General features: G+C 40.5%; 3 protein-coding genes across 9 annotated transcripts; 2 read left to right on the top strand and 1 right to left on the bottom strand.

The window, feature by feature from the left end:
* Nucleotides 1-9,146: 9,146 nt before the first annotated feature.
* Nucleotides 9,147-30,843, top strand: LOC146393170 (uncharacterized). Of its 5 annotated transcripts, none has more exons than XM_084927296.1 (4): nucleotides 9,147-9,398; nucleotides 9,664-16,029; nucleotides 17,307-17,809; nucleotides 20,683-30,843. In XM_084927296.1, exon 2 carries the CDS (start codon nucleotides 9,829-9,831, stop codon nucleotides 13,894-13,896), a length of 4,068 nt encoding a protein of 1,355 aa, XP_084783422.1. In that variant the 5' UTR covers nucleotides 9,147-9,398; nucleotides 9,664-9,828; the 3' UTR covers nucleotides 13,897-16,029; nucleotides 17,307-17,809; nucleotides 20,683-30,843. The 5 variants fall into 5 exon arrangements, with proteins under 5 accessions (XP_084783422.1, XP_084783436.1, XP_084783427.1 ...); XM_084927310.1 differs by having other exon boundaries at nucleotides 9,147-16,029; nucleotides 20,683-21,091; nucleotides 22,460-30,843; XM_084927301.1 differs by having other exon boundaries at nucleotides 9,147-16,029; nucleotides 20,683-22,616; nucleotides 22,983-30,843.
* dhcr7 (7-dehydrocholesterol reductase) lies at nucleotides 16,403-22,546 on the bottom strand. The gene is made up of 7 exons (XM_084927332.1): nucleotides 22,437-22,546; nucleotides 20,057-20,279; nucleotides 19,883-19,973; nucleotides 19,510-19,723; nucleotides 19,206-19,410; nucleotides 17,888-18,019; nucleotides 16,403-17,757 (listed from the first exon to the last, which is right to left on the bottom strand). The coding sequence occupies exons 1-7, from the start codon at nucleotides 22,523-22,525 to the stop codon at nucleotides 17,293-17,295; spliced, it is 1,419 nt and encodes a 472-aa protein (XP_084783458.1). The 5' UTR covers nucleotides 22,526-22,546; the 3' UTR covers nucleotides 16,403-17,292.
* A 14,224-nt stretch (nucleotides 30,844-45,067) lies between the features above and the next one.
* LOC146393169 (protein MTSS 2-like) lies at nucleotides 45,068-124,513 on the top strand. 3 transcript variants are annotated; one of them, XM_084927277.1, is made up of 14 exons: nucleotides 45,068-45,605; nucleotides 66,014-66,075; nucleotides 66,684-66,757; nucleotides 97,293-97,377; nucleotides 98,203-98,294; nucleotides 99,702-99,776; nucleotides 104,306-104,463; nucleotides 105,036-105,143; nucleotides 105,233-105,330; nucleotides 107,124-107,400; nucleotides 107,717-107,791; nucleotides 111,513-111,695; nucleotides 113,702-113,867; nucleotides 114,411-124,513. In XM_084927277.1, exons 1-14 carry the CDS (start codon nucleotides 45,519-45,521, stop codon nucleotides 115,277-115,279), a joined length of 2,409 nt encoding a protein of 802 aa, XP_084783403.1. In that variant the 5' UTR covers nucleotides 45,068-45,518; the 3' UTR covers nucleotides 115,280-124,513. The 3 variants fall into 3 exon arrangements, with proteins under 3 accessions (XP_084783403.1, XP_084783409.1, XP_084783414.1); XM_084927283.1 differs by having other exon boundaries at nucleotides 45,069-45,605; nucleotides 107,253-107,400; XM_084927288.1 differs by lacking the exons at nucleotides 45,068-45,605; nucleotides 66,014-66,075; nucleotides 66,684-66,757; ... (1 more) ...; nucleotides 98,203-98,294; nucleotides 99,702-99,776 and adding an exon at nucleotides 99,796-102,324.
* The last annotated feature ends 19,666 nt before the right edge of the window (nucleotides 124,514-144,179 follow it).

Genomic DNA, 144,179 nt, shown 5'->3' with positions numbered 1-144,179 from the left:
AAACTAGCTAACAGTAGACAACAGTAGATATTAAATATTACATGTTATTGTGCAGCACGCAAGATCGACAGCGCACAATGTGCTTTGAGGTAGCAGCCAAGAAAGGTGTAGTTTGTGTCTGTGAACACCTGTGTGGATCAGACCGCTTGTATTCAAAAGGTTTCTCCATGTAACGATCTGCTAGGGAGTGTGGGGAGCCATAGCCCTGTCCCCCAGGGCATGAAGCAGGTATGGAGGAGATCCAGGCCCCAGACATCCAGAGGCCCCAGAATACGAGGACCCAAGGAGGACCACCAGGGGGGCAACCGTGCCACCCTCCTGGGAAAATGAGGAGAGCCCCAAACGAGAGGTCACCCAGCAGCCACGGAGCAGAGGCCAGATGGGGTTGCAGTGATGTGCCCGCGGGCTCTGCCGACAGCCAGCTGTGCCAGAGAGGACAGGGCCTCAGGCCCAGAGGCCAGAGGCCTGAGGGCACCCCACCCCCCGGAAGGGGCCCAGCTGGGCCACAGGCACCAGGCCCCGCCAAGCGGCCACCAGGAGTGAGCTGGTACATACATGAGCGCCCAGCCTCAGACACCAAGAACCACCAACACACCAACACACCAAGGTCTGAGGACATCAGCCACTGGCAGGGAGTGTGGTGAGGGGAGATAGGTCTCCATACTTCGGAGAGCCTGAGATGTTCCCAGAGAGGTGGAGTCTAAGAACAAACATTCATGTTTTCAAAAGGATGATCTTTTTTAATTTTTACTCGCTTGTGGTCGGACAGCGTGGTGGTGTGGTGGTCAGCACTGTTGCCTCACAACAAGGAGGTCTGGATTTCAGTTCTAACATCAAGCTGGGGCCTTTCTGTGTGGCATTTTCTCCAGCTGCCTCTTGGAGTCTATGGGCAATAAATTAATAGGTTTGAATGTGAGTTCGAACTGTTGTCTGTCTCTAAGTGTTAGCCCTGTGATACGTGACCTGTCAGGGTGTACCCTGCCTCTCGCCCTATGACAGCTGAGATAGGCTACAGCCACCCACAACCCTGATAAGGATGAGTGGAAGAGGATGGATGGATAGTTTGTGGTCTATCCTTCTATACTACCCCCATGGCACAATGACTAATTCTGAAAAAGCCGGTCCCATGTATTAGCATGCATAATACAAAGAACAAGATAAAGCTACTCATATGGTGGCTCTGCTAAATGCCGTTGCAGGTTTGTAGGTATATTCTCATGTAAACAGCACTTGTAGATCCTACTGGCTTACTTTTAATGCAACTTAAGGTCTGCAGCATGTCTCTAGGGCTGTTAGAGAAGCTAGAATTATCTTCAGTTTAATATGCATGAGTCCTCTGAAGTAACATCAGTACACAGTATCATGTTTACCAGCATCAGTGATCTGTGGTGCTTCATATTGGTCATCTACCTTTTTCTTGAAAGCTTTCCTGTTCTATAAAAGAGGCAGTTTGTACTTTATATTGGTAGTGATTACCAGGCAGAGTAATTGCCAAAAAACTAAATTTCCCCATCATTGCATCATTTTGCTTTGGCTTTTGTATATTCACTTTTTGCCGAGAACTGTTAGTTAAATTTATTTCGTATCACAAAGAAGCTTGAATATGGAATGAATCATATGTAGTCACATTTTCAGAATTTGCAGATGAGCCATACAGCTGTCTGTCAATAAAGTCACCGGTTATCAGTAACTCAAAAGATGCTGAGATGGCAGAAAACAAACAAACAAACCATTAGCTGATAAGGACGCCACTCTTTTGACCACGAGGTATCCTTGAGAGTGAAGGGGAGTAGAGGTGACCTAATCATGAACGTGTGATGATGGGTTCACAGAATTACAAGAACTCAGGAGGAATGATGAAGCATGAGCCTGTAGCTTTTGCAGTAGTCAAAGGAGATGATGGCAGGGTTGGGAAGGTCAAATTAAGGGAGGGGATGTGAGCATGTGTTAAGAATTGTCCTGCTGGGTGAAGGTGAAGAAAGAAATGGAAGTAAGGGAGAAGGGATGAGATGGGATGACATGTATGCAGATAGTCTGAACCAAGTGAGAGTTGCAGGGTGTGTGTGTGAGGGGGGGATGTGTGGGGTGAGAGCCCAGCGTGGTTTTATAGTCCCTACAGACCTGTATTCGTGGCTGTATGAGTACAATCCATAGCTGCACTGTTCATAAAATGCAACATGTGTTAGCCCTTTATTTCTGGCTTAGATTCTGGCACAGTGTCTCTGGCTCGGTATCCACACTGGAATTGACACGCGAAGGTCAAAGCTAATAAAGTGGCAAGGAAGAGTGAGGCTCAGCATTAAGATGGGTAGCAGAATATACTGAGTACGGGGAACAGCGTGGTTAATGTGAAACAAAGCTAAAAAACGCAGCTTGACTGCCAACAACAGGCAAGATTGAAGAGTTATGAGGCACACGTGTGACCAAAACTGCTGACTTCACACCACGCATTGTGTTCTGTCCAACCTCTGGTTCTACTTGAGACAATTTAAAAGACAACCGATTGAATTGCTGTCATCATGTATAATCTATACAGTGCGGTGTTTTAATGGTGTAAGCCTGTGTGATTGAAGGTAATGGAAGAGTGATTGCATTTGAGATTTATTAAGGAGAAGGCTATTAGGAGCTGTGTGAGGTGCTGCGGCAGACCCAATTATCATTAGATCCAGTTCAGACCAGTCAGCTAATTGGTGAGGGAAAAGTGAAAGGCTCATTCAGCATCTCTTTGTGAGTTCTGCTTTACAAGTTTGGAGCTGTAAGGATTGGTAAGCATTTGGTCTTTACTGATCATTTTTTATTTCCAGCAAGACTTTTCTTCAAACAAGGAAGATGAAAAAAGTTGATTAAATGATGATCCTCAGATTGAATTATACATCTGATTTTGGTAAGTGCAGGTAGTTACTTTTCCTTTTTAAGGATCTTTTTTCTTTTAAAAGCATTCTCAAAACAAATTTGCAATGCCATGTACCAAAGCAGGGCGACATTAAGGGCTTAAGAACACTGTTGGTTCTTTAGTTTCACATTTTCTCCGTGCTATAAAACATCAGAAAATTGTTTTGTAGGTGATATCAGTAGCTATGAAGTGCATATTTAAGAGCTTTTCATGGAGCTGCCATTTCAAGACGTCAAAACTATCACAAAGAAAAGTGGCTTACAGGTTTCCATCAGTATTTAGACTAGTAGGCTACAGCATATTTAGAATTTCTATTTTTAAGATCACTTTTAAGCATAAATGGTAAATGGGCTGGTTCTTACAGTATATAGTGCTTCTCAGCTTGAGCACTCTATGCAACATGCCTCATTCACTCATATTCAGTTTAAATTTTCGATTTCAATTTTATTTATACAGCACCAAATCACAAAGACCAGTCACCTCAAGTTGCCTTGTACTGTAAGGTAGCACTTTGGTGACAGTGGGAAGGAAAAACTCCCTTTTAAGAGCAAGTAACCTCCGGCAGAACCAGGCTCAGGGAGGGGCGGGGCCATGCTGTTGGGGTGAGAGAAGGAAGACAGGATAAAAGGCAAGGCAAGGCAAGTTTATTTGTATAGCACAATTCAACAACAAGGTGATTCAAAGTGCTTTAAAGAGACATTAGAAACAAAAACAAATAAAAAGCATGATTTAAAATTGATTAAAACAAGCAAACAAACAAACTAACTAATTAACAAACAAACAAACAAACAAAACAGTATATAAAATCAAAACAGATAAAATCAGAACAGTAGATAAAATCAGTAGTTAAAATGTAAGTTTTGAAATTTAAGCTTAAGTGCGGATTTGGTGCTTTATTCAAATGCAGCTGAGAACAGGTGAGTCTTCAACCTGGATTTAAATAAACTGAGTGTTTCAGCTGATCTGAGGCTTTCTGGGAGTTTGTTCCAGATATAAAAGACATGCTGTGGAAGAGAGACAGAGATTAATAACAAGTATGATTCAGTGCAGCAAGGTCTATTAACACATAGTTATGCCGCAATAGGTGTAGGCTGCTGGGGGATTCCCATGATGCATTTAATATTTCTTCTTCAGTCACTTGTCTCACTCAGTAAGGGAGGATTCAGGGTCATCTGGTCCAGCCCTAACTATATGCTTTAGCAAAACAGAAAGTTTTAAGCCTTAAAAGCAGAGATAGTGTCTGTCTCCCGAATCCAAACTGGAAGCTGGTTCCATAGAAGAGGGGCCTGAAAGGCTCTGCTCTCTCACACTCCAGGCTTATTTGTTGTTCCTAGAGTATTTAAAAGTAGAATGGGAGGCAAAGTGATCTCATTAAGATAAGATGGGGACTAATTATTTAGGACCTTGTATGTGAGGAGCAGGGTTTTGAATTCAGTTCTGGATTTAACAGGGAGCCAATGAAGGGAAGCCAATACAGGAGAAATCTGCTGTCTCTTTCTAGTCCCTGTCAGGACTCTTGCTGCAGCATTTTGGATTAACTGAAGGCTTTTCAGGGAGTTTTTAGGACTCCATGAAAAGGGGAGTCCTAATAATGAATTATAGTTGTCCAGCCTAGAAGTAATAAATGCATGAACTAGATTTTCACTATGAGACAGGATATTTCTAATTTTAGAGATGTTGCGCAAATGGAGAAAGCAGTCTTACATATTTGTTTAATATGTGTATTGAAGGACATGTCCTGGTCAAAAATGACTGCAAGGTTCTTCACAGTGTTACTGGAGGCCAAGGTAATGCCATCCAGAGTAAGAATCTGATTAAATACCATATTTTTAAGATTCATATTCATAGAAACACTTTTTTCTACTCCTAGGTGCTTTCTATCTAGCATCATCAAAGAGAAACTTGGGCTTGAGTATCTTGCCGGAGGACACTTTGGTGACTGTCGGAGCCAGGGATTAAATCTCCATCCTTCTGATTGGCAGATGACCTGCTCTACCCCCTGAACTACAGCCACCCAAAAACTACAAATGTTTAGAGAGTGAGCCTATTGTTCCCGTTAACCATTTTAAAATATATAAAAACAGTTCAAAAGATTTAGAACTATTATATTAAAAAAAAGCAAAGGTGTTGCGTGTTGCTGCAGAAGTGTTTTGAGAGAATTAGCCCATGCTGCACCGCTGCACCTGTGCAGCTCCACTGTCTACACTACATTGAAAAAAAAATTAAAAAGAGTGCCACAATTACTAAGCATGTTGTGTTGTGCATTGTGATTGCAGGTCCCTGTGTAATTAGGGACCTGCATCACAGTGTGACCCTGAAATTACTTTCAGCAGGTGTCGTTGTCACCAGATGCCATGCCAGCTAATGTTCCAAATTCTGGAGTTGGGTGAGGTCTCGTCAGGCAGGGGAAATCTGGTCAGAGGCTGTCCTTGGTGTTGAGGCTCTGCTCAGTTTGGCAGTGTCAACCTTCACTCTGGTGCCAACAAATATTCCTTGCCCTACTCCCTACCCTCTAGACAACTGGCTGTCACTCGTGCAGTTCTGCCACACCCTCATATGCATGTGTGTACTTTTCCAACGCAACCAAACATGTCCAAGAAATCCCCTCCTTATGGAAACTATCCACCTGTTTCTTGTGAATGTGCCATTATGCTCAAAAACTTGTTCATGAGCTTCCTTGTTTGTGCTTATGTTGTGTACATCTGTGAGTTCAGTGGAAAATAAACTGCTTATTCGGTGCTTCAGTTGTGTTTTCAGGGGTAATCACAAATGTTGCTGATCTCTCAGCATCGTTTATTATCTGGTAAACAGTGAGAGTGTAACTACAGCCACAGCAGCTTCCCTCCAGCTTTGTCAGGCTCAATTTGGCTCAGTGCTGGCAGTGTAGAACTCAAGCTGTTCTCAAGTGTTGTCTGTCTGTCAACTCACAGGAGAAGCAGAGGGAAGTCAGACTCTTGACTCCAAACACTCCAAACACTTGAAACATGTAAAATATGAGCAATTTGTTGCCCAGTCTGCTGGTGTTGCCACTCATGTGTGACGAGTGTTAGCTCCATTCCTCACAAGCCTTGTTAATATGAGCTGTAGCATCTACAACCAATCTTTTTTCTTTCTTTCTTTTTTTTTTTTAACCACATCAGCTATGGATTTGTGGTGCAGCTTGAGAATCCCTTTTAATCCATCTAATTCTTTCTCTGAACCTAATCCTTTTTTAATTCAACACCCTCAGTAACTTACAAGGAGACAAATCTAAAATGTAGGCATAGGATTTTGTCAGCTTACTTTGGCAAACTCCTTTTTCTCAATTTAAGACCCATTTCACTATGTCTGGAAGACCACAGCAGAGAAAGCCTTAAGAGTTTAGGTGGGACGTGTTGTCTGGCTACAGGCTAAAGACGTAGATGCATTTGGAGCAGAGCCATAAAGTTCATCTAAGAATGAAGATATCTGACTAAAGCTCTGACGTGAAAAGATTTTTCAGCAGTCACCACATCTTTTCTTACTCTGTTAAACACTGTCAGCATTAACTATTCCCTGACATTTACCATCGCACAACTTTTGAGACTTTTTGTTTAGTCTGATAGTCAGTCTGGTTGTCTCATCAGTTATCATTAGCTAAGAGAGACTGGACTTGAGGTCAGAGGTCAGAGGGGGAAAAGGGTGTAAGGAAGGAAGATTACTGGAAGAATGTGGAAAAAAAGGTGTCAGAGAGTTGAAGGGTTCAGAGATGTTGAGTTGCTGAACATGAACAAAACTACAAAGCTACAAAGCAGTTGTGTGACTTTCCTTTTGGAGCAACGATGCGGTGAAGGTACTTTAGGAAATGTCAAAGGATCACAAAAGTCAGAAACTGCATTTCAGAACAATGATGAGCTACAAAAGATTCACTACAGTTTTAACCAAAGTGGTGAATAACCTGACAAAGCTGCTGCCTGTGATACTAAAAACAGGGAAGATTTGAGTGGCTTTTTTTGGCTAAGCTGTTGAAGAAGAAAAAAAGTCTTGCAATAAATGTAACCATCAAACCCGAAGTACAAGAAATCAACATTACGACAGCCAGAATTGCTCCTCTGCCACCGACCACGGGCAGCCGGTCTATCTAGCCTCACGCACCGCAATGTGATTATTAGGCCCTGCTGCAGTCTGGAATGCTCTTTAGTGGTCTACTGTACTTTATGGTATATGTGAATTATCAGTGCCTATAGTTTGCTGACAAATCATGTACTTTCCCACCTCTCCGGTGCCCCTTTCATTGCTCACTTACGACTCTTACCCACAACTCTCTTAGCCCTCAAACTTACAATAAAAACTAATTTGGTCTCTTGGGAAATCACGCCAACTTTAGCTGAGGAGTGGCACCAGCTCCAAGTATCCCATTGTGCATTACGCATGATTCATTCTTCTGTTTTGTCTTTCCTTCTTATTCTCTCTGCCACTCACTCCATCTCCTGACTTTTTTTTTTTCTTGCCCCATAACCCCCACCTGCCCCTCACTACAGATGAATGTGCTGCAAAGTGGGGCTTCAACAATGTGTTTGCTGTGAACACTGGACATTCATTGGATGGGTGCATGAACTCCACTGGCAAATTCAATAGTCTGGCTTTTAGTGTCGTCACAAAAAAAGATGGGGTCTTTCTTCAGATTTCCATCTCATTCACACAGAGCTATTTGTCAACTTGGTTATGGGTGATTCCGGTCATTGCACAGTGAAGCCCCTTTCAAGCTCCAGCAATACTTCTTTGCCTTCAGGGGTAATTTGAGAACCAGTTACGATAAAAAAGCAGTCGAAGGTCATTTGGTTCTGTGTGATGCAATGTAATGAATCAGACCCATAATGCATTAGCTTTGCACAAAGGCAAGATGAATCAATGGGTCTTCCATTATCATAACTGATTTACATTCATAATATGTATTATTACACTCAAAGGGGATCTACTGATGGTAAAGCGGCCTATTGTGCTTACGTGGCACAATAGGCCGCCAGTTCTGATGGATTACTAGATACTTGAGAACAAGCTATCAACAACAAATGGCTTGTCCTCACCTATTATGAGGGGCCCAAAAAAGGTGTTTAGACTGTGGCTTGAAGGTAGAGTTTCCATCTAACACCTTCATTAGAGGAGAATGCATCCTCAAATACCCCAACAGCCACGCTGAGGAAATCCAGTGTTAATGTAGAAGATGCCCTCTTTGTGGCTTCCTGCCAAAGATGCAACATTTTCACGAGCGCTTTACGGACTGAGCTCAGGTTTCTGGATACAGTCATTTAGAGAACAAACTTATGGCAAATCCCATTCAGTCGCAGCTCTGAGCTCTGCTGAAGGAAGCATATTTAGTGAAATCGGTTACCTGAATTTTTTAGCAATAAGATAAGGTACGCTCTAGGTTTTCCATCTTGGGATGAATCAACTCACAATTCAGCTTTTTGATCCAACACACGTAGCTAAATGTAGATTTTCACTTTGGGATGTTGTTCAGCATATTTCTTGAATCCTTTTGACAACTATTGTCAAATGGAGGTCCTTTAATTCTTCTTTTGTCTCCATAATGTTTTTGGTTTTTTTTTTTTACTTATACACATCTCTTGTAACATAATAGTGGTGCTAAAGCACAATTTTAATTTATTGAAAGACAAAGAACGCCCATATCTAGGAAAGGTTCAACAATTACTGTTTTGAGCATTGTTTAATTTGGTCTAAAGTCAGGTCCAAGAAGCTTGAGTTAATAAAAAGAAATTCAAGTTTATAAATCTAGTGCAACCCTGTAGTAATTTCTCCTCAGCTGACTGGCCACAGAGATTAGCTGTCACCTGCTGCCCTCTAGTGTTACACACCGCAATGTACAACAAATAGGATCAACTTTGATTGTCCACTTTTTAGTTCCTTCACAATTGATATATGTAGAATTCTCTTGATATTGTGATTATGATGCAAGTTTCTGAATAATTAATTTATAAACCAAATGAATAAAATAAATTCACTGATTGATGGGCTGCACGGTGGCGCAGTGGCACTGTTGCCTGAGTTAGACTCCACCATCTGGCTGGGGTGTTTCTAGGTGGAGTTTCTGTTCTCTTCGTGCATCTCTTCGTGATGCGTGGATACTCCAGCTTCCTCCCACAGTCTACAGAAATGCAATTAGTGGGGTTAGGTCAGATATATGATTCTAAGGTGCTCATAGGTGGGAATGTGAGTGCAAACGGTTTTCTGTCTTTATGTGTTAATTTAAAGAGGATGGACATTAATTGTTAGAAAGCCCACTGTTTACACGTTATTTGCTTGGTTGAAGTGTTGTGGTTTGTTTATATAGTGTTTGCACTGTGGAAATTGATATGTCCTACGTCATTGAACTCACCATATCTATGCTGATGCTCCTTGAATGCACCACTCTGTGCCGTGTGCTGCTAGTCTGTCTTTGTAGCTGCTGATAGCCAGCATTGCTCCTTGTGTCCTCGCATCAGCATTTCGTGGGTTTTGGTTTATTGCTGTGTGTGAATGCCAGAAGGTGGGTTCTGCTTACATGATGTTGTGTATGTCAGATGTTATTGTATGTATTTGTTCCCTCGTGACTATGCTAATACGCTAATATGCTATGTAAGCTACTAAGCTAGTTAATGCTAATTATAAATCTGGTGTAATTATTGAAGTTGTTATAGATGTGAGTGTTGAATACAGTTCCTTGTGCTACCTCTGTGCTAGAATAATGTCTGGGCATGTTGAATGTTTTATGTGTGCTGTACTGATAGTTGCTTTATGTATCGTTACTACAGACCACAGCTGAATAAATCTCCCAAACCTGGAAGCTGCCTCCGTGTTCTTTAACTGGAACACACCCACCATACCCTGCCGCTCTAAATCAAATCAGCTAAACTCCCGGAGACAACAATCTCTCCATTTTATGGTCCTTCGAGCCGGATTAGAGTACTGATTAAGGTATGGAACAGACAGATGTCCAGGCTGACTCAGCACCCCCACGTGTTTCGCAGAGAGAGAGACGGCCACCTGCTTACCTAACCGATTATGAGCTTTCAACACTCCCTCTTGAGGGACAAACTCAAACCAAGCAACCGGCTACTGCTTCCCAGTGTTCACATAGTGGTAAAACACGCTCATCCCAGAGGAGCTCCAGCTCCAGGTCCACAAGGGCATCACGCTCGTCGATAGGCAGATTCCCTTCCCACGCATTATCCGACCTGGAAACAGCCCAGCTCGAAGAGCGAGTAAAGCAGATGGAACTTGAGGAATTCCAACAGCACCTAGAAGAGGATCAACAAGTCGAATATGAATGTCAACGACTTCAAGCTCAAGCCAGAGAGGCCCAGCAGCTACAGGAAGAAGCCATTAGAACCCAAGAGTCGTTGAACAGACAGCTGGAGAGGCGACGACAGCTAAAGAAGAGGGTAAACGAGTTGGAGATAGCCAAGATGGTTACTTCTCTCCTTAAAGAGAAAGCGCAAGAACCCAGTGGTTCCAGAGTCTCACCATGCCCATTGGAGAATAGTAATTCGAGCACCCATGCAGCTCTACCGTCAGTCGGTCCCGTGGGTCAGCCTCCTGTACCGCTAGTCGCTCCACCCTCAGCACTTACCGTGATCCAGCCTCCAGCGCCCGTGGTAGCTCCACCGCCAGTAACCATGGCCTCGCATCGATTGCATTCTCAATGCATGCCCCAAGTGCTGCACCCAACTGTTCCAGCTGGACCTCGGTCTACTACCTTTGCACCTGATATCTCTTACCAGGCATCTACTCCATTCTCAGTTCAGCCATCGCAGTACGCTCGTGCAGCCTGCACCAACCCGGCCGAAGCAGAGTTAACTTGCACTCCCACCCGGACTAAGTCCGAGCTACATCAACTACCGACAGCTAATGCGTACCCTTTCCTCGCCACAGGTTATGGCATTCCCAAACCTATGATTCCCTCCTTTGAGAGTGGCCGTGAAAGTGACTTTGCCTTATTAAAAATGGCTCTTGACAACCTTTTGAACAGTCATCCACACCTGAATGAGCAGTATAAATATCAAGTGCTGCTTGGGCACCTACGGCTACCTAGTGCAATCCAGCTAGCTAAGGCATACATGCACGACCCAACGCCGTACACCATGGCCATGCACGCCCTGCAGGACAAGTATGGGCAACCCCGTCAGCTCGTCCAAAGTGAATTGAGCACAATTCTGAATGCTCCAGCTATCAAATTCGGCGATGCAGAAGCCTTTGACGCATTTGCCTTGTCTATCCAATCCCTAGTAGGGATGCTTAGGACACTGGAGGGCCAGAACGGCTTTGAGCTAAGATGTGGGTCTCATGTCGACCGGCTACTGAGTAAGATGCCACCCAGTTATCGCGATGGGTTTGTAGAGCATTGCTTGAACCAAGGCATTCTTCAGACAGGTACTGACCAAACCTATACCCTGCCTGATCTGAGTTCCTGGCTGCAGATGAAATCCCAAGCGAAGCGCATCGCAGGTAGAGCTGCTTCACTCTATAGTCCTGAAGCTTATAAGCCAACAAAGAAAGACCAGCGTCTTCCCAATAAACCAAAGGAGAAATCTACAGCCTTCTTCCTGACTTCCCGGGAAAACCCCGGCGCAGAAGGGAGTTCTTTCCGACCAAAGTCCTCATCCAGACCAAAACCATACTGTCCCCGCTGCGAGAATAAGGAGCATTTCCTGAACGCTTGTGTAGAGTTTAAGAAACTGACCACCGATCAGATGGTGAGGTGGTTAACTGATGAACAGCGGTGCTGGAAATGTGGAAGAACTCACCAGCCGGAGGTTTGCACCCTCAAACGACCTTGTAATACCTGCAGAGAGCAACACCTGACTGTACTGCATGATGCGGCCCAGCAGATCCAGAAGAGTGTGCTCATGATGACTGCTCCGACTACAACAGTGTACTTGGATAGGCCAAACCGTTCCCCCAAGGTGATGCTGAAGGTTGTAAAGGTCTTGCTGTGCAACAGGGACCAAACATTGGAGACTCATGCAATACTTGATGATGGCTCAGAACGAAGCATCATTTTACCACAAGCTGTTCGACGCTTAAACCTCACCCCAGAGCCTGAGACACTCACCCTGCGCACTGTCCACCAAGAGGTAGTGCAGCTTCGTGGCGCCTCAGTCTCCTTCCAAGTGTCTTCCCCCTACAAACCTGGGGAGAAGTATCATATACTAAAGGCATTCACCACCGATGCTCTTGGTCTCTCAGAACATTCCTATCCGGTGAGGATTCTCCAACGCCGCTATAAACACCTGCGTGACTTACCTCTACCTTTGGTAGACCATGTTCAACCTCTGCTGCTTATCGGCTCTGACATGCCTCATCTCCTGGCACCTACAGAACCAGTTCATCTGGGCCCGACAGGGGGACCCATCGCTGTCCACACCAAGCTTGGTTGGTCGCTCCAAGGTCCCATCAGTATCGACCAAACTCCTGCAACTGAGCAGAAGTGCCTGTTCACAACAACCGTTGTGCCAACCAGTGAGCTTTTCAGGAATGTTGAGCGTCTCTGGCAGATTGATACGCTGCCTTATGTGAGCGAGAAGCAGGTAACCCGATCGAAGCAAGATCAGCAAGCTCTGAACCTACTCCAGACATCCACCACCAGGGTCACGGTCGATGGGACACAGAGGTATGCCACACCACTGCTTCGTCGCGCCAACTCCGCCACACTTCAAGCTCCTATGGAAGCAGTTTTGCCAAGTCTGCGCAGTACAGAGAGGAGACTTGTCAAAGACCCACAACGCGCTGAAGTATATTGTCAGGAGATTCAGAAGCTAGAGAAGTTGGGCTATGTAGCTGTGGTGCCACATGAGATAGCTAGAACCACTGCAGAATCCTGGTTTATACCTCACCACATGGTGCGACACAATGACAAGGACAGGATCGTCTTTAACTGCTCTTTCCAGTACGAAGGGAAGTCCCTCAACTCTATTCTCCTCCCTGGACCTGCCCTAGGTCCATCTTTGCTAGGAGTTCTTCTTCGGTTTCGACAGTATCCAGTTGCTGTGAGTGGCGACATCAAAGGTATGTTCCACCAGATACGCCTTTTGCCAGCAGACAAACCAGTGCTGCGCTTCCTCTGGCGGGACATGAAGAGGAATGAAGAGCCGAAGATCTATGAATGGCAAGTGCTACCATTTGGCACTACATGCAGTCCATGCTGTGCCATCTATGCACTGCAGCAGCACGTCCGGGACACTTGTAGGTCCAATCATGACCTCGTCGATTGTGTAGAGCAGTCGTTCTACGTGGATAACTGCCTCCGCAGCACTCACTCCCAAGAGGAAGCTAAGGCCCTAGTCGACAGTCTGCGCCAGCTGCTCCAGACCGGGGGGTTTGAGATACGTCAATGGGCCAGCAACATCCCTGCTGTCATTGAACATCTTCCATCCAATGTCAGATCTGAGAGTAGTGACCTATGGCTCTCTCAGTCTAGCACGGACCTTTGGGAGCCAACTCTGGGATTGACATGGGATTGCCTTCGGGACTCCTTCAAATACAGACATCGACTGGGGGAGAGAACCGAACCCACACTGAGGAACGTCTACAAAACACTTGCGTGTCAGTATGATCCGCTAGGTTATATAGTACCGTTCACCACACGGGCCAAGATTCTGGTACAGGATCTTTGGAAGGAGCAGCTCGGCTGGGACGACCCGATCCAGCCACCTAGCCTTCGTGACAGATGGCTTGCCTGGGAAAGGGAGATTCCTGATCTTATCCAAATGGAAATCCCCAGATGTTATGCACCAGCATCTGCTGATTTGTCTGCTTCGAACAGAGATCTTCACATCTTTTGCGACGCTTCCGAGAGAGCATATGGGTCTGTCGCTTACCTGCGGACAGAAACTGCTCAGAAGGAAGTCTATGTTGCCTTTGTAATGGCTAGATCCCGAGTGGCTCCAAAGAAACAGTTGTCCATGCCACGATTGGAGCTAAGTGCCGCTCTCACTGGTGCACAACTAGCTGGTCTCCTTCAAGCTGAGCTCACGCTGCTCATTTGAAGGGTTATTCTCTGGTCGGACTCTACTACCGTTCTCCACTGGATCAAGTCAGAATCTTGCAGCTATAAAGTTTTTGTGGGCACACGGGTGGCAGAGATCCAGAGTCTTACAGATGGGAGTACCTGGAGATATGTGGATAGCGCGAATAACCCTGCTGATGACATTACCCGGGGCAAGACCTTGAAGGAGCTGTCACGACCACACCGGTGGCACCAAGGCCCTGAGTTTTTACGTCGATCCGAGGAGCATTGGCCGACCAGCCCACCAGCATATCCAGAGCCAGAGGATGGTGAGCTGAAGAAATCATATTTCTGTGGACAGGTTAGGGTTAACTCCTGCCCTCAACTTCCTGAAATCAGCATGTTCTCTACCTGGAAGGATCTCATGAAGACAACAGCGCGGTCCCTACATGGGGCGGCTGACCCAAACTCAAGCTCGCACAGTGAAGCAGATGATTACATCAAAGCCGAGAAACTCCTCCTGATGAAGGCCCAGTCAGAGTCATTCCCAGATGAGGCTAAGGCACTCAGGTCTGGCAGACCATTGCCAACCAACAGCCGTTTGAACTCCTTATCACCCGAATATGATAAGGATGCGGAACTCATCAGAGTTGGAGGAAGGTTACGAAGAGTTGAGCAGCTGGAGCTAGACACCATCCACCCGATCATACTAGACCCAAAACATCCTCTGACTAAGCTCATCATCCAGGATTTTGATGAGACCCTCCTCCATCCTGGACCAGAAAGAGTGTTGGCTGAACTACGTCGCCGGTTCTGGATCCTCCGGGGGAGGGAAGCAGTCAGACGGTATCAGAGAGACTGCAGGCAGTGTCAGGCTTGGCGTGCCAATCCTTCCATCCCAAAGATGGCAGATCTGCCACCAGCTCGTCTGCGTCTGTATAAACCACCCTTTTACTCGACTGGAGTTGATTGTTTTGGACCCTTTACTGTGAAAATTGGACGTCGAACAGAGAAGCGTTGGGGCATAGTCTTCAAGTGCATGACGACCCGTTGTGTGCATCTAGACCTTCTCGAGAGTCTTGACACTGACTCCTTTCTGATGTCGTTAAGGCGCTTTATTGCCAGAAGAGGCAAACCTTTTGAGCTCCTGTGTGACAACGGGACAAATTTTGTCGGTGGAGCTCGAGAGCTCCATGAGGCCTTTGAGACCATGGCGCCTCAGTTGAAGGAGCGTTTGGCAGAGCAGCAGATTGCTTTCCGTTTCAACCCCCCCAGTGCTCCTCACTTCGGTGGCGCCTGGGAGAGAGAGGTCAGGTCCGTGAAAACTGCTCTTAAGGTCGTACTCAAGGAGCAGACAGTCCCTGAAACTGTCCTTCGTACGGTCCTTGTGGAAGTGGAAGGCATCGTAAATGCTAAACCTCTCGGCTACGTCTCATCAGACATAGCAGATCCAGACCCCATCACACCTAACATCCTGCTGATGGGACGCTATGATGCATCACTCCCTCAAGTGGTTTACGATCCCAGTAACCTTATCGGGAGTCGCAGATGGAGACATAGTCAAGTTCTTGTCGACCATTTCTGGTCCCGATTCATCCGTCATTACCTGCCTAACCTGCAAGAGAGACAGAAGTGGCAGAAGGAGGCGGAGTGCCTCAAACCGGACCGAGTGGTGCTCATAGTTGATCCTCAGCTCCCAAGAGCTTTATGGCCTGTTGGTAAGGTAACGACTACTTACCCTGGAGCTGATGGACGCATCCGGACTGCTGCCGTTAAGGTCAAAGATCGAACGTATATTCGACCAGTAGCCCGTTTGGTCTCACTCCCTATGCTTGAAGATGATAAGGATCCACGTACCTGAGTGGCCTTTCTACCTTGGATTCGACTGTCTGTGCAGACAGTCGGGGGCGGCTGTGTTAGAAAGCCCACTGTTTACACGTTATTTGCTTGGTTGAAGTGTTGTGGTTTGTTTATATAGTGTTTGCACTGTGGAAATTGATATGTCCTACGTCATTGAACTCACCATATCTATGCTGATGCTCCTTGAATGCACCACTCTGTGCCGTGTGCTGCTAGTCTGTCTTTGTAGCTGCTGATAGCCAGCATTGCTCCTTGTGTCCTCGCATCAGCATTTCGTGGGTTTTGGTTTATTGCTGTGTGTGAATGCCAGAAGGTGGGTTCTGCTTACATGATGTTGTGTATGTCAGATGTTATTGTATGTATTTGTTCCCTCGTGACTATGCTAATACGCTAATATGCTATGTAAGCTACTAAGCTAGTTAATGCTAATTATAAATCTGGTGTAATTATTGAAGTTGTTATAGATGTGAGTGTTGAATACAGTTCCTTGTGCTACCTCTGTGCTAGAATAATGTCTGGGCATGTTGAATGTTTTATGTGTGCTGTACTGATAGTTGCTTTATGTATCGTTACTACAGACCACAGCTGAATAAATCTCCCAAACCTGGAAGCTGCCTCCGTGTTCTTTAACTGGAACACACCCACCATACCCTGCCGCTCTAAATCAAATCAGCTAAACTCCCGGAGACAACAATCTCTCCATTTTATTAATAGACTGATATTTTTAACATTTTAATTCTTTAAGTTTAATTCTTTATAGACTTAAAAAAAAAAAACAGAAAGTGCAGTTTATTGTTGTTCAGTTGTGTCATTTCCATGATCCTTAATGAGTCTTAAAATGAGTCAAGGCCAGTATATGTGAGCATGCTGAAAAAAAAAATAAAACCCCCCAAAAACATTCACCAACAAGATAAACCATTACACAACCTGGCTCGTGTAACAAAATTCTCCTGCTGGTTAGAAATGAGAATCTTGCAAATGCTAATGAACAATGTGACACCTTACAACAACCTTTATATAAAAAAGGCTTTTTTTCTGTGAACCTGCGAATAGAGCCAGCTATTAAGTCATTCAGAGCTTTGCGTCATCTTAAAAACTTATGAAAGAAATTCCCAGGAGATAAATTGTAATCAAAACTTACTTTTGATAAATGACTGTCATATCAATCACCCATACACAAACCACAGCATTGTGTAGTTGAAGAAAAAAAGGAATTACAGAACTAGCTGTATATGCTCCTGATTTTGGTGTGAGCTGGTTAGGCTGTGTTTGGTCCTTCTGGTTAAAAAAGGTGTTTGAAATCGTCAGAGCTTAAAGAAAATTGATTTGCATCAAACTGTCTTTAGTGAGGCGAAAGTTACAGCAATACATCTACTCTGCCTGCACACACACATGTAATACAGGCACCATGTATAAAAATACAGCACATGTGCAGAATGTTCAATGATGCATTCCCGATGTGTAAAAATTCATGTTTATCATGCTAACCTAATAGCATTTCAAAATTTCTGTATTTATTTATCTTTTCCCCGCTCACCCTTCCTTCCTCCCATTATTCCCCCACCCTATCCACGCTCTAAAACACTCCAGGAATTAGCCGGGAAGGCACGGCATCGGTGTACCGTTTCCAGTCTTTGCCATACTTGCTGCTGCAGCGGTGTTCATCGCGAACACAGCGGTGGACCAGCAAGATAGTCATGTAAACAATGTAGAAATATGGAAGTATGTGGCCGAAACCACACGAGGCACAATAGGCCAGAGAGCCCATCAGGTCACCGGTGTAGTTGAAGTGCCGGGCCACGCCCCAGAAGCCTGAGGTCAGGAGCTTGCTGCGGTGCATGCCGCCATCAGCGGAGCGATATGTGCACTCAATCCATGTTGGTTTGCGGCCCCAGATGGAGCAGGAGCCCTCTGTGCGGCGGAACAGATCCTTCTGGTGGTTGGTGGAGCGAAAGATGTAATACCCAACGAGGCCGAGCAGCAAGACGGCGAGGGCGTGGGCATCGGAGAGCTGGACTGGGTGGTACACCAGGTACAGACCCTGAAGAGAAACAAACGCATTCATTCTTAATGGAAGCCATCTGATTATCAAGGTAAGAGTAAGAGAAAAGTAATACTGATGAAGTTTGATCTTGTGTGTTTTTGAGTGTTACCATCTATATATTTGTTACCTGCAGTGTGTAGAGGTATGGCAGCCAAACACAGTCTCCCCAGCCCAGATACCATCCAAAGTGGTCATGACAGATATCGATGGTCTTCAGGTACCACGCCTCATTCCAGAAGAAGTCCAGTACATAAATAGCCTATCAGAAGCAGAGGCTTTTTACTCAAATTGCAGCTTTAGACTTCAGTTGCTTCGATTTTCATCCAACAAAAGTTTTCTTTAAAGTCGCCCAAAACCAAAATAGCCTCAGTGAGCCAAAAGCTTCGGCTTCAAAGTCATATATGCTCAGTTTCAGGCAGGCTTTGTACTATTCCTAATACGGTCATCTCAGACACACAGCACTAAGTGTGTGCACAGAAGCACCACCCACCTCTTGTTCAAACTCTGTTTATAAGGGAGAGTGACCTTTAAGAGAGAGGAACTAAATCAAAATCAGGCTGAGGATGAACTGAGAGGTAAAGTAAAGAGAGCTCAAGAATAAAAATGTTTTTCAGCATTATGGGTCCGCTTTAATGAAACATGTTGGAAATATATCATGCACATCTACACACAACCTTGACGTGAACATGAAGGATGCAATGCTCTGTTGTATTTTAAGTTTCACAACATACGGTGGGTTAGATAAACTTGTTGTACTAGGATATAAACCCGGATACTGACAAAAAGTTTGAGATAGTAGAAACATTTAATTAAATTCTGAAAAAACAGAAATGTAAAAGAAAGAATTAATATTTACAGATCTAGTTTATTTCTATGTCAGCAATCGAAGGTAAGTTAAACCTGACCTTCTGTCATTGAACACAGTCTGTACCAAAGATCTGCTGAGTTGCATTCTACCACTGAAACAGGTGACACTATCTAATCTACTCACCAGAGGCTTGCTCAGGTTAATCAGTCTGCAGCCTTAGTTCACCTGTTATAATATGACTGTGCTTTGGAGCTGCCAACAGAAGACTTCTGACTAAGGAGCACTGTGAAAGTAGGACACATCAGGGCTTTTCCTGCTTACAGGAATTTATGAGCATCTTTTATCCAAAACATTGAAAACATTTTTTTCCCCTTGGTTCTTTATGATGTCAGTGAGTGCAAATACCTACAATATGGCCTTCTCAGACATACAACTAGTTAAAGCTTCTTTGAATAGGGGCAGCAAATCTGGAGCTAAAAAACACTTATTTCAGGGCTGCAACAAGACTAAATAAGAATGATTTTGAACAGTAAACCTTGCAAAGCCACTCTAGCAAGTATAAAAATATTCTCTTAAATCATTCAACTTTCACCTGAAATTGCGAAAGAAGATTAATTTAATTTAAACCTCGTCCTACCTGCAGTACATTCACCAGGATCATGGAGTTGGTGATGTAACCGTAGAGTTCTTGTTGCTTGGCCATGTAGGACAGATTGATTAGAGTCCAGGCTACGATGCCGGGCCGGCCGTTGAAGAATAACTTGAAGTCAAACCACTTGCCTATGCGGGGGTTGAACTCAATGCCCATCATGTAGTTATAGAAGATGTTCCCTGTGAACTTGCTGTATAGTCAGAAACAGAGATGGAAGAAAACATGTTCAAAAAGTTGCTTTAAATTTCTGCTCCTCCTACCTCAGTGACACGTGTGCATCAGTACTCACCAGTCCTCAGCGTTGGTGGGGAAAAGATACGCTTTTATGAAAGCAAAGGTGGACACAGCATAGCCCAGTATGTTAGTGCACCACAGCAGGGGGATCCAGTTGTCAAATATGATCGTGGGAGAAAACCAGTGGAAATAATGTGCGTTGGCAAACCACAGTGCATGAGTGATGAGCCAGCACTGCAGTCCATTGATCTCATACTTGTTAATCAGGCCTTGTGAACAGAGAAAAAAAAGACAACTATTTCTACATACTGCTTTGATAATAAAAGCCAAAATCTATTAATCTTTTCACAGGCATGGGTATAAAACAGGTCCTCATAATTAAACAAGTGCTGTGGACTGATGAGTGGGTGTATGTGTGTGTTAATCACCAGCTGGGGTTCGTGCTCCTTCCTGCACACCACCAACATAGCCAGGGATGAACTTGTGGGTAATATCAGGAAAACACATGTACAGGAACACCTAAAGAAAAACACAGAGCATTTGAACTAAAAGACAACAGACAGTTTCTTTGAGTTAAACTGCCCTCAAACTCCCCTGCTTACCTGGAAGCTCACCCAGACGGCATAGATCTTAGCAGCTGACCACGAGAAGGAGGGTGCCCGGGCCCAAATGGAGAGCAGGGTGGCCTCTCCTTGGTACAGATCCAACACAGGCTGGGTGATGGAGCACTCGTACTGATCACAGGCCATCACAAAGTAGAAGACAATGAAAGGGGCAAAGCAAAGGAGGCCGATTACACTGATGAGGGAAAACCAGTCCACCTCCCTGTGAACAGATCATACATGCACACAGATACAGTGTGAAGACTTCAAGCTGAAACATTATTCACCTTTTTCATATTTCTCTAAATGTGAAATGTGAGTGCAGTACTCTAAACCTAAATACCTTGAGCCTCTCTTAAATAAGGGTAATAGGACCCCCTAGAGGTACTTTACGGTACTGCATAGGAAACTGAAGTTTATTTTTTTATTTTTTTTACCTATAAACTATCTATTATGAATAATTCCCAGAACGATTAAACATGTATTGGTTAAACAAAATAATTGCTAAGATAAAACTCCATTTTAGTACCAATCAGAATAAAACCTCACTGATGGAAAAGGCAAAAGATTACGAGAAAGAATTACAACAAAATAAATCCATCTATCCATTCTCTTATCCTTTGCAGGCTCGCGGGGGACGTGCTTCATGACTTGGTTCCATGAAGCTGCTTTGCACAATAACAGGAAACTAGAACAAAAGAGCACCAAAATGGAATGCAGCTGTTTTTTATTCTCTTGCATTACGCATGTGGAGAGTTCAACTTCTACCAAACATCACATGATTCAACAAAAAAGGAACTGGAATTATGCAGTTTTTTTGTGGATTATCATTAAACTTTCATTTCTTAGTCAAGCATCATTTCTGCAAGGGAAACCGTCTTAGCCATGTCAGCTCTGTGGCTTCGGTAATGACCGACTGTCAGCCTGAAATCGATCAATAACTGTTTAATGGACTGGCTCGAAATTTTACACTGATCTTCGCTTGCCCAGGTGATCAATTTTGCTCCTTAGCAGCTCATCCTTCATCACCAGCAGGTAAATATCATTTGACTGGTCTTATTGTAGATATTTATGGTTTCCAGGTGACAAATCCTAAAGCTGCAGTTATTGTCTCTAAATAAATTGATGGATCGATTCTGCACTGATGTACCACAGAGATGACCGCAGAGACTCGCAGACCAGCCTGGTTGTTAAACTGGGAAACAACAAAATGTTCCGTGCCAGCATACCTGACGACATATTTGCAGCAGGTGAACGTGAACTGTAATGAGTGCTGCTCTCCTTGTGTTTTCAGGGAAATAAATCCAAAAAATTATAGGATAGACCGACATTTATTTTGGGTTATACATAGTAATTAACAGCTTAATATTTCATCTAAAGTCATCATCAGCTCCAGTTTGTGACAATAATGTGTTTATGATCAAACACTTGTCAAAGTAACGACAGTCTCATTAGCCTCAGACGTACATTCTGATTAATTTTTAATCTAACCACTTCTCCCTGGTGCATTACTCTCTGCTTACATATCTGTGTGTCTTCTCCCAGCTTTGTACCAAGGCTCATTTGTGTGCCATGAATATATGATGTGTTGATCAAACTGTTTATGATGCCATATCCCAATGACCCAGATAAGTCTGAAGATTGTGTTCTGAATTTCATGGACTTGTTTAACAAATTGTTCCAGGATGTTTCTGAAAAAGCGGTGTGTCAGTGTTTCCATTTATAGTTTGTGGAAGATTTCATGTTTTTTGGGTGTGTTTATAGTCTTAATCTCAGTAGAAATTTTCTGGTGGACCTCAAACTTTACTTTGTTATCAAAAGTTAAATGCAACAGCACTTTGGTCTTAAAATTCAAGACTAAACTTGAAATCACTTACTGATGTCAGTTAAAAACCAACCAAAATACCAAGTGGTATTTAAAGACTCTTTCATCATCCTGTACATGAATGTAGACATGCTTACATTATGATCATAATAGTGAGATAAGGGTTCGACTGCAGCTTGTTTCAGATAAATAAATAAATGCAATTGCATGTGTAGAGAGTGAGAAAATAGTAGCACCGTTTAATTAAAGCATTTTCTAAAAATTTTAGAGCTTAAGACAGTTCATTTTTAAGGTCTGTGTTCTCCTGGCTTAAAAAATGCATTTCATGGAGTAATTAAACTCTGTGTCAAGACTGCTCTGTGTATATTTAAGCCAAACACGTCTATGCATTTTAACATTATTTCTGACTATATGATAAACAAAGATTATATGTTTTTAATGTCCGAGTAGATTGTTTGCAGGAAAGACTCTTTATAACTTTTTTAGGACTTTCTGAGAAGTTTGTCAAAACTGTCAAGGAAAATTTAGGGTGTTTTTTCAGTGAATTCGACTCACCATGCTCTCCCCCACTGTGCTAGCTGCTCCTTCTGTTCAGATCTTTTCCCATTGGCACTGTGCTGCGGTCGTCTCCTGGTGGTCTCCATGGTCACTGCTCCACTCAACTCTGTAAACTAATAGCACAATTCTTCACCAATCTGTTATCTACAAATGTGCTGCACTTTGTGCACCACTGCGGTAAGTCGGTCAGATACTCAGATACTTTCACTGAATGTGCCAGCAGTAAGTAACAGCCTGTTATTAGCCAAACAGATGTTACCTTCTAGTTCACATATTGACTCTAGTCTTTTGTGTGTACTTGCTGAACAAACCCTCCAGAGTCACAATGTCACTGCAAATCTAATCATGCAGCTTACTCCACAGGCTGCACGTTTCTAAACAGATAATGTGCTAATTGGAGGAATAAAGTGCAAATCCTTGGAGATGTGCGATAACAGACAGACCCAACTCGTTTAACAGGAAACCTGATGGCACCTTATGCATGAAATCTTTTATTCGTCTTTGTATCTCTGTTTCATTTTCGCTTCTCTCTTTCACACACAGACACAGTCACGTCTCCTCCGTGTCATGCATTCATGCACTGTTGCTTTACAGTAAACTTAACTGTAACCCATCGTAAACTAAAAAAGGTAAGTACTAAAACTTACTTTCCAGGAATTTGCATTACCTGCACAAACAGGGGGCGGATCCCCAGAATGTGACCCTGTGAACCGCCCCACAAACATGAGTAACACAAATGCACACCGTTCTGCAGCACTAAAGCTACAATAACAATAAAACTGGAAAACTTCAGTTTAAAACACTTAAGGCTTTCATGTATATAGTCCAAACAAGTAAAAACACGCTGTTTTCAGCAGCTTCCTGTAGAAAGCTAAATCTGACGGAGGAGGGGGAAACCCATCGTTGTATAACGTAAACAAAACCGTTAATTTCCGGATTATGTGTTGATAGTATAATTGTTCAGTACACATGTCTGTCTTGCAAGATCCACTTCCCATAATGCAAACTTAATCTACCGTGACCATACAGAAATAACTGCGTCCTTTGTTCCGTGCACAGTGGATTTTAAAAAGCACATTCACAATTTATTCACGGAGTACGCTACACAAATGCACCGTGACCCACTCACCTGTAGATAACCGTAACAAATGAGGGACAACCTTCTCTCCACTCCTCTCCTCTTGCCCAGGTGTTGGTTATAGAATAACAGCTGGAGAGAGCTCACCGTTCAGTCGCAGACTCCGCCTATAGCGCCATTAAGTTGTCAGAGTCAGCCAATGGCAATCAAGAGAAGGCGGGCACGGGAAGAGATTCTGATTAGTGATTGGGTGATGCTGACTGGAGCCACAAGCGCCTGATAGCGTCACTTGTGGTTGAATGGTTCAGAAAGACTAGACAACAAACTTCCGACACACACATTCTCTTTTTTTTTTTTAAAGGTTAATTACAATAATACTCAAAATATATGTAAGAAAATGACAGACAATTATTCAATTATTGTGTTGACATCGATACACGACAGATTTGGGTCTCTTTTCAAGTAAATAACTATGTTAAAAATGTTTTAAAAGTGTTTTTTAAAACTAATTAAAAAATTAAAGAAGACAATAAATATGGTCATTTCAATTCCCAAAAAAGGTTGAGAGGCTGTGCAATGACAATAGAAGATATCAAATGTTTAAGTGGAGGCATTTTATAATTTCATTTAAAAAAAATACTTGGTCATTTTGAATCTGATGGTAGCAGCATGTGTCAACAAAGCTGGGATACCTACTGAAAAACAACTGGAGGAACATTTTGCCACTAAATAAGTTAACTGACAACAGAGCATTAACATAACCAGTATAAAAATAGCATCTCAGAGGAGTTTATTTTTTTTCCTTTTTTAAAGAGTTTCTTAGTAGTACAGATGGGTACAGGTTCATCAATTTTCAAAAATAAACAAAAAGAAAAAAAATTCAGAGAATTAGACAAATCAGTATTAGATGTCAGTGATCTTCAGACACCTGAGGCAGCATTAAAACAGGCAGAATTCTGTCATAAAAATCATCCACAAATCTTTTTCTGGGAAATCCGTTTTGACCAGAATATATCCTTCAATGCACATATTAAACAAATATGTAAGACTGCTTTCTTCCATTTGTGCAACATCTCTAAAATTTGAAATACCCTGTCTCAGAGTGACGCTGAAAAACTAGTTCATGCATTTATTACTTCTAGGCTGGACTACTGTAATTCATTATTATCAAGGAGTCCTAAAAACTCACTGAAAAGCCTTCAGTTAATCCAAAATGCTGCAGCAAGAGTACTGACAGGGACTAGAAAGAGAGAGCATATTTCTCCTGTTTTGGCTTCCCTTCATTGGCTTCCTGTTAAATCCAGAATTGAATTCGAAATCCTGCTCCTCACATACAAGGTCTTAAATAATCAGGCCCCATCTTATCTTAATGATCTTGTAGTACCATATCACCCTATTAGAGCACTTCGCTCTCACACTGCAGGCCTACTTGTTGTTCCTAGAGTATTTAAAAGTAGAATGGGAGGCAGAGCCTTCAGTTTTCAGGCCCATCTTCTATGGAACCAGCTTCCAGTTTGGATTCAGGAGACAGTGCAATGGCTAAAATTCATGTATGCATGTACATAACCCAGCCACTAGATGGCAGAACTCAGCTGTTACATACATAAATATTACAGAAAACATATACCAGTGCTATATAAACTCCAACTACAGAGACAAATCAGTCTGAGTTCAGAATGCATTCAGAACTGCCACCGAGTGTATTCATACATGCACCTTATTGTCAGTGCTGTGGAGGGGACTCTTAACAGGACTAAATCTTTGGGATATCTCAAAGAGCGTCTAACTTTCCCAGATGAGTCTTTATTGCTAACATAAAATTCAGTGGTCCACCTCCCCCTATATGGCCAAGTGGTATTAGAGGTATGAGTTGTTGCTGTTCTTTTTTCCACTCAGCCAGCTACAGCAGCTGTAACATATATTAAACATCTGAGGTCTACTAACCTTCCAAAAAACAGGCCCCATCTTCTGAATATCAAAATAGTCCTGTTTTTATTTTTTATTTTTTTGAATAACTGGTATGTCTCATGTAAGCCCCTAGATCTGATTTTTTTGCAACTAGAATCATAAGTGTTCCTCAGGGAAATAATAGGAAAAAACAATGATTTACTTTTAGATATTGTTGTATAAAGATGCTACATGATTGGATCATTTAACTGCCCACTGTTAACTGTTTGGATCATTTTTGAACAGGACTTAACACAATGTAAATCCTAGATCTGATTTCAGAATGTGAAAACTAATATAAGCAAACACAATGATAGTAACAGTAATTATTAAAAGCTGCAGAACAGGAGAGTCCTGGTTATTTGTCTATCTGCTTTTGCAATCTGAACAGCTGATGAGGGGCATTTTCTGTGCGCTGCTGCCACTAATGTTGAGAAATTCCTGTCTCATTAATTGTGTTTTTTTTTGGTGCCCCCTCTCCGTGAATCGCTACCTTATCGTGGTGGAGGGGTTTGTGTGTCCCAGGGATCCCAGGGGCTATGTTGTCCGGGGGGTTTTGCCCCCTGGTAGGGTCTCCCATGGCAAATTGGTCCTGGATGAGGGACCAGAAAAAGAGCGATTCAGAAGACCGTTATGAGGAAAACATCGAGGGAACAGTTTACCCTGCCCAGGATAGGGTTACCGGGGCCCCGCCCTGGAGCCAGGCCCGGGGAGGGTGCCCAAGGGCGAGCGTCTGGTGGCCGGGCCTTAGTCCATGGGGCCCTGCCGGGCACAGCCCAAAAAGGGGACATGGGCCCATCCTCCCGCAGGCCCACCACCCGCAGGAGGCGTGGTAGGGGTCGGGTGCATTGTGTGCCAGGTGGCGGCCAAGAGCGGAGGCCCTGGTGGACTGATCCCCGGCTACCAAGACTGGCAATTGGGACATGGAATGTCACCTCTCTGGTGGGGAAGGAGCCTGAGTTAGTGCGTGAGGTTGAGAGGTACCGGCTAGATATAGTCGGGCTCACCTCTACGCATGGCTTGAGCTCTGGAACCAGTCTCCTGGAGAGGGGCTGGACTCTGTCTCAGTCTGGAGTTGCCCCTGGTGAGAGGCGGCGGGCTGGGGTGGGTATTCTAATATCCCCTTGGCTTGCTGCCGGTACGTTGGGGTTCTTCCCGGTGGATGAGAGGGTTTGTTCCCTGCACCTTAGGGTCGGGGAACGGGTCCTGACTGTCATCTGCGCTTATGCGCCGAGTGGCAGTTCAGAGTACCCAGTCCCTGGGTGGGGTGCTGGAAGGTGCTCCACCTGGAGACTCTGTTGTCCTACTGGGAGACTTCAATGCTCACGTGGGTAACGACAGCGAGACCTGGAGGGGTGTGATTGGGAGGAACGGCCTCCCTGATCTGAACCCGAGCGGTGCTTTGTCATTGGACTTCTGTGCAAATCACAGTTTGGCCATAACGAACACCTTGTTCGAACATAAGAGTGTCCATAAGTGCACGTGGCACCAGGACGCTCTAGGCCGCAGGTCGATGATCGATTTTGTAATCGTATCACCAGACCTGTGACCATATGTTCTGGACACTCGAGTAAAGAGAGGGGCTGAGCTGTCAACTGATCACCACCTGGTGGTGAGTTGGATCAGGTGGCAGGGGAGGACGCTGGACAGACGCGGTGCACCTAAACGTGTTGTGAGGGTGTGCTGGGAATGCCTAGCAGAGGCCCCAGTCCACGAGATCTTCAATGCACACCTCCGGCAGAGCTTCAACAGCATTACGAGGGAGACTGGGGACATTGAGTCCGAATGGACCATATTCAGCATCTCCATTGCCGAAGATGCTGCATTGAGCTGCGGCTGCAAGGTGGTTGGTGCCTGTCGTGGTGGTAATCCCCGAACCAAATGGTGGACACCAGAGGTGAAAGGAGACACCAGGCTGAAGAAGGAGTCCTATCGGGCTTGGTTAGCCTGTGGGACTTCAGAGGCAGCTGACAGGTACCGACAGGCCAAGCGGAATGTGGCTCGGGCAGTGGCTGAAGCAAAAACTCGGGTGTGGGAGGAGTTCGGAGAGGCCATGGAAAAAGACTTTTGGACTGCCTCGAAGAGATTCTGGCAAACCGTCAGGCGTCTCAGGAGGGGAAAGCGGTGCTCTACCTGCACTGTGTATAGTGCTGGCGGAGCGCTGCTGACTTCGACCGAGAAAATTGTCAGGCGGTGGAAGGACTACTTCGAGGACCTCCTTAATCCCACTGACACGTCTTCCGAGGAGAAAGCAGAGTCTGGGGATGAGGGGAATGACCCGCCAATTTCTGGGGGCGAGGTCACTGAGGCAGTTAAACAACTCCTTGGTGGCAGAGCCCCTGGTGTGGATGAGGTCCGCCCCAAGTTCCTGAAGACTCTGAATGTTGTAGGGCTGTCCTGGTTGACACGCCTCTACAATGCTGCGTGGCGATCCGGAGCAGTACCCCTGGACTGGCAGACTGGGGTGGTGGTCCCCATCTTTAAGAAGGGGGACCGGAGGGTGTGTTCCAACTACAGGGGGATCACACTCCTCAGCCTCCCTGGGAAAGTCTATGCCAGGGTGCTGGAAAGGAGAGTTCGTCCGCTAGTCGAACCTTGGATACAGGAGGAACACTGCGGTTTTTGCCCTGGTCGCAGAACACTGGACCAGCTCTTTATCCTCTCAAGGATACTTGAGGGCGCATGGGAGTTTGCCCAACCAGTCTACATGTGTTTTGTGGACTTGGAGAAGGCATTCAACCATGTCCATCGTGGTGTCCTATGGGAGGTGCTGCAGGAGTATGGGGTGCCTGCCTGCTACGGGCCATTCGATCCCTATACAACCGTTGCAAGAGCTTGGTTCGCATTGCCGGCAATAAGTCGGACTCGTTCCCGGTGGGTTATGGGCTCCGCCAGGGCTGCTCTTTGTCACCAATTCTGTTCATAATTTTTATGGACAGGATTTCTAGGCACAGCCAAGTGGCGGAGGGCTTTCACTTCGGTGGCCTCAGAATCTCGTCTCTGCTTTTCGCGGATGATGTGGTTCTCTTGGCTTCATCGGGTGATGGCCTCCAGCTCGCACTGGAACGGTTCGCAGCCGAGTGTGAAGCAGCGGGAATGAGAATCAGCACCTCCAAATCTGAGGCCATGGTTCTCAGCCGGAAACGGGTGGAGTGCCCACTCCGGGTCGGGGATGAGTTCCTGCCCCAAGTGGAGGAGTTCAAGTATCTCGGGGTCTTGTTTGCAAGTGATGGGAGAAGGGAGCTGGAGATTGATAGATGGATTGGTGCTCCGGCCGCAGTGATGCAGACGCTGCTCTCAATTTACTGGTCGATCTACGTCCCTACCCTCACCTATGGCCACGAGCTGTGGGTAGTGACCGAAAGAACGAGATCGCTGATACAAGCGGCGGAAATGAGCTTCTTCCGAAGGGTGACTGACCTCTCCCTTAGAGATAGGGTGAGAAGTTCAGCCATCTGGGGGGGGGGGCTCAGAGTAGAGCCGCTGCTCCTCCACATTGAAAGGAGCCAGCTGAGGTGGTTTGGGCATCTGACAAGGATGCCTCCTGGGCACCTCCTGGGTGAGGTGTTCCGGGCATGTCCCACCGGGGGGAGGGGCAGACCCAGGACACGCTGGAGAGATTATATCTCTCGGTTGGCCTGGGAACGCCTTGGTGTTCCCCCGGATAAGCTAGAGGAGGTGGCTGGGGAGAGGGAGGTCTGGGATCCTCTGCTTAGGCTGCTGCCCCCGCGACCCAGCCCCTGATAAAGCGGAAGAAGATGGATGGATGGATGGATGTTAGAGATTCCAGCAGTGCATCACCCTGTCCATGCAATCAGCACCAAACACAGATCTTCTGAAACTATTTAATAACAATAAATAGATGGGGCTGCCTGTGCCCTGGGCATGAAGTCACTCTACACGTTCAAACACAAGGTTGTAAGTTTATTTTTGCAGTGTTTGGAGGACTAGAAGATAAAAGAACTCAGTCCTGATTTTGACTCTTCTGCAAGTGCCTCCCTGATGAAAAGCTCTGTTTCTTGTGTTAACGTCTCAAATAACCCCCATCTTTCTCCTTTTCTTCAGTTTCGTTTAGTGGTCTCTAAAACTTGCTTCCGTTTCATGTAATTCCTCCCTTATCTCCCTCTGCGATTTCCCACGTGTTTGTTTTTCACCAGTTTTCTGTTTCTGTAGTCCTTATTCTCTTTCTGTCTTTCCTCTCCTCTCTTCTATACTCTTTGATCAGGTGCCTTGTTGCTATGCTGTATCCAGACAGTGTGATGTATCTGGGCCAAGCAACAGTCAACAAAACTTCACAATGGCTGTCTCTGAGAGAAAGAAAAGATTTTGTGCTGTTGGTACCTTTTGTTACCTTGTGAAAGGTGAAATTTGATGTAAAAATGTGTCAGTCTGCTCTCAGGGAGTTCAGTCATTGAATACTTTTGGTTTTCTGTTTTTGGATTCTTGTGGAAATTTCACATTGTTTCATAAGGAACAAGCCATATTAGTAGGCCAGGAATCACATATTAATGAAACCCAGTCAGTTAAAATTACAGCTGTTGTTCTTGTTAAACCTTTTTTTCCTGCTTCTTTTTTTATTTTTTTTATTTGTTGTTCATGGCTGTTGTTTACTTTCATTGACTTCTGCCTGCTCCACTCTGTGTGTAATGACAAGCTCGCACATAAAGGCTTTGTGAGGACATTCATTGACATTAATGTATTTCGAAACCTGTTAGGTGTCAAACCCTCATAACCTAAAATTGCCCATTATTGTATATCATTTGTTTTTGTATTACTCTAATAACTGGGAATGTTTTAATCCATGTGTTAAATGGACCAGAGATACATATGCACACACATTAATCTCCTCCTTCTGATTGCCTGGATGTGATGCAGGCCCATCAGCTGGGTAGACCATTAAGATAAATGTGTGGCACATGTTTTTTAACAATGTCCTTATCTGGGTCTAGATTTTACTTTTTGTGACATTCAAGCCTCTGTTCCCTTTATGATTCATGGATTATTCAAACTGAAAAGGTTAATATGAATATAAAAGTGCATGGAGGAAGGTCTGTGCTCTGTTTCTGTGTGTTTGCGTGATTATTATAAAAAGAACTACTGGCAGTGGTGGCATGGCACATAAGGTGGGTGGCTGACATGTTTTACTCTAATCGGATCCCCTGGGAGAGTGCATGTGTGGGTCTATATGTCTGTATAATGTTCTGAATTTATGAATATTGTTTATACGTGTGCCACTCTCGATCGTGCATACTCTGTGTACGACTGTGTGCTCGCTGTGAGTGTGCGAGTGTCTTCTGCATGTGAGGCCCATGCTGCATCATAGACACAGTGCAACATAGCTCTTAAATTATTTACAAATAAATGAAAGTGAAAATTTAATGAGAGCAGATTCTTTCTTCTGTTTGTCCTCCTCCTTACCCCCACCCCTGTCCTGATATAAATATCCTCATGCCCTCCAATCTCCTGCTTAGTCTCACTATCATTGTCATTAGCACAAAAATTCAATACTCAGCTTATTCTTATTACTGTATATCTGCAAAAAATGTACATACAAATTAATTTCAGAATGACTTTAAGCTATGTGTCTCCATCCATTCATCCATTTTCTTATGAGTTAATCATATGAAAGTTCACAGGAACAGCCTGTCCCATTGTCTCAGTATTGCTCTTTGCTAATAATTTAAATAATATAATGTATCCACGATACATTGTCTCGTGTACTTTAGCTTAAATCTGTCGTATCGTATAGGAAAATTGATAAAGCCTGCATAGGTAAAAAGCACTATCCTGATATATTTAGAGCCTCAGTTAGTAGTTTCAAGTAGTTTCATGATGTTCAATAGAAAACCAGTTAGAATAAAAAAGAAGGCTATGGCAGGGTATTCTTCACCATCTGATTGACAAGTTGCTAACCTATGAGTGTACAGGGTCCCTTAGTTCCTTGGTTATATCAAATCCTTGCTAGTGGAGACCAGGTACAAAAAATCAAGATGGCTGTGGTGAAAATGGACAGCTTGAGGTGACAAATGGACTATATCACAGTAGCTACATCTGTCTTTCATATACTTACAGAGTCAAGGTCACGGTTTGATTCAGAGATGGCAGTGTAAGCAGAGAAGCCCAGACCTTTTACATACATGCATTTTCAGCACTCAGAAGATGCTGCAGTGAGAATTTCCTTCATTCTCCTGCCCAGCTGACTAAATGGCCTGTATTTATATAACGCTTTACTAGTCCCTAAGGACCCCAAAGCGCTTTACATATCCAGTCATCCACCCATTCACACACTGGTGATGGCAAGCTACATTGTAGCCACAGCCAACCTGGGGCGCACTGACAGAGGCGAGGCTGCCGGACACTGGCGCCACCGGGCCCTCTGACCACCACCAGTAGGCAACGGGTGAAGTGTCTTGCCCAAGGACACAACGACCGAGACTGTCCAAGCCAGGGCTCGAACCAGCAACCTTCTGATTACAAGGCGAACTTCCAACTCTTGAGCCACGATCACCCCACTACTAAAAGTCTAATGAATTTTAATAATTACAACTCTTCTCTGGAAAAGCATAGTGGCCTGTTTCTCAGTGTAGTATTGTTGTCATTCTTATTTTTCACTTCTCTGACAAATGAACTTTATTCATTCATTTATTTATTTATTTATTATTTAGACTAAAAGTTTGTTTAAGACCATTAACACAAGCTTTAATTCAAGGTTAGGCTTCATTTGTAACAGGAACAAAATCATGATGTGACCTGAAATTCACATATATTTGTGACAAATCAGTTTTACAAAACAATATAATTACTTGTAAATACCACTTTGCAATGAAGTAGAGAAAAACAGAGATTTAAGTAATTTTGTTAAATAAATGTTACTTTTGTATTTCATGCTAATGTATGTAACATGTCCGTATATTAAACATGTAGATGTAATGAAACAAACCCAAAGAGCATTCCATGGGGCCCAAAGAAAGCAGCCCAGATGGGCATCGTATGGAGTCACTTCACAATAATTTATTTAGAGAAATTCCAACACTGATGACGTCTGATGACAGATTCTGAGGTTTGTGAAAAAAAATAGGTCACATCAACACAGATGATTTGCTGTTTAAATTTATCAAATCACACAGGGAGCTTAATTTGTGTTGGGTTACTGAAGGGACATTCAGTGAGTGCAGCATGTTTTTTAACCTCAGCTGGCTCAATAATGCAAGCAGAAAAGTCAAATGTTTAAGGAGACCATGCTGTCCATGCCCAATGTGGGAGCAGAGCTAAGTGCATTCCCTGGTTTGTCAAAAATACAACCCAAGAAGAATCAGCCTGTCCTTCATCCAAATTCTTAAACACATTTTATAAGATTAATTAATTAGTCTATAACAAAGCCAAGACAGAGACGGACAGCCCAACATAGTCATATGCAAGATACCAACGACATCTAATATGCTGCCAATTTACTGTGTTGAGCAAACTGGAGTACGCGAGAAAAAAAAAAAAGGAGGTGATGGCCTCTTGAGGCTGACTCTAAAGGGAATGAATCCCCATAGAATCAGTGTAGCAGAAATAAACATGTTTACAGCCTGGTACAAAAAACTGTTTTGGTCTCTGGAGCTGCCACCTTTGCAACAACAAGTCTTGCAAATGATAATGTAAGCTGTTTGTGCCTGGCCTAAAATATGACTTCGAGCCTTTCCATAACGAGCGCCCCCTACAGGTGACCGGATACAATGCAACACAATATGAGGTGGTTTCACAAAGGCATGAAAATTTATGATTAACATTTTATTAACAAAGTATCTTAAAACAAACATCACTCAGGTGCATCACTCAGCAGGTACAGATAAAAACAATGGCCATCTTGTTAAAAGGAAAAGCCCCCAAATGCTGAGAGCAGTCATGGAACCAAACGATGGATGTTCAGCTCGCCTCATCACCTGCAGCCAGCTGAAAATAAAAGTAAGGTTGTACCAATAAAATCTCAAGTAGTTGCCTACATGGAATTTTGAAGAATAAAGTAATTCTTGCAAAATATTATCAATCTTTTGAGCTCCACAGCCAGTAAAAGTGCACTCCTGCCTTCAGTGCATCTGAAGTAATGTGCTGATTGTATTTGAAACTGTGAGTCATCATGTTTGTGTCTAACTGTTAGCTCCAATGAGTACAATCCTGAGGAACAAGTCACTACATTTTTAGTGACTATACAGTTAACCGATTTAACAAAGAACTGAAACACAACAGTCACTTGCCAGGAAAAGGTATGGAGAGCGAAAGACGCCTGATTGTGTTGCTGCAGAAGTCTTGGCAGAAGAAAACACAAGGTGCATGGATTTTAATTATAACCCTCCATTTGGAGTTTGCAATGGTTTAAAATCAAGGAAGTGGCCACTCTGATAGCTGTGGAAGTTAACTGCCAGCTCTGAACGTGACCTCTTTACTTAATATTTCTGTTTCTGTGTTTTATCCTGGTGATATTTTGGATCACGTCTCATTATTAGTAAGCCCAGTACTTTTTTTTTCTTTTTCTGTTCATGCACCTCATGTTCATATTCTGTGAGCCACACAACAACTATTAGCAGACTGGAAGAGGTCTTTCCTTTGAATTATTAGAACATCTTGATTTTCAAAATTGGCAAAAATACTTCCAACTTCCTTCATGTCAACATAAACAACTGTAACATTAAAATACTTGGATTTGAACCTAAATGTATTGACTGTACGGTCAAATTCTGTGAATTCACTGAAAACATGAATTTACATTCTTTACATTTCCCCTCTCTTGATTAAATCTTTATGATGCTGAGCTCATGTGTACCTGCATGATCGCACAATGTCGGCACCATGTTAATTTTGTAAATAGTAAAATCAGTGTTCAACCCTTCTTGTTATTAAAATGTGAAAATGTGATCATGCTTAACTGTTTGCATACATCTGCACAGGCTTGTGGCAGATACTGCCTCTGTATGACAACATGTGTGTTCTTCAGAGACTGGTGTGTGTGTGTGTGTGTGTGTGTGTGTGTGTGTGTGTGTGTGTGTGTGTGTGTGTGTGTGTGTGTGTTTCTGTGAGCATATTGTTCATGTGTGCATCTGTGTGCGTGTATTACTGCATATTGTGACGTATGCGTGTGTGTTTAGTCTGTGAGATGCGTCAGTAACTGGGGCAGAACTGATTGTTGCTGATGGCTGAAGGCAAGAGCAGACCTACATTCTGCTCTGCCATACAGAAGAGGAGGAGGAGGAGGAGGAGGGTGATAAAAATTGGGGTCTTTTCTGTGCTCCTCTCCCTCCATTATCCCCTCTCCTAATATATCTCCCATGCTTCTCCTTGCCCTCTCCTCTACATTCCCTACATTTTTTTTCCTTTTGCCTGGTGTGACACTTGACAGTCATATGGTCTTACTCAGCACACTGAGAGGAAGTGATAGAGGAGGGAATAGAAGCGAAAGAAGGTCATGAGATAAAGGGTACAGCATCGGCAGAGGGGTACAGAAAGAAAACATCACGATATCGATTTGTTTTCCAATATATAAGGATTACAAGAAGAGACACAATGCTCTAGATGGAGATTCAGAAACACTTGATATGCAAAACTAAAAATTAAGTATATCAAATAAATAATACGGTGCACACTCCCAGAAATAGGGGTGCAGTAAAAGTCAATAGTGTTTCTACAGCAATGTGCCTCCTAGGGCAAATTATTCAGCCTAAAGGCAGCTGTGTACTGATTTTAGAGCTAAAAAGAACTAAAAGACACACATTGGCAGCACATCTTCATGATTTCAAATAAAACTAAACAAAAATGAAAATTCCTTTTTATGAAATATAAACTATTTGATTTTTCGTTTGAATGATTGGGTTTGAGGGGATTTGATGTCCTTGTGCCTGGTGGAATTTCTTTGTTTGCCAATGAAAACAAAAGGCAAAAGATCCAACTAAACAGTCACAAATACAAAATAAACTGACTCGCTGACTGGAAGACAAACAGACAGAACTACTACCTACAATGTGGGAGAACACGACAGTGAACAGAGGGAAATGCAAACAATATACACACAAGGAGGATAACAAGGGAACAGCCCACAGATGGGAACACAGCTGACACTGATGAGACAGGAGAAGCAAAACTGAACACAGCACATAAACACAAGACTATCAAAATAAAACAGGAAGAACAAACACTGAGACCATGACTAAGACACATGGGCTTGACACTGAGACCGCGGGAGAAAACAGAAAGCAAACATACAACACAGAGGCATGATAACCGAAACCTGAAGACTGGACAACAAAACTAAGACCAGAAAATACTAAACATAGCAGGAATACAATACATAAACACTGGACCATGACAGTCACAGTGTATCATCATTTGGTCAGCAGCGATTTACTATATGCCACACATTACCCAAAGGCCTTCTGTATTTTATGAGGCTATTTTTGTCTTTGGGGAGCAGTTTACATTCTGCAGTTAAAGTTTATGTTTGGATGTAGGATTGTGGTATTTTTAGCTTGTTTATTCTTAGCTGGACTTTTATATGAGATGCTGGGGACTACAACAGTAAAACTTTACAGGCCTCTAACTATTACCTGGAAGTTTCTTGGAAACAGAGTTGTTTATATGCTAACCCGCAAGACATGTTTTATTCATTTGGGTTTAGTTAAGTTTATGAATTGTTTTTCCTTAAAACAAATGCTCTGTGTAAATTCAGTTTGCAGATAGAGTAACGAACCATGTGACGTAACCATCACAAATCTCCCCCATGTGGAAAGAACCTTGTGAATTGCCTGGGAAAGTAGAATGACAAAACACTGAGAGAGATGAGTGACAATGGCAATATTTGGAAGAAATTTGTGCAGGATTTTAAATACTGTAAAAGGATTGAAAGACATGGCTTTTTACAGTGGAAGTTGGATGTCATTGATTCCCAGCCCATACCTAGAGTCTTCTGACACTGATGCTGAATCAGAGGCCAAACAGAAAGACAGTGACGTGCAGACTGGGATGAAACACTGTGGCATCGGCACAAAAAAAGAGGATTTGAGGTGGAAGCACAGTGACGAGGAGCAGTGACTGGACATCACTGCCAACTCCACAAAGTGGGACAGTGCTGTGGCTGAGGAACAAAGCCTCAACCTCATCAACAATCACTAAATCTGTACTTGAGAACAGAATAACTCATTGTGACATCTTCAGTCAGTGTCTGATTACCAATTAACTTTGACAGCATTTTCCAACACAGAGACTAAAACCAACTAAACTCAGAAGATGAAATATCAGTTAAGAAAGCACTTGTGATGCTCTGAAAGGCAGTAAGTAACAGCATATATCACATGTTTTGGCACAGAGAACCTCCACCACATGGTGTACCAAAGGTCTTGTAGCTAATTCTGTTATTATATGTAGACTAATGTAAGTTTCCTCTATCAATATTAATATAGGAAGTCTTGATGCACGCTCAATCATCTAGCTAAATAAATCCCAAAAGCTTGATTCTGTTCAGCTACATCCAGATGAATAGAATCAACCTTTTGGGATTATTATAGAAAGGGAAAAAACTAGAATACCATAAGCAAACAGATCAAATGTTTAAACTAAGACAATTAATTATTTCATCAAAAAATACTGCCTCATTTTGAACTTGACATATTTTATAAAAGATGGAACAGGGGCAACAAAAGGTTGGAGAAGTAAATGCTAAAAGAAACAACTGGATGGAATATTTGCAACTAATTAGGTACATTAGCAACAAGTTAGTAACATGACTGAATACATAAAGAGCCTTTTAGAGAGGCAGAGGTGGGCAGAGGTTCAACAATCTGCAAAAAACTGCATCGACAAGTTTCAGAACAGTGTGATCCAGAAGGGTCACGTATTCTCTGGAACAAAGCACACATAAAACGGACTGAGGCAAATTCAATGTCAAATGAGGCAAATTTTGGAATTCACACATCTGGAAAGGCACCATCAGTGCTGAAAGGTATATACAGATTTCAGGGCAATACATGCTCCCATCCAAACAACATCTTTTTCAGGATCTTCAGTAAGGCAATGCTAAACTGTACAGTCAAAGGAGGTTGGAAAGAAAGAAACTGGACTTCAGAACTAAAGCTTTCTTTCCAAACTTCTTAGACTCCCATGCCCTGCACAGACATCTCTGTGTTTATATTGCATATATTACAACAGTATGGATTCATAGTAAAGGAGTCAGGGTACTAAACTGGCCTGCAGTCCAGAGCTTTCACCAACTAAAAACCTTTAGAGCATCATGAAGAGAAAAATATAAGTCTCTCGACTGCTGAGCAGATGAAACCTGTATCAGACACGAATGAGACAACATTCCTGTCCCCAGAATCCGACAACTACTATCTTCAGTTCCCAGACATTTATAGACTCCTGTTAAAAGAAGAGATGCTACACACTCGTAAACATCCTTACTTTCTTGAGACGTGTTGCTGCAAATGTAATATGTTTTCTATGTTTGAATGTGAATAAAATAAGCCTTTATGAGATTTGCCAATCGTTGCAATATGTTTCATTCACATTTTACACAGCACGACAACTTTTTTTTGGAATGAGTGAATGTTGCCGCTGGATATAAATCATTAGGTTGCATATTCGTTTCAAATGGAGTCACCAGATGCCAATCTTTAAACCTGTTGAGAACATTTTCTTGCAGTTGGTCATCCTATGACCAGTAGAAGTTGCTTATAGGAAATAACATCTGTGGGCTAGTGAAGATGTCTTATTTTGTATCAAAAATCTGCTTTCTGTCATTGTATATGTCACTGAAAAATGCTGCAGTGGCAATAATCACAGCTGCATTGCATTCATTTTGTAAGAAAACAAAGCAGAAGGTCTCCGTTATCTCTCTTTGAAATAACTTCCATCTGGCAATAAATAACTCTCTTGAAAAGGCGAACAAACACCAGATGACACAAACATAAGTTCACATCTTGCAGGACACTCTTGTGCTGAAAACTCCTTACATCTGCTTTAAGCAGGGCGTGCCAGTTTTGCTCAATTTCTGGTGCTTCCTCACAAAAGAAATGCAGCATCATCTGCTTTTAAGGTCAGCTGACCCCTGACCTCTGACCCTACCCAGGGACATTGCAGATTCTGCTTTGCGTATGCGTGGAGGGGCATCAGTAAAATACATCACCACACAGAAATTCTAATTCCAGATTTCAGTAACATATGGATCCTTCAATATAAAAATATATTAATCAACAGTAAACAAATCTGATATGCTGGTTTGGGTTTTGCTTTGTTTTATTGTTTGATGTGCATCCACAATGGACTAATGTCAAAATATAAATGTACATGCTTTTAATTAAAATGCTGTAATGTATTTATAAATAAATAAATAAAAAGTAAAATGATAAGTAAAACTATTGCTTCACTCATACATCATTATGAAAGGCCAGTGCTGTAAAGCCTTAAACGCCCACATTTAATAGTAATTTAAATCTTTATCCCTATAGTGTTGTCTCATTTAACCTCCAAAAAATGTTTTGGCATGTGTGCCTTTATCAGGGAGTTAAAAAGCTTTCATAGAAACAGCAGCTCGTTTCTGGCAAACCTCCACCTGGGGTGAAAGTGGAAAATTATACAAGTGGGTAAAAATACGGAAATATGGATACCAAAGTGAGTCCAAAAAGGCCGTCAACAGCCCACAATCAAAATTTCATAAGCATTCCAATCCATTTATTAGTCCATTCCACTTATTACAAATATTATTGATGTGTTTTCAAAACAACGACACAGTTAATAAAGAGTAAAAATATTTGCCAGGATATTTAATGGCCTCTAATTTATAAATCCAAAAAGCTTCCCTTTGGTTGAAGCTCCTTTGTTTGTCACCTCTTCATATGGAAAGAACGATGCAGACAATTCAAGAGGCTTGTAATGTGGATGGATGGCTATTGTGGCTAATCGGCAAATGAAAGGGTTTAGTTTTATCCCATCTGATCTAATATACAGGGTGGGCCATTTATATGGATACACCGTAATAACATGGGAATGGTTGGTGATATTAAAGTCCTGTTTGTGGCACATTAGTATATGTGAGGGGGCAATCTCCTCAAGATGGGTGGTGACCATGGTGGCCATTTAGAAGTCGGCCATCTTGGATACAACTTTTGTTTTTTCAATAGGAAGAGGGCCATGTGACACATCAAACTTATTGGTAATGTCACAAGAAAAACAATGTTGTGCTTGGTTTCAACGTAACTTTATTCTTTCATGAGTTATTTACAAGTTTCTCTTTGTTCACAGCCATTGACATGTCGAAGAGGTTAACACGTGAGGAGCGGATCGAAATTGTGTTGATATCTGGTGAACGCAGTAACCGGGTCATTGCAGCAGATTTCAATGCAAGACACCCTGCTCACGTATACTAATGTGCCACAAACAGGACTTTGATATCACCAACCATTCCCATGTAATTACAGTGTATCCATATAAATGGCCCACCCTGTATTTTTATAGCACATCTTTAAGGGTAAGTATGGACATCTTGATTGTTTTTACTTCTGTTTTTGTGAATAATCATTTTTATTAATTCTTTATTTTTCCCAGATTATATAAGCTAATTGCCAATAGTTCAAAATGATAGTGCTGGGTGTTTTTCTGAACTGGATGTGACTCAGGCTCTTTTATTAGACATCCACGCCTTTAGTAACAAACATGATCATTATAAACAGCGCCGCTTCCATCACTGGCCCCATGCAGGCTTAGCTTTGTCATATGTGATTCACTGCAGTAACTGAATCATCATTCTCTTTTGAGATCATTGCAACATCCACTGACTAATCTTTTCATTTTAAACCATTTCAAGGACAATAAATATTTACAACCCATAAATCTATATAAGCTTTACTTTTGAATCCATTGTGTTCTACCAAAAATGCTTAAAGCCCCTGACATGTCCGGTTTCTCTTCATACTGTAAAAAAGTGTCAACAAGAGTAATAAGAGTAGAAAAAAAAGGCTTAATTTCTTATATAGAGAGGGAGCATGTGTTCCCCATACACATTCGGTGATTGCAAGATTTTTTTTACATGCAGGCTAAAATTCAAGAACCACAAATGTAGCTGAACTAGGATGGAGAATGACAAAACCCAATTAAAAATACAGCGTCCAGCCTGAGGATGAGGTCCCAATCAGTGAGAGGTTGTTGTTTGTGTAGATCAATCAAGTTCTCTCAAGGGGGACAAAGCAAGGAGGGTTTTTGGTAACAATGAGAGGGAGAGTGTTACTGATGATTGTTTAGCTTCCATCAAAAGGAAAGGTAGAGTTAGCTCTAAAGCACCTGTACAGCCACCCCAAGGAACAGAAACAGACCAGCAATTTAACTAACAGCAAAGTCCTTCTAGAAGCATATTTTACCACATTGCCGCAATCTTGGTAAGTTTTTTTTACATGTCCTATCCACATGAGAGGCACTCAATTATTATGAAAAAAAAACCCGAAACAGAAAATTTAATTTAGTAAATTTGTCTCATAATAAGATTTAAAACGCTTGTTCACCAAAAAACGTGTATGTGCACTAAACCTTTGCAACATTTCAGCACATCACTACAGAGAGCACTAACAGCTAATCAGCATCTCTGCCTCGTTTAAGCTAGTGAAGAAAAACAATATTTACAGTACATACATTTTCTCCATGTTAACCATGGACTTTGGTAATAATGAGCAGATATTTCTGCCACTATATAGCTGAAACTGTCATGAACCATATATGTGCAATGACACGATGCATACCTCAAATATTGCTCGCCTGGCATTCTTCCACAGATTTCTCTTCAGGATTTGTGGAGTGTTTTGTCTCATTGTTAATGTCCCTACTAGTAGTCAAAGTATTAGTTTAAGGTAACCCTTTCAGTTACAAATGGAGGCTGCAGGCCATCAGAACCAGCATGGTGGAGATGTTTGATGACTGGATGTCAGGTTGATGCCGCAAGCTCTTTGTAGAGTTTGTCAAAACTGTCCTGTGGAGTCTTTGCAGTGTAATGAGGTGGATTCTCTTGATGGGAGATGTCGTTGCCCTCGAGTCAACATGATAGGTGTTTTTCATTTTACCCGTTAGTGGTTTTAATGTTGTGGGAGATTCATGTAGTCATCATCTCTGTTAGTGACCTCTGGCTGTCCTGGACTATTGTGTCCAAAGACATTCAAATACTCACAATGAGGAGCCTCTGCCAGCTGTTTTCCATGGCGAGCAAAGAGCCAATAACAGCTACGTGATTTATTAGCAGGTGTTTTGAAAGAATTTTTACTTTTAATATATGAAATGCAGAGAAGATACACTAGTACGGGCTCTTTTTAGGCTTTAAATAAAACTAAATATTATGTTACAACGTGTGTATGAAGCACACACTGAATCTGGTTGAAGGTGTCTAATGTCTTTAATAATATGTATTTTAAGACCTTTAAGCATGACAGTAACAAAAAATAAATAATAAAGCCACAAACAGGATAAAAGGGGAAAGTGAATCATTGCTGTTATGTGTGCGTCACTGTATACCATCAGGACCATCTGGGCCACTGTTAGCAGAGTGCAAGGAATCTTTAAATAGAAATCAGCTCCAGAGTTAGGAATGCAGTAAAACCTTGTCAAATTGTTTTAACCTGTCTGGAATCTGTCACTTTACCATACACAGCTGTTACTACACCCACACTGTTTTCATGACTCTTTGAAGTATGTTTACTTTCTACACTGAGCCGATCATTTTCAGGAAAGGCCTCATGAGAGATAATGAGAACCAAAGGAGAGTTTTTTGCTGCGCTTGAACACATGCTCTTCAGCTTTCTGCAGAGTCCAAGTGAGCGAGTAATGTGTGATGTGTGAAGGAAGACCAGACATAAGAAGACGCATAAACACACAAGGGGTTACATTAAGACGTAGAAAGCATTGGTTGATATGCATTACATCCTTCAGTCAAGGTCACTAGTGTAGTCATAGAAACACATAGATGCACATATACATAATACACAGGAGTTGCATGGGTGCATTTTCTCTGCACAATAGGAGGTCTCTAGGAGGATGCTGAACATTTGGCATGAGCTTAGAGCTAAGTGTTTGTGTGTGTGTTCAGAAATTCATCCCTGTGTGCATACCAATGTGTATTACGTCTGCTATCTCCTCCTCTCTATTATTAAATCCCCCTTTTTTACAGGTAGTCTCATTTAAGAGTTGTACACAAAAACAACCGGAGCATACACAGACAGAAAGACAGATCACTTTTTTTCAGAGTTAAAAATACATGCTGTATGAGAAATATATCTACAAGGACTATGGGACAGTGTTACAGAATCATGAAGAGGACATTTGTATATTCCACCTTAAATATTGTCCATCTGATGATCTGGAATTTTGAGAAGGTTTGTGGTTTCTCTGGTTGTTTAAACTCGACACACAAGCTGTTCCAATAAAAATGGAATATCTTTACACCGCACTCTGAAATCTTCAACTCATAACAACATTTTTCTGCTTGAAACCAATTCCATCTATCCTCTCCGTTGTTGTCCCAAGAATTCCTTTGACATGATTCATCTATAGTCTCAGAATTACCACCCCACTGTGACCTTTGACCTTTAAAGCATCATTCTGGCTGCGTGGCGCATCATGTTACTGTTATGCTGCCTAAGTATACAGTAGATGGTGAATATGGCTTTCAGAAAGCACAGATTTTCTTTTTTTCTTTATCTGTCCTTTATCTTTACAAAAAAAAAAAACATTATCAAGAAATGCCTTTATTCAGGAGCTTTTTTCCCCCATATGCAGCAAACAACAACCCCCCACTGAAAGGATTTCTGCTCATACTAGAACTGCCTCAGGAAACATTTTTGTAGTTAGTTATGGCTCTGAAAAAAATGATGCAACTGTCTACATGAGAGGCACAGTGGTTTAACAGTAGCTACCAAGAACCTTATGACCGCAGTCATCTTTATGCATTTTCTGACTCAAAAAGCATAAATTTGACTCACGGTAATTTGACTACATTAATGAACACTGTCAGAGTTCATTTCATCACTGTAGAACCACACGGCTCCTAAATCAGCTTTTATTTTGATACTCTCTTAGAGTTACTACTGCGTTCTTTTATTTTTACACTCAGCAGCTTCTATGAAGATTAAAGTGTGAAATGCCTACAGGGGGCTTTTTTTTTAAATGCATGCAGATGTGTCATTTGGGTGTTTTATTAAGTGTTTGTAATGTCATGTAACAGTAATCGACTTTGTATCAAACTCTGACTGGCACTGAAATGTTAATATTAACAGCAGTGTAAGTATAAATATTAATCCCCAACTCCCCAACCTACTCGTTTTTCTTTTTTCTTTTTCTTTTTTGGATAGTGATATGGCCAAAAACAGAAAGACCAAAGTTTCAAATAATGAGATAATGATATGTATGTCCAAGTAATCTCCTTGAGCTACAGACTCAAGCTTTAGACTGCTCTAAATGCTCATTTAGAGTTATTATTTTTACAGTCATGGATTTGTATGTCAATGAGAGTGAACACCCCTAATATGGTCATGTTAGGTACACAGCCCTGAGTGTGAGCACTGAGGCTGGGCTTAAAGGAAGGAGGCAAAACTGAAAACAGAAAAATAAAACTATGAAGCTGGAAATGAAAACAATTAAACCAGTTTATTTCAAAATAAAACACATATTATTTATTTATTTAAGTATACAACACACAATGATGTGCATTATACCAAATATAAATTCATTGTTCCCAGTTGTTTCCAGTTTCCAGTTTGCTGCATGTCTTTAAACTGTTATTTTTTATGTTCAACAGAAATGGTACAGTCAGTGAAACAGTTGTTTAGTGAGGATATAAACATAGTCAGGTAGCTTTAACCTCAGTCAAGAGGTCCTGTTTAGTCACTTGAATCATCACAGGTGTTTTCTACCAGTCATCTACATGTGCCCGTGCCAGCACACCTACCAGACAGAGAGGACACACCACGAACTGTAACCTCTAACAGTTTCCAAACAGCTGTTATGAGAGGGGAAACCTATTCATAAAGATATTTTTGTACCGTAAACTGTAAACCATGGCATGGTAATAACTGCTTCTTCTTATGGAACAAAATAAAACAGAGTCAACTTTTATTTTTAATTACTTTTTATGTATTTATTTATTACTCTGAGTAACTGATATGGAAAATGAAGTGTGTTGGACCTGAAGATGTTTGCCTCCTGGGTAGACCAGTGAACTCATGTCACAAGAGGGTAGCAGGTGGAATTTCAGAAATAGCCACAATGTCAAAAATAACCACTCATACATGTCACTGAATGGTTAGTGGTTTAAACATAAATCAGGTGGTCAGTACGCATTCCTACACACATACACACACTCTGCTAGTATCTAACTCTATCTGACAGTAAGCCCCATGCTGTAGTGTGTGTGTGTGTGTGTGTGTCTACATGCATGTATATGTGCCTGCGTGCGGCCATGTGACACACCGTCCAGGATTGTCCAGCCTCCCCTTTTTGTGACTCGCTTGCAGTTGAACGGATCGTATTACTGGCTGCTCTCCCTGCACCGCTGAGCCCACCGCCTGTGCACCAATCACAGCCTGTCGTTATTTTACCTACGAGCACATGCATGCACGAACGCACAGACACAGGCTCTGACACACCACATCCCTGTGCTTCTCCGCTGCGTTCACATGCGTCCCCGCGTTGCGCTGGCTGCGCCAAGATGAGCTTGGTCGCCCCGGTACCATCTCACCGCCTGAGTGGGAGGGAGTGAGAGAGCGCAAGAGAGAGAGAGAGAGAGAGAGAGAGAGAGAGATTTTGTGTCTTTCCTCTCTCAAACCCAATCTTACCTTCTCCTGGAAGAGACCGCAACGAAGCCGTTTGTTTCGGCATCGTTCTTTTTTTTCCCACCCCTCCTCCTCCTCCCGTTCTTCCTGCATCCCTCCCGTTATTGTCGGTCTCCCGGTTTTCAGAGACCGGTCGTGATTTTGTGGAAATAATTTTTTTGTATATTTTTCCCTGCTGGGTGTTGGTAGCGCGCAATTGGTGCGCGCTTCTAAAAATTCCGGCGAATGGTGGATTTGGCAAACATGGAGACGGTGGAGAAGGAATGCGGGGCCCTCGGTGGTCTGTTCCAGGCGATTGTCAACGACATGAAGGTAAATGAAAGTTTATTTATAAGAATTTGTTGCCACGGTTAAACACATGTGCTCCCTCCCTGAAAATAGCGGTGTCCTGCAGCCTAATCCCAGCTGGTGCTCTCAGATGGGCTACACGGTTAAAATACCTGAACACACGCCGCTCCTTGAAAGCTAATGCTGATTTGTCTTCTATTTAACAATGAGGTGAATGAATGGATGATGGCAGCCTTTTACTGACAGTGATGCGGCGGCCCGGTGGGTTATTGGTGCGATCCGACCCCCACCGCCTTCCTCACGCCCGGAATATTGGCTGCGCATGCAAACGTCAATCCATTCTTTTATTTTATTTTCATTTATTTATTTATTTTTAATGCAATCCTCAAATCTCAGCACCACCACAACAACCAGGCACCATCACCTCTGTTTTCTCTCAGTCTGATCAGGTTTATGCATATGGATAATTTTGCAATCAATTTGTGCTAAATGTGAAGACCAGCTGGGTCTTATATCAAAGCCCTGTGGAAGTGCCCATATTAGCCTGGGACTCCATTCATCTCAACGGCTCCGTGGAGTGGCATGTATAATTGGCAAATATAATCAGATGTGTACCCCTGTCGTGACTGACACATTCCCTCACATGCACACGCCTGAATCTTCACCAGACTGTCCTCAACCTAAGACCTGCAGCGACTGTGTAAGAAAAGGTGCGCGCTCGACTGTTGCATGTTAAGCCTCCGTCGTCCTTGCTTTTCTGGTTACTCTGCGTCTCCGTGAGAGTGCAGCGTCATTGATTTTCTGTCAGGCTGATCCAGCGAGAAAACACAAAAGCACGAGAAGCCGCGCAGATACCTAGCCTCTCTGTCCGCGTGTCTGTCTGCCCATACCGCGGCCTGCCTGTCAGTCAGTGATTCTGCAGCAACCGTGGAGTGGTTCGGTACCCACCCAAGCTGAATGTGCACCGGTGCTGCTGTAAGATGCTTTGGATGAAATGGTTGGAGATGCAGTCTCGGGTGTATGCCTGCTTGTCAGACGCCCATGCAGCTCTGCATGCTTTTCTGTCTGCCTGTCACCTGATGACACGCACCCTTCTCTGTACGTTCCACTAAAAACCAGTTTACATGCGTGAATGTAAAATACGTAAAGGTTTTTCTGTTGCACATTTCATTGCTATCTGTATGGCTTCACATGCTAGAGGTCACAGCCAATGCAGCACACTCATTGTGTTGTAAGCATAAATTATTGACTTTCTGTTGTGGGTGAGACATGTCCAAGTGACAGAAGAGGATATGATCCCGGATATCAATATCAACCCACGATCAAAGAGTACTTCCAATGGATCAGTTCTACTTAATGTAATTCAAATAATACAGGTGCATGGAGAAATGACATGAGTGGCAAAATCCATTCAATAGTGACTAGAACATTATGGACAATAAAAAAGGAGCATTCCTGTGATTTACTATTAATAGTGTTTAATGATAAAGCAGCAGAAAGAGTAGAATTTTCTGTTTGTAGTGTGCACATCTAAAAGTGATTGATGCCAAGAAGATTGAGAAGGGACTAGAATACCTAGATATATAAACATGCATATAGTTTGCTACAAGAATTACAATCTCTCTCTCTCTCTCTCTATATATATATATATATATATATATATATATATATATATTGCAGTTGCACTTGCAGCAAATGCAATCCTCTTTTTTTATTTTGCTCTTAACATGGAGACTGGTCAATATGACTCAGACTAAGAGCAGACTACAGCGAGAGTACCACCATAAATCATGTCTTGTATTTACACTCAGCAATAAGCATGTGCAGAGATCTGTTTACAGTGATTGTAGATCCAGTGACTGAAATTTACACATGGCAGTAATGAAAATATTTAGCTTTGTGTGACGTATGATTAGAAGTTAGCAGTAGCAACAGTATGTATTTATACTTTGGTAATGGTTGAGGAATGTCTACTTAGAGTGTTGTAATTGGATACATATTCAGTGGTGATCATAAATCAGAATTTTCATGTCTTTACCAAGGATTTGTCATTTTTTTCTCTCATGCTCAAACATATGTGTACAGTACACACTGAGATGGGTTAATCATTGCTCAAAGAATAGGCTTCTCAGTGCATCAGTGTTTCATTTATTATTCATTTATTTTCTAATGCATCTCCCATGGATGTTAACCACCTAACTCAGAAAAATGTGGGTCACTAGAAATTGGGCTAAAGCACTCCTGACCTGATATAGTTTGTATGAGTTCCTCAACCAGGCATTGAATGAACATTAGTGAAGGGATAAGAATCATTGAGTCATCAGCCCTCAAACTCTTTTTGATTCTACAGGAAACTCTGTCTTTAATCAGTGTTCATAGCTCACCAAGAAAGAAGCCGTTTGTCAAATGTAACAAATTAATAGTTTTTCTTGGAAACAAGCTGGTTTTGACAGCTTTGGTGATTAAATTGATGACTTGTGCGACAAAATACACACTGCTGAGGAAGCATTTTTAAAATGCCAGTACATGATTTGTGCATAGTACCACAAACATCCACGATTCATATTTAGATTAGATTTGAATTAGTAAAAGACTTGGATACATAATTATATAATAATGTACAGTCATTTGTGAGCTACAATAAAATTGATCGTTATGTTTTAGACATCATATTCTTTAAAATGAAATACAGCACGTTTAAAAGAAAAAAAACTTCTAAAGCAGCATATTGCTGATTCCTGTACACACACTGTCAAATATTTAAGAATATTCACCATCCCATCTGCATCCATGAACATGTGCACTTTGATCCAAAGGATTTGTATAAATTCGATCTAGTCTACCCTTTCATCCATAGTATTCTAAAATGTTACAAAGCTGTACAACTCCAGGCTTCTATAAATGGTGTTAATTAAAATGCAAATGAGAAGCCATACTGACATAGCAGTCTGTTTGATTTTTAGATCCTTATCTTTTAATTTAGAAGAAGACTAAGACTAAATTCATCATTCAAGTATTCTCACAACTACTCATGAATTATGAAAACAATTAGAAGATGAAGTGAAAGTAACTGTAAATTGCATACATAAACTGTATATGAACGATGTGCACACCCACCCTGATGTCACTCATTGTTTAGAAACTCCCAGCGAGGTCAGTGTTTTTACTGTTGGTGTCGTGGTGGTTTAAACCTGACACTGTGCTCCTTGGATCGCCTACAGCTACAGGTAATGGTCTGCACCAGATCCTCCAAAAATTGTCATGTCACACGCTTGCTGATCAACCCATTTCATGCCTAGAAGAGGCAAACCATGGCAACTACACAATGGAACAGCAGGTCTTTTGCTGTGATACTGGGTTGGCTGATTTTACTGCACTGGCTCCCTATCAGACTTCGAATGTTCACATTAGGTCTCTGCACAGTTAAGCATTATATTAACAAACCTTTGCAGCCATATGTCACCAGCAGGACTTTTAGGTCTTCTGATCAGGGATTGTTATCCATCCTCAAATTTAGACAAAAAACTGAAGGTGACATTTGCAATCACTCTAGAATTCACTGCCCTCCAGTCTATGATCTGTGATCTCAATGGACTCATTCAAAAAGCAGTATAAGACTCATCTTTTTAAACTGATATTAGGGTAAAATTTCATTCTATATTATTGGTTATTCTTTTTTGTTGGTTTCCTTGTTGGTTTTAAATTGATCTGAAACACCTTATATATATTATCCCACTAATGGATTCCAACTGCACATGACACATGGTAGTCCTTGCTCTGCTCTTTGGGCTCAGTGAGCTTGGAGCAACCTAGAGCAGGTAGAGGATTTCTGAGTGGCTCTCAGCAAATCTCCTGAGCAGAACAAGGATTATCACTGCCAGCTACAGTCCAAGACAGACAAGGGAATCTGAGGCTGAATGTTATGACAGTGACCTTGCCAGTAAGCGAGGTTGGTGGAAAACAACAGGCTCAGGAATGGACCACGGGTAGCTGTGAACAGAGACTGAAACCTCAAAATGTGAATTAGGAGTTTGTGCATCAGTATATCAACTACAAGTGTCATTGTTCTTTTGCATGAATGAAAAATCAAAACTGAAACAAAAATGAGTGCTTATGTTTAAGAAACACTGAGGTGGTAAATGTCAAGCTCCTAGATATATTTTTATGTATTTATGGGATATTTAGCTATTGAGATTTCTGTTGTGTTGATAAAAAAGGAGTTGATAACTTATTATTTCTACAAATCTAAAACACTTGGACATCTGGATTTACGTGTGATATTAGGGTTGATCAGTATACTATACTGCCTCACAAGGTTTCAAGGTTAGTACATCAGATGAGAGAACGTTTGGTTAGGGCTTCTCCCCAAAGTTTGTGCACTCTCTCAAGATGCTGTGTCCTGCCAGTTCACGTTTATTGTATAATTTTGTTTTCTGCAAGTGGATCTATAAGCCAGTGCCCTTAGGTGTCATGCATGGTTTTCAGTTTGCAAGATTCAACCCCAGCGTTCACTGTTTGCCAGCGTCAGCAGAGTGGATTCACACAGTTTAGAAAGCACTTTTTCTTCCTCATTTCCATCATCTTCCTCTTTCTCCTCTTGCTTTGCCCTTCCTCTTCCAGTACTCAGCAGGTTCTCCACCCGAGGCAGTCAGTCACCCCTCATGCATGTGCACATGTGCAATCTGTATGTGCATCATATATGTAAGCTGCCTTTGATCTGATGTAGAATTATTGAGGATAACTGTAAATTAATAATGGTGCACAGTGGGAGTTGCAAAGTAGCTCATAATAATAAAACAGCCACAAAGTAATAATCTTCTTATTACTGTGTACAAGAAATATACATGGGAAACGTTCCCATATACTCATACAGCTAATTCTGTGCATATTTCTCTCTCTCTCTCTGTGTGTGTGTGTGTGTTTAAGGGCATTGTGTAGTTGTCAGCAAATGTATATCCCTTGAGGGCCATGTCTCGCCATTTTCAAGTGAATTGTTCACACAGGTTACAGAGGGTCAATCTGATAAGATGAAGACGTCATGTTCATGGTCATCTGATTAAATCAGCCAGTGGATAATGTTTTCTTGACAGTGGCGGGAGGATAGAGTAAAGGAGAATATAATTTTATTGTCAAACTTGCTGTATTTCTGGTATCTGGATACTGCGCTGTGTCGTGCATGTTCAGTTCTTAACATTTTTTCTCCTTTTTATCAGACTTTAAAAATCCTGTGTTGTGCTTTTGTGATTTTTTTCCCCAGTTAAGATTGGTTTCGTTAAATAGTTTTTTTTCCTTTCCCCCACTGCTGGAAAGATCTTGCTGGCAATCCGGGCATTTATTCCAAGAGTCATCTATGTAACACATTTATGTGATGTTTCAAACAAGTGTTTCTTCAGCTAATAGTAATGTTCTAATAATCTTAGCAAGCATAGCACACTGAATATCTGCAAATGCAAAAATCCAGTTGAGTCTTCATGTATTGCCTGCAGCGACGTTGTTGGCATTGTGGGATGCACATCAAAAATACAAAGTTATGATGCAAGTCATTTATGAGCCACTTGCATGTGTGGCAGCAGTGCTTTTATCATCATCATCAACTTTATTTATAAAGCACTTTAAAACAACCACAGCTGACACAAAGTGCTGTACATTGGAACTGTAAAATAAAATTACATGAGATATAAATAAAAAACAAATAAAAGAAGAGTGAAATCATTAATTAAATAACTACTTCAATTAAAAGAGAAACTAAGTCTCACTGAGGTTAAAAGCCAAGGAATAAAAGTGGGTTTTAAGACGTGATTTAAAACTGGACAGTGAAGGGGCCTCTCTAACGTGCATGGGCAAATTATTCCATAATTTTGGAGCCACAATAGAGAAGGCCCTGTCCCCTCTGAGCTTCCTCCTGGATCTCGGTACCTCCAGGAGCAGCTGGTCAGCTGACCTGAGAGACCGACAGGGTATGTGGGGATGAAGAAGCTCAGAGAGGTAAGGCGGGGCAAGACTGTGAAAGCATTTAAAAACAAACATAAGAATTTTAAAATTAACTCTAAAAGACACAGGCAGCCAGTGCAGAGAGGCTAGCACGGGGGTTATATGCTCTCATGTAAATGACTGCCCTATAGCTTCACTTATACTAAATGCTGGCTTTACAATGACTCTGAATGGCAAGTTAAATTCCACAAAGGAATTGAAAAAGGAGAAAGAGCTATTACTGCCATTAAAATGTTGCTGCTGGGTTGTATCAGAGGATAAGTGGTTAAGACACCGTATGCCTACAAAGACCCTCGTTTGATTCAAACAGGGGACCTTTGTTGGATGTCATAGTCTGCCTCAATCAGTGTTTATGTCCTGTTTTTTCTGTTTAAAGAGAATCCCAAAAATACCAGATGAATTGAGAGTGTTAAATGGACATAGTGCTTGCCTGAGTCCTCATTAACGTGTTGACCAGGAAAAACAACAACCCCACCAAACCAGCAGAAGTGGAAGTAAACTGGTCAGTAGCCTCACAGAGACAGTTCATTGTTGTCCATCCCTTTAAAAGCTGGTGACAATTATGCCCCATGACCCTTGGCCATGCCACAGAACTGAAGATGCTCTGTGGAAGCAAATCATTAGTCCAGCCTGTGGTGCGTTTGTGTCCATGTGGTCCAGGACACTTCCGAATGCAAGGCCTGTTGTTTAGAACAGAGGCCCGGGTTCAACCCAAAGATGGAGGAAAATCGACAGGCAGATTTCTCCACGTAGCTCGTGTATGTCCATGCAGCCTCTGCTACTCACACCAATGAGCTTTTTGCAGCGCATCAGCACCATTTCCAAGACTTCTTAGTGGGGAACATCGGCAAGTTAGCTCATGCTGCAGATGTTTGATGTTATGTTTGAGACAAGAGTTTAACATGCATGGGATGACCACTGGATCAATCACTTGTCTGTATTGCCTTTCAGTGAATATCTCACAGATCTTTCGACAATGGGCATCAGTATGACATATGGGTTATCCCATGTCTTAATGATAGACCTGCAACACTAATAAGTCTGTTAACTTGCACAATTAGCAGTTCTGTCCTGGAACAAACAGGCTAAACTTTTTTGTTGTTGTCAGTTCTGGAGGGATACTGCTGGATACTCCAGAAGTGAATTCACATAACTTGCATATCTACTTTCTTTATGGAAATACATGAAATGCAAATCGTATGATTTATTAGAAGGATTGCTGTATTTCTGTAATCTATCCAAGCTGAGTAAGTTTAGCAGAATTAAGGCAAATAGATACAAATAGATACTTTGTCATGATACTAGTTTTTGTGTTCTTCCTGTTCTTCACTTTGCTGTGATATTGAGTGTTTAATTCCTGTTTTCATTATGTTAACATTCTTATGCTGAGTTTCAGTTTGGCAATTCTGGTTATGGTTCACGTGTTTATTTTTATTTTTATAATAGTTTTACTTCCCTCAGTGTTTATGAGTTTTATGTTAAATTTAAGTTATTCACAAAAATGTAAATCACATTGTATCTTATTCACATTTTCCCATTGATTTATAATTTTCTTTTCTTTTTTCCTCTGGAATGATTTTGTAACAATGGTTTTGAAAAGTTCTATACAAATAAACATATTATTATTATTGTTATTATTATTATTATTAGTAGTAGTAGTAGTAGTAGTATTATGTTTTCATCTCTCTGTCTTTAGTATTTTCTCTCTTCCCTGCGTACTGTTTCTGTTGTTTGCCACACCTTAGTTTGCCCCACCACCTGCCCATGGTTGCCTTCTGCCCTCTGTGTACATGTAATGTTGCCTTTTTTCAAGGTTCATGTTTGCTTTTTTGCTGCTATATGTCTTTCTTTTCATCTTGTCATTCCCTGGCTCCCTCTGTTTATCTTTATTGATTCCTGTTTGTTCCTTGTGTTTTTGGATTTCTGTTTTCAGTTGGAACTTTGTTTACACTGAACCTTTTTGGCTGTAAGTCTTGCTTTTTGATGAAATATTATGCCTCGCTTGAAGAGTTTATGACAAACTTAGTTGATTAATGGAAATTTTGATTTTTTTTTTCTTTCATTGTCCTCATCTGGCAGTTGAGATTGATTATTATTGCTAACTGACACAGTTCAGGTTTCTGCTAATAACAGTAATAGTAAGAGCACTGTTGAAAAACAGAGAGCATAATTCCATTCCTAATTGCATCTAAAGTTAATAACTTTGGACTTTAATACTGAATCTTACTGGTGTTCAGAGCAACACTGAAGCTGAGAGGCACCAGCAATATCAGTTGTAATAACTTTTCAGGGGCATCTATTAAATTTTTAAGAGTTGGCTAGGAATTTACTATATACTTTTTGCTATATCCAATAAAATGAAATGACTGTACTCTTACTAATGCTGCAGTTTTAGAATGTATTGACTTTGATATTCCTAAAATATGTACTTTAGAGAGAATCCGATTTTTAAAGTCGCAAGAAGAAGCAAAAGTTGAGAGCAAGGCTTTGTGTTTCTTTCATTAAAAATAACAAAGAATGAAAACAAGAAAAAAAAACTTACAGTCCATCATATACTTATGTATAAGATGCCAATATTCCAATAGGACACGCAAAGGAGCATCTCCCTCGTTAGAGCTTGTTAAAATCTCAGAGGTCCTTAGGGCCCCGAGGCTCATTAGAGTCGGTAGAGATGAATGGGGAGGACTGGTCTTGGGAGGCGTGGAGGCTACTTGGGAGCCCGCCAAGACAGCTTCACTCAGTGAACCCTTTGTCAGGCCTGTCAAAACCTTTTCATCACAACTCAGCTGTTTACTGTAAAACACGCTGATCATTATGAACAGGCCAGAGGCTGACACAGAGAATAACAATGAACATGGCAAATCAATATTCTCCTGTTCATTTCAAAAAGAAAGTTTTCTTCATGCTCTATATGTCATCATTTCATTTCATAATCACATGTATTTGACAAGCATTGGATTTATACCGGCATTAGTGTGAAGGGCATTAGCGAGCAGGGGCTTTCACACCCACAGTTGCTCTCATCATTTTTTAATATGAAGGGTTACTGTTATGAACGGATAGATTTAAACAGCAACTGCAATCTTTTTCTAAACCTAAACATTTTTAGTGCCTAAACTTAACCAGCAAGTGGAAGATACAAACAAATCAGGTCTTAGTTGGACATCAGTCAGGAACTCCTACTGACAAACTTGCAAGCACGTGCCACTATCTGAAACCTCTTTATGCAGACCTTGTATGTGGGATGTCACAACACCAGAAATCTGGTCGAAGGCTCTAAATACCTGAAGAATTACATGATGCTCATTACCCAGCTCAACAGCTAAACAAAATGATCATCAAAACAAAAATAAACTCCTATATTGAAAATACATTTTAAAACATTGATATAGTGGAAGATCAAAGTGTTAAATCATATTTATCAAGGCTACTGCTGATACAGTGCCAAGACTTTAGCATAAGCATTTAATGTTAGCCAAAGGAGCACAGGTGCTGTGGCAGCTATCGAATGGTACCATAACTGTGTGTCCCGGTGACATCCCTGCTTTCTATGCTGTAGGATGAAAAGGGGCTGGCTTTGCACAGCTTCACTCTATTCACATCTTAGCTAGCCTGAGGTTGTCACTTGGGATATTATTCCAAGGTAGGTTTTCCATCCATCCAACCATCCATCCAACCATCTATCCATCCATCCAACCATCTATCCATCCATCCATCCATCCATCTTCCTCCACTATTAAATTCAGGGTCCTTTCACAACAAGACATATGTGGTATTTCTTGTAAACAGTTAATTGGTAGAATCTATTGTGTTTCGTATCATCAGCTGATATATAGCATTAGCTATATTCAACTGCAGTAGTATTACAGTAATGCATTAAAACAAGAATAGCTCAACTAAGTAAAAGGAAACTGAAGTCATAATTTCTTTAATATGTGAAGGTCAGCCAGTCCTTAACTTTTAAGAACTTTTAAGTGCAGTTTTGTATTTGGCTCTGTTTTGATCTCCACACAGCAGCAATATGGCCCACTAATATAATTAACCACTGATACTGCCATGTGATACAGTGGTAATACATAATATTATGAGGCATTAAAATTTAAGTTCCACCTCTCATCTCTGTACATGAGGGGAGTGACGATAACAGCTGCACTTAGTCTAAGAAGCCTGATGGGCACACCTTCAGCATCCAGTGACAACCCTTTGACAAGAGCGGAGCAGTGCAGAAAATAATAACCTTCAGCCCAGTAAAGGAAAAGGGAAAAAAAGCCAAGAGTTTGGATGATTGATGGCTCCTTGTGAACATGCCATCCAATGAATGATAATGCACCTCAGTCTCATCTTTTATCACTGTGCAGGGTGTAAAATGTGTGCATCTCTGTGTGCCTTTTATGATTCAGGACTGAATATTTATGCTTAAAGTGTGTGTGAATCATTACTTGGCCTGAAAATTAAGGCTGAAATCCACATCATAAGTCAGTTTCCTGTTTACTGGCTAGCTGATGATTTTTTTTTTCTTTGATTGGACTTTTTCCCAAATTAATGGACGTGTGGTTCTGACTTGCTGGACTCTTTCCCATAACCTCCTCTGCTTAACTGCATCAACCACCCCAGCTCCACTTTGTAGGTCATATAGATTAGTATATACTGTTATTTATATTTTTAAAAAACTGATTTTGTCATTTTAAGTCATTATAGTGTTGCTACCATAACTAGCAGCAGAAATATATATTAATCAGTGTCATCAATGTAAAACGTCACTTCACTTTTGGATTACCACCTTTCAAAATATGGGGCTGCTGTCCTTGACAAGTGCCAACAGCAGATGTTCTGAACAAGCAAGATGGAAAATAGGACAGGTGATACATCAAATAAATGCAGTCAGACAACATCATGATCTAAAGTATATGTTTGCATATAGCATATAGGTGCTGGTGCAATTGCTGCTACGCTTGGAGTAGTTTTTGCTATTATACTTGTTAATTAGTGCAAATCTAAATTTCCAATTTGACCGTAAATTTCCAATCCCCACCCTAACCAGTCACAACTGATGACTGCCCCTGCCTGAGCCTGGTTCCGCTGGAGGTTTCTTCCTGTTAAAGGGGAGTTTTTCCTTCCCACGTTTGCCAGAATCCTTGCTCATAAGCTCTCATCTATTTGTTGGGCTTTCTCTGTATTATTGTAACGTCTAGCTTACAATATAAAGCACCTCAAGCAAGCTCTCGTTGTGATATTGGGCTGTATAAATAAATGGAATTGAACTGAATTGAACCCTATCTTCTTCTGTAGATTATTGTTAGAGCACTTGATGACACTTCAATAGATACTGACACAGACTGAACACAGATAAGGGCACATTGGCAAGTCTCAACAATCTCAACTAGTAAATCTAAACTTTGGGTTTCAGCATCTTACCAGTTAAACGTTGCTTACTTCTCACAGTTACAATGATTTACTACTAAATGAGGTCAGTTGAGTGTTTTCTATAGTGGTATTTTTGTGTAGTGCAGCATCTCTGCAGTCTAGGGCTAAGCCTTGATTACTTGACACTCACAACTGAAAACAGTCATTGATGTGATGATTTGGACGTCCAAACGGAAACCTCTTGCTCAACTTATTATGATGATATCAATGTTACTCAGTCCCATAATAAAGAGACACATGTGTAGAAATTTAGCATAATATCTTAATTTTGAAATGACATTTTTTGTGTTTCCTGTTGGGTTTCTTCATGTAGGTGGAAATTCTGTACTGAGGGTTGGACATTGCCAAACTGACACCCAATGCCGAACCAGCGATGGCTCTCTAGTGATTTGGTGGATGTTAGTCAGTTAAAGGAAAAAGATTTATCTGTAGTCACAAATAATACCATGTAACAGTCCTGAAATAGTGTAATGTCATGATCCTGCTAAAGCACCGGTTAAATGTTTTTAGCTGTATCCTATTGTAATAATGCTAATATTCGTCTTTCATTCCTATTATGATACACTTGATTGATTATGTGTGTATGTTCATATCTACCCCTGTTTGGCATATTACATGACATTCATGAGTGCAGTGTATGATGCAGACATCCCAGATGTTTCACTCGTAGGGAGTCTGTGATCTCTGGCCTAACAGCAGAGTGACACAACAACACACAGATGGTTTCCTCTTTCCTTCATCACTGTGTTTAGATTGGAATTAGCTGCTGCACTTCATCAATTATGCAGTGAGGCAGCTTCATCATTGCTGCGCTGATTCTTTTTTCTCCAAAACCAACTGCCAGATGATGTGGTGGAGGATGTGCGTAGTACCGGTTTATTCAGAATGTTTAAAACTGATATTACATACGTGACATTTTCCCCTGTTTAGTTCATTGATTTTTAGTTCAACTACTAGCGTCTCTAACTGAAACCACAAAATGCATATGTCCAGTGCAAATGCACTTCATAGGCAGAGGTGGAAAAAGTACAGACATTCTGTACTTAAATAGAAGTACAGATACTTGTGTTAAAAAATACTTTAAGTACTAAGTAAGTATGTTTTTTTCAGTCGAGTAAAAATGTACTCAGAGTAAGAAAGTAGCTTGTTGAAGGAAAATTCCACCATCTATTTTATGCAAAGGTAACTGAACCTTGTACTATATTACTATATTAATAAAATAATATTAGTACACGAGAATAAAAATATGATTCCAATCTTAATTCTAATTCTAATGGATGTGCAGCTGTGAAGGCCTCCACACATGAATAGTAAAATGAGTACAGTCGGGGGTTAAAGTGGAATCTGGCATGTGGAAGAACCCCAAGACTGCAGTCTAGTGAATTCAGCAAGATGTCAACAGTTTCACGAGCCATCGTGGCTGATTTCCATTTCGTACACTAACAGTATGAGGTCTTTATACTAGACAGTTCTGTTGATATGTTGAGTGAATGAATCTAAGCATCATCATCTTAAATATAAATGAGTTTACTTCACTGATGTAAACCCAGACTGGCTATAAGGAACCGCAGCCACTGTGCACGAATAAAAATAAAATAAATTCACATTCAATTCACAACAAGCTAACTTTGTTATATCCCATACAAACTAACCAGTAATTTAACACAACATTTAAATAACACAAAAAAATGGTTGCACAAAAGCAACAATTGACTTACGCTAAGTATTTATTCATCTAGCCAGCCATTAATTTACTTTACTTTTTACTTTACTTGACTGAACCCTTGAAATTCCTTATAAAGACTGTTCAGCATTTTGAACATTAACTAGCAGTTGTGTCTGTCTGCAGTGGTGTGGCGTGAAGTCGTGTGTTGACTGAAGGATATTGATACTGTTGCAAATGAGTACGTAATCTGATTGTTTTTAGCGCTCATTGGTATCTGAGAAAACCCTAGCAGCAGCTCTACTCTGGAGTCTACTTACTTCTCGTCACTGAGTATTTCCTCTAAAAATTGTTTGGAGAAAGCTTTGTCATGATGTCTGGTATCTTATTCTTTTAGTCAGTACCCACACCTCGTGGTCTTAGGTGACGGCAGATCAACCATTTAATTGATTCTATTGTCTCAGTACTTTTGTTACTCTCCAGCTTCATTCCCAAACTTCAGACTTGGCAGCTAATTCTGAGCCGCTTTGTACTCAGGTGCAGTCTAGACTGAGCGGGACATAATTGCTTGATAAAGCCAGCAGGACCACCTCACCTGGATAACCAGAGGAGTAATCTTCTCAACATGAAAATTTAAATTCTAAAAAGCAAAGTCAGCCACCATCAAATTCAAAGAGTGACTGATATTTTATTGATGATACAATAAACCAAATCTTTGTGAGTTAAAATAATGAAACAAGAAAATATTGTAGTTTTACAGGAATAAACAAGGTCTAATTGTTGGTAAAATTAATAAATTAGAAAGGCCCAAATTGGAAAAGACTGTAATGTAACATAATTTAATTCACTGGCCACTAAACTGTATCTAGCCACACTGAGCAGGAACATGAAGCTTTACCTATGTAACTAAATCCCAGTTAAAGCACTGGTACTGTTGACTAAAAGGAGACTAAACACATCACCATTCTTTCTGGAAGAGATATGATATATAACACTCTTTCTGTGGGTTATACATCCGTCCCCAACCTTGATAATAGTGAGTTTGATCCTCGTTATGAAAGCAGATGATTATGCATATGGAGCACTGTGAAATTAGCTTCTATTGTTTGATTCTTGCATTTCTCTTTTAAAGTGTGAACTGGCTCGGTGATACGACCAAAAAAATAAATAAAACTCATGCTAATCCTTACATCCCTTTCTGCCTGCCTCCACCCGTTCCCTTTCTCCCTCTGTCTCTCTTGCTGGATTTCCTCTGTTTTTTTGTCTTGCTGTGGGGGAGACAAAGGGAACAAAAGAATGAGAGGAGACAGTAAGCTTCCCGTCCACTATAGTGGAGTGGTGGAGTGGAGCTCTCAATAGAATGCTGGGCAGACTGGATGGACTGGTGCTATGAGAACTAGGCCAGAGGACTGTTGATAGTACCCCAGAGTCTAGAATCAGAACTGGATTAAATGAAGGATTACTAGAAAAAAAAGAGTGAAAAGAAAAATATATATTGCTGAAAGATTAAAGCACAGTTTGTCTACCTTTTAATATTTGCACAACTATCAAAAAGTAAGTTTTAATTCAGCTAAAAAAAAATAAACAGGAAACTGTATCCATCAAATGTACACCTAAGAATCATATAATCATACTATGGGTTCGTGCCACTTATTATTCGTGTCCACATTAATGAAATTCAAACCAAATGGCCTTCTTAATGTATGCTGATCATACTGAATTACCAATATGTTTGTTTTGTAGGAACTTCTGTAGCTGGCCACAAATGTCTTTTTCTGCAGCAGGAGTTGTACTTTCAACATCCCCAAGCATACAAGGGTCCACTAGAGTCCAAGTAACATAAATATTGTCATCAGAGAGTGTTCATAAGGCTCTCTGAAGATATCTGTGTATCCTCCGAAGAGACCAACTGTAAATACATTCTCCAAGTGGAATAAAAAGTAGTAGCATGTGTGTGTAGTGCCCACAGTTGTCCACAAGGATGATATTATTTTGTTTTGTTTTTTTTAAATAAATACAGCTCACCATTTTGATATTTTAGTTATTTAACGTATAGACTCATGCAAAGTCTTGTCAGTCTCATGCATTTTTTAGAACTTGTCTGTAGATGATACCACAGTCTAAATCCTACTTAACTTGGATTTTTTTGAGTGATTTTCCAACATGCAAAGAAAAAGAAGTCAATGGAGGAATCATCAGATTGATGATAAAAAATAAAGCTCAAACTCTACAGCCCTGAACTTAAAATGTCCAAGAATGCAAATGTCTACTTTAATTGCATTGAAGATTAAACAGTTTTTATGCTTGGTGATTTCACTAAGAGTAAGAGCAGTGTAGCTGACTTCCTGCATGCTCTATCCAGGCAGCACTGTCGGCAAACTGAGTATTTCCAGTAGCCAGAATGCATTTGAACTGGAATGCTGCGTGTAAGGATGGGAATTTCTGATCATGACCCCAGACGTTGACTTCTAACTCACTGTTTCAATTGCAGCAATTTACTCTGTGTTTAGAAAGTCAAAAAGTGATGAGTCCTTGCAAAGATCAGGAGAACTGGCATAATCTCTCCATCCATTTTCCTCCACTTATCCAATCGACGGCCATGAATCTTACCCTATCAGCTTGGCTAGGCTCTAGTTAAAAAGTGGGTTTCACCATGGACAGGCTAATTAAAAGTATTTCACTTCATAGTATCAATGCACTAAGGCTTTTCTTTTTGGTGTTTTCATGTTCTACCTGTGCCTGCGTGGATATTTTCTATGTGCACTAATTTCTTTAGCAGTCCAAATTAAGCAGGTTAAGTTGACAGATGATCCTAAATTAGTATTGTTGTTTGTTTGGACTGTTGAGCAGCTACAACCCTTTATGTGACAAGAACCGGACAACTTTCCTGTCCCAAAACTTCAGCAACTGGTCCCTTCAGTACTCAAATTTCTACAGACTGTTGTTAAAAGAAGAAAGAATGCTATGCTGTGGTAAACATGGCCATGTACACACTTTTGGGAAACACTGAAAACATTTGTTTTCTGTGTTCTATTGTGAATAAAATGTTGGTTTATGAGGTTTGCAAACTTGTTTTTACATTTTACACAGTGTCCCAACTTCTTGTAATTTGTATTGTATTAAGAACATACACTTTTGAAGCTCAGAATGGACACTTATATATATGCTTTCGCAACACACATTTACTGTAAAAAGGATTTTTTTTTACAGAGGAAAAACACCCAAAACAACTGCTTACCCTGTCCACCACTAACAGTGCTTTCTGATAACTACTAGATGTTCCATGACAATCAGTATAACATGGAAACAGGGATACCGCTAATTAATTAATTGTCACCACTAATTAACTCAAAGCAGATGAACCTTTTTATTCAAAACTGCTAAGGATGGAGAAAAAGGAAAGAAAATAAAACCATTTCTATTATAATGAATGGTTTTGCTTAGAGTGCAAGTCCACTCTCGATAGAACATGAAATCCAGGCAGCAGCTCAGCAGTCTAACCACATTCGGTTTTGCTACATCCACAAAAAAAGAAGCAATAAAGGAAAAAGGAAGGAAGGGAGGCTATAAAGGAAGAGAGAAAGACAAAGTGTCAAGGTGAAGTGGAGCTTGAAATTTCTGTTATGATATTCTATAAAAGGAACACAAAACCATTCTAATTACATGATTATGCACACGCTCAGCTGATACATGGCCGATCCAATGTCTTTAGAATTTGACCCATTTTTAAACAACTGACTAACATGAGAGGAAGACGGCTGGGATAAAGTTTAGTGGTGATATGTTTACAATAAATGGATGGCTGTTGTGTCTGTGTATGTGAGCAAGAGGTAATCGTGCATGCCCTGTTGAGGTTTTTGTGACACAGGAAGTGGTGATGTAATAGTATACAATCCCAGAGCTTTTTCGCAGACTCACTGTCCCCCACTGTCTGTGTCTCCCACACTCTGATGTATTTGCCCCTCAGCCACAGTGATGTTCCAAGTCCCACAATCATCTGAGAGCAGTGGTTATGGTCGCGGTCTTTTAGCTCTCTGGTTGAGACAAACATACACGCAACAACATATTTAGGGAGCAAGAAGCTGTGCAGGCCCAGGGAATTTTAATCTCCTTAAATGCAACAGTGAATCAGAAGGGTCCACACATGTGTCACTGACCCTGTTTTTGTAAGAATATTTTAAATCTTAGCCTCATAGGTTTTAAGTGTCAACTAAAGAAAAGTACCAATTGTGTAATCACTTGTTTTGTGTGTGTGCAGGCAGCACGGTGGCACGGTGGTTAGCACTGTTGCCGCACAGCAAGAAGGTCCTGAGTTCATCAGGCCAGGATCTTCCTGTGTGGAGTTTGCATGTTCTTCCCGTGTTTGCGTGGGTTCCCTCCGGGTACTCCGGCTTCCTCCCGCCGTCCAAAGACATGCAGCTTGTGGGGATAGGTTAATTGGATAATCCAAATTGCCACTAGGTGTGAATGTGTGAGTGAATGTGAGCGTAAATGGTTGTCTGTCCCTGTGTGTTGGCCCTGCGACAGACTGGCGACCTGTCCAGGGTGTACCCCGCCTCTCGCCCTATGACAGCTGGGCTCCAGCGCCCCCCGCGACCCTGAAAAGGATAAGCGGAAGCGAATGGATGGATGGTTTTGTCTGCTTGTTTTCAAGAAAGATGCCTTTTATGCAAAATCTTGATGCTATTTTTGAGTATAATCCAGTAAATCCAGTGTCAAATTACTTTAGCCGATGGCTCACCTGATACCTTTCTATGAATTTAATCTTCTTTTTTTTTTGTTATTTAGCTAGACTAGCTGTTTAGTCTGTTGTGTCTGACTTAATCAATGTCATATCTTTTGTCACTGATGCCTTCTGGCTCGGTCCGGAAAGTCTGGGTCCCGCTTTCCCCACGTTTCACATGGAAGGGCAGACACATCCCAGAACAAACCAGCAAATATAAAGCTCTACACCTTGAAATAACAATCTTTTCTTAATTTTTTTTAAAATAAAAGATGAAGTCTCTGTGGCAGTTTCTTTGATCTTTTGTTCTGAGAAAGAGATTTACTATCCATGCTGTTTTGATGCTAGCACAAGCTATATTTTGTGGAAATTAATACAAATGAAACAGTTGAATTTAAAATCAGTGGAAAAATGATCAGTGCTAGTCCAACTCTTTTTTCAGTTATTATTACTATTTTTTTTCTTTCTTTTGGTTTACAAATGTTCAAATGGCCAGTAAGGTCCGTTGAACACATTATAAATAATGTAAAATTATATGGAATGCAAATATAATATTAAAAGGAACTTGTGTTTACTTTACAGGAACACCCAATAGAAATGGACTGGTACTTGTATAAAAAAAGCAATTTAGACTACAATTCATGTTTAGCCATATATTTGTATAGCATTTAATTCCATGCACCTTAAATCCATAGCAAAATTAGAATCACCAATTAAACCAGTATGCATGTCTTTGGATTGCGGGAAGAAGCTGGAGTACCCAAAGAGAACCAACACAGGAATGCTGAAAACATGTAAATGCCACATAGAATGGCCTCGAGACCAAACCCAAAGCCTTCATGCTGCCATCTGAATATTCAGTGCCACTATCCCACAGAGACAGTCTTCATTTAATCTGGAAGCTACTGATCATACCTCATACCTCACAGCAGCATACAGTGTGTGTCCTGCATTTTAAGAAGCTGAAAGCAATCACACACATCCTTACTCAGTCTTCATACAGTAACTTACCACCAAATTTTTATTGGATTGAAATTGCACAAATATGCTAATAAAGTGAAGGATTCCCCTCGTGTGTATGTATGAGTATGTGTGCGAGGAGGAGGGCATCGCTTTGGTTTATCTTCCAGCCGCACTACTTAAGCTCCTGCAAAGGGAGGGTGCAGGGTTACTGTGTGTGTACGTGTGTGTGTAGAGGGTAGAGGGAGTAGCTTTCAGTACCAAGGGGAAATGGTACTGTGATTTCAGACCAAATTAAGCCACATCAAACAGGCCAGATCAAAGAGTATACAGGCCTTACTGTCTGTGCCAGGCTGACATCACGACAGGATACCCCACCCCCCAGAAACACACAAAAACATCCACTTCCTCCTTCTTTCCTTCACTTTCATTTTTTCATTATCCCCTCCATTTCCTCGAGTTTCTATTTTACACTGGCAGATTTCTCATATTTCACTGTTCCTGTAAAGACATTTTTGACCTCATGCTGATATAAATACACCCACCAACCCCCGGCACGCACAATTTGCAAGCATTTAACAGGGTTATAGGTTAACCTGGATCAAGTATAATGTAATATGTGCTGGGGGTGTGTGATAGAGGAATCATCGAGTCTTAAGAAGTGCTAGGAGGATGGGGGAGTAGCATCCATTAAGACACCGTTTCAGCTTTGAATTGTGTTAACGATCTTGGCTGTTCTAGTCAGACCCTTTGATGCTGCCTGATGCCAGTGGCTGTCAAGTCTTCTCTATATGTGTGTGTGCGCATTTGTGTGTGTCTGTGTGTTGGATAGATGGATTAGATGGCTGCATGAGGAGGAGAGGGGGTTGATGATGAAGGATGGGGTGAAGCGGGGGTGAAAAAGGGATTGGGGGATGCAGAGTACCAATGGAGGAGAGAATGGAATTGGTGTGTGTGTGAGTGTACATGTTTAGACATCTTTGTGAGGACAGAAAAATGTCATGCTACTATACTTGTGGGGACCAACAGTCACTCATGGGGACAAAATGCCGTCCGCTCGAGTTTGAAGGCATTTTTCAGGCTCAAAATGCAGTTTTAGTATCAAGGTTACAATTAGGTTATGGTTAGGTTTAGGCTGAGGGTTAGGATTCAGATTAGGCATTCATTTTTGATGGCAAGGGTTAGGGTAAACAGCCAGCGAAAGCATTATGTCAATGAGATGTCCTCACTAAGATATGAAAACGTATGTGTGTGTCTTTATGGTTTTAACTTGAAAAATGTAGAGCTAAAGGACATTAAAGCATATGAAATGAAAAAGTCTGTAGTGAATTTACAACGAAGACAGACTTTTCTGTTATCAGAATATTTGTTTATTTTTAATTCATATTGAACATTATTGGTATCAATTTAAACACATGCATGCACAGAAACATATATAAGCAAAATGCAATGCAAAGTCTCAAAAGTAAAACTTTTTTTATTCTTCAAAAGCAACTCTTCATGTTAGGATATTATTACTACATCATTATCTTCCCACTTCATGTATCTTTTTTCTTCTGGCATCCTTTTTAACATGTGTATTTTGGTTTGGTAACACATATATGCAGTAAACTTTTATCATTAAATGATATTTTTCCATTTTAATGTGGATCCCTTTCTTTGTGTTGTCAGTGCTCCTATCCTGTGTGGGAGGACTTCAGCGCCAAGGCCACCAAGCTGCATTCCCAACTCCGGTATGCTCCACTGCACAACACACCACCTCACAGTCAACAGCTTTTGAATTATGAAAATATTAAGAGAATATTTAATGCCAGTTTCAAAACAAGACAGATTAAAGTCGAGAGAATTTGGGATTTTTTTTACCTTTAGTATTTAAGCCTTTAGACTTCATTTAAAGGCATAGACTAAATATGAGAATGCAGTAGCCTGAAAAGTGGGCCTAATATAGGGCATTTTGTTTGCAATGCTGTGTTTCCTTCAAAACATTCACATTCTGTTTTTTCAGACATGCCCACTGTCGCATCCAAAAGATGAATCAGAAATGACAATGAATGAAATTAAAATGTTCATCTATTTGATATTTTAGTTGTTAAAATGTTTTTATTAGTGAGAGGCCTTAGAGAAATCTTGTACCCTTTTCACTTAAATCCAAACCTCACCTAAAATGAGTTGAGGAAGTTAAGGCTTTAAAACTGACACAGCAGCAGGTATTGTTGGTACAGCTCCATTTTTATATTCAGTTTTAAATATAGTCTATGTATAAATTCCTTAATACCATAATATCCTAATATCATGTGAAGTCAGGCTGAAGTTTTGTCAAAATGCTTTTTTCTGTCCATAGAACCACTGTGTTGGCTGCCGTGGCCTTCCTTGATGCCTTTCAGAAGGTGGCTGACATGGCTACCAACACCAGAGGTAGGATAAGAACGTGTGTCTGCGGGTTTGTAAGAAAGAAACAGCGACTTGCTCAGAGAGCTGTAAGCTCTGTGTCTTCTGTTGTTGCTTTTCTGAAATGCCCTCCACATTGCAGAACTATCAAGAGTATTATTATGTTGTTGAGATATTATCAACCAGCCTTCTAAAGAGCCATCTTATTCATGAAAGTGTTTCCAGTGTCCTCGAGGTAAACTTTGTCCCAAACTTCAAAACAAGTTTACTGCTGTTTACAGAGACAGAAACATGATGGAAGTACCTCAGAGAGGTCAATCAAATCTATTTTTGTAGCAGGATGCATTTTATCAGGCATCCCAATGCAATGGGAAACACCTTTTAAACACTGAGACAACAGGGGACAAAAAATACGTGCATCAGAATTTTATTGCTGGGAAAGAAAAGAAATGGAAAGTATTGGTTATTATTTTTATTCCATGGAGTCTTTTTGAGACACACAAAAATAGTCCTTAATTCTTTCTTGTCAAAGTACTGTAAGAGTTTTTGAGTTATTTAGAAAGTTCTCACAGAGGTAATGTTTGAACATCAGCAACCTGCAGAATAGTTACAGTCCCCAGTACTCCAACTACTGTACCAGAGGAATAAATAATATTTTTTCTGTATTTTCATATTGGTCATGGTGAATACACATAAAAGCCAGCATCAAGCGTCAGCATCAGTAAACCAATATGTTAATGCTGATTGGTGAGTGAGTAATGTGTGAGTAATGCCAAATGCAGGGTGCAGAAAAACAGACCAAAATGACTAAAACTCATATCTATAAATGAAAGTGATAAGTTGTTTTTGCGTCAAATGAATCAAATCGGTCATGTAATAGGCGTGAAATCTTCATAATTCATGAATGACCCAACAGTAAGCTCAGTGTGAAGTAGAAAGTAGCTCCAGAAATATAGCCTCAGATTGTTTTTGTACCCAATGATTCTGGAAGGTGTAGCAAAAACATGTATTTTAGGGTGAGAAATGCTTGTAAAGCTCACTGGGTGATTGTTGCTGACAGAGGTGCAGAATGATAGTGAAGTTCTCAATTTATGTAGCAAATAAACAGCTTGAATTGTGTGCAGTGCGACTACTGCGCATGTAGTTGGTTCATTTTTTTTCTTTTTTATTATCTGTGAAACTTTGTCTAATTGTCATTTTTTGCTACAATTCCATGGATCGTGTTTCCTAAGAAGAGCTTACAAAAACTGTGCACATTATACACAGCCGGTAAAAACCTGTGGGTAATGTGCCAAACAAGTGTAACTTTAAACAGCTGTTTGGTTGCTTTCTAGCAAGTTGATTCACATCTTAAATTCCTAAAATGCCCATGATTAATGTTGTTACATTTTTTTTTTCTTTTTTTTTCTGCATGGTACTCAGCCAAAAATTCAACAGAGTTTATAGACTTATGGGCTATGGATTGTTTTCTTGTGTGTTTGGCTTGACACTCTTGACACACTTGATATTCTGTGCGTAGGCTTAAAGCTTGGCACAAGTTTTAAGAGAGTTTGGGATGAGAGCTAAGAAGGTCAGACAAACATTCACCGCCCACCGGCAGCCACGTGAATAGTACGGTACCACTGAGGAAAGTGAGGAAGACGAACGAGACCGTAATACAGGGAATTTCTCCATCCATGTAGCTTATTAGGTGCAGCTGCCAGACAGTGTATGTGGTGTGTGTCTGCAGCCCCAGGTGGGCTCCTATAGCAGAGGATACAGGAAGATCATGCTGCTTTTACAGGCCAGACAGGAAGTCACCATGCTTTGTCAGCTCATTATACGTGCCACACACACACACACACACACACACACACACACACACACACACACACACACACACACACACACATGCTGAAATATAACATAAATGGTCCTGTCACAAAGATCCAGAATGTTCATCAGAGGCTCTTTCTACTTTCTATACTGATGAGTCATTCCTGTTAGAGTCCATTTGTCAGACTGCGATACAGATGCGTCTCTTTCTCAGTGTGTGATGTTCTATAATAGATTTGTTAAATGGATGCAGGCAGGAGACGACACCAATAATGATGCTCTCTGTCTCTCTGCCACTTGCTATATCAATGTGCTACTTATTACAGTGTGTATGAATCAAGCCCAAAGGGTACTGATGATCCTGTGCTCTGCTCTAGTACTGACAGTCCCATTTGGAAGGCTGGATTGGGAATGTTTTCATTACGGCTGTCAAACAAATTTTAAGTGAACTGAAACGCTGCAAAATGTTATGCTGGGTTCAAGTGAAAAAAAAACAGGCTCTCATTATTCATGGAATATTTCTCAAAGTCTTGACAGCTAATGATTCATGTTATCGTTCACCATCTTGTGAAACTTGCCGTGAACTATTTTAGTTCTTAAAAACAGAAGAAAGAAAAGCCTTATGTGGCAGTTCATTTCGAAAACAAGTTGAAATTTTCATGCGACAGCGTGCAAGACTCCCTACCCAGACCAGCACAATGCAGCTGTTACATTTACAGCTTAATGATGCCTCCAGTTGAGGACTTGTGAGATGTCAAACCAGGAACTCTCAAGATTTGTTCCAGGGTTTCTTTCTATTCAGATCAAATTTACTTTTGATTTTTCTGTGACTGGAGTTGTACACACAGTTGTTCACTGGCCGTTTCTGCCTGTAGTTGAAGGCTGATGTTTCAGAGACTCAGCGGCCTTATTTAATTAACAAAAGGGTTTTCTGCTGAGTCAGCATGATTTAAAAAGTTTTCTAATGATGAATTAGCCTTTAAATATTCCATCAGGGAACACGTTGTGCCACTGAAACACACAACTCTGTACATTTTTCTATGCAGTTCCTCATAAAAGATTTCTAATTAATGATCAATTTATTCTCATCTTTCTTCCAAAAACAGGGACGTTTCAAAATGTCCCCAAACCCTTCACACCGCTGCTGTACATGCCTCTCAGAGAAGGATCCCCAACTTATCTAACTAATGAAGCTGACATGTATTATTCAAAAGTATTTTATTATTTGTACTGACATGATATTTGCTGTATGTTTCTCTCAAGATTAACCCTTTACAGACAAGTCATTTCTAGTGTTATTAGAGGATATTTTTATATACTTTTTATTTAATTTTACATTTTTTTATGTTGAAAATCAAGGTCGGTCAAGGTGATCAAACTGACCAAAATCACGTCTTTCACTATTTGTTTGACCTGCTGATTGGTAAAATACAAAGAGTTCACTCTCTGTGATTTAGCCTGGTCACAAAAGTGTCCACTATCATTTGCGTTCAGTGTGTATAGCTAATGTTAGCATACTAACACTAGAAGATGACCATGGGATAGCTATTAAATATCTGTGTGCTACAGAGTCTGCTCACACTAACATCTAGCTGAAACCTCTATGAGTAAATAATATGTCTGGACACAGTCTGCTGTTAATACCTGATAAACGCAAATAACTAAAAAGTATGTGTTTTGGTAGATAGTCTATATTTTCTTTCTTATTAGGGGTTAGATGAGGATTTGGAGAGGAAGACTAACACAAAAATGTGTGCATCTGTAAATGCTAACAGGGTGGCTTTAAAACAAAGCCACGCTCTATTTTATATGTAAGTGGGAAAAGTCACAAACGCCAGGTAATGAATTTTTCAGTCTATGTTTTCTCCTGGGGTCATCTATATTCATTATTTTCTCTTAACAAAACTAAAAGTGGCCACATTAGGTAAGATAAATAGTTTTCTTAGGTTTTGTCATTGTGTGTGTGTGTGTGTGTGTGTGTGTGTGTGTGTGTGTGTGTGTGTGTATGTGTGTGTGTGTGTGTGTATGTGTGTGTGTGAAAGACATTTAACAAGTGAGTGAAATCCAGCAGTAGGAAGTGAACAATTATTTGTGAATTCCCTGGTGTGGGATGAATGGGAGTGCACTTTCATATGTGCTCTCCACCCCTGTCTTATAGCCCAAACATTCACTTTCCCCAGCGCCCCTGAGGGAAAACTGTGTTTTACATGTGAGTGTGTTTGTGTGTGTGTGTTTATACAAAGAGATTAACTGAAGGTTTTCCCAGCAAAGCCTATTCCTTTTGTTGTTTTGGCTTTTGTTTAAGTTACAGAGTGGGCTTTTGTAGTTTTTTTTCTTAGTTCACTGGCAAACTCAAAACTTTGAGTGGGTAACATGGGCTCAAAGTTTTAATGCTGGAAAATATATAAAGATATTTTTCAGATGATGGAAATTATCCATAGTAACAGTTTCTACTGTCAATAAAATCTGTATAAAATTGTTGATATGCAGATTCACACCCGTTTGTTTGAATTCTTTTACTGATAATATCTGCCCATATAAAGATGCAATTACAGCGATAATATTTCATGTTTCTTTTTGCAGCATGACATGAGAATTTGACGACTTGTAGAATATTTGCATTATATATTTGTTTATTTTATTTAACCTGTTGTTCTTGAAGAGATCTGGGCTGTGGCTGGAATATTCTATTTATATCATGTGGCAAACTTAATATTTTGTTCCATAGCGTTTATTACAGCCATTACAGCCACCTCTTTCATTTCCTGACAGAGGTGGCTGTATATGAGACAGGATGTCATGATAATCGTAAGTCCCAAAAAAGCCTTTTGTGACTTGTCATTATGTATGAGATTTGTTGTTTTACTCATGTGTTTTATTCATGCAATATTGATGATGATGAAGATGATGATGTTAATGATGCTGATGATGCTGAGGCATCTCTATCCACACACCCCCTCCCTCATATCTGTCCTCTCTCTGCAATCACAGCAGTAAAACCTGGGTCAGTCCCAGGACTCTCACTATGCATATTTGGCACTGTGTGCAGCAATAAAGTGCCCCTGTGTGTACTTGTGTGTGTGTGTGTGTGTGTGTGTGTGTGTGTGTGTGTGTGTGTGTGTGTGTGTGTGTGTGTGTGTGTGTGTGTGTGTGTGTGTGTGTGTGTATCAGAGAGAGAAAGGGAAAAAGAGAGGAAGATGATGATCTGATGGTACAGAATGCCTGGTGGTTTTATTGCCAGGCTCCCTGCCTGCACCCAGATACGTAATGAATATCATAAATCTTTTTAATGCACACCAACACTTGTGTGCACACAATCATGCATATGCCAAGAGCCAAATTTCTCTGTTATTCTTCCAACTTGTACAGTTGCAGTTGGTGGATAAATGAAGGGATTGTGATTTAGAATATGTATGATTGGATTTCGAAATACAATATGCCCACAGAATGCAAAAAGTTTTGCACTCTATATATAGAATATGAACAACAGTGTGTGCAAACAGCAATTTTCATTGTGTTTTTATTGAGCAGTAGCATGTGTCCTATCTCCTGCATATCCATCCAGCACTCGGGTGATACCCTTGCCTAAACCACATAGAATTATTCCAAAAGTGAGAACATGGTTAATGGAGTGTGAGAAAGGACACCATCAAACAATGTCCTGATATAATCACCTTGTGTTCTGGGAATACAAACACACCGAGAAAATCCAAATAAGCTTACGGTTCTCCTGAAGTTTGTGCACTTTGATGTCTATTCTATCGCTGTTCAGTGACTAAAGTCATCAGACAAGCCTAAGCACTGTAAACTAGATGGAAACAGAAGAACCTTGGTTGCATGTGTTGGCTCTCAGTTGGTGTAAAACATCATCCAGTGTGGATTGAATGCATACAGTGGCATTACACTGGAACTTTATAGTTTCATGATTTTCTAAAATAAATACGAAAGGAGAAACAAAAGTCAGGTTTATCACAACTGCAGATGGTCGAGAGGAGAGAAAACATGCTGGAAAACTAATTTCTAATGTGTTTATCTGTGTCAGTAAATCCAGAGGAAGTGAGCTGGAGGTCAGGAAGTAATGAAGTTTATGGGAAATGTGGCCTTGATTTTCAGAAAGACTAGCACTATATACCAACAATATGACATGGAGGCTGACAATTATCCTGGCTGTGGTCTTACATGTTTACAGTAATTTTAACAAGGTAAGGTTTTTAATTGGAGCAGGGTTTATTGGTGTTTAAAAAGTGCTACACACAGCACATTTAAAAGGGGACAAAAAGAAGAAGAACGCATGTGCTGCAAATAAAGAATCTTAGATTCAAAGCACAGTGATGCAGTGTGAAGAAATGAAAGCTAATTGGTTAATGAAATGATAGAAACAGTAAAGGATTGTTCTGACCTCAGAGCAATGGAGTTATCACTGCATGAAAACACAGAGGTCCATGTTTGAGAGAGTCGAGTATATAAAGCAATAAAGGCAGAGAATGGACAGAGGGCTGCTCTGGAGAAATGTGAGGCGGTCTTCAGTGACAGGCCTGTGCTGTCATTGTAAATATGACCAAGCTCAGCTAAGACAGTGGCTGAACTTCAGCTTTACCCAGCACTGGTTTTATGTGCGTGCACATCACGTGCTGGGCACAGGCCACAAAGTGCCAGAGTGGCTGCTGGCGAGTGCAAGAGAACAGTTTTACATTTTGTTACACTGCTGCCATCTTTGAGCTCTGAGTCCTGGACTCCATCACCCTCACAGTCTTTATTGTACTCATGCAAAATCTTATCTTTTACTATAATCATTATTGTGTATATATTTCATATAAATACATACATGATATAGCTTCTGTTATTCTTAAATATGGCAACATGTTGCCATTCAGCAATTAAAGATGACAACTTTCTCCAACACCCTTTACACACAATGTCTAACTATTCAGTGGTGCTCGTTTGTGAAGTAGGCTGCTGGAGATGGGCAGGTAAAAATCATATCATATTGTTTCCTTTAGCACCAATGCAGCTAAAATGTAAACATTATGTGAGGATATCTTAACAATAATTTACATGTAGATGCAATGTTACCACAGTAATTAATCAGGCATTTCATCTGCTAATGAGTAACTTTTACTGATATGGAGTCAATTTGTCTGTTGTTTTAAGTTGACTATTTACGTTTTTTGTTCTTTACTCTCCTGATGGGATTTACTGAGCTGACTGTCTAAAGAGTAATTCATGTGTGAGGGGGTGGAGATTCATATGTAAGAAACAGGCCTACTGAGACATTTTATTGCAGAAGAGCTATGAATGAAAAACTATGTGCTGCATAATAAAGGAACAGTGTTTATGTCTGTGGGTGTGTGTGGTGGTGGTGATGGTTTTATTGCGGGGGTTAATATTTTTTTATTAATCTCTTAGTAAAAGTATTCAGCACATTCTAGCTGGCAGAGTTCTCCATGCTGGCGTCAGTGACACTCCCTGTGTGTGTGTGTGTGTGTGTGTGTGTGTGTGTGTGTGTGTGTGGGGGGGGGGGGGGGGGGGGGGGAGACGTAACCTGCAGATGTGGGGCCACTTAAGTTAATACAGCTACTCAAACGCACACATGCAACTCAGCAAGAGCGGTTTCCCTTATTCAGCTTGGAGCATGGCACCTCCTCCAAGGACCACCTGCTGTTTAATACAAGTGTACGGAGATAAATCCTCTCCTGACACACACACACACACACTTTTATCTCTACATATGCAGTTCTGACATGCATATATATTAGCTCCTGGGCATGAGTGTAAACATTTGTATATTATACCAGTCATGAGCACACAGACATACACAGTGGAAAGAGTATGTTAGTTGTACTCTGCGCTCCAGATACTTTTGATTTTTCATTTCAGTTGCTCGATATTTTTACATTTATAACTCCGGTGCGTGATGCATTCGTGTCTACCCATTTTCTGTCTCTGACTCTGACGTGGATCTACCCTCTCTCTTGAGCCAATCGCAGACAAGTGGGATCACATTTATGAGCTTGGTTGCCAGGCAACAAGGAGGGAGAAAGCAAGCGAGAGAGTGAGTGTGTGAGAAAAAGAGGGACGTGGTGGCAGAGAAAAAATAGCCATGTTGTTGCCAAGAGGAGAGGAGAAATCTGAGAAAGATGGTTTAATTGCCTTTCACAGACAGCATGCCATTCACGGTCAACTGGAGACGCACTGGAGCTGGAAGAGTTCATCATGCAAACAAAATGTTTGAAGCGAGATTTTGTCCTATACATAACCAGGTTAGCATCAGGTTAAGTCAGCTCTTGTCCTTACCTAAACCCCAGAGTGGTACTTAAAAACGGTGTGACATAAAAGCTTGGTGCAATTTAAGTTTGGCTAAATTAGTATAAATTAGTGCCATTGCTGGGATTTAAAGTATTACTGTGTAAAAGGCAGCATGTAGCTTCTTCATAAAGGCACGGTGAGTAAGGAATAAAAGGAGGAAGGGACAGAGAAATAACTGCAATACCTGGAGTTCCTAAAGACACGAGTTTTTACACACGCACAAACACAAAACTAAGCGGGCGTCTTCCACCACTGCTAACTAGCATAAAGGTAACATTTAGCTAGTACACTTTCTGTTTAGTGTACACAAACTGTGCAAAAGCGTACTTATCTAAAAGCACAACTTTAAATTTGTCTTGTTTTCCTTTGCTTACGAGGCTAATCCTCACATGTTATGCTAATGTGTATTTTGTATTTGACAAATTTGTGAGATTACCACTTGGAGATACCTTTGATTTATGGTCTCAAAAAAAAAAAAAAAAAAGCTATGACACAACATTACCAAACCTATGTGTTTTTTTAGAATTCAATGAATCGCTTTTACATTGTTATTTTGTAACATGCTATGACAGCCCTGATCTTACTGTAGGTTTTTTAATGTTGTATAATATGAAATGCTAAACAGAAGAAATTTTGGTTGTAGGTAGGGTAAGCCGTTTGCTAGATTGAGGGTCAGTTCATACATCTAAATAAGTGTCTAATTCTGTGCCAAACTACATTGAGATGTTGTAATGATAATTTCTTTCTTTCTTGTTTTCTTTCTTGCTTTCTTTCTTTCCCTCCCCTCCCCCTCTCTCTAAGTAGGCCATGGCTGAGGGGTCTGTTGTTGTGGAGGGCAACAAAACAACATTATTGTTTTTAATTAAGCCTCGGCCACTGTGAATCTATTTCCCTCCCTGCAGCCCCTCCATCGCTCTTCTCTCCCTCCTCACTTAATCCAAATATTGCGTTCCTCCTCACGTTTTCTCTTTGTCCCCCCTTTGCCATCTCTTTCTTCACAACATGTTTCTCCTATCAAATTTTTGTGTTTCTCACAATTCCTGTTCCTCGATTGGCCTTTTGGCCTTCATCGCTCTGTCTGTCTCTGGCAGCTCTCTGTGGACATTTCCTCATGTCACAGTGCAGTATTGTCCCAGAGGTCAACAACACAGGACATGCTCTATTGGACACACAAACACACACACACACACACACACACACACACTGAGACACACATGCAATGTCCTCGCTCAGTAAGCATGGGAAGCTGAGCTCAGTGAGTCTCACTGCTCCAGGGGCCAATCCTGTTTAATCAGTAAAGAGGCTGGGCGGAGGAGCAGTATGAGTGTGCTTATGTATCTTTGTGTTTTAGGAGTTTTGTCAGGAACAATTTGAAGCACAAGGTTTTCTTTTACATTTACATGCTTATATTTTCACTTTTAGCATTTAATAACCTTTTTACTAAGTTTCTCAAAATACTGATGCAACTCTTGCAGCAGTTAGAGAAAAGCTAGTATAATGGTGTGTACATGTGTTTGCTGACAGCTATGTGAGAGTTAGGTGTTAATCCTCAGCATTAACGACCATCAGCCAGGCGTGATAACTGGTGTGGCTGGTGCTGGCTCAGCTGCATGCGCGCACACACACACACACACACACACACACACACACACACACACACACACACACACACACACTCAGATGGCTTTCTTTCTACAAACCCTAATGTAATGATCAGAATTACATGTCCAATCTCGACCTGTTATGATCTCAAAGGGATTCTCCCTGATTTTAGCATCACTCATAGTCTGATACAAAGTGAATGTTGCTGTGCAATATGTATTACATGCTGAACAACTTCTTTGTGTTCTGTAATGTTAGGAGGAAGGACTTTATATCTGTGGAATGTTAAACATGCAGCAATCGTTCTTTCACTACAAGAGTTGCCAATAAAATTGTGATTTTCTGGGACATAAAATACAAACCCAGACCTGCTTTGCGTCTCCATACTTCTTGCAAATGTCTGGACTGCTGTCAGTGCTGCTTCAATTCTATTCACTTGCACACCTGCAATTTCACACCATACCTTATGCAACTAGCAAATTTCAAATTGAGAAACTGGCTTGACTTTTGAGTAGTAATGAAATCTGTATTCAACATTAAATACTTTAGTACAGTTAAACAGTTAAATAATTTTATTTCTGTTCAATGAATCTGCTTTTCTTTACATTATTTTATTTGTCATGTGAGTAACATCTCGTGCATAATGTTCCCTCATAATGGACCCAGTACCTGTACAGATGCAGGGATATCTACGCGGACTCCTCTTCCATTCATATTTTTTGCATACCCTTCATCCCCCCTCTCTCTCAGGTCTGCAGCTAGCCCAATGATTGTGTTGCCATGGCAACAGTGGCACACAGATGCCAGTGTGTTATCTTTTGGGGAAAAATCTAACCCCTTATTCTTCTGCATGTTTTCTTTTTATTTTATGAGCAAATGTATTAAAAAAAGAACAATAAAAGTAGAAAAAGAAAATAATATGAAGGAGTTTTGGCTCGAGGCTCCATGTATAACATGCCATCACTCACTCCCACTTACTGTGACAGTCATAGACCATCATTCTTTTGCTTTTCTCATGTTCTCAGAGCCAGTTCTATACATTATTTTGCTCCTTGGGGGATCAATAATGTGCAGAACAGCAGACGTGCATACATGATGCTCAGACTACATTACCCACAATGCTATATTTAGATCACTGCAGTGCATGACTCAGCAGAGACAAGCCTAACTCTGGTTGTGATGGCATAGCTCTGACTGGTGATTCCACGGTGTCATATGTGCATTTATTATTCATAAATTATAACCATATCTTAGATCCTGTCCTTTGAGGCAATTTCATTAGCCTCAAAGGATATTTCATGGCATGTAAATGTAACACACTTTATCCTTTAACTTTTGCTTTACATAAAGGAAAACTACTATCTGATGTTATGAAACCCAATGCATAGAAAAGCATAAAATAATAAATGATTTTTATGTTCCTCTTCACATGTGTTTTGGTTTTTCAGGGACAAAGTCAAGAATTAATCAACAATTTGCCAAACATTTATAATGATAACAACAGTTAATATGCAATTATAGGCAGTTGCCACACAACTGCACAGCAACCTTTATATTCACGTGTAATTTTTTTGTTTTGTGAGAGAATGTGTTCACTGCATACCATGAACTCTAAGCACTTCTCCCTGTTGTAAGCCCTGTGTGTCCTCGGTGTGCAAACCAACATGCCAGGAAACCACACTGAGCAGTTTTGTGGAAAATTTGTGAGTTTATCTAAAAATGTGTTTTAAGAGAAAGCAGCCAAAATGGCACAAACACAAACACTGAAGCTAAAAGAAAATATGATTTATTTAAGAGTACCAGCTTCACTTAAGTAGCCTTGAAAGATGTTGGTCTTGCACAACTTCCAGATTTGACCTCCTGACCTTATTTGGAAGGAAAATTTCTTGCACTCCATAAAGCATCTCTTGTAAAGTAGTATTTAGCATGTAGAAGTTCTGGTTTATCCCAACCAGGACTGGTTGGGTTTTTTGTAATTCACCAGATTACTAAAATATGTGCATTATTCTTGGGAATAACATATTTTATTGTTTCATTTAGTGACTTTAGACCATATATATATATATCCTGTAGCAATATCAGAGTGGCATCAACTTTATTACGGCCAGTTTGTTTTCAAAAATGTTAAAATGTTCCTTTAAAAATACATCACATCACTGAGATAAATATAGAGTGCAGTCCCTTGTTTCAGGGCCATTTTTGGAAATTTTCTGTGTTAAAATTGTAAAAGACAGCAAGGCAGATTAGCTCACCCCACTGGTAACAAATTTCTGTTATTATAAGGGAAAAAACATAACTCTGGACCGGATCCCATGACTCAGTCAAAAGCTATTTTAACAATGTATGGATTAGAATACTTGACAGTGACTTCAAGTATGTGGAGAGCACTGCAGTGTTAACCCTCTGTTCTTTGTGTGTGCTCCTTATTGAACTTTTGTAAATGCGTTGTGAGAAGTCTGCAGAGCAGTGGCCACAGAAATGTTCAGCTGGCCATTTCAATGCATGATACAGGAGAATGCACATATGCACAGACAGCAACAGGGTGAATTTGTAACGGAGATAAGCTTTCCCTTGAACCCAATACTGAGTGGCTTTCTAAGTATTTGCCAGAGCAGTGAGAGCACTTTAAGATCATGTGTCATGTAGCCTCAAGAGGTTAGGAACTGCAGACAGCTTAGAAAACCAGCCACTCAACAGCCGGTGCTGAGGGAAGCACCTCCGCCTACTCTGGCATCAGACAACAGCTTTGTTTAAACTGTTCTTACCAGTGGGTGAGGTGTTCCGATCTGGATTCAGAGTTTTCCTTGTGAAAACCATGTGCTGTAGGATTGATACTCCACCTAAACTGAAACTCAGGTTTGAACATTTACGGTAACAGTAAAAGATATCAGATCAATATCAGGTTGTTAAGATGCACAAATGTACTTTCCATTGATTTTCCTTTTTATTGATCCTAATTAGGTGTCATGTTTCTGTATTCGAGTAAAGTGAATGTGAAACAGTAGTGCTACTGCGTGATTATGTTCTGTTTTTCCCTGACAAGGGACAGGATGGTTTCCAGTGAGGTCATCAACCTTGTAGATGGAAGGGATCCAGGGTTTTGTGTATAACCGAGTGGGATGGCTGTTTGAATAAACCCGACCACAGACCTGATTTATAGTATTTTTCTGTATGCCAAGTTTTTATTAATGCTAACTTAATGTTGAGGACATTCTTATTTTTCTACATAAGCTATTTAAAGAGTTACATACGTGCATTCTGTGTAGTCAAGGATGTAAATGAACTTATTATACAAATAAATAATGCTTAATTATTAGCTTAATTGTTATATTTTATATATTAGTACTCTATATACAGAAAGGATTAATTAACACCAGAGCAAGACTACATCATTTGGCACTGTGCTGAAATAAAGTGTATGTGCCTAATCCAGTGTTTCTCAAACTTTTTACATCGTTCCCCACATGGCGGGAAGAAATATTTTCACGCCCCATCTAAACCAAACAATGACAGAAAAGCCTAGCTGCAGCTTTATTTAGATCATAAACTCATTCACATGAATCCTTCAGTAGTTTTTGTTTTAAACAAACAACTTTCATTTCAAAAAACTATTTGTAATTTTTATCACTAGACTGCTTCATTAGTCTGCTACGGAGCCCCGCAGGGGACATGGGAGAAAAAAAAAATTAAGACGGACTTTTGAGAGATCTCGCAAAAGTCGGGATCTCGCAAAAGTTTTAGCCGCATTCTTCGGAGGCCGCCAGCTCGAAGCCGACCGGGAGGTCGAGGCACAATGTGCCAGGAAAGCGGTGTTCCTCCCGGCTGTAGTAGGTCTCGACCTCCCGTTAGCTTCGAGCTAGTGGATGTCAGATCTCCGAAAACATCGGAGCACTTTTGCAAATATGTGATGTCTTGTAAACCGAGCAGGTATCTGACGTTTACACAACTACATTCACGCCTCAAAATATCTTAAAAGTGTATTTTGTGACCCAGAAAGAGTAATATTACAACTAAGTAGCTGCCGCCATTGTTGGAATTCAACTTTTGCGAGATCCCGAGTTTGTTTTGCGAGATCTCGCAAAAGTCCGTCCTAATTTTTTTTTCTCCCATGTCCCCTGCGGGGCTCCGTAGTCTGCACCACTTCTTCAAAAAAGCAACAAGTTAAACAGAATGTGAACATTGTCAAACATGAAAAAATACATTTCAGTCTTAGTCTTATAAAAAAAAAGAAATCCAGAAACTTGTGAACAGAGGTGAAAAATATATAATGTATTGAGAGTTTACTAATCACTCTTAGTGGCTGCAGTGAGCCTGTTTTTGACTGCAGAGCTGTGGCGGGGCGTGGTCTGCGGCGCGGCTGTCGGGTAGGCGGACGCACCTAAACGGCATCCCCATTCATGCCTCGGCGGTTTAAAGCAGAATGAATCAGGTCCTGTTGTTGTTGATGATGTGTGTAGGCTGTAGCTGAAAAGCTGCACCCGCATGTGTATGTCAACTGCCTCAATAAAGAAGTGTACTGAAAAGTGCGGACATGTGCCTAATCAAACAACTTGTTTTTATGGAAATTGTTTAGACATTCACATTAGATGGATATCAAAGAGAAAATCAGCAGAAGACTTGATGATTATTTTTTTTCCCTCTGAATAATTTATCAGGCTTTTTGCTGTTTAACCTCACTCCATTTAGGAATGTATCAAATCTAATAATGTGCAAGTTAACTCAAAGGTGAAAGGCACACGCAGTCACTTTGCTTCCTTCGTCTCTTGGCTGTGTTGGTCTGAAAAGTGAATCGAGTGTCGAAGTGCAGTCTCAATATTCAACTTCATCCATCCATTTGCTTAGCTTCTTATTCATTTTAGGGTTGCAGCTTGTCCAGCTTTTAATCAAGAGGCGGGGTCCACCCTAGAGAGGTCGCCATCACATGTACTGCATACTGTTTATTCAAATACAGAATAATAGCTAAAGCATTCTAGCACACTAGCTAAAAAAGCACCAAGCTTATTCACATCTTCAGTGATATTTCACTTCTGAAAAAATATTACATTTTTCTACATCTATGAGAAGAAGGAACCCATGGAGCAGTTCAGACCCTGGAAGGAAGGTCATGGAGGGTATGCTTAAAGCCTGTATTACTTTGAACTTTGCTTTTCTGTTCTTACTGATTGGCAGAGACAGCAGAAAGCCTTTTAAGTTGCATTTTCTTCTTCTTTTCTCCTTGCATTTTTTTCCACTGATTATTGTGTAATGTAGGTTCAAGCTAGCTAACTTGGCCAGTTTCCCTTTCTCTGTTGGTATTTTTAGCATCAGAAACTGTCCTTTGGCAGCATCCCCCCATTTCTGTGTAAAAACGACCTATACCCTGTCTGGAGGCCTTTAGTTCAACCCTGTCTTTGTCTCTGGGGAGCGAGTGTGTATCTGTATTTTAGTTCGTATGCTCATGTGTGTGCTTGTGGATATGTGTGTAAGAGAGATTTAAAGCCTCTGTAATCAAAGCCAGAGAATGTGCATGCTTTCCCAGGCCCAGCTGACTCCTCTCTAAACCATTGCACCAGTACACTCTGGTCTACTTGTGCCCTGCATTTTATTGGGTCCAAGGTTGTGGGCTGTGAATTACTGTATACATTTGTGCACGTCTGTTTGTTGACTAAGGAAGTTGGACTTCCTCTGTGATCATGAAGTGAGCTCTTTGATGCTGAGGTTCTTTGCCAAGTAGTGTCTAATCCTGGTGCAGGGTTGCTTTCTTGCAGGCTGTTCTGAACTCGGGTCAGTTTTTCAAGTTCTCAGGGTCAGTTAATGGAACTTAATTATGCTTCATATTTGACATTTTTTTTGCATAGAAAGGAGATCAAATGGCAGGGATGGAAACAGATAAAAGAATCTGCAGTTTCAGGTGATGCATGTTAATATATTTCTTTGATAGAAGGGAATTAATGTGCAGGTGGACTACACAGAAATTGCCTATTATGTTGTTTACTTGCTTCTGCACATTCAAACCTGTGTTTTGACCTGTCAAGTTGTTTGAATGTGTATTCCCACAAGTTAGGAAGCAAGAACTCTGAAAGAGGGGTTTTAATGTGTATTACTGAAAAATTGAGAGGAAGACTAAGACAGAGAGCTGAGATATAGAGATGGAAAAAGGTAACCTGTTATTTCTGCAGCAGTAATGCACATAGACACATCAGCTGTCTCCTATTCCTTTTAAGCTAAGCTTCTGGCTCTAACCCGTGACCTGTCTTTGTTGAACACAGATGCACTTTGGCTTTGACTTTTATTTTAGGGCACAGTACATTACTCCCCAGCTGTAGCTGCATTTCTGCAGTTGTGATGCCCTTAAGATGAGTGACATGGATAGCTTTTTCAGCATATGCATTTCATGCTGTAAGGCAACTATTTTTTGAAGTATAAGTTGATAAATTCTATATGGTTCAACAACTAGATAAGAAAAACCAAAAAGGTACAAATCACATGTACATTTTGTATCTGAACTCTTACATTACACTGTTTGTCTACAGCCTCTGTGATCTTGTCGCATGTTAAAAACTGCTGCATTTGTCATTTTTCCTGGCACCTATCCAGCAGTCATCAGTACGGTTTGCACAGTTTCACCACTGATGATGGGAGAAGTGACTTTTATTCCATAAATTCCATCTACGTAATGCAGAAGAGTTGCTTGTGTTGCCAGGGGTTCGTCAATCAAGTAGGTCAGCCACTATCACAGGCAGACTGCCATACCCTATTTCATTTTTCAAAATTAACAACAGCATGACTGATGCAGGACATGTGGAAAGCGCCTAATTACAGATCACATACAGAAAAAGGTGAATGTGCTAATTATAGTAAAGGCTATTTGAGTGCATAAGGCATTAATTCTACCTAATCAGGCCTGAATAAGCTAAATTCATCAGAACTGTGTTGAACATGGAAAGTTTAGTCAATCAATACGTGTAACTGCGGTTGCTGTCAAAAACAAGAGCTGGAGTTTATGTATCTTTTGTGAGTTATCTAATATAACTAATATCCATCTCAGGCATTTTTGGCCCCTTCTTCATAACTGAAATTAACTTTTTCATTTGTGATGGATTTTTTTTTTTTTTTTTGCTCTTTCTGTGAAACAGAACAACAACAGTTAATCCCAGCTGACTGGACAATTAGTGCTCTTACTCATTTCGGGACATAAAACCAAGTTAATAGAAATTCCTTGAACAGAAAAGGAGCTCTGCGGCCATCGCTTCATGATGATTTCTTAATCTCGTGCAACTGGGGAGGACAATGACTGCTGTAAAAATCAGCTAGACTCAAGCAGAACATTGATTGCTCGGGTTCGTCTCAGCTGACACTCATCTGGGTCCTGATTGATGCATCTCTGGGGACGGCGTCTGATAAGCAGCTGCAGCATTAAACTGCACCCGGTTTGAGCATGATACAGTTTCTAAAAGTGTTTTTTTATTTTGTTAACATTTGATAATCTGTATTTATTAATACTTTTAAAACCAAACTACTATAGCAAAAAGACACCAAAAAACGAGCAGTTTACAGTTTAACACATCAGCCATGAACCATTTAAATAAAAACAAACACAAAAATGAAACAAAAAATTATAAAAATAAATGAGGCAGGAAAGACTCTGTGGGAAAAAAGTATGTCTTAAAAAAGATTTAGAAGAGGGCATTGATCTTATTTTCTCAGACTGTTCATTTTATAACTTAGGAGGTTAGACAGCAAATATCGTCAAGGAACAGATAAAAGATCTTTGCTCAGGAGACACAGTCTTCCACTAGGCTCATTAAGGAAATTAAAAGTTCAGATGTAAAACACAAAGGAAATAAAACATTTGTTGGAAATCATTAATAAGTAACCAGTCAACAGATATAAGGAAACTAAGCTAATGTGTATAAAACATTTTAGTTCTGAGTTTGTGCATCAGTTCATCAGTGATCACCTATCTTAGTCTTCCGTCATCATAGCTATTGCAGTTAGGGTGGTAAGATGTGTTTTGACAGGAAGTGACCTTGTCATGACCTTCTGACTGATGTCATAAATCCAGAGTGGGTCAGAGGTCAAAGCTAGAATGTACGTGTCACAGTTTCTGTCAAGTCAAAACATTTCTGACTGACAGCACGGCTTGCAGTTCCAGGCTGAGCTTGACTTTATCTGACACGTAATTTGAGTTTGAACAAACCACGTGGAGCTTGAATCAGGTAACAATGCTCATAAGCTGGGCACTTTAATTACTTATTAAATATCCAGTCTTACAAATTGAAATCATGTCATAACATGACAGAAGGGCTGTCCCAAGGGGCACCTCCAGAATTTTTTCATAAGGATGGCCATATGGGGGCCAGTAAAAGTACTGGAGTGGCACATCCCGGGGGTGACGACGGGAAATCGTGAGGGACATACAAAGAGACACTATACGAATGACAAAGATTGTATATGCAGGAATAAATAAGAACTTAATGTTTCAACTCGTTGGCAGGTGTTTTCCTCTGTCTTGTGCTCACATTTATTAAAATTATTACCATATTAAACAGTCTTGCCAAGGGGGACCACTGGGGGGGGGGGGGGGGGGGGGAATTGAAGTGAAGAAAAAGAGACCTCTATCTCTGTGTGGCGAGCAGGACCTTCTACAGTGAACCAATACCATCCTTAAAATTAAAATTAACATTTTATCTACACAATTAATAAAAATAACTCATTCAACGATTTCCTGATGCTTATCCAGTTCAGGTTTCACGGTGGGGCTGGAAACTATCTCAGCTGTCACAGGACATGAGCCGGGATACACTCTGGAAAGGTCACCAGTCTGTCACAGGGCTAACACATAGAGACAACTCATTCACACTCACATTCACACCTATGGCCAATTTAGAATCGCCAGTTAACCTAGTTATGTCTTTGTGGGAGGAAGCCAGAGTACCCAGTGACCACCCACGCAGACACATGGAGAACTTGCTAATTTCACACAGAAAGACAACAGATTCAAACCCAGGGTCCTCTTGTTGTGAGGTAACAGCGCGACCCACCTTCCAATCATACCATGCAAGCATGTTGTTGGTGTAGTATCCTATCACATAAATGCTAATGTGTCCTTATTTGAATCAGACTGCGACGTAACAAAAAGATGAGGTCAAATTTTGGATAAATGATGGGATCCCAATCTTGGTGTAAGGGTAAACAGATTCATATTCTACCATCATTGTGCCTTTTGTCATTTCTCCCTCTGCTTTCTTCTCTTTCACCACAGCGCCAGCTGCTCATGGCGGTCCTTTCCTGAGTTTGCTTCTGTTAGAGATTTTTATCTTCTTAAAAGGGTTTTTTTTTCTTTCCCACTGTTGCCAAGTAGTTGCTCATAGAAGGTGTTTAATGTTTGGGTTTCTCTATAAACAGTGTTGGGAAGGTAACTTTTAAAATGTATTCCACCACAGATTACAAAATACATGCCCCAAAATGTAGTTTGTAACATATTCCATTAAGTTGCTCAATGTGAGTAATGTATTCTGAATACTTTGGATTACTAATTATATTGTCATGCTTTTTACAACTACATAAATTGCTGTGTACTGTAGTATTGCTGTGAGATTTATTACAATTACTGAAGGCTACTTGCCATCGAGCTAACATTGTTAGCTGGCGTTAGCTGAGGTTAGTTCATAGACTGCTTTCAGAACTGCACATGGTTATTTGCAGCTAGCAGGTTGTTAATGCTATCCATCAAGTCTACGAGCCTATGAACTAACCTCAGGTAACGCTAGCTAACAATGTTAGCTCGGAGGGAAGTATGCTTCAGTAATAGCAATAGTACATCAAAGATACTGAAGTGGCACATAACCCAGGTAGTTACCACAACTAAAACAAGGTAGTTGCAGCAGGCTAACGTTAGTTTTTAAAAAATAACTTGTTTCCAAATGTTTCTTTAGGTTGCAGGTGGAGTTTTCTGACGCTGAGAGCTGCTTGATTGGTGGCAAACAGAGTTTGCACTGCACTGTCAGATTTTGCCCATCCCTTTCTTCTTTAAATGTGAAGTGGTGTCAGAATTTCCAAGTAAGAAATGCATTCCTGCCCGATAGAGAGGGGATAGCCTAACATATGAAACAGGAAAAGACCGCTGTGTAATCCATTTATTTCAACAAAGTAACTGTATTCTAATTATCACCTTTTTAAATGGTAACTGTAACGGAAAACAGTTACTCATATTTAGTATTTAAAATACGGAAGCACATAAAGCACCTTGATGCACTTGTTGTGATTTGGCTGTTAATGGTACTGAATAAAGAGAAACTTGAAGCAACCCCAGAAAATAAAACACCCAAAGCAGCTTGGTGTATGCAGAGTTAAATGTGTTTTAAAGATTTTTATTGCCACATAAAGATAAAAAACACGGAGAGCAGTCATTAAGACATTTCAAGATCTTTGTACGGCTTGTTGACTTGTTCCCAAAGGAGCTCAGCAGAAGTAACAGCTTAAATCACTGAACTACTGTATTTCAAACATGTGAGACATTTCACTCCCCACCATTTGACCTTAGAACTGAAGAAGCTTCTCGGATGAGAGGTGAAACGTTTTCAAGTAAGTTAAAGAAGTCCAGACGCTTTTCTTTGCAAGCTCCTTTGACTACAATGACCTGGATGACTGAGAACCTTCACAGACATATGAGACATTTCTTTGTTTCTACTGAAGTGCTTGGCTCCAATTCTTGTGACCTTAACTGCTCCTGCCTTTGATCTACACAAAAAGCACAGGTAAACACAGCCACTGTGACTTCATTTAAAATTGATGCACTGGCTGTAAAAACACGCAGTTATAGTGTCGTGATACTGTGCAACATTAGCTGAGTGTGTGAAGTGGATATAGTTGGTTTTCATCATATTTACGCGTTCCCAACAAACCACCACATTATTATCTATGTTAATAATATGGGGCAGGGATAGCTCAGTAGGGTAGAGTGGTGACCCCATGATCGGAAGGTTGAGGGTTCAAATCCATTCAACGGCTACCCTGAGGTACTCCTGCTTCACTGAGTGAATGGGTTAAATGCATTCACTCAGTGAAGAACATCATCACATCATCACGTTATTGATCAGTAAGGCTAATGAGCCTTTACACCGTTACCACCAGTGTTCTTCTCACTCAGGATCTTTCCAAACCACGGCCTCTTGTGGTTTATTGCTTAAGTATAATGTTTCATGCTGTAATGCATTCCTTCAGCATGCTGTATTGGAGATTTGCGGCACAGGATTTACACTGGAACATAATGTAGATGCTGTTGTCTCAGAGGTGGTTTGTTTTGGCCAGGGCTGTCTAGTTGTCTGGAAAGCACAATCTCTGTCTTGGTTTCATGGTGAGAGGAGAATCTAGGCCTCATGAATAATTCTGCTTTATCAGCCGGTGCTACTACTGCAGACTCTCTCCCCATCTTCCTCTCTTTAATCTGTCTCCATCTATCTTTGTCTCCTCCTTCCTTTCTGCCTTTGAGTCTATCTCTTTCACCTCTCCCTCTTATTGTTGCTGTGTCACTGAAGAGATGCTGCTGTCAGGGGAACAGATGGGCGGGTGCTGCAGACGTCTGTAACCCTGGCAACCACAGCCTCACCTGCTCTAGCATTAACCCTCCCTCTGTGTTTTGCCACCTGAGACACAAACGCATCGTCATCCTGCACATTCCTTTTCGTCTGTATATCACCTATTGCATTGCTTTTTTATTGTCTTTCTTCTTCAGTCCTTGTTGTCATTTTTATGTGTTTATGTGTTTCATCTTTATGTGTGGCTGACCCTTTGAGCTAAGTCAGGGTTACTGACAGTGTCTTCAGATGTGCAATCTGCTAATGGACTGTGGCCTTTAGTGGATTTACAGCATAACTAACAACACTTGGCCGGGTTAAATTTAACAGAGTATAAGTGTGTCAGCTTTCCTCGCTTTACACGTCTTATTATGTCTTTTTATTCCCTTATCATTAAGGGAATAAAAAGTTAGGAAATAATTATAAAAACTGCAATTATCTCTAATCAAATACAACCTTTCTCTCAGGTTACATTATGTGAAATGTGAACTAAATGGTTTTTTTTTTTCATTCTGACTGGTTTTCATTTGTACAACCTAGCTAAGGTTAAGGGATTGCGTATAGTTTATGAGAGTCCCTAAAAGTTTCAGTGATGCAGTTGCCTTTTTAAGTGTTTTCAAACCAAACGGCTCACATAATAGATGATGTATTAGTGAATGGGAGCAGCAGGCAGGTGTTTGTTTTGGATGTGGGCTGCTTGTGACTAAATGTGGAGGAGTCGTTCTTCATTAAAGTACCAGAAGCAGCTAAAAGGTCTTTAGCTGCTTGCGTAATATTTGACAGTCTGCGGTCTCTTAACAGCAGAGCCAGAAAACAAAGTCTGCAATGTTGAAACATATTATCATATTGCAGGTATGCATGGCATAATTACTGGTGTCAGCTGGTGCGTTTCTGAAACTGCTGGACTAGACTCAGATAAAAATGAAATGTTTGGTCCAAATGTGTCCCACATCTGCAGGTTTCTTGTGGGCAACATTTGGTCTTTACTGATGGTACTGACTCAGAGTGAGTCTGGCTGCCTCAGCCCAGTGACAGGTCTACCATATATGGGCTGGTGTGTCTTGGGCCACATCTGGCCAGCACACCAGTTACCAAACCTATAACTGAGCCTTTATTCCCAAAAGCAGCCCAGATTAGGCTCAACTTTATCTGCTATCTGGAAGCCAGATAATAGAGACAACAAGCTGTGTATTATGTTACACAGCATGTCCAGCCTTGAAGTAAATGGCCTTAAACTGGAGAAGTCAGCTCACGGTCCTATCAGGCCAGGCCAGAAATTGTAAAGCTGCAGTGGCCTCAGACTCACAAAAACCAAAAACAAGAAAGCGTGAGCTGATGAGCTATTAAGGAACTTTGATGGTATGCTCAGAATATGATATGGCATTGACAATTCATGGGTCTAACATGCCTTTTGTTCACTGTGTAATGGCGCCAGAGACTTTTTCTTCCCACATCTTTGACCCCTTCATACCAATCAGTCAATGCTGGAATGTGCTGAAATTTACTGCTGACCACCTGCATCCATTTTTGTTTACCATTTAATATTCATTTAATTCTAGTTAGTTATAGCTTGCTATGTGGAACATTTTAAAAATCAAACAGCTGTAACAGGTTTCATAAAGCATGAGTTTATTAAACTAAAGTGATCTCTGTCATCAGACCTTTATCCCGTAGCACAGCGTTGAGACATGTTGGAGTAGAACCTCTATGCATCTGATAAATGTGCAGAAGTGATCAAGTCAAAATTTAACCAATGTTTTCAACATGTTTTGCAGTCCTTGGAATGAAGAAAATAGATTGTTTGGTGAGCAAAGACTTGACCTGTATTAGTGACAGCGAGCTCATGGAGTGTTCAAGATATCAGCGCTGGTGTGGAAGTCAAGAACTCTCAGTGAGGCTGTAGTCAGGGTGGAGATGTCACCATAATATGAAGAAGTATTTTGCTTAGCAGTTGTATTTTTCCATCCATTAAATCTGCGCCATACTCAGCCCAAGAAACACAGTGTTGATGAGAACAGAGTACGACGTACTGATAGCATTAAGAAAAGTTTAAATACCAAATACTAATCATAACTCATGTTTTTATTTTTCTTTGCAAGTTTGTGTGTCACCAGCTGTTTTTAGGTGAACACGACACTAAATAAAACAATAATGTGCGTGTGTAAGCTGTGACTTAGAGTGGCAACTTTTAGTAATGACCAGTGAGATAATTATAGTCGTTCTAAGTCATTAAACTAATTGGACCTGAAACACAAGCAATTGAAGCAGATACCAGTGGGAGCAAAAGATACCAGTGACTGACATGTGGCAGGATATTAATTTAAGAGTAATTATGCAACCATAACCTCAGCTCACTAAGAACTAATTGTGAGTAATGAACAACTAATAAACCATTTGCTTCATATATAGTTGTGTCTCTGTGTGTATGCATCTGTGTGTCTTTATGTGTGCGTTTCCATTTGACTGTGAAGAATCCAAACACAGTTGTCATTTTTTCCTTTTGTCTTGTCACCTAATATGAAACTGAAAAAAGGCCTACACCCAGTGCATACACACATAACATGAAAGATGTGCATACGCCTGCTGGATGCATTTATCCAAGTAAAACAGATACATAGCAATCACTACCATTCACTTTATTACAGTTGTAGGTTTGCTTGCATTGCACAGCAAATGAAAACCCAGAGGCTGATGAATCCCTCTGCAAAAGTACAGATAATAGTTGCCATGGAGATGCACTGGTGGGAAGGCCTGAGATGCCCTAGGCAAAGAACCAGAGAAAAGGGAAGCAGAGAGAGAGAGATGCTATCATTACAGAGCAGAAGAAGTGATTTTCCTGGGAAGGAAACAGTGTACAGCAGCATGTACAGTGTGTGTGTGTGTGTGTGTGTGTGTGTGTGTGTGTGTGTGTGTGTGTGTGTGTGTGTGTGTGCACGTGCAAGTGAATTAGTTGCAATTACTCCAAGATGGGGCTTAGTGGCCAAGAGGAAGAGTGTGTTTCTACAGTGGGGAGGTTGGTGGTTTCAGTTCCCATCTCTGCCAGACTGGAAGTGTCCTTCCACCTGCCTTTTGTGTGAATACAATAAAGTGTTGTATGACTTGTGCGTGGATGGCTAAATGACACATACAGTTCAAAGCTTTCTGAATGATCAAGAAGACTAGAAAGCACCCTATAACTGCCAGTACATTTACCATCTTATGCAATGAATGGAGTTAGAAAATATACCCACACTTTGAAAGAAAGTACCTCATTGTACCTGCAGAGGTAAAACGGCTTATAAGTAATAATGTTATACTTTTAAAGTGTTTGCATTTTATAAAGACTTTTCTTTAACGTTTCTGGAAAATTTTATGTGTTTATAGTGGTAAGCATTGATATATTTCTATAGTTTCATTATTTATTTGTTGCTATAGTCTTTATCAAGCCTTGCTGAATTTCTTTTTCTTCCAGTTGATATAAATCTAGAATGACAGTATTATTGTCAAAAAATATGTTTGACATAGCTACCTTGGGCCCACTAAGGGGGTAATACTGTAGCTACAGGCATATTAACCCTTTAAACCCTAACCTAATTTACCCTTTAAACCAGGGGTGGGCAACTCCAGGCCTCAAGGGCCGGTGTCCTGCAGGTTTTAGATGTATCCTTCATCTAACACAGCTGATTTAAATGGCTAAATTACCTCCTGAACATGTCTTGAAGTTCTCCAGAGGCCTGGTAATGAACTAATCATTTGATTCAGGTGTGTTGACCCAGGGTGAGATGGGTGAGAGAGGCCTGGAGTTGCCCACCCTTGCTATAAATGCTAACCATCACCAGTGACGGGTTAAGGTTATTTGATTGTGAAAATAAACTCTTAAATTTGAAAACTAAAACAGTTGTGATACAATTTCTGTTGCACTCTGTACAGACACATTCCTTAACAAAACAGGGGTAACCCTAATAACGAGTTAATGTAATAACGATGTTTGTGCTGGTGTGTCGCTTCCCGTTCCCACCGCTTTGAGCGCTTTTCCGGTGTTCACAGTGATGTTACTGTGTGCCAGTGAGTGACTGCAGTCTGTGTGTCTGTTTGGTATTCCCACTCTGTTCTCCTGTCTCTCTCTCTTGCAGTGCAGTTCAGACATTCGCTTCCGTAGCAGCAGACAGTTTGACCTTAGCAACAGGCCAAGAGCTGTGCTGTCATGGAAACCGTAGCAACCCTGTCAGTTAAGTCAGTTGCTAGGTGATAAAGATCAGTTACTTTGCCATTTACAAGGGAGGCGCTCACTTTGCCTCAAGTGTGAATACATATCATCAGCTCCATTCAAGGTTTTAAGCACAAAAATATAGGAGTTATATAAAGAACATTAATTGTCATTCAACACTCATTTACATTATACACACATACATACATATATATATATATATATATATATATATATAGATAGATAGATAGATAGATAGATAGATAGATATTGTTAATCATTACTTTTTGTAATGATTAACAATCAGGTGGCAGGATATCACCGCTCTCTATAAATAGTTAGCTGTATATGAATAAACTAAATCTGTATGCAAAGAGCAATATTTTGCTCCTGGGAGCAATCGTGTATGAACAGGGTTTGGTTGCATTCAGGGAAAATGCTTTGCACTGAGATAAAAGAGAGAAGCTTGTCCAAATGCAATCTTGAAACTATTACTTTTTTATCTGCATTTGTAACTGAACAGGAAGTCTGGCCCCATTTATCATTTGGTTACTCTGAAACCCGGAACCCCAGAGGCTATATCAGCAGACCAGTCAGTTCTTTAGTTTGACTGGTTACTGTACTAACAAAGCAAATGTAAGTAACCTGTTTGCTGTGGATAGTAATAAAATAATAAAATAACAGGTTTCTAATTTTTAATTGTATAAAAGTTAAATTATTTTTAGATCTGAGAAAGTACAAGGTTACCATTCATTAGCCTCTCTCTGTGGGCTTCTCCAGTTCTTCTGACCTCAGGGTAATTCTTTCAAAGTCGCAAGTCTCTTACTTCCAATTAATCACATATAAATACTTATAAGGAACCTCTTCATGTCACATTTAGGAAGTACTCATCCTAGGTCTGGATACCTCGTACTGCATTCAAGCATGACTGCTGATTTGAAATGATTTTTTTCATTTATTTTTCCATTTTTATTGTCATTTTGTGGCTTAATTAGTGAAGCAGTGACACACTGTCCCCACAGATTTGTGAATTCCTTAACAGAAACATAATTACAGAGGCATCCGTGGTTGAGGAAGCACTTGGGTGCTGATAGTCATCACTTGCATACTGCATGCTTACATGCATACTGAGCCTGAGTCCAAATGAACCAAGTGGGCAATGGCACAGCTCTCTTAACATTGCCCTGGCTAGTTTTTCCTCCTAATCAGTCAAGTTTGTTTGACACTAGCAAACAAACTTAACTTTGGGGGTCACACAAACTTGGTTAGTGTATGGAATGGAAAGCCCACCCTTAAACTTACTAAGTGAACATCTTTTTTGCAGCATGTAGGGTCAGTGTTGTAAAGGGGCATATTTTAACCTACTGCATGATTTTTTTCCTCAATATAGTACTTTTAGTACAATATTTAGTTTTATAGTACTTTCCTAAATAAAATAAGTTTTGGTTACTGACCCTACCCAGCAAGTAAAAAAGAGAACAAAAAAGTGAGTTTAAACAAATCTCCTCAGCGAGCAAAAACTCCTAAACAGACTCCCGGCGCACACACACACACACAGTCTCTTGGCTGACAAACATGTGACTTTCACCTTATCCCTCCAAATTCCAAAAGTGGATTTGTTACTCTTTTATCCTTTTTTTATCCCTCTGTACAGTATATTCACAGAGCACTTTGCAGCCAGGAAGCATATCAAAAGCAGGAAAGGGAGAGTGACTGAAGGGAACATGAAGGAAAACAAGTAAGGTCGCATGTCCCAGGAGGCGGTCCCACCCCGCTGCAGGACAGACATACAGAAAGTGGGTGGAGTGGGGGGGGGGGGGGGGGGGGGGGGTTATTTCTGAAAACTGGTGCACTCCAATTATGTGAAAATAACAAACATAAAAAAACTGTAATTCTGAAAAATATATTCTTAGGCTGTAAAGTAAAAACTATTTTCATGGGCTGTGGCTTCTTCCTTAAAACTTTTGTTCTCGTTCACATATTATTAAAAGCAGACTATAGATACACTATTATTATTATTATTTATTTATTTATTTATTTATTTATTTTGCTTTTTGCCTTTAATGATCACAGCTGAACAGACCTACAGTGTGTGTACAATTATGTAATCCTCGTTCACATACAGCAATCCATAAACGGTGAAGCAAATCAAAAGATGAGTATGTTCAAAATGCACAGTGTGGTTTGAGTCTTGTTAGTTCCTCTTTTGGTTCAAGTTAACATGGTGATTTGGCTTCGAAGAAAACGAAAACTGACTTGGATGTGGACAGACACAGTAGCTGGATTCCAGATGTGAGTAGTTACAGTTTTTTGTCTAGTTGTTGATCTCCTATGGAGTCTGAGAGGCCTGGTAATAACAGACAAACAGGAAGAGCACCATCATAAATGTAGAGATCAAACACACACACACACACACTTGGCTGTAACTCCAGTCCCATGGTTCTCACTCCAGCAGTGAGCTCATTAAAATGTGCAAAGCGACCCTTTTCGTCTTCATTCCCTCTCATCTCTCCTCCACCTCGTCCTCTCTCATTTCTTTCCCAAATCATCATTTTTCCTTCGACACCAACTATCACACACCGACACTCTTCATTAGTTTCACTTGAGATCCATTCACTGATCTGGGGTAAGATCACATTCTCGGCAGGCACAGTTCAAACTACTCCTTCAGTTGTATAACTGTTCAACGTGCACATTGTACACTTTTATATTCTTAGTATGTGTGTATGTGTCTATGAATGTGTGTGTGTTTGGGGGTGGGTGTTGCTGCTTTAATGAATGGTTGCCGGGTAGAACAGGAGGCGTGAGGGAGGAATTTGCTAATTATGAATGGCGCACTTCTCTGTGGTTGTGAACAACACAGTGTGTGTGTGTGTGTGTGTGTGTGTGTGTGTGTGTGTGTGTGTGTGTGTGTGTGTGAGAGAGAGAGAGAGAGAGAGAGAGAGAGAGAGGGAGAGAGTCTGTGTGTGGTTTGGCGTTTGTGAGTATGTGGTTGTGTGGTAGGCACAAGGCATATACTCAGATGTATGCCTGATACATCTGAGTATATGCCTTGCGGTTGTTTTAATCAAGGGGTTGCGGATTTGAATCTGCTGACTATCTGGTGAGGAAATTAAATGAACAATACTAATTACCACTGTACTGCTCATGAGCAAGGCATTAGATTGATCAGACGAGAATAGCACCAAATCATTCTGTTTCATATTAGAACAGAAGGGAACCCACATAACACTGATTGTGTGAAATCAAATGTAGTAGATAATGCAGATTTAACTGACTGCAAAGGAGGTCTCCACACTCCCTGGTAATTATGGGGTACTCTAGACTAGTTTGTGTGTCAAAGGTTTAAAGCTGCTGAGGCCACTGTGGTGGAAGTGGTGACGTGGATGTCTGCCTTTGAGCAGGAAACAGCAGGAATTTTATTCCTTATTATACATAAAATATACATTTCACTTTTTAAAAACTCTAACCCAACTTCCTAAAGCTTAACTACCTCATCATCACCCTAAGCTGTTTTCACACATGAACTTCACAGGATATCAGGAGATTAGGTTGGAGACTGTCCAAAGTTCACATTTCTCACATCTAGGAAGCAACAGGAGAGAGTTCATTTAAGTGTACCAGAAGCACTCAGATTTAGATGAGACAGCTGCCTGGATGGAGTGTGCGGGAGGCAGGACACATGACTTACTCACTGCAAATTCAGTGGACCATCAGTCTGACAAACCATAAACTATTGACTGAGCCAGCTAAACTCTGGGGCATCTAGTGAAACCAGTTTTCACTTCGGGCCACTCATCACTGCATTCAGAGTGCAGTCAGTTTTTTTAAAAGCTCTTCACAGTTTATCTGCATGCAGCTTAAGTCTGTTCAAATATGATCAAACTGACTCCAGAAAGCTTGCTGTACCAACGTTTTTGAGTCTTGCTAACAAATTCTGCACTGCATAAGAGCACGTCGGCTTTGAGAGACTGCTGCTGAATGTTCAGTTCAACTCTGTTAGACATATCCTGACATGCAGTTCCTTTAGGTAAGGTCTAGAAAAGTTCAGGGCTGTTAAATAACTAATATTTAACAATATTAACTAATATATATTTAACTAATGAGTAATTTCAATCATTTTGTCATGTGGAGTGTGCATAGGTGAGCACCCAAATGCAGGACACAGACAGGCAGAGTGCAAAACAAGAATATTTCTACAATTACAAAATTATGTGTTTTATGTGGTGAAATTAAAGCTAAGTGGAAGTAAAGTTCCAGTAAACGTGTGCATTGGTTGAAAATGTCCTTTTTATTTGGAAATTATAATTCCAGTTTTGGATGAAAATGTTAAAAAGAACATATTAGATTAATGCCCTTCCTCCTGCTGTACTCCCCCTGCACATTACTTTGTAAGCCAGCCTAAGCCCATATGATAAACAGGAGGAAATCCCATTTGGTTGCTGTTTAATCTGAATTTTCTGCTATATACATTTCACTGGCAGTAGAGATTATGGTCTCTCTAGGTAAGGTATACTATATAAGCCTGACTTCTGTTTAAAAGTCTTTAAATGCGTAGCATGAGAATAAAGCTTTAATCACTTTTCTTGTGCAGGCTTTCCACCTGTAGCGCAGCGGCAACAGATCTGAGCACCTTGTTTGGAAGTTAGCAGTCTCTGCCATCACTTAAATTGACTTAAGCTCTGAGGTCAACTTTTTCCACATGGATCTACTGCCTTAAAATAGACTGCTGTTTACAGCTGCAGGTTAGCTACTCACGAAACTGGGTCCCTGCGCAGGACACACACACTCACAAGACACTGCTTTATTTGGATGAAGCCGGGGTGTGCGCGTAGTGTCTACACGAGGCAGATCGGTGTCTTGTATAAACACTGGCTGGAGGTAAAATAATACAAAGTCTGTGTAGCTGTTCGTGTGTTTGAAAGATGCAGCGCTTTTAACTGCATTACATTACACAGCACACAGCGAGCTGTAACGTAAATATTGATCACAGCTTTGTGATCTGTGTTTTTGTGGAACAGAAAAAAGAGGTCTTTGTGGTAAATTTACTAGGAGATTTTATGCTTCACAATAAGATCCTGGTTTGTTTTTCCAGGGGCAACCAGAGATATCGGATCAGCTCTGACCAGGATGTGCATGAGGCATCGCAGCATTGAGGCCAAACTTCGTCAGTTCACCAAGTAAGAAATGATCCTTCAAACTCCCTTATTTCAAGTAGGAATTTGTTCCCTTCTGTAACTTTTTCCTCTGATCCTAAACTGCAGCCCATCAGGATCTTTCAGAAGTCAGAAAATGCTCAACTATGTGTGTATTTCCAAGTAAAGCTGACTTTGTTTTATGATGGGGAACATGTTTGGTGAGGTTTTCTTGACAGCAATATGGACTCCATTAGGAACATTGGTCTGTCTAGCCATATTGAAGTGGCTGTAAATAAATATACTTATGGCACACAATGCAAACCGCTCTGGAAACCTCACCAAGAGTCTGCTTTCAACCATTGTTTGCCTTTATCTTCATTTTTTCTACTTTCTAATGACTTTTCCACAGCAAAAGCTATTACGCCGATGATGATGGTAATGGCGATAATGATCTATGACTGTGGTAATGACGGGGTTTTTGATGACTGATTTATCTTCAAGCTCTTGTGTGGCTTTGCATAAAAGATGTACACATGTCGTAATAGTCATGCATTTATCTTAATATTTGAGCATGTGTATCACATGTGTATGCATGTGTGGACATGTTGTGGGAAAATGTCCAGTTACTAAAATTATGAAGTAGAACAATAGGTGGAGGTGATGTATACAATAACATGTTTTCAGAAATATGTTTTGTACTTTTTGCACTGTTCTGTGGAGATCTGAATATTGCAGGTTTACATTAAACCAGTCATTTGTCACAATGTCACACTTAGAAACTATTTAATGAATCCCTGCTCACTGTCTCTGATACTGCCAGTGCATCTGACCTGCATTCAAATATCTACTTCTTTGTCTCTCCCACAGTGCTTTGATGGAGAGTCTTATCACTCCTCTTCAGGACAAGATTGAGGACTGGAAGAAGACAGCCAACCAGCTGGATAAGGATCACGCCAAAGGTACACAGACATCCCAGATTTGCTTATTCATTCAACTTCAACATCACTAAATTCTAACCCCATATCCTCACCGCTGAAGTAGCTTTAAGTGTACTGCTTATGTACGGCTCTAACAGAAGGGCAAATGTTTGATCAGCTGGGCTGCACCATTGCTGTGCTAGCACAGGCTAGCAGTGAACAGAAAAAGCAAACTCTGCACACCATTTTAAAATGAGGTTTCAGCAGCGCTGCATGTGGCGTGTATGCCTACCTTGATCACATTGCAGCTTCTTAGAGCTACGCTCCTCTTTACCTGCTCATCGTCACTCCATGTAAGCTTGTACCCCAGCAGCTGGAAAAGTAATACCTGCAGATATCCTAACTGTCAAACAGCCAAAGAATCATGTCTGAAAATGCCAAGAAAGTATTCTCATCAAGTTATCTGTTCCATTATCTGTCCCACTGCCAGGGTGTCAGATAGTTGACCTAAACTTTGAGGGAAAGCTTGTTTTGGGGCTTCTGACGTAGCCGGGACACTTCCTGCTCTGTGCACTGGTCATTCTTTACAAATGCTTTAAAAAAGACAAAGCCAGTGTTGTTAGGATATCATTGTAAATGGCCTGTATTTATATAGCGCTTTTTCTAGTCCCTAAGGACCCCAAAGCGCTTTACATATCCAGTCATCCACCCATTCACACACACACTGGTGATGGCAGCTACATTGTAGCCACAGCCACCCTGGGGCGCACTGACAGAGGCGAGGCTGCCGGACACTGGCGCCACCGGGCCCTCTGACCACCACCAGTAGGCAATGGGTGACGTGTCTTGCCCAAAGACACAACGACCGAGACTGTCGAAGCCGGGACTCGAACCGGCAACCTTCCGATTACAAGGCGAACTCCCAACTCTTGAGCCACGATCGCCCCTGTTGCCCACAAGACAACATGTATTTGGCACAAATACATGTTGTCTTTTCCTCATTCCATAAACCATACTACTCAGACTATAATCAGACTGAAACCTGACACCATGAAAATTTGTCCCAAACCAAACTGTATGTTCATATGCAGGAGTCTGTCTACAGACTTTATTTTGGTACTTGACAGAACTAGCCTTTGTCAATATAAACAGGATATTTACCTATTAATATGTGTTTCCGCAGTAAACAGGTAATCTTACTTAAACATTTGCTTCCACATCCTTCGGTTCTAAAACTATACCTTTGTATACAACAATGTCTAAACAGGAGCGGGTACATCTGAAACCGAATATAATAATCAGTGTTTCGCTGACCTCTTGGTGGTTTCGGTTCCTGAAAGTTAATATTGTTTCTATTCGAGTTATTATTGGAAATGCAAGACAGTATGAGTTTGCTCAGCAGCTTTTGCATTCGTTTTTCTAAAACATCTCTCTTTATTCTCTGTCAAGAGTACAAGAGGTCACGTCATGAGATCAAGAAGAAGTCATCTGACACCATGAAACTGCAGAAGAAGGCTCGTAAAGGTAACGATCAGCTGTCTAACAGTCAAGCTCAGGCTCATGGTTGTCACTCAGACAGTTCTTGTCCAAGTGCTGTTTGTGTGTTTTATGTATTGCAGCTGTAAATATATTTAGATATCCAGTTCATTGTTCCTACTGTTATTTATCTAAACACAACATCGTAAGTGTAAGGCTGCAGTTAATCACAAAAAATGAGCCATTTTGTATCTGACTGGCACTCTTGATAACAGACTACGTAAGCATCATCCAAACAGTAACTTGAGTCGTTCTAAGTTTATATTGCCATCTGGTGGCATTCTGTAAAATTACAGGTCTTTTCTCATTTGTCCTGAATCGCTTTACCCAGTGAGGCAGCAGCCAATAATTGTTGGTTTCTTTCTGCTGCTGCTTCCATTCAGTTGCCAGGCAGATTAATTTACACATGCAAGTTGTCTAAAATATATTTCAAGATAATTATTTATCATTATTGAAATTGTTGTTTTATATTTTATATAAAACATATACCCTTGAATGAGTGTTATATATACTCATTCAAGGGTTTGTCAGAATTTAAATTTATATTTATGTAGAAAGAGAGGGGGGAAAGCAAAATGCACTTTCAATTTGAAGTTTCTTTAAAGTAGCGACATTTTTCTTTGATGAATACTTTGCATGCTCATTACAGTCTCTCAGCCTGCATCATGAGGACAACTTCCAAAATGTTTTCCTATAGCTATGATGGAGCTTTTCCTTCTATATGCACAGTAACTCATGCCTGACTGTGTCAGGTGGGTTTACATTACCATATTGTAGAGGTCAGGTCCTCTGGTGTAGTATTCCACACTCTGGTAGCCTTTACGTAGCCTACAGTTGCATTGCCTCATGGGAAAAATAAGAAAACAAATTGTCGTCCAAAGCACGGGTAACTCTTGGACTTAGTTTCCTGGGGCAGTCTTTGTGAGAGTCCATCATTTTTGTCTTTACAATTATTAAACAGAAAAGCTAGTCACTATGTTAATATGTCATTTCTCTTTACTTAGTTAGGTTTGGGTTTGCATTAGCATTTATTACTGCAGTAGTTGGATAAGGCTAGCTGTGTTTGTTGTGCTGTGCTGGCACAACCACAACTAATGGACTGAAACAGAAAAAGAAAAAAGTTAACATTTTACAGGAAACAGCTATTTAATCTTTAAATTCTTCTTCTCTCCGTTTAGGGAGAATGGCTTATAAGCACATTAGTATGTTGGAAACAGAGTAAACAGTTATTTGTAAGGCGAAAAATGCGCCACTATGGAAAGCAGAAAAAAAAAAAAATTGAAAGGTTTGCTGTGAACAAACGCTTAGAATGTTGGTAATGTTACAACAATAATAATAATGATAATGTTGATACTGGTACCTCAAAAAAGTTTGCACCATTTAAATTGGTAAGTTTTTTTTGCTTCAAATTATATATGATCAAAATCAGTGAAAAAAGAAGCAGAATTTAAATTCAGCCTGTCTTCAGAGGTTTCCTGTGAAGCAATAATATATATTAGTATATTACTATTATTATGCAAAGCTATCATCAGTGCAAAGAGAGGCTACTATTTAATATAAATTATGAATCTTAGTTTTCAGTTTGTTTCTCACTAAAGATTTCATTTGTATTGATAAAAAGTCCCGTCATGATCATGTCAGTTTTTTCTAGCCTGATTACTTTAGGAAGTCCACACCTTCGAAAGCAACCCAGTGACTGTGAATCTGAATGCAAGTTTTATGCTTAGAGATGTCATTTTCTCACATAAAACAAGGGTAATATAAGAAATGATCTTAAAACGATAGTCTGATATCTTTGAAGGGGGTTGAGGCGCTTCACAGTAGTCAGTGCGTTACCTATTGTAGAAGTTATCACACACCTACTGTACGTACTGTAACTGAGAAGTTACCAGTGTAACAGATAAGCAAAGTCCTGCTTTCAAGGGTCAGCAGCAAAATGTGTTTTTTAAAAAAGTACAAAAGCATACCGAGACGTCACACTGCCCTTTCTCCTTAGTCCTCAGTCTGAACTTCTATCCATCTATGCAATGTTTAAAGCCATCAGACATTCTAGTTCACATGACATGAGAGTTCATGTGGCTAAAATGCATTTTGATGCTGATCTCTTCCACACTGGCACAATGTTTCCACAATGTTGCATACCTGGGTGCATCTCCAAAATGAGACAGCTCCACTTTTGAAAACCTAAACTATCCTATAACAGGACTAGATTAACAGTGAACCTGTGCAATGTCCGTTCCTGTGTCTGATAAGCCCCATCGCAGCTGATGCTTGATGATATTATTGTTTCTGGATTGAACTTTTGGTTGCAGCTGTGTTATTTTGCTCTAACATTTGGCACTGTGGCCGTCTTGTGATGGCTTCCTTGTACTAACCCTAACAATGAGTTCTGCTATTTCTGCTCTCCCCGCCCCTGTCACTCTCTCTCTGTTTCCTTTCTCTTTCCTTACTTTGCTTCCTTTTTTTTCTGTCTCCCCCTCTCACTGCTACATCTCTCTGTCTCTCCTCCCCTCTGGTATTTCTATAGAGATGCAGGGTAAGTATCAGCCTGCCGCTCGCTGCTCTACCGCATCACATCCTTTCCTTTTTAAATTTCCAGCATTTGCCTGCAGGCAGTGATTATTACTAAATTTGAGGTCGTGGAAAAGTTTTGGGGGTATATCAGGAAATTGTCTTCCGTAATGAAATAGTCATGTAAGCAGACTTAAGGGGAATAGAGAGAACCTTATCAGGGCTGGATTAACCCACCACAGGGACTCCAATAATAAGCTGTAGGCTTTTGTTTAATTTAACTCGCTCTCGGTGCATAAATTGTTATTAATTAGTTATGAGTTTATGGTAATGTAATTAGCATACAATTATTTTGTCAAGTACACCATATAAGCACATTGCAAGCTGAAATAATAAAGCCTTAAAGCTAAATTTCTATCTGAGGCCCCATTACAACACAGGTGCTTTTAGGCTGGTGCCACTTTAGTTTAAACATGAAACACGTGCTGTGTGTGTCCTGAACTGCATCACACTCAGTCTGTTTTCTTCATTTTAATCAGCTAAGTCCTCCATTCTAGTCTGTGTGCAGAAAATGTGCAGAAAACAGTTTGCCCAGTGGCCAACGGAAAAACTGACATTTGTATTTGTGTTGTATTTCCTATATTTTATTCCTCCTTTGGTGCCAGGGAAACCAGACAATGTTCAAAAGTCTGCATGACCAGATTTTAAGATTTAAAGCTTTAAATCAACACAGACAAAATGATGAAGAACTTTCATGATCTTCTACAGAGCCGACGTGTTAGGGTCATTGTAGAAGATCATGCATTTTGATGTTGGAAGGTTTCAATCAGAAAATTTTAATTTGCCTGAAACAACTGATATTGAGATTTTTTTGTGACCAGTGATTCATGAGGTGGGGTAGCAATGTTGTTAAGTGATGTTAATTTATAGGTTAAAATATACTTCTGACTTTTCTGCACAAACATAATTATTTGTAGTCTTTTTACCACAAATTGAATGTCACATTTTGAACCTCAACCTTTCGGATCACCTGAATAGTTACATACTGTGCCCAGTGGGCAATCCAGCCTTGCTTGTAATGGGCATCATTCTACTGAGCCAACAACAACATGACAGTTTATTTATTGCACCTAACCCCTAACTGGGGTTTAGCTTTTACTTCTCCATTGAAAATAATGAAACTTGTAACCATGACCTTTTTAAAAACTACATGAACTAGCTCCAATGCTTCCTAAACAAGTTTTGCCCCTCGTGACAGATTAGAGCTCAGCGTCTGTAGTTAGCTGTCGTGTAGTGTCACTTTTAACAATGCATGATGTAACTGAACTTCTTCCTTGACTCCTGCATGACTTTTGTAGCTGTTACTATCAGCTTTGTAGTGACACTGCAGGCTTCAATCTGACTCTCATGCTACCCCTCCTCGTCTGTTATCTCTGTCATTTTGTTCCTGATTCTGCTCTTACATGCTGTAAAACTACAAAGAAATATTTCATGTCTTGCTTTCCATTTACTGCATTTGATGTATTTTTAGAGATAGAATTTCTTTTTTCAGATTACATATGCACTTATATTTAAGCTTTTATTATCAAGGTATTGCAGTATAGTTACAACAGATATGATAACATTACATTTTTAGCAAAACTTTTAGCAAAAAGTCTTAGTTCATTAAAAAACAACATAGGAAACGGACTACTGCACATTATTATTAGAACAAACACAGAGCTAAAATAGCTTAAAAACAAACACATAAACAAGTTGCTGCTTTTTTTTGTCTTGGTCAAAATTTTATAATCTGTACTAGCGGTTGGATGAACTCCTGCATTATGGAAAGCAAAGCTTGACAGACAGATATCCACATTTAGTTACATTAACACTTTTCCACACCTCCATCTTTCTTTCCTTTTTCATTTTCACCCTCTGATGAAAACCTCTACCTTCCTGTGTCAGTCTCTGCTCTCTCGTTTGATAAACGTCTCTCACCCACTGCTGCGCCTTCTCCCACCCAGGGCGAGGGGACCTGCAGCCACAGCTCGACAGTGCCATGCAGGATGTGACCGACATGTGCCTGCTGATGGAGGAGACTGAGAAGCAGGCGGTGCGCCGTGCCCTGGTGGAGGAGAGGGGTCGCTTCTGCACCTTCATTGGTTTCCTTCAGCCAGTTGTGGTGAGGACACATATGGACGAAATGTGGTAGACTTTAACAGCAGGAGGAAAGATGGACAGATGAGGGCAAGCACTGTCTAAAGTAACTTTTGAAGTGCCGTACAGAGGAGCATGTTCGCTGAACAGCTCCACTGATAATTACTGTATTTGAACCCTTATGCCCGAGGCCATTGTTTGACATTGCCCCATTAAAAAAAAAAAACACATGTATTTAGCTACAAAACTATAAGGCTAAAATGAACAACCTTGGGCTGTACTGATGGGAGACACTTTAAAGAATAGCATCAGTATAACATTTATCTTGCAGAAAACCATTAATAGACAATGTAAAGCAAAAACGTGTAAAATGAGTTGTTACTTTGTGTCGTACTGACACTTCAACCACACTAAACTGCTTTGCTTACAGTACCTAATTTACAGTTTAATTATATCACAAAAAATAATAATACATAAAAATAACTAGAGCTCTGAGTATAATTAACTGTGTTATGGTTGTTGTGGAAACTGTACACTGAGAATTTTTGGACTTTAGTGTAAAAGAAAAACTAAAAATGTTTTCTATCTTGTTTTAAGAATGGAGAGATTGCTATGCTGGGTGAGATCACCCATCTCCAGGCCATCATCGATGACCTCACTGTGCTGACAACTGATCCGCACAAACTGCCCCCTGCCAGTGAACAGGTGAAAAGCATACGCAAACATGACATCCAGAATACACAAAGACAGAAACAAATAGAAGACAAACCTCTGACTCCTACACGTTCTCTCAGGTGATTAAAGATCTAAAGGGGTCCGATTACAGCTGGTCCTATCAGACCCCTCCGTCATCCCCAAGCAGCTCTGGCTCACGCAAGAGCAGCATGTGCAGGTACTCACACACAAATACACTCTTATCCATACACACATAGGCAGTGTTCTGAGTATCAGAAAGAGGAGCCATCCTTGATGTTTATATGTCAGTGTGATTGTCAGTCGTTTTGTCTACATGTCAGTCTGTCATTACATTCTGTGCAGTCCCCGAAAAACAAGTGTCTATGGGTGATAGAGCCACTCATTTAACCCCAGAAATGTTCCTTCATAATCAGGCTGTGGTGATTCTGCATAATTATAGGACCCAATTTAGCTCAAACTGGACCACATATAGCTCTAACGTGGCCATTAAAACATGATGACTGCCAAAAACTCACTGAAAAATATTAAAAAGTAAACTTAGCCAGCAAATTAGAAAATGCTGAGTGAAAGGTTGCCTGTTCAGGTAGTTGAAAGGGCATCAGAAAAAAGGATGTTTCTGTTTAAATCCAAATGTCTGTTGAAATGAAAGGTCATTTATACATCTCCAAAAGTTGATTCTGTTCATCTGGACGTAGCGTTTTGTGGGAGAAACGTTTCGTCACTCATCCAAGTGACTTCTTCAGTCTCAGCTGACTGCAGGTTTCCCCAATCTTATAAACAGTACATTTGCATAATAACTGAAACCAGCCCACTGAAGGAACAATGGGCTGGGAGGTCAGTTCCTTAATCTTAATTATGCAAATTCTCATGACCATTGATCAACAACCACTGACCAAAACATCTGAGTGACCTCACTGGAGGATGAACATCTGACTCTCATCATCCACTGGAGCACAAACTGGGTGTCATTAGGGGTGGGTGTCACTGTTTATAAGATTTGGGGAAACCTGCAGTCAGCTGAGACTGAAGAAGTCACTTGGATGAGTGACGAAACGTTTCTCCCACAAAACGCTACGTCCAGATGAACAGAATCAACTTTTGGAGGTTTACTTTCCTAGATGATTGAGAATGCATCAAGACGTCATTTATACATCTGATGAAGTTGGTGCTTCAACAAGCTTTTGATGATTGGGTCATCCTCAGTTTTGTAGAAGCACTGCCTTCAGACAGAACAGCATTATAAATAAATGATAATAAAGAATCTAGGATTTTGGCCTTAAGATAAGTTATGACAGCCTCTCTTTTACAAGCCAAATGCATAAAAAAACTGAATACTTTCAAAAGACTACAAACTGATTTCTATGGTTCTGTGACGCAAACTGTATGAGTGTTAGTGCATGTGAAGCAGGTTCACAGCATTTTGCCTTCAGTGTTTACTGTGTGTATAGATGTGTGTGTGCTGGATCCTTCTAAGTTTACACACCCTCTGTCTACCCCCTCCTGTCCTTTTCTTTCCCACTTTTCCACTCAAAACAACTGCCATTCTGTGTACTCTTTTTCACTTATCTTCTATTACTTGTGTCTTGTTTGTGTGCATTCATGTGATTTGCCCTCTTTCTCTCCTGCTGGATCTTTGCTTACCTGATTTCATTGTGGGTCTCTACTTTTAACTGTTCCTGGTGTGTGGCGTTACTGCGTCATCGCACTGCGGATTTTCACTGACCTGATGAACCAACGATTTGCTGTAAACTGCTCTTGGTCCTTCAACCCATCATACGAACTTCCAACACTTCCTTTAATTGTCAATCTATCACTTTCTACAACAACCAACCCCACTTCTTCTCTCTGAATTCAACCATTACTTCTCTAATCATGCTGTCTCTCCCTGATACTGCCTTCGCTCTACGCTGGGAATCATCACCTCCACATTCCTCACACCTCCATCGCTCTGCCCCCTCCCTTCTCCTCTACACCTTCCTCCCCCAACAGCAGTGTAAACAGCACCCACAGTAGTGCCTCCCGTTCGTCAGGGGGAGGTGGTAGTGGTGGTGTTGGTGGCGGAGGCTCCTTGCCCCACTCGCCCACCTCATCCTCCTCCTCCTCCTGTCGCTACCGCAGCAGCCTGCCGCACCAGCCTCCACCACCGGGGGGCATTGCTGCCCACCGCCTCAGCAGTGTCTCCTCACATGATTCGGGCTTCGTGTCCCAGGATGCCAACATCTACTCCAAGCCACCCTCACCTATGCCCTCAGACATCACTAGTCAGGTACAAATGCCTCATGGACAAATTTACATTATTTATGTGACCCGTTCAGAGTTACTGTGGCTTAAATTGCTGGCTTCCAATGACACACGCACAGCCTGAAAAAGACAATGACACAACATTTTTGGTCTCTATTTTAAGGACAGCCAGCAGGTAAACTAAACATTTCAGTGTATCTTTAAGATAACAAAGGACAAATATTTGAATAGAATTTAATTACTGGATATCTAATGAAAAACATTAAGTTTCACACATGTGTTTTGGTTCTTGGTCTAAACTCTTATCGGTTTGTGTCACTCTTATTTCTTTCCTGGTGTAGAAATCATCCAGCTCAGCATCATCAGAGGCCTCAGAAACATGCCAGTCAGTCAGTGAATGCAGCTCCCCCACCACTGTAAGTATTCTTATTCATAACATATAACATGGACAGTCTGAAATGCAGCATAAAAAAAATTAAAGCAATAAAAGTGTGGTCCTAAAAAGTTAACAAATAAAGGTCAGTGTGTGTACAAGTAGTCCTTATGAGCCAAAAGCTCAGGCTTCAGACTTTCCTAAACACTCTGTTTCTGAGAGCTTCCTCCTCTGTATCATGTCAGAGCGAGAGGATATCACTAATATGCACAGCTGTCATTGTAAACACAGACGACCCATCCTTGTGTGAAAATTAGCTTTAAGCAGTGGCTCCCAAACCTTCTCTGGCATGCTCCAATTAAAGAGCCGAAAAAATGAATAAAAAATTAGATGAAATAAATATAAAAATTATAGTGTCAACAGACTCTTGTTTGTTTTTACCCTCAAAAAATTATTCTTAGTTATGATTGTTAGACATAACTATTCTTCTATTAGTTTCACTTGATACTTATTCATACTTATTCATATTCACGCTATGTATGCATAGTGAATACATGTAGTATTGAGTATATAGTGGGTCTATGTCCCAGTAGCGGGGCCCAGCACACAGTTTGTGCACAACTAACTTAAAGAGAGGGGAGGCTATAATGATTTGCTTCACATGGAGGATAGAATGAAGGCCCAGTATAAGAGAAACAGGAATTATTGTGAGCTGTGGATCATACAAAATTATTCTAGTTAGCATAATGTGTGTCCTTTAAGATTTTTACACAGTAATCATACAATCATACATCATACTTGTGGTCAGTCTGTGACATCACTGTCGAGAGATTAGTTCTCCCTGACAGTGCTGGTTTATTCTTAGGTTTAGAGTTAAACTCTCAGTTTAGGGTATATTTACAAATACAGCTTAATGATTGGTGGGGGGAAAGATAAATGAATTACTTGAAATTAAAAATTAAGCTCTGCTTCATTTAAGTTTACTTCAAGTTTCCTCATCTTGTCCAAATCAACCAGATTTCCACTGAACACCCGTCAGATTCACACCATTACCTGTAGTGTTTTCCAGGGACATCAGGCAAGAACAACAAAATGTAATTTCATATAAGATTGAGCAATTTTTTAAACAGCTGTGATAATTGTGGTAGTATAAAGTCATTGTTGATACAGAATTACAAGGTAGCGCACAACACATGCTGTTTAAAATGAGACGTTACACTCATCAAGGTAGCAGGACGTTCATAAGATTTTCAGGGATTTCCGAGAACAGTAGGAGACTTTGATTTCTGAATGGTAAGTCAAACTTGGTATAGAGCTGACAGTATTAAATCTCTGGGGCCTTGATGTGTTCTCCAGCAGAGAAAGCTTTGTGGTACCATTAAGCAACATCATATCAAACACCGCCCACTTACTCACAAGAGAATAGTGAGGCAAATGTATTTGAGACACGAGGGGTTGGTTGAATTTATGCATTTTCTCCAATTTAAAAAAATGTTCATTGCAGCAATTAGCCTTGGAGAGCTCTGTTTTCATAGGCACATGGGGCAAAGTTGTATCTTCCTCAGCATAAACCACCTACACATTGGTGCCAATTGTAAAGTTGGCTTTAAGATTTACAGCCATTTGCATTTTCCCCTGCTCACCAACTGAAAATAGGAGCATGTAACGCTGGTCTTCTGTGCTTTTAATTGATGGAGGCATACCCAAATAAAGCTCTACAAAATCAGAGACTTGTTTTATTTATGTTTGGGAACTTGTCTCCTCCTCTTCCATTATACATTCTTTAACCAGTTTGCACACCATTATATAAATCATGCTTGCAAGGCAAAATAAATATTCATTTCTGATCTCAAGCAGCATCTGTCCTCCATACCAGCTTGCATATACTGCTTCCCTTTCACTTGACGTGTTCACAACCATCTGTGATCCATCTCTAATTTGACTGATACACATTGTCAAGCTGGACCGTGTGCCCCACTTTCACTGGTTATCTTGACGAGATTTAGCATAAGCATCACGAGGCAGACTTGCAGTCTCTCCTGTGCATTGCATGTATTGGTTATTTCTGGATGTTCTTAATTAAATCATCATGGAATCTGAGGCAGACACACTAGACACATGACACGTTCCATTAAAAACTCACAAGACAACTAAAATTTGCCTTCTCACCTAAAACTGATCTAAAACCTTTTAGATCAGTTTCATCAGCTCATCTCACTGTATCCACATCCAGCACCTTTGGGAAAATGGTGCAACAGCTCCGTGTACATGCAACAAAAGCAGAGTTACTGTGATTTCTACCTGAGCTCCTTTACTTTAAGCCCTACATAAGCCCAAACCCTTGCTTACTGTTAACTACATAAAGACAAGTGTTAACAGTAAGCAATTATTTATGTGCTTCAGGGAAACAAGTCATGCCTGCAGCTTTAATAATAACAAACTGCACTGCATACTGTGCACGGTTAACTTAAACTGCATTTTACTTTCTTGTGACTGAAGGTACAATGAGAAGTTACTAAATCAAACAATAGCTCCCACCAATCATTTTTTTCCATCTCCGTCAGGCATGAGGTACAACTTCCACACTTTTTCCCCCAACAATGCTTCATTTGTCTTTTCCTTGATCACTGTACAAATCCCACAAATATGCAGAACTACCCGAGTCTTCTGTGGTACCTGATGCAGAAGTGCCACAATTCAGCAATCTGAATTTTTGCTACAAATACATCAAAATAAACGTGTTAAACATACAGTATCTGACTAACAATTAGAAGTAGGCTTTGTTGATTTAGAGGCTTAGTCCCACTCTAATCACACTTAACTTGCATATAGAGTCATTTTGATGCATGGCAGCGGTAACTAATTGTGTTTCAAGAGGCCCATTGTGGTTTCAGCTGCATTGTCTATCTGTTTCTTAGAATTTGGTGTGTGTGTGTGTGTACACATGTTTGGCTTTTGTTTTCGTGTGTGGCCCAGTAGCTGGCTGTCTCTCTCTCTCTCTCTCTCTCTCTATGTATATATATATATATATATATATATATATATATATATACATATATACATATATCTTTGTCTCTCTGTCTCCCGCTCTGTCACTCTTGCTTCGTGTCTGTGGCTTTTCCATTCTCTGATGACATGACTGTGTCTCTCGTCCCGCAGTTTGGCTCGTCCTTCGCTACCTTCCGCCCCGCTCTTTTTCACTCTGGCTCCACCCGGCCTCTCTCTGTCATTCTTCCTGTTCCTGCGTCCCCACCCTATAACCGCCCCCTGGATCCAGCTCCTCCTCTCCCACATCAAAGGTTCCTATGTGGAAGGTTTGTTCTCCATTCGCTTCCATTTCTTCAGTTGCACATTTTCTTCTGTTTCTGTTTAACAAGTTAATGCATAGAATTTATTTTCTTTTACTTTTTATCACCTGATTAACTCATTCATAACCACATTGCACTGCTTCATTGCAAGTGTTCATCCCCACTTGCTTTGTGTGCATTTTTTTTGGCTTCATCTGCCTCATTGGTTTTACAGTCTGCCAACTGGTAACTGACCAAAACCAAGCAGGGTCAAAGGTCATCAACATATACATGCTCTAACACTCGAAAAGGCCTCTGTTCCACACATTCTGACCTGCACACAGTCCTTGATATACCCATAAAGGCCCCCTGTTTCTGCACTCAGATGAAGGGCATCAAACTGCTGGATAGTGGACAAGTCGTGTGTGCTAATGTTACCACCTACTTCCTGTTTATTAATTCCGCTCACCTCTTCAGGACTGGTCCAAAGCAGGTCAGTATGAGCAGCCTGTGGCTGCAGCGGCAGTCCAGAGAAGAAGGGAACCTCTTGATAGGCTGAGGGAGAGTGAGGCATCACTGGGCTCCCAGGGATATGCTGGGCCATCACATCCTGATGATGGGCAGAGAGCCAGGATGACGCCAGCTACCATCGCTGCCAAGGTAATAGTGAAGTTGATGATACTGAAACACGGGCTGAAGATAGCAATTTGTGTGTACGTCTATACAAATGCATGAATATGTATAAAGTATGGCCTATAGTACAGGGTGGGCCATTTAAATGGATACACCGTAATAAAATGGGAATGGTTGGTGATATTAAAGTCCTGTTTGTGGCACATTAGTACATATGAGGGGGCAAACTCCTCAAGATGGGTGGTGACCATGGTGGCCATTTAGGAGTCGGCCATCATTATTTACAAGTTTCTGACCACTTATAAAATGTGTTCAATGTGCTGCCCATTGTGTTGGATTGTCAATGCAACCCTCTTCTCCCACTCTTCACACACTGATAGCAACACCGCAGGAGAAATGCCAGCACAGGCATCCAGTATCCGTAGTTTCAGGTGCTGCACATCTCGTATCTTCACACCATAGACAATTGCCTTCAGATGACCCCAAAAATAAAAGTCTAAGGGGGTCAGATCGGGAGACCTTGGGGGCCATTCAACTGGCCCACGACGACCAATCCACTTTCCAGGAAACTGTTCATCTAGGAATGCTCGGACCTGGCACCCATAATGTGGTGGTGCACCATCTTGCTGGGAAAACTCAGGGAACGTGCCAGCTTTAGTGCACAAAGAGGGAAACACATCATCATGTAGCAATTTCAAATATCCAGTGGCCTTGAAGTTTCCATTGATGAAGAATGGACCCACTATCGTTGTACCCCATATACCACACCAAACCATCACTTTTGTTGGTCCAACAGTCTTGGAGGGATCCATCCAATGTGGGTTAGTGTCAGACCAATAGCGGTGGTTTTGTTTGTTAACTTCACCATTCACATAAAAGTTTGCCTCATCACTGAACAAAATCTTCTGCGTGAACTGAGGGTCCTGTTCCAATTTTTGTTTTGCCCATTCTGCAAATTCTGTGTGCCGATCTGGGTCATCCTCGTTGAGATGCTGCAGTAGCTGGAGTTTGTAAAGGCTCCATTTGTGAGTAGCTAATATCCGCCGAAGGGATGTTCGACTGATGCCACTCTCCAGTGACATGCGGCGAGTGCTACGCTGTGGGCTCTTGCTGAATGAAGCTAGGACAGCCACTGATGTTTCTTCATTAGTGACAGTTTTCTTGCGTCCAAATTTTGGCAAATCCAACACTGAACCAGTTTCACGAAACTTAGCAAGCAGTTTGCTAACTGTAGCATGGGAGATGGGTGGTCTCGTAGGGTGTCTTGCATTGAAATCTGCTGCAATGACCCGGTTACTGCGTTCACCAGATATCAACACAATTTCGATCCGCTCCTCACGTGTTAACCTCTTCGACATGTCAATGGCTGTGAACAAAGAGAAACTTGTAAATAACTCATGAAAGAATAAAGTTACGTTGAAAACAAGCACACCATTGCTTTTCTTGTGACATTACCAATAAGTTTGATGTGTCACATGGCCCTCTTCCTATTGAAAAAACAAAAGTTGTATCCAAGATGGCCGACTTCTAAATGGCCACCATGGTCACCACCCATCTTGAGGAGTTTGCCCCCTCACATATACTAATGTGCCACAAACAGGACTTTAATATCACCAACCATTCCCATTTTATTACGGTGTATCCATATAAATGGCCCACCCTGTAGATATTCCAGGTATTGTGGTCTGTGGGAGCAGCTCATATATCATTCACTGTGGAATACATCTGAGACAGTCAGCTAAAGACTTGACTTAGTTGTCAATTTAGAAAAAGCATAAAAAGCCTATATATGACTACAAAAGGCTGTGAACACAAGTGTCCTTGTCAACACGAGGTACGGCACAGGCAAAACACTTCCAGGTTCTCAGGTGGATGCTTACAAATGAAACAAAAAACAAAACTCTTTTTTCTTTTTGCTACTGCATTTTAGAACCAGAAACCTTTTTTATTCTATTCAATTTGTAGATTAGGGTTTAGTTTTCAAACAGCAGGTTGCTCAAACTCCAGTGCAGTGTTTCATTGTATGTTCTCAGCATGGAGAGGAGGTTTCTCCAGCAGCCAGTGACCTGGCCATGGTGCTTACCAGGGGACTCAGCATGGAGCAGCAGAAGAGCAACAGAGACTCCCTGCAGTACTCCAGTGGATATAGCACAGAGACCACAACCCCATCCTGCTCAGAGGACACAATTCCTTCACAAGGTGAAACTCTAATCTACCACACTCTTTACGGCAGCATTTAATCTCATTCAGTGCCCACATATTACATTTCACCTGGCCACATTCATCATCTTACTTTTGTAACATTCCAGGAAAAGCAACCTGTTAAGGGAAGGTGTTTTTTTAGGGGAAATATCAATATTTAAAACTTCTGCAGAAGTTTTACTTTATTGTATTCCTCCCACTAGCACTCCTGCCATTGAGTGTAGTTTTACCAAAATCAGATTAAGTGAATCCATTTAATCATCCAGGCAGCAGCTAAAGTGTATGATGGATGTATTCTGACAGTTTCTCTGACAGCAGTTGGAAAATGACAATATAAAGATAAAATTGAAAAATATTAAATGTGCTCACTTGCTGGCTTGCTCTACCAAAGTGATGTAGCTGTCCCTGTGTTAATCTAATAAAGCGACCACAGAACATTGTCTTTCCTCTCTCTCTGTTTCTGGCACATCTAGTTCAATCATTTCTCTAAAATCTCATAAATACCTTTTTTTGTTTTACCCTCTGCTCTCCTCATATTAGGTTCAGATTATGACTGCTACTCAGTGAATGGTGATGCCGAAGGTCCAGATGGACAGACAGAGTTTGACAAGTCCTCCACAATTCCTCGCCACTCTAATATTGCCCAGAACTACAGGCGAATGATCCAGACCAAGAGGCCAGCCAGCACAGCTGGCCTGCCCACTGGCGTTCTTGGTCCAGGGGCTCATGGGATACCAGGGCAGCCCGGTGGAGCTGGTGGAGGTGGAACAGGGACTCCAGGGACTGCCACCATCCGCCGAACCCCCTCTACCAAACCTGGCGTGAGGCGCACGTTATCCAGTGCGGGGCCCATCCCCATTCGACCACCCATCGTGCCTGTCAAAACACCCACTGTCCCTGGAGACTCACATTCACCTGGTGCAGGTGGAGGGCACGCTGGTGGCGTACCTGTCCGTGTGGGGAGTGAGGAATGTGTGTTCTTCACTGGAGCTGAGGATTCACAGGGAGCGCTTGATTATGTGAAGGCATCACCAAAGCGCCTCAGCCTGCCTAACACCGCCTGGGGATCAGGGGCTGCGTTAGAGGTCTATGCTCAGCAGCATGGGGGCCTTGCAATAGGAACAGGCTCAGGCACTGGATCAGAGGAAGATCAGATGATCGCAGCCAATCGGCACAGCCTAGTGGAGAAGATTGGCGAGCTGGTAGCTAGTGCACACGCCCTTGGTGAGGGCCAGTTTCCCTTCCCTGCCCTCCCTGATGACCCAGCCCCACCACCAACTGGCCCCACTGACACTCAGACAGGGACCGAAGGGGCAGAAGGGTCTGGTGACATGCTGACCACCATCAGGAGAGGAGTCCGTCTTCGCAAAACCGTCTCCAATGACCGCTCAGCTCCCCGTATATTGTGATCGGAGGAACAGCAGAAAGAGGATGATGCTTGTCAACCGAGAGGGAGTCAGGTGTTGGTGTGATGCAACCCAACCACCTAGTACATACACAAAAACTTAACCATGTAGGGAAAGCTATAATATAACAGAAGACGAATGAAAACAGAAACATACACAAAAAAAAGTTTAAAGACACCATTAGAGTAATGATATATAATATAATGATAATAATAACAATAATAATGTTAACCCATGCTGACAGTTAAAAGTTAAATGCTGAACATTGACAGGCTCCTAGCAGGCCACTATAACTAGTGTGTGTTGGACGCATGTTTGTCTTCTATACACCTTCACCCAGGGAAGGAAAGACTCACAGGACAAAAAAAAACAAAACAGATATGATTTTTTAAAAAAGAGGCAAAGAAAGAGAGAAACGCTGGGTTCTGTTCTGTTTTGCCAACTTACACCTTTCCCTATCCTCTTCTCCAACTAACCCGACTGTCTGATCCCAGATGAAAGACTGATGACTGAACAAGGGGCTGGTGTGGACGAGAGAGAGAGGGGACTCAGAGTGCCATGTGAGCAGCTGGATTTGAATCCAAGCTGTCTCAGCAGCAACACACTGTACTTATTAGCCCATTGAACTGAAGCTTTGGTATTAGTACGGGGAGCTAACAAGCCAGAGGGCCTCTCTGGTTCATCCTAATGAAAAGAATCTTGGAAAAAAGGAAATATCCACTGTTGGCATTGAACCGTGCTAGTGCCCCCTTCCCCCCTCTCTCGCTCTCTGCATAGTGAATGCGTGCATTCATGGGTGTGCATGTGGGCAAATGTAAAACGTGAGTGTGTGTCTACATGTGACTAATTGTGTGTATGTGTGCGAGGAGGGTGGGTAGAGCTCTGCTGCAGGACAGCTGGTTACCCAATGAGGGCAGGGCTTTTTCTCCTGTGTGTTGTGCGTGTATTTTCTTGTTTATATTGTGACGTCATTTACCTTGTTACCGCTGTACGAGAAGTTACAAGACGTACTCCAGGCGTATAGATATATTCATATATATTTTCTAGAACCAGAGAGAAAATGTTAAATCAGAAATGGAGCAATAAATGTGTTTTATTTTCTTGTTTCGAAGAAGCGGCTCGATGGAGGATTGTAGATTCTCCTTTGTCACATTCAGGCAATCATCAGGAATGCTAAATTACACATCGACTGTGAATTCATGCCTAGCCGGTTTTGGCGTGTGTCTCTCTCTGTCCCTGTCTCTTTCTGGTGAATGAAATGGATTACAAAAGTCTGGGGGGGGGGGAAGGAAAACTGTAAGCACTTTGATAGGGGATAGGTAATATGTACAATAGCCAGTAGGTGTTGTTGTAGTCATACTGTATGATAGGGAGTGTGAAAGTGAGCGAGATGGTATCCAGGGGGGAATTATTTAATTTGTGAAAGAAGAAGCAGAAGAAGACAGGGAGGGACAAAGAGCAAGTGAGAAAGACTGGTTGATTTGGGAGATTGGTTGAATGAGATGGGATAAGAAAGTGTCAGGGCCATACGAGCTATTGCTTGTTGTGGATCGTGAAGAGCACTGAAGTTTTTAATGCTGTGGCCGCACTGGCATTTAAAGGACTGGTCACATAATGAAAAAAAAAGCACAGTATAGACAGGTCAGACTGTATAAAACAGATCCATACTTTCCTGCCAGTTTTATTTTTCTGTCACTGAGACTTCTGCCTCATAGCATCAGAGGGGAATGTAGGTTTGATTGAGTTTCTACTGTGGACACAGACCTTTAAAAAAACCTAATAAAACAGCTTTTCAGAATAAAACTTTTTCCACTGTGAGTGGAACAGTTGGAATTCAGTTTTCCTGTATTATGTTATTGTAGAGAGGCGAAAATGTCAAAAATTGGGCCAATACAATCAAAACTATAAACACACCTGTGGTCGTGAACAAAATCTAACACTTTTACTTGGATATTTGCCTCTTAATACTTAACCAGTATCAAAAATTAGGGCTATTTAGATACTGTATTTTTCACTGTCCAAATCTTCAATGACAGCTGCTTATCTAAAAAATATCGTCTCACCTGTAAATATTGTGTCTTTTTTTACATTGTGGCCACACAAAGTAAAGCCTTGAACAAAGCTGAACAATACTCTTTTGCCTTAGATTTACTCTGTATGTTGTCCTTTCTAAATAAAACAAAGATTTTAATCAAACAGCATAGCACACATAGCACAGATGTAATAAAACACTCTGAGACATGTCCAGCTTGTAGCTGACAATTTTTGACATTAGTTCTTAGTTCTTTATTTTGGTAGAGAGTGAGGGATTATTGTTTGAAACTAAACAATAGCATTAAAATTGCTATTCAACAATTTGGAGGTCTACATGTTTATAGTCTTGACAGATCAAGAGACTTGAGATCATTTTCAACTCTTCAAATAAGAGACAGGATGAGTTTGCCAAGTGCAGGGGGAGTAAATTTGTCAAAGTGGTTATTATGCGTCAAAGTTTCCTTAGCTGCCCGCAAGTTCCTGAAAGTTTTGCTGTTGCCCAAGTCTTCGATTGAAAGTTGGACTTCTGCACAGGGTGTAAGGTGAGACTGCCTTTGAAGCTATTGAAAGCCACCATTCTCAAATCCAGTACAAGTACTGGAGGACTGTAACAAGTAATGTAATCTAACCTAAATTTTTCAGATTCTTTGGCCAGCTGGTTTTAAATTAGCTCAATCACATGCAACATAATTATTTAGCCCCACATTTATTCAGTCACATAAAATGAATGTATTCCCAGCAGTGAGACACAACGCTGGTGTCTAAACACAAAAAGGCCGCCCCAGTTCAGCTCAGGATATGGCTGTGTGAAAGAAACTTTTATGAACATTAAGATGCAAGAAATGGTGAAGCCGGCTCGCTGATGACAAAGACGTGGGAATATTTAACTTTGCAAGTTGACAGAGAGGAAAAGATGTGTGAAATGAGCATTTCACTGCCTGTTCATACAATATGTACTGTATGTGCTGTACTTGTTAAAGAGAATCAGGCGCACAGATTTGGTATAAAGGTTTGTTAGAAAATATTACATGGAATATTTAGTTGTTTTTTTTTTCTTCTACAGTACTGTTTGAATGTTTTGTCTTAACTTTAATTAATGTAAAAAAAAGAAAAAAAGAAAAAACTCCAGTTGTAACACAAACTACTAAGCTGTGTAACATACGGATGCAGGACGTGTGGGCCGAGAGTGAGTGTGTCCTTGTTTGGCTGTTGATCTTTAGGCTAGTGAACTCTTCATCAACATGTCTGTATGCTCTTTTAGCAGTGACCTGAACATAGCCTGCGACATCCACTCTCCTATATACTCTTTTTGTCAACTTATTTTTTATTTTTTTTGCCTCGAATAGAAAATTGTTCCAGGCACATTTGTGGCTTCTTTAGAATGATTTAATATAAAGAGTTGGAGAACAGATGTTTTTAACATAGGCACCCTCTGCAAGCACACCATTTTTTTGAAGTTTGCAACAGTGCATCAAATAGGGGATGTTTTAATGTTCTGTCAACAGGAAACTGTGCATTTGTTGTTACATGTGGATGCTGTGTGATGAATCTGACTCTGAATCTTAGAAGTTGAAAGGGGGAAAAAAGCATGTTTTGAGTGAGAAAAGTGAAAAAGAGTTTCTCCTAAACCACCTGTCAAGGTCACCATGTCCATGAATCTGTATACCTGAATGTATGACATGGTGAAGGATGGCATCCAACTGTGTCTGATTTGCTTAAACTATTGCAATGTCAGAACATTGTTCCTGTACAACTGGGTGATATTTCCTCTTTAAACAACAGGAAAGCAATACAGGGGTAGTGCATGTATGTGCATTCACAATCATGATCCACTGTGGGTATGATAAAGGAGAATACCATTGTTTTGTAGACTAGGATACTTGTGTTGTCCACCTTAAAGTTATTCCACACTACATAGCTCTAATGGTGTTATTTGGAGTTCAGATATCTTTAAAGAGACAGAATAAATAATACACACTGGAGAAGAAAATGGTGTATCATCCTCACTGACTTTGAAAATTTACCTTGCCTAAAAGCTGCTGTGTGGTGTCATGCACCACCAAATGGTTTAATAAGCTGCCAAACCAAAACACTGAGCCATTCAAATGGTAAAACTGGGTGTTAGTGTTGGGTAGTATGTTTAATTTTTCAGGTGGTTACAATGAGTCCAACAACTGGGTACTGTAGATATATTTGCAGAATTTTGCAGCAGAACCCATATCGCCTAACTCCAAAATGGACATGGGAACCAAGACTTCCATATTAAGATTTATTTATAGTCAGTATATTTGTCTAATCACAAACCCTGCTAGATAAAAGTAATAAAATGTGAGGCATTAAGAAGAATGGGAAAACTCTGGGATCCTGAAACTCAGTGTGCAGCATGAAGTTACTGTAGGCGTTAACCTAATAAAGCTATGCAAGGCTTGGTCACTCAGTAGGAAAATTTACAATTTCATTAGTATTATTAATTCAGCTATCTCGAGGCACTTTATATTACATGCTATATATAATGTAAAGATTCTATTATAGGAAAAAAAACCTAGCAATCCAAAGATCCCTTACGAGGAGGCACTTGGCAGCAGTAGGACATTTAAAAAACTCCCTTTTAAAAGAAGAAAACTCCAACAGAACCAGGCTCCTTTTGTTTAGTGTTTGACAAGATACTACTTCCTGTAATGTTCTAAAAGTTTCCCAGAGTTGTGAGAAGGCTAGCCAAGATTCAAGAAGGTTTATTCTGTAATACCATGTTTTTACATGGTGTTTACAGACATACACAGGCTGAAACAAAATGTTGTTGTGTTGTGCAATAATCAGCAAACAATAAAAATACAGTATAACAACCAAGCTGCAGCTTGATGCGACACTCAGCAAACTCAGGCACAAACAATCACACTCATCCAGCTAGCAGCAGTCCTCTCACGGAGAGGGATTGAATAAGATCAGCTAAGTGTGTGTAAAGTCCCAGATTAATAGAAAACTTTGCCACTGAAAAAGGTTCTAGTCTAGCACCAGACTTAATCGCTTTCTGAGAAACGGAGCCCTAGAGTCATGAAATATTCTAAAGTCCTGCAAAAGTTGCATGTTGAGGCTATGATTGTTTTTTTCTCCAGTGGGTGTGGTTTTCTGAGTATGAGAAGCTGACTTCAGTCTTCATAGTTACACATGTCTCCCTGAGTCTGAAGCTTTAAGTGCTGCATATTTATTGAATGAAATGAAAACTAAGGAATAAACTGCCAGTTATCTACAGGAAGTTATTCCTTTAATGAAGTTTTAATAATGCCCTGGAGAACAAGCACTCAAATCATAAATAACAACTTGGGACCAGACAAGTATTCTAAAACCTCTGAGTTTTTCAAATCAAATGAGATCACAGCAGCCTAAAGGCACACAGTAAAAGGTTGAATGGTTAAGATGACTAAAAGACACAACACTGCTATTTTCCTTTAAAATACCCAGTTTACAGCACAAGAAATATCATACTAAATAATAATGTTTTTAAAATTCTAAATTAACTGTGTAACTAACTGAACAAGCTGGAATAACTGTGCTACAATGTAAGTTTACGAGTGTATGTGTTGTTCAGTGTGGGCCCATCTTCAAACGAAGTGGCTGCTGCAGAAACATACAAAGGCACATAGACATACATGCATGCAGGCATGCGTGCATAGATGGAAACACTTGTGGACATATTAGAAACAGGACTAACATATAGAACAATCTCCTCTTCTGTTAATTTCATAATTTGGCTCAGTCAGTGATATTACCACAGTTTACTTTCCATTTTATATTAGCTTTCTTGTTTTCTATCAAGGTTAATGTGCGAGCTTCTTTAGTAATGCACACACTTAAAAACATGCACAGTACTTAAAAATACTGTGTATACTTAAAATACTGCACAACAAGCCCTAAAAACTAGAAAGCTATATACTTTTCAATGATTAGCACGTGGCTGCATAGAGTATGTGAAAGGACTAGTTTAACATTTTGGAAAATACTTACTTTCACTTTTGGTGAGTGTGTGCATTAAAGAATAATTCATAGCCAACAGATGGTAATTTTAGCATGGCGAGGTTTGGAAGCTGTAGGAAACCCAACCCCTCCAAATTGAAACATTCCACCTACCTTTATACCTGTAGTTTACTTAGTAATACACTTTTTTGTTTAATCTGAAAATGTAAATTATACAAAGTAAGAGGTTAACTGGCAACTGTTGTTCCCACAGTGAATGGCTCACACTGACAGGAGAATAAAGAAATAAGCTCATAGATTTTCCAAAATGTTAAGCGGTTGCATTAACTTTTAATGAAAACATGAATTATTTTGGGGGGGGGATTATGTAACTGGAGATGGACTGAGCTGAAAATTCCTAATACCATAATTGTCTGAACAGCCTGGAGGTATATGAAAGCTACCAGTCAGCCATGCTAATCGTATTTCGCCAAGTGGAAAAAGCAAAAGAGAACTGAATTTAAATGTTCCTCTATTCCCAGACATTTAAACTTGTGTATCCCCGTCTTCTCTCACTTTCCCCTACTGCCATTCAACTTTAATCCACTTTCCTCAATCAGTACACACAGGGATAATGTGTGGCTGACAAATCAGAAAACAACACTTGTCAAGATGGGAGCCCCATTGGCATTACTCTGTCTCTCTGTGCCTCGCAGCCCATCAAAGCTAATGAAAAATAATTTTGATGAAGTCTTTATTTTCACCATAGTCCACAGTGAATACACACTACGCTCAGTTTATTATCTTTCTGGCTTTCCCTTCACCCTCTTCCCTCCCCCCTCCTTCTGTGTCTGATTACTGTATGTCAGGATGCATGTGTGGATCCAGTGTGTCATAATGGCTAATGGATGCTATCATTTTGGGACCTGGGTGTTTTGTTCAAAATGCTGGAATCATTAGGTAGGTTAAACTTTTCCCTAGCGTGCACATTAATATCTGCTGGTCTCAAGGCAAGCAGATGGATCTCTAACACTGTCTCAGTGCTAGATTACATTTTAATTAATTTTGATCAGGCTTTTTACAGCATCTTCCTGACATCACCTCAAAGGCCGTTCATGTTACTTGGTTTCTCAGTGAGCTTTTGTCAAAGACACTATGTGAGCTTTTTAAACTAACAGTACAAGGTCAGTTAGGGAGACCACCAAAATACCATATGTAAATAATTAAAATATATTGCAGTTCAATTGTGAATTGATTTCCATTGTGGCAAGGAGTGACAAAGCATAAGAGTAAAAAAGGGTAGAATATAAAAAACCTGAACAACATACAGGAAAAGGTTAAAACACTAACTGACCTTAGGATCAAGCAAAACCACACCAACTACAGCTGTAACACCAATTTGTTAAGCGTGGTCTTGTAACCCAAATTTAACTGAAGGTTGATTTCAAGAGGAAACAGTTCTTCTCTGATTTACTTTAAGTAGATGATACATGTTAGCTAACTGCCTAGCAATTTGTCTTTTGCAAGCTATCATTAGCTGATGTCATCCAGACAAAAGATGGCTTAAAGCAGGTTTGGCTTTTTTAACCCGATTCCTTCGAATAGAAATCTGTCCACAGGCTGAGAGTCTCATTTTTAGGGAAGAATTGTTTACATCATTTAATACATGAAAAACAACAACATTGTCTACTTTTAACTAAGCATTCAGTGTCGCCAATTTCACATGTTCTGTTTTTGATTGGCATGGCTCAGGAGACAACACTACTAAATCGATATCTTGCACAAAAGTCATTTTTCTATCAAAATTGCTGCACATGTAATCAGCTTTTTTCCAACTGCTGTCTGAATTATTTCTTCTGAAGCCATTTTACATCACTGTTATAGAGACTGGAGAAGATGCAGCAGTCAGCATCCTGCCATTTTGCTGTTAGTGCAACATAGTAAAATTAAAAGTAGAGCAGAACAGAAGTTCAAACTGCATGTTGACGACTGATGATGAAACTTAAGGCACGGCCAACTTCTCTCAGCCGGTAAACTTCATGACCCGATACATATCCGTTTCCCTGGTTACAGAGATTTATAGGCGGTTGGAAGACTTCCACTGTGAGCATTTGCTCGCAGCATGAAAACAATGTTAGAAATCTGTATGGAAATAACTTCCCTTTAAATGTTGTATACTTACATAATATGCTACATAAGATTTAAAAATGTCTTCATTTGAAATACCCCAGTCAAAATGAACATAATGTTCTTGATTGCTGACTTGATCTAAGTAAGGAAACCACAATGCTGGCCATTGAAGAACAGATTGTTTTATATTTTTGATCAGACAAAAAAAAGTTTTGAGTTGCTCTATATACAACCCACTCGTTTAGCCATCTGCCCAAGTTATATTGAACTATGTACTTGTGTATGTGTGTCTGTATGAGTGTGATTATGTGTGTTGTACAAGGAGAGATGGTTAAAACCCCTACTGTTCCTCCCTTCAACCTCCCACACACAATCTGTCAGTCTTTCCTGCTGTCTAATACGGAAGGTATCCACATTAATACACACACACACACACACACACACACACACACACACACACACACACACACGCACATATACACACTGGTCTGAAGCAAACATGACTAAGGTTGATTCTCAGAAGCCACATGAGGGTACCTTGAAGTCCTCTATGAGATCCTGATGTAACACATTGCAACCTCTTGTCATACAGCCATGCAGAACAGAGTGGCCGAAGTGGCCTCCCGGTGCCACTGTCACTGCAACTAAATTGAATGTCTTGGTGTCTATACTCCAGTTCCAGTAGTGTCTCTTGCTCGCTTGCTCTCTTTCTCGACAGCCGACATCTGAACTCTCAATGAAATCTCTACAAAATTCACAGCTGAGGCATTTTCTGAGGGGCTTTTTTTTTCCAAATAATAACATTGTGAGAGAGTCAACACTTGCTTCTTCTTTCTGTACAAACCAGTCTTTTAGCTCCTCTTTTTCCTCCTGAGTAGCCCTGCAGGCACTGTGGTCTTGTCTTTCTCTCTTCTCACGCCCCCTCACTTCCGCTTTTTTCCCTTTAATTTATTGTGAATTGATTTCTAAGTTTGGTTCGCCTCTGTCGCTGAAGGTGAAAATTTCTTTTCTGTCTTCCTTTTTGTAAGATTGACCCTTTTTTTTGTTAACTTTAGTCACTGCTAATGTAACAAAACGCACTGTGATGATTCCAGTATTAATAAAAGTTGTACTTAAACTGTGTGCTGCTGTGTAAAACTAATCTTTTTATTCAAGAAATATGGTCAGAATCCTAAACCATCTACAGAGTTTAGTATGCACTGTAAGAAGCGATTCAGTATGGGTCAGTGAATAGTCTGTGTGGCATCTATAGGCCAGTCAGTGGTAGAAAGGCTAACTGTAGTCACTGAACCAAAGAAAGACACTTGCACTTTCAGTGCATAATAACAGTGGTTAGGAAAAGATAATGTAAATAAAAAGTAGAATGTCCAGGTTAAATTAGAGTTAAAATGAATTACACACTCTCTCAGATGTATATAGAAACATTAAATAGGAGTCTGCAGATGAGAAAAAAGTAATATGTACAGGTCAGCACATACATTCTGATAGAAGCTCACATTTATATAAAAACATGGTCTTTATGTGTATTGCACATTCCTCTCCATACGCAGAATACAAGGCCTTATGTATGTGGCACACCTTCAAAAAGGAAGAAGGCATGCCAATTATTCAAGGTCTTTCTCTCTTCTAAGCTAGAAAAGAAGTGCTCTAAAGGGCTGTCTCCAGATGAGTCTATATTCTTACAAATAAGGTTCCTCTGCTTAGTGAACTCTATTAGACCCGTGTGGAGAAGGACCTCTGGAAAGAATTTGCATTAGCTATAGCTAAAGCATCTTAAAATCCATCACTGATTGAAGAAAATAAGACCAACCATAGGTTTCTCTTCAGCATTATAGCCGGGCTGACAGAAAGTCAGAGCTCTGTTGAGCAAAGCGTTCCTTAACTCATAATGACTTCATGATTTTTTTCATAAATAAAATTTTAACCATTACAGAAACAGGTACTCATAACAATCTTACAGATGTATCATCACAGCTGGACTGCCCATCGGTGGGCCGATGGTAATTTTTCGTTTTATGGGCCGATGTTGTTGGGTTTTTTCTGCTGTTGTTGTTGCTTGTAACGGGCTGGAACAATTACAGCCAAGGAGGTTTGATGCCTTTTAGGTGACATGAATGAGTTGAAAGGAAATTATGAACTTCCGAGAGACAAATAACACCAGGATCCTTTTCTACGTAGCTGACAGCTGGTAGCTGTTGAGGGGCGGGTCTAGCAAAGTTTTGCCAGGGGGGCCAGGTAGGGCAGCGGTCCCCAACCCCCGGGCCACGGACCGGTACCAGTCCGTGAGTCATTTGGTACCGGGCCGCGAGAGTGAGATTCGGGTGTGAAATGTATGGTTTTCAGGGTTTTTATCGTTTTTTAGCGTTATTTTGTTATCGTTTTTTTTTTGTTAACTCGGTTTTCCTGGGTCTTTTCACGTGTGTTATGAATAAATCTTCTTTTTTTCGGTACCAGTACTAGTTTTATTTTGTTGTATTTATCCGCGACACCTTAAAGGCCAGTCCGTGAAAATATTGTCGGGCACAAACCGGCGCAAAAAAGGTTGGGGACCGCTGCGGTAGGGCATTAACAGGGAAAGGGGGGCACAAAGAAATACTTCTTTCTTATTCTCATTTAAAATGTCTAGCTTTTAATAAATAATCTTACAACCAAAGTGGTCAAATGCATAGAAATCATACATATATACCAAAAAGAAAGTGTACATCACTGTCACAACAGTGTTTGTTATCTTTCAAAGGCTTTATGGCTTTTCCTACAATACCTGGTGGGCCGGTCTCTAGTCAAAATGCCCGGGCCGATTATTTGTCCCAGTCCAGCCCTGAGTACCATTATGTACAGCTACTTTCTATAATGTTGATATTTATTTAAACTATTTTTCTCCAAGTGATCTTTCTGAGTTAACTTCAGTACTAACTCCTCCAAACCATCAACGTGTCTTTTAGGCCCCATTCCTACAAGACTGCTTAAACAAATCCAACCATTAATTAATCCTTCAATCTTAAATATGATCAATTTATCTCTATTAATCGGCTACAGCTTAATCCATTGTTTAAAAAGCCATCCCTTGACCCAACTGTTTTAGCTAATGTCATAAATTCTGGAAAGAGCCACCTACATGTTCATTCTTTTTCTCTGAATTTAAGCCAGTTTCATTATCCCATCTTACTGATATAATAATGCACATGAAACCAACTACGTGCCCCTTGGATGTGTCACCTATGCCATTTTTCAGAGATGTGCTGAAGACAGTCGGCCCTAACATCCCCACTATTGTAAATGGCATTATCTCAAATGGAACTGTTCCTCATTTGTTTAAACAAGCTGTTGTCCAGACACTTCTAAAAAAAAACCTGGTTTGGAGACATCAGTTCTCTAAGCTGTCTGTTGTTCTTGTCTAAGGTTCTCGAGAAAGTTGTCCTCCACCAATTATCCTCATAATTGGTAACACACATAATATTCTGGATAAATATGAGTGTGGTTTCAGAGCCTTCCACAGCACAGAGTCTGCTCTACTGAATGTGTTCAATGATGTGCTTTTAGCTGCTGACTCTGGAAAAAGTACAGTTTTAATTCTTTTAGACCTGAGTGCAGCATTTGACACTGTCAACCACACAATCCTATTAAACCGTCTAAGACGTGTCGGCATTCAAGGCTCTGCTCTAAAATGGTTTGCCTCTTACCTAGAGAGCAGATCATACTCTGTGATGCTGGGTAACAAATACTCTTCCCCAGCTACACTCACTTGTGGAATACCTCACGGCTCTATTCAGGGCACTGTCTTATTCTCCTTATACATGCTCCCATTAGGCTCCATTTTTCAGAAACACCAAATTTCCTATCACTCTTATGCAGATGATACACAGTTCTACCTCTCTCTAAAACCAGGTGCTGATAGCACATTGCAGAAAGTCTCAGATTGTCTTAGAGACATACATTGCTGGATGTCTCTGAACTTTCTCAAATTAAATCACAACAAAACCGACATTATAATTTTGGGTAAGCAGGACTCTGTTAGTCTTATAAGAAACGACTTGGGCCCATTATCAGCTAATGTACATCTCCATGTAAAAAATCTTGGTTTCATTTTTAATTCTACCCTCAAGCTGGACAAACAAATAAATTCAGTTGTTCGTGGCAGTTTTTTCCAACTCAGGAGCATTTCTAAACTCAAAAAAATCCTGTCATCTAAAGACCTGGAAACTGTTATCCATGCTTTCATATCATCACACTTTGACTACTGAACTCTCTCTATTTAGGCAACTTTCACTTAAGCCTGTCCCGCCTGCAACTTGTTCAAAATGCACCTGCAAGGCTCCTGACGGGTACCAGAAAGAGAGAGAGTATTACTCTGATACTCGCATCTCTACAATGGCTGCCAGTTAAATACAGAACTGATTTTAAGGTTTTATTATTTGTTTTTAAAGCCCTCCGTGGTTTGGCTCCAGGTTACATTTGAGATCTTCTTAGCCTGCACCTACCCACTCAAACTCTGCGCTCCTCCAGTCAGATGCTTTTATTAGTTCCAAGCTCCCAGTTCAAATCTAGGGGTGACAGGGCTTTCTCCATTGCCACACCGAGACTCTGGAACAGTCTTCCCCCTTTTATAAAATCCTCTTCATCCTTGGAAGTCTTCAAATCGAATCTGAAGACCTACCTATTTTCCAAGGCTTTCAGAGCTCTCTGACACCTCTTTTATTCTGTTTTAGCTATTCTGGTCTTTTATCTCATTGGATGATGTTTGCATGTGTATACGTATACATGTATTTTATGTTCACGTATGTGTGCTTGTGTGTGAATGTGTACATTTTTGTATATGTATGTGCATATTTGCATGTACACATACATATTTACAAACATATATGAATGTCTTACAATGTTTTCTATTATGTTTTCATCTTATCTATTTTAATTATTTTTATTATATTATCCCTCTGTTCAAATAAAGATGACTTGACTTGGAAGAGTAAAACAACTAACTGATCATCTGGAGAGGAATGTTTCAGTCAGGTTTCAGAGCTCATCACATTTAGTGAAGGTTACAAATGATCTTCTTGTGTCTTCTGACAGTCGACTCATCTGTAGTCCCTGTCTGTAGGTATAACTGTAGGTATTAAATGTATTGAAGGTGGTTTGAATCATATCTATCTAATAGACTCCAATTTTTACCTCTATTCAAATGATACCAAACTTTATCTGTCTATTAAGACAGATAGCATATACCAGTTAGTTGAACTACAGGAATGTCTTAAAGACATAAAGACCTGGATGATCTCTAATTTCCCATTTCCAACTTCCAAATTCAAATTATAGAGGGCTAATATATAAAATATTAACCAACTATGTAGGACTGGTTCCATTGTGCAATATCTCTAAGACTGCAAACATCCTGTCTCAGAGTGACACTGAAAAACTAGTTCATGCATTCATTACTTCAAGGCTTGACTACTGTAATTAGTTATTATCAGGATGTCCTAAAACCTCCATGAAAAGCCTTCAGTTGATGCAAAATCCTGTACTGATAGAAACACCCCTCTCATTTTAATGACCTTATAGTATCACGTCACCCCATTAGAGCTTTCAGACTTACTTGTGGGTCCTAGAGTATTTAAAAGTTGAATGGGAGCCAGAGCCATCATTTTTCAGGCCTCTCTTCTGTGGAACCAGCTGAAAGCTCTACCTTTAAGATGAGGTTTCAAACTTTACTTACTTAGATCCTTCTAAGAAACTCAATGGGGATGTGGCAAACAACTCTAGAGGCCAACTTCAAGCCAATAGCACAAGTCACCATCAAGCGTGGGATCTACCAAGGAGACGCTTTGTCCCCACTGCTGTTCTGCACAGGCCTGAACCCCCTCAGTGAGATAACTGACTGGCTGCAGATACTGACTACGGAATGGATCAATCGTCAGCAGCCTCCTCTGGATTACAGCAAGCTGTACGCCAGGAGTGAATGAGGCATCAATTCACACCACTAGGATCTACAGCAACAACATTTGAATGTCATTCAAACTGGAGAAGTGTAGTCAGATAGCAACACAGAGAGGGAAGGTAGCCAGAACTGAGGGGATCACACTACTAAAAGGCAACATTGCAGATATTGAGGTACCTGTGAATCCTACAGCTAAATGGGAACCACCAAGAGGCTGAAGCGAAGCTGAAACCAAATACAGAACCTGCAGAGAGTAAGACAAGTCCTCAGGAATCAGCTGAATGAAAAGAACAAAATCTGAGCAACCTATGCCCTCTCGGTTATCAGATAGCCTACTAGGACAATGAACAGAGACAAGATCCTGTGGGACTTGCAGACATTTCTGGTGATGGCTAACCAACTGGACATAACAGTGGTGAACAAGCAGAAGAAGAAGATGGTCATAGTGATAGATGTTGCCATACTGAGCGATAACAACTTCAGGAACATGGAACACGAGAAGCTCGAGAAATACAAGGGCTGAGAGAAGAGGTTGAAAAGATCTGGAGAGTGAAGGCAAGAGTGGTCTCAGTGGTAATTTGAGCACATGGAGCCTCTGGTGGAGGACCCAAACTTGAAGGATAAAGACTGTGTGCAGGCGGAGAGGGGAATTGAATATCTTATATAATTATGAATGAGATATTGTCTATGAATGAGAGCATATAGCACACTGAGGCAGAAATGAAAAATGAAAACAAGAATTTTACAATCTAATTGGACGGCTAAAGAATTTCTCAAAACCCACATACACCTTGCAAAGCTTAGCCTTCAGCTGCTCTTAAGCTGGGTGCTTTGAAAATCTTTTGTTTGTCGAGAATCAAAAGGGCTTCAGCTGAGAAACTATACTGAGAAATACCCAATCATAACCTTGGTGGTTATGAACAAATCATGAATGCTTCCTATGCCTTAAAGATCCTTACCATTCTTTAATTAACAACACATTTTGAAGTAGCCAGTATCTAGTCATTCAGTAACTAACAAGGGTTGAAACTCAAAGGATAGTGAAACTTCTAAATGGCATGAATGTTGGACAAGAAAAATTTGTATGATTAACAGTGAAAATAAATAATGATTAAAACCATGGCTAAGAGTGTTGGAAATGCCTGTAGCGTTTTATTCTGAAGCACAGACATTGATTACTTGGCCAGAGAAACTGAACCCCATCCTGATTACACCTTAGTGAACATTGCAGTTGCTAATGCTGAGTTTGCAGTTTCCACTTCAATTCAGATTTTTCCAGGTCATTGCTCCTGACAAAGAGTTATAGATCACTCATGAGGCTGGAAATGAAGTGAAAGAAATTAGATGTATTCTACTGTGTGCTGGTAGGGGGCAGCCAAGACCTTTAACTCTCAAAAGCAGAAATGGGTCTTAAGCAGACAGTGCAGTGATAGTACATGCTTACTGTACACACATGTAAATATGTTAAACAGCATGAGCTGTTCAGGAATATGTCACACAGACATAGGGACATCATCAGATGGCTTACATTTCTGAGGCAAACTGTGGCAAGGTACTCTAAAATGAATCAAATTAATTTTCCTGTGAATACAGTTAAAGCATCAATAACTTCTTTCTTTCTTTCTTTTCAAGCTTGAAACAGCCAAAAACACTTTTCATTAGCCTTCATTATCGTTTCTGGAGATTTATGTTCCATTTCTAACAATAGCTGCCGGTGGTGGCCATCATCTGCTGAGAATTAGTGAATGGTCTGCTGGTTAACTGAGCTAAATCTTGTCAGCTGGTTTTGATTAAAGCACTTGATAGGGCAAGGACAGACTTCTTTTACTTAACACCTACTCCCCATTGCCAGCATGGAACCACACATAGAACTTTAATTAAAAATAAGTGGGGCACAATTAATCTGAGGGAGGCAAGCTTCATTCAAACGCACAGCAGCTTGAGACTGTAAGCCCGTTATACTGCCTTTTGTGTGTGTGTGTGTGTGTGTGTGTGTGTGTGTGTGTGTGTGTGTGTGTGTGTGTGTGTGTGTGTGTGTGTGTGTGTGTGTGTGTGTGTCCATGGGTGCATGCGCTCTTAGCTGAAGTGAAGTGAATGTGTCTCTACTCTGCTCTTCTCTTCTCATACTGGGACTCTAATTAAATGTTTAAATCGTTTGGCTCAGTGTTAGCAGCACTAATAGCGAATTGCTGCATGACATATTGAAAAGACTCACGTATTGTTGTGATTTTATTCATAGAGAAGTAGCACAGACACTGCAGGATAGGTATATCAGCAACTAATTTTACTATTACTTTTAAACTTTGCTTTTTAAATTAGTTTTCCTGCACTGTCAAACAATCCACCCAGTGAGTGCACATTTCTGTCTACCTAAGAATGTGTGTGCTTTTGCCTTCATATCCAAATAAACTGAAGTAACATTCAAAGCATGCCATGCTTTTTATCTTTTTTACTTTGTGCAAGGTTTATGGAGAGAGTTTCACATTCAGGGTAACCTGACCCATACTGTGCAAAAATATCCCAAAGGTAACAATAACCTGAACTGATTGTTATGAGTAGAAAAGAGAGAGTACAACATTATATAGTGTATGCATGCATTCTTATATATTAACTGTGCTTGAAAAGCATGGTTTATGCACATGCATAGAAGTCTACAAGACTTGTTTTTTACAAAGTGAAAAAACATTTTTTCAAAATCTGAAATCTTTAATTTACAAATGTATCAGATCCTTTTCTGTGGCTCCAAATTGTGGTCAGGTGCGGTCTATTTGCTTTAATAAGATGTGCCTAGATCTTGATTGGAACCCACCTGTGGTGAACTGAACAGACAGGACATTGTTTAGAAAGGCACAAATTAGTTTATATAAGGCCAGCCATCTGAAACTGCATGTTAGGGCATAAAAACCCAAAACGTCCAAAGTAAAATTGATGATGTAAAGTGTAAAATCTCTTAAACTGAGTTACCAGAATTGTGGTACCTTGGTCATTTTAGTGACTGGGACCAAAGAGTAACTTTAACAGGGCTTGAAAAATTCTTTTAGGGATAAGGACAAAAGGAAAACCACCTCAGCAGTGCTCCATCGAGGCTTTTGGGTAAATGATGAGGGAAAAGTTTTTCTCTGTCAAAGAGAAATATTTAGGCTCAACTCCAAAAGCCAGGCACTTTCACTAGTTTGTTGCCCAGTGATCTGATCCCTAACACAAACCAGTGGTAGTGGACAGTGTCGTGCTATGGAGTTTCTTTCTTAGCTGTTGGAAAAGTAGGCAGAATTGAAGGGGTTATGATTATAGGCAAACACAGGGAGTTATTGGGCTGTCAAAAGAATGTTTGTTTCAGTATGACATACTGGAAGTATCTGAGTAGCATTGAGTGGTCTAACCAAAACACAGACATAAAGCCTATAGAATGTCTCTGGAGGGACCTAAAAATGTCAGTTCACAGATGTTCCACATCCAATCTATGGAAGCTTCACTGGATCTGCCAGGAAAGAGATAAACTATTCAGGTGTGCAAAGTCGTAGAGTGGAAACATACAGAACAAGACCAAGCAAAGTACTGAGTCTAAGGTCTTGATATACTTTTATACATGTTAGCATTTGATTGAACAGGTATTCAGAAAACTGCCCTAATTACTTGATTACAGAAGGAGAACAAGAAAGCCAAGAACAACATGGAGCCTTCTTACAGAGGCACTTGAAGAATCCGTGTCTGACGAAGTGCTTGAAAAATCCACACTTTTAAGCTTAAATTTCAAAACTTACATTTAACTACTGATTTTATCTACTGGTTTGTTTGTTTGTTTGTTTGTTTGTTTGTTTGTTTGTTTGTTTGTTTTAAATCATGCTTTTTTTGTTTTTGTTTCTAATGTCTCTGTAAAGCACTTTGAATCACCTTGTTGTTGAATTGTGCTATACAAATAAACTTGCCTTGCCTTGCCTTGAAAAACAACCATGCCTTTAACTCCAGCAAGTCATCTCCTCAGGTCTCTTGAAAAGTCTGTTAGACAGCTGCAGCTCATGAACAAAAACTCTGCTAGAGTTGTGACATAGACCACAAAGGCTAAAAACAATCCTCCAGTTGTGCTCTGTGTCAGTGAACTGGTTTTAAAATAGTCCTGCTCATTTACACACTGGTTTAGAATAAAAATACATCCCATAGTTTCTTTCCCATATTTTCAAACCCAAAATTGTTGAGAATGTTTTGTTTTCCTTTCAGGCAAAACATGGTGAATAAGAAAATATTGACTCTTGCTATTTTTAAACTGAGACAGAAATATATTATGTCTGCTGCAATATTTCCTACTGTGGGCACATGAATGTCAGGGATTAATGAAAGGAGTGTGTGAAATATGTATATAGTGGTTAAGGAAGTGTGAATGTGATGGCCATTTTATCTTGAAGAAAGAAATCCCTCCATTTAACAAAACACACAATGACATTGTGGGTGAAACTGAAGACAACCATTCTTTCTTCTTGAATGATTATAGTGCTGTAGTGGTTTTCTGCAGCATAAGAAACTTGTAACATGAAGCCTTTAAATCAGAGTCAGCTCAATTAACATGATTGTTCTATTTGCTGTTTAAAATTTCAAGAATTTGGGATTTACTGCACATGTCTGGTTTCCAGGTCAAATAGAAACTAATTTTATAAATTAAACAAACAATTCCACTTTGACAATCTGGGAAAAAATGGAAATGGTAGGGTATATGTTTATAGATTTAGGGTCACGTTTTATTACCTATTGTCATTTAATAAAGTGGCACCTCTTTCCACTCTTGTTGAACCAAAGTACATGCACATCTCACAATAAACTACTATTACTGAAGACAGAAACACAGATTAGTCTTTCTGAAAAATATGTGGAAATATATATAAACATATGCAGTCCACTCAAACTCATAGCAAGTTGTTAAACAGATAGATAGATAGATAGATAGATAGATAGATAGATAGATAGATCTCACAAACAGCTTTTTTCCTCTGGGCCATTTGGACTGTCAACAAACACTATCATGTATAAACATGGCAAAGGAAATTAAAAAGGGAAAGGTGAAAGCACTAGTTTTACTTTTATGAAATCCTAATCATAGAGCAACAAGGCCAAAGATGGCATGTTTTTATTATTACACTGATCAGTGGCCTGCTGTGACACCTCACAAGGAATCGCAAAGATCTCATGTTTAATATAAGTATATATTATTGACGATAGACGGCGGGCATGGAGGGAGATGGGGAAGAATTAGTGGAGAGAATAACAAAGCAATGTTGCTTGAGATGAAAGGGATCTGGAGCTTGGGTGTCTTACACAATGACAGAAAAATGCCAGTCTTCTCATTTTGCGACTGTCATCATATCCTCGACATAGCTGTCAGGCCTGAGGGATAACGGCGGCTCCTTGGTCTGAAGCTGTTGAAAGCTGCATCAGAAATCACAAAATACCTCAGCTTACAGCAACAAACCATTGCATGTCTCTTCTGCATACATAGTGGCCTTGAGTACTGGCGACAGAAAGAGGAGCGACTTGGCGGTAGAAAGAAAGGCTGTCTCAGTAAATGATGTGCTATATGCTTTTGCAGCATGTCCACAGCAGAGGGAACAACAAAGGGGGAAAAAAAACAATATAACAAGTAAGTATGTTTGTACTGACAGCGCACTGAAATGTGCACAAATTACAGCAGAACATGAAGAGGGTTCACAGACATGTTGAAATGTTTGACAGAATCTTTCAAATTACGAATTCCATCATAATGGTCTTGGTGGGACATCCAAGGTCAGCTTATCAAACTCAGCTCCACGCTCACCAGTTTGAGCTGGACTTCAACATCTTCAACATGTTTGCTTTTTTTATATATTTTAAGATGAAAAAGAACAGATTCTTGCAATATTTGAATTGTGCTTATGTGCTCATTACCCTTCCATTCGATACACTACTTCTAGATGAGCAACTTGGACAAATATGTGCCTGCCTACATACTTACTTATTTTCAAACAGGGCATGTATGTACCACAAGGAAACCTATCCCACTAAACATTGGACTTCTGATAGATATGCAGGTCATGTCTACACTGGATCCGTTGGTCCATGACCAATTCTGGACATCTATATGACATATGCATATATGAACTGGACTATCTGCTCCACAGTCTTTGTCATTGCGCATATTTCGGAAACTGCCTGCGAGAAGCTGGGGAACATTTCTGCGTGAAATCCACCCTGCAGCTACTCAATTTTTTTTTTTTTTTTTTTTTAGCATCAAGAGCCCGTTCCCATCTTGGAGATGTCCACTGATCACTTTGCATTACTGCACACAACTGTTCGTACAGGTCCCACGAACATCAACACTAGAAGTTCAGTAGAAGTCGAAAAAAAGACGTCGCCTGGCATTACAAAACAACCCCTTCAGCGGACCAAAATTGTACGTCCCAAAATGACATATAAAAGACGTCACTCTGACGTCAGTTTGCTCCGTGGGATTTAAGGCACTCGCCTACCTCAAACAGCATTTTTGAGATAGATAGTAGTTGTAGTATAGTGTGCCAGTAGTATTGTTTCTAGCATGAAATCAGGGAGTGGTTGTAACAAGAAAACACTTTTGTTTGGGTTTTTAATGATTTATTTTTTTTTTTTTTTTTTTTGGCTGAACTTCTTACTTTTAGGTTGTGTTATTTTATTTTATTTTATTTTCCAGGAAAGAGTCTGCTTTCGAAGTGTTTGCTTCAGTATTAAATTCCTGTCCCACAACAACACCAATGCTTTTTACTCTAATAGATATTTTCAGTCTAACAAGTCTAACACAAACTAATATGCCTACCACAATTCAAGCCAGACAGCTGCACGTAGTATTTAATTTGTAAAACACAAGTTTTGCAGTTATTAGCACAATGAATTAAAATGAACAATTAAGATAAAATGGGAAGAGGGTTGGAGAAGTTTATGTTTAACTCAGGTTAGACAGGAATGGTTGATTTTTGTCTGTGTATTTATTTAAGAGCTGCACACAAAATATAGAGAGGGAGAACAAAATTGTATGCCCCTGAAAACCCAGCGTTCATGTTTTGCCTTGCAGCCCCTGGTATTCCATGAGTTATACCTGAAATTAACACCAAACTAACCAAATATTTGGTTATGAGATGATTTCCATTCAGCTTCCCAACCAGCTGAATCCCACAAGGCTGTGAGCTTTCACACCAGCCAATCACCACTAATGATTTCCTGTCTGTTTATTAGTTGCCTTATGAATGTTTTTGACAACAAGTTAGACTGTGCCCCAAAGATACGCCCTGGTTAATATGCAAAAACCCAGATGACTCATATTTTAGTCTATACTGATTATTCACTTTGATTAATATTTCCTCCTCATTCTTTCCATTTTTCCAATATCTCTGTCCTTCTCCCAAAATATACCCTTGTCCCCCCCCAACACAGACACACACAGACTTTTCTCTTTCTTTCTCTCTTTTTCTTTCTCTCAGGCTGTTTGGGAATGGTGTGTTTCTCCTGTCTGTTGATGACTGGTCTGGCATTGATGGCTGCAGTTAGCCAGAAGCCCACAGCAGCACACTCACTAATTAAAGACAGCTAATGAACGACAGCATTAGCATTTCAATAAAGGCTCCCGCTCTCTCATCACAGCTGCCTGGCTGCTGAGTTGTTCATGATGCTGAGTCTATGGCTAACCACATAGAGCTATGATGCTCAAAGGAGGTGATAGGAAAGAATCACCTACATAGTTAGATTTGTGAAAAATAAAACTAAAATCCTGATGTGGCTCTTAAAGGTGCGTCAAATCTGAGAACTGATAAAATACTTACATTTCATGATGCAGACAAATATCCATTATGTTGTTGGCTCATTCATAAGCTGATCGGGGGGACTATTATCTCAAGAGCTGATAATTTTCAGGCTTCATTCACCATAGGAAATAACTATTGCTATGCTAAAATTTCAGGCAACAGTCCATACAGGATGGATATAATCACAAAGGTTTTGTTAGCTCAGCTGTAATGATTTCAGTTTTATTTACTGATAAGACCCAATCAGGTAATGAACATGAATATCAAGATGACTCTTTCTAAAAGCACATTTCTGCTCATCTAGATTGAAATAGTTTTCAGACCAGCTGTTTCATCATCCTTTACCAAGTGCCAGTTTTAGATGTTCTTAAATGGCAGAGTCATTTTGGCACTGAAGATATGATACATAATTTCTATGTATCAGTGTTTAAAATATTATATAAAGATTGTGGCTATACCTGCCTCAAAGGATGTCTATGCTTTAGGAGGTGCAGCTGCATTGTTCCACTATGTCAGCTGCACGGACACAGATTTAAGTGTAATGGCCAATCTTCTATCGATGCATACTAAAATTCCTGTAATTTACAATGTGAGCACTGTATGTGTAAGCTTTTCCTGGATATGGTTTAATACATGCATATACTTAGTGGATGCTTTATTAGGTACACCTTGCTAATACTGGGGAGACCCGCGTTTGCCTTCAGAACTACCTTAATTCTTTGCAGCATGATAGCATCACACAGTTGCTCCAGATTTGTCAGGTGCAAATTCATGATGCAAATCTCCTGTTCCACCACATCTGAAAGGTGCTCAATTGAATTGAGACTAAGATGCTATTTGAGCTGTAATGTTCCACATCCATCCTTTATATTACTGGCATCTTGAAACTGCAATCATCTATTATGGCAGAAAGCTTAGCTTGTTTCATACTCATAGAAAACTGTAGCTGTCTCCATTTAACAATGTTTCCATCTCCCATTAACAATGACATGAGCTGGGCAAGCTGAGAGACCAGCAGCATTTGCCTGGTGGTTGCACATTACATGTGCACATTATGGATAAACCTCTGGTTTTTAGAGAGAAAGTGATGGGTGCCAGACTGGCTCTAATTTTAGTGCTCTGAGATCAGTTACAATCTGTGCTTTGTGTGGAAACACAACTAGTATTAGCAAGAAAATGAGCTTCAGTGAATTATCATCGTACCAGGTGAGTTTCATCTTGCTAACCACCGGCACCGGTCTGGCATGGAGTTGCACCCACCCTAGTTGAATTCTGATTGGCTTCTAAACTGATCACTCAACTTCCTGCAGTATAGTGAAGAGTGGAAAAAACAAAAACAAAAAAAAAACACCTCTGCTAATCACCTTAGCCAACCTGTTGAGAAAATGGAGTGTGAAAAAGTTGTTAAGAACTTCTTTAGTACATTGGCAAGTAAAGCTTTGATGATGATGGAAAAAGGAGATGACAGCTCTGACCATGTCCGCTCCAATAACAGTACATTCAGCTCAGCAGCACTTTTGGAAATAGCATCTTTAAGAATGTCTCAACGTAATATGTTTACCTGCTGTTTTGCCAATATTGCACCTTCATCTTGCTAAATATGTTTAGTGCCCCCACAGATATTAACAGTTAACCATTTCACACACAGCTGAAGCCTTTTAATTGGGCTTAGTTCTTTTTCTTTGTTTTTCATAAATGTTCCTCCTTTTAAATCAAGATACAGGTCTGCGTTTTTGAGTTTATGAACAGTTTGTTTTTTCCCAGTGATATGTGGTCCTCACAGCACAGCCACTACAAAGCATAGAAAGGCAATTGTTTGTGTGAATGTGTTACACAAAAGCGCTTTGCATACTCAAAGTAGTAGAAAAGTGCTTAGTAAGAACCAGAGTTATTTACCATTTACAAATATGACAGAATATAAAGCATTTAAAATGTGCTCACCTGAACGATATAAAGCTATTTTAATATTAATCAATTTAATGTTGATAGGGAAACACACAGATGAGGGATTGTTGTCTGTTTCTTTTTTTTGTTTGTTTTTTGTTCTTGGGGATGGGAGGAAATTGCCTTTCTGTAAAGGTCACCACACACCGCTGTAGTCGAGCACAGTTAAGTCATTGTCATGTTCAGGTAGCCAATTTGAGATCATCTGAGGTTTTTGACATGGTGCCTTCTCCTGCTGGAAGCAGCCTTCAGAAGATCAGTACACTGTGGTCATAAAGGATGAATGGTCAACCTGAGCAAATTGCAGGAGTGGCAGGATTGGCACCTAGTTGTTTTCTGCTGCTTTAGCCTGCTTAAGGGTTCAGTGTGTTGTGTATTCAGGGATACTTTTTTGGATACCTTGGTTGCAGTGAGTGGTTATTTTAGTTACAATCTGGCCATTCTGGTCTGTTCTCTGGGATCAACAAGTCATTTCTAACCACTCAGAACTGCCACTCAGTGGATATTTTCTCTTTTTGGGACCATTCTCTGTAAACCCTGGAGATAGATGTGTGGGAAAATCCACAGTGAGGTCATAAATATTGATCTAAAAGAAAATATGTAGCTTAGTGCCTTTCCATGTGATTTTTCAAATTCTACAGTTTTAAAGTTGGTCTTTTATAGGAACTGTTTGTATGTAATCTGATATGGTCTGATATCGAGGATGATTTTTGAAAGACAGTTTTTTAAGAAAATAGCACAAAGTAATCTGGATTCAGATGTCCTCCCAGGGACTGAGATTATTATGCATGGTGTGGAGAACATTTTCCACCTTGGCAGAGGTATGTAGTCAAGGGGCTAAACTTGCTAACCAGGGCAACTGATGGGAGTGGAAAGTTTTGTGGGTGATCTATTAAAAACTTACATATAGGAGTCTTTCAAGAATCACTATTATCAAAATAAACTGTCTTTTAGAAATGTTTGGTAATGATGAATTAAGTGGAAGCATTCGTTTTTCTTTTGTGCTTCCTTGCATTGTTGCTTGAAATAGAATAATGCAAGAGCTTGCATCACCGAGAGAGTTTAGAGTCACTCTGATGCAAGCTTTTCTCCTATGCTATTTCACAAAGCCACGGAGACTCATTGACTGACTATGTGATCCACTTTCCTTCACAACATAATGTCGGGAGCAGAGCTGACACTCTGGGGACCGACACTTTGAACCTGCATTTGTACTGTGCTGGTTCAGCCAGGGCCCGTGGTGAATTGTGTATCTGATCTGATGTAAGCCTATTCAGACATTTGTAGTTAAAGATGACTACAGAGAATCTCCTATAGTCATGTTGTTATTGTCTCTTTATGCTCATTTCTTGTATAACGTATCTCATATGTGCATGACAGGTTTTGTTTACCGCACTGAGCAGTTACAAATGAGAAAATTCAAGATGGTTAGCTTCTAAAGTGACTTAATTAAAACATATTCTTGATCAGAGAAGGGAAGTAATGAAGTAAATTTACATCATTAGTGTACTTAAGTAGACTTCCCAGATATATTACTTTTACATCCTTTTGACACAAGCATCTCTACTTTATATTCCTTACTTAACAAACATTTTACTGTAGATTTGAGACATTGTAGGTCAGTTATTAGTTCCCATCACTGTGTACCTTCAAATCAATTTAGAGGCAACAATCCTACATAAAAACCATATCAAACGCAGTGCTTATCACTCAGGAAGGGATGAAAGACATGGGGGGAAAAAAAAACATTTCTGTATCACTTATAGGTCTGTATTGAAGGGTTAAAGTGGATTGGACCAATCTAGGTTGTTTTGTTTTGTTTGTGCAGATGGTTGTGGTCATTTAACTAACATTTCTATAAGTGGCAAATAAATTGAAATGCAATATTTCCAACATCTTGATGCACGCTCAATCATCCAGGAAAGTAAATCTCCAAAAGTTGATTCTGTTCATCTGGACGTAGCATTTTGTGGGAGAAACGTTTCGTCACTCATCCAAGTGACTTCTTCAGTCTCAGCTGACTGCAGGTTTCCAATCTTATAAACAGTACATTTGCATAATGACTGAAACCAGCCCACTGAAGAAACAATGGGCTGGGAGGTCAGTTCCTTAATCTTAATTATGCAAATTCTCATGACCATTGATCAACAACCACTGACCAAAACCCACTGATCAAAGACCAATGATCAATGGCCATGAGTACCATTGACAGAGAGTTGGGGAATGGCTGTTTATAAGGTTGGGGAAACCTGCAGTCAGCTGAGACTGAAGAAGTCACTTGAATGAGTGACGAAACGTTTCTCCCACAAAACGCTACGTCCAGATGAACAGAATCAACTTTTGAAGAATATTTCCAACAGCTCAACAAATACCAGCAAACACACAAACCTTCTGTATTTTGCAGGTAGAGAAAAGAGTATGGGAGTGTGGAATGATGTAAGAATGTTCCCTTGTATTAATATTATTTTCATTATTATACCATTATGACATGACAGTATGGTTGTACAGTGTTTAGCACACAGCAAGAAAGTCCAAGCGGGTTCGAATCCACCAACAGTTTGCATGTTCGAACGTCAAACCAATTCATGCGTCAGTCGGGCACTCCGGCATCTTCCCACAGTCTGAAGAAATGCATGGGGTTAGGCTTCCTATGGAAATTCTAAATTGGTGTAAATGATTGTCTGTCTTTGTTTATGAGTCCTGTGATTGACTAATGACCTCTCCCGCATGTACCCCCACCTTTGCCCTGTGACAGCTATGTTAGGCTCTGTAAGCTCGAAGCCAATAAAAACATGAACACAGTATATAAAGAGCTGTTGAAAGAACAGAAGACAAAAGCTGTAAGATTAAACTCAAGGAAAGGCTTTGTCAAGTTTGAGAGAATTTAGGGTAGACAGCAGGTCTGGTGGACCATAGAAGCCAATAGGCCTGATTGGTCTGGTTAGCACAGTGAAACTCAATGAGATTGGCACTTTCTCCCTCTTTTTTTCTCTTTTTTCACTGTTCCCCTTTTCTTCAGTCCATAGAGGCAAACGGGCTGCCAGGACAAAAACTATAAAGGCTGACCCAAAGTCCTGTGAAGAGGACGAACAGTTTATTAATCTTTTAGTTGCATGATTGTGGCTAAAGCAAGACAGGGTAAGGACAAAAAAAAGAAAAACTATCATGATAAAACACTGAATTAATTAGCCACTTTAATTGTGTGTTCTCCATCCTATTCTCTGCGGGCATAATTAAGATGTGTTTATTTGGACACAGTTTGCTCTTCAAGGAGGTAACACAGCTAATTGGTATTATACTCAAGTCACGCATACATTGCAATTATATCAGCTAGCTGCTGTTGCAGGAGCCACTGTGTAGAGCTGGCAACTCCAATTACTGATTTAAAAGATAAAAATTAGGACATATTTAATGGATTTGTAAATGCAATAACATTTAAAGGGGGGACGTTGTGGGTAATGAAAGTTGGAGCAGAGTCTCTTGGGAGGAGGGAGGGGGTGGAAAATTCAATTGGCTGCTGCACCCACAATGTGTTCTCCCAATCAGTTCCACTGAATCTTTCAGGGAGGAATTTTGGGTGGGTGGGATTAGGAACAAGTTCATTTTCTACCTGATGATGTTGTATAATTACACCCTTCATTAGCAGATTAAGATCAGAACACCACAAGGCAGTTTTTTTTCTTTGATGTTTCACAATGCTAAACCTTGGCCACATTGTAATTATTTAAGCCCAGAGTGGGACCACTTTCTGCAGATAATAAATCAACTTTTTCATTTGTTTTCTCTCTAGTTTCCTGAAATCATAATCATTTTATGATCTTCTTGTGTATTAAATAACCTGGAGTCATTATGGGTGGACACAATGTGTTGCTTATCTTTTTTTTTTTCACTACAGACGAGGAGGAGGGGTTTGTTGCATATGACTAAACTGAAATAAGTAAACCACGAGACTTGCAGTCTCAATAATGCTGCAGCCCAGTTTGAAATCTGAAAACGTTTTGCGTCACTTGAACTTTTAGTCACAACTGACTGACAGATACATCCCACTCCAGGAATAAACCAGGTGTTTATTTTCAGTTTTGTTACGTCCGTCACAATAAATCACACCAGTGTCTGAAGTGCAATGCTTATTCTGCACGGGGCCTATTCTTGACAATTAACTGGATTCTCTATGTTGTTCCTGTGTCTGACCTTCTCTCACCTGCACTCTGCAGTTTGAAATGGCTTAAAAAAACAAAAAAACAAACAAACTGGGATTGCTGCCTAAATGCACTGCAGCACATTTGGTGGAATCACAATGCGTGCATGAGCTTCAATAATATATCCATTTTCTTCGACTTACACTGACCTGATCCTGCAGGCAGCAGTCTAAGCAGAGGTGCCCAGATCTCCCTATTCACCACCAGCTCCTCCAGTTCTTCTGAAGTGATACTGAGGCATTTTCAAGTTAGCCAGAAGTTATAACCTCTTTCCAGACCATGTAGCAGCGGACACTGTACCAATCCTTCAGTCATTCCCTTTACTTTTTGTGCCCTGGGACGCCTCTGCTTGCTCTTTTCTGGCTGAGAACCATAGCCTTAGACTTGGAGACTCTGGGGCTACCTCTCATTTTTGCCACTTCACACTCAGGTGCATTGTACAAGAATACATGAGTACATAACAACATAAAACAGAGAGTACCTCCTACCACTTGGCTGTTCCTAGAAATTATACCCATAATTTTATAAACCTTTTTTTTCTATACAGGACAGCCTCGGTGAAGACCAACACTCACTGGGAATAAGTCTTACTTAACAGACCCTGTGCTCCAGCTCCAAACACCATAAATCACTCCAAAAGTCCTGGTCAGAAGTCCACACCCACCAAAGTATCCTTGAGAGGAAAATAAGCTGGTGTTTTGTTTCACAACAGTAAAAAAACATACTGTTCTCCCTGAATCTGAGGCATAGATCTTTCCAGGGCGGCTGATCCCAGTGAAAGTGGAGTACACCCTCTGGTACCCTGTTTGGGAGGGGGAAATCAACCACTGGTCCAGTCTGCAAATTCACAGGCAGTTTCCCCAACTTTCATGCAGTGCAACAGAGATATTACAACCAGCACAGCCCCACAACATTCAGGAATT

The sequence above is a fragment of the Perissodus microlepis genome, chromosome 1 (assembly GCF_051167445.1).
Source record: "Perissodus microlepis isolate ML-2025 ecotype Zambia chromosome 1, ASM5116744v1, whole genome shotgun sequence".
Lineage (NCBI taxonomy): Eukaryota > Metazoa > Chordata > Actinopteri > Cichliformes > Cichlidae > Perissodus > Perissodus microlepis.
The sequence above is the reverse complement of the archived record's forward strand: the minus strand, read 5'-3'. Positions and strand labels throughout refer to the sequence as shown.

Bases quoted from the DNA above. Each gene is read 5' to 3' on its own strand.
- LOC146393169 (XM_084927277.1), top strand. From the start codon at position 45,519: ATGGTGGATTTGGCAAACATGGAGACGGTGGAGAAGGAATGCGGGGCC. The intron at 99,777-104,305 runs GTAACGATCAGC...TCTCCCACCCAG, and splicing joins GCAGAAGAAGGCTCGTAAAG to GGCGAGGGGACCTGCAGCCA. The intron at 111,696-113,701 runs GTAATAGTGAAG...GTATGTTCTCAG, and splicing joins CAGCTACCATCGCTGCCAAG to CATGGAGAGGAGGTTTCTCC.
- LOC146393170 (XM_084927296.1), top strand. From the start codon at position 9,829: ATGGAACAGACAGATGTCCAGGCTGACTCAGCACCCCCACGTGTTTCG.
- dhcr7 (XM_084927332.1), bottom strand. From the start codon at position 22,525: ATGGAGACCACCAGGAGACGACCGCAGCACAGTGCCAATGGGAAAAGA. The intron at 20,280-22,436 runs GTGAGTCGAATT...ATCTGTTCACAG, and splicing joins GCACAGTGGGGGAGAGCATG to GGAGGTGGACTGGTTTTCCC. The intron at 19,974-20,056 runs GTAAGCAGGGGA...GTTTTTCTTTAG, and splicing joins CCGTCTGGGTGAGCTTCCAG to GTGTTCCTGTACATGTGTTT.